The 144,179-nt window shown below is 41.8% G+C and overlaps 1 protein-coding gene across 3 annotated transcripts; it reads right to left on the bottom strand.

The window, feature by feature from the left end:
- Positions 1-73,612: 73,612 nt before the first annotated feature.
- Positions 73,613-125,328, bottom strand: LOC122785654 (E3 ubiquitin-protein ligase Midline-1-like). Of its 3 annotated transcripts, none has more exons than XM_044051561.1 (10): positions 125,223-125,328; positions 91,821-92,614; positions 84,570-84,665; positions 80,949-81,056; positions 79,777-79,925; positions 79,537-79,664; positions 78,188-78,331; positions 76,150-76,311; positions 75,732-75,939; positions 73,613-75,631 (listed from the first exon to the last, which is right to left on the bottom strand). In XM_044051561.1, the coding sequence occupies exons 2-10, from the start codon at positions 92,544-92,546 to the stop codon at positions 75,283-75,285; spliced, it is 2,070 nt and encodes a 689-aa protein (XP_043907496.1). In that variant the 5' UTR covers positions 92,547-92,614; positions 125,223-125,328; the 3' UTR covers positions 73,613-75,282. The 3 variants fall into 3 exon arrangements, with proteins under 3 accessions (XP_043907496.1, XP_043907488.1, XP_043907503.1); XM_044051553.1 differs by lacking the exon at positions 125,223-125,328 and adding an exon at positions 102,929-103,182; XM_044051568.1 differs by lacking the exons at positions 91,821-92,614; positions 125,223-125,328 and adding an exon at positions 84,999-85,239.
- Between the last annotated feature and the right edge of the window lie 18,851 nt (positions 125,329-144,179).

Raw genomic sequence — 144,179 nt, 5'->3', positions numbered from 1 at the left:
AACATACATTCATGTTTTATTTCCTCAAGGGCTGTGTGTTTATTATGGAACGAGGCAAAGGAAATTTAAATTTTGGTTTTAATCCATTTCATTGATTTTGGTTATATAATTGGGGAAGCTGTCACAAAAAGATGGCATAATGAGTTACTGAGGAAAATACCAAGTGATTAATCTCTAGCATGCCCTTGATAAGCAACAAAGGAACGTAATAAGACACATATTTATAAAAGTCCGTCCTGCAGCTCCTATAATCACTGCATATTTTACAGGCTGTGTACAACGTGCAGGCAGACTTTCAAATGAAAAGAGAACAGGTTGCCTGACTCGCGTGTTTTGCAAATGAGCTTCTGCGGTACTGATCTGCCTCGACTTTGGAAGTAGTCCTTACCAAGGAAACATGGCCACAAACACAAACGTCTCCTCTGGGACTCGCAGCAAGCACAACCATTTCAGTGTGTGTGTGTGTGTACAACAGTTTGTTGCAACAGCCATTACACTTTCTAATGGGAACTGCAGATTTTTACTCTCTAACATGCAGATTTCCCCCTGAAACTCCACATTGATCATGGAAATTAAGCCCAAGCATATTATTATCCAGCCAGACTCTACCACTCAAGTCAGCTCAACATTTGTTTTCCTGGTTGTCACCACATCTCCAGGGAATCATGTGCCACCTGTTCTGTTTCCGGGCGGAAAATGATGGCAGGGCAGCAGAACTGGAGGGTCTTTTTTTTTCTTTTTTTTTTTCTTTCTTTCTTTTTTTTTTGCTTCTGGGGTTTTAGTGAGACTTTGGTGACACATTAGCCCGTAGCTTCAACTCTCACTGCACCGTGAACAAGCCAGATACTTTATGATTGATGAGCAGCTCTCAGCAGAAAAAAAAAAAAAGTCAACTTTTCCACGAAATGAGGGAAGCTGGTTCTTGTTCCTTTCTCCCACAGCATTGATAATATTTGATTTATATTCCTTTTCAATGTAAACGTGTGGAGATGAATGGTTTTCATATACTTTATATCTGCCACTGTGGTGTCAGTGATTAACAGTGGTGCTCGTGTGATTCGTGAGATCAGAATCAAATATCGTTGATTTAGGATTTGTGACAGTTATAGTGGCCTTGAAATGAATAATTAGTGATAATGTCAAATGCCCCAGCATTTTATAATAGTTGTAAAATGACTATATACATTTAGGGTGTGGAGGTTTGCATGTTTTTGCAGCTCTGTTCAGAACAAGAAGTTCAGTTTGGTTCCATTGTGATCAACCCAGAGAAATTAGAAATTACATTGCTGTAATTATGTGGATTACAGATTAATGATCTAATGTACGGAAGCACATTGCATTCAGTTTGTTTGTCGGAGTAATTAATATTTGGTCTGTTTTTGTCCGTTCTTGAGTCATTTATTTTTTGGATAGTTTTTCAGAGTAATTTATTAGTTTTCTGTTTTTCAGAGTATGTTTTTTTTCTTCTGAGTTGTACTGCATTTGTACGGAGCCCCTAAAGGGACATCGAAAAAAAAATAAAATAAATAAACATTTCTGGTGCACCAGAAAGTATTGCTATTTTTTTCGATGTCCCTTTAGGGGCTCCGTACATTTGAGAGAATAAACGCATTAATTCTCTGAAAAAATTACTCTGAAAAAAAAGGAAAAAAAAATTAGACTGAAAAACAGAAATAAAACAAATGTCAAAATGATTAAAAAATATAAACAAATTTACTTAACAAATTACTTACGCATTGAAAGTGTTTTGGTTGCTTCTGTACTAATGTACCTAACATCGTGGACAGAAAACATTTGGTTCACATGTTCAGATTTATCTCAGGACTTTCTTGATAATCCAACCCTAAAAACCAGCCTTAGAAATCCAATTATTGATTGTGTAAGTGTTAAGTCAGTCCAATAAATACCTAGGACTACGCTTTTTAAGGGAAAGTAAGGAGAGAGAAAAAAAAGGACACTTACATCTATTGTGAAACTAGATGAAGACACATAGAGATGGTGAAAATAACAGATGCTTGTGGAATCCTGATGTTGTTTACTGGCTGTGTGTCAACCTTTTGGCCTGCATTTACAACCTTTGCAGTACTTTATGACAATTTAAGTGCACCAACGATCCACAGTAAAGATGGGCTCAGTTGTCTTCTGTCCACACATCATCTGTCAAAGCTGAAAATAATGTCTGTATGTCTTGTCAGGTCCCTACTTAGGGCTGAAATCGAAGTGACATTCCAAAACTAATGATTGGACATTATTTTTTTTGTGGACGCTTTGGAAAAGGTCGTACTTGATTGCATTACCTTTAAATAATGAGGTTCCACTTTGAGACTTTCCCACCGCTGCACAAGGCCAGACAGAACTTTCACAACACCCACGGAGGAGCCGATGAGTTAAAGACCCGCTATTCACTGCCAAACATTTGAGTCATTTAGTTTCATCCAAGCAGGGCCAGGTCCAAGGGGTCAGCCTCCATGAACCTGCCGCTGCGTTAACCTTCAAAAGAGCAGAAAGAAAACGAGACATGCGGGGAAAGTCGAGACAAATAAGTAGGAATGGAGAGCACAGAAACTACAGGGAAAGGTGGTGATGAAAAGAGTAAATGACACACAGAGAGAAACTGTTGAAGAAGAGGAGAGGAAAGCGGAGGAAAGAGCATGGCCGTCTGTAATGAGCCCTGCTAAAGAAGCAGCATTTTACCATCTGTTGGGTTTCATTTTGTGTCAACGCTTCTGCGTATTTTTTTTTTTCTGTGCTGTAATCATGTTGTCTTGTCGAACTTCTATAAAAAAAAAAAAAGAAGAGAAAAGTTCTGTCTTCAGCTTGACTCCCGCAGTAGGTGGCTCTTTTTTCACTTCCCATTTCAGACGTTCAGACTTGAAATGTGCACAGTGTTCCAACGCTTCCGTTCACGGACTCGCTCTCTTGTCTCTGCGCGATCAAACACTCCGGAGTCTAAGCAAACTGGAGCGCAGGAGTACACATCCCCGCATTTGCACATCCTTTATCCAGATGCAAATCGCCTCGGTTGAACTGAGAGTTTGGTTTGTTCCTCTTGTCAGCGACGTCTCTGAAGCTTCCCTTCAGGACGACAGGACTGGAGATGATCATTTAAATCATTCAAAGGACGTCCGAGTACCGAGGATCCAATTGGCCATAATCGCACAACTTCGTGCCCAACGGACACTGTCACTATGTTTCCATAAATAGTTATGTGGAGCTACTACATTGCCATTTAATTGGACTATTGCCCTTGTCCCAGAGTAGAACAACTTTAGCTGGTGGCTAGTTGGTTGCATGTGGAGCTCCATGCTGAGCTTTTCTCTCATTGACACAACATATTCAGTCCAAAAATGCACAGGTCTGGATTCCCCATGTGTTTCTCACTGTTGTCGTCTTGTTTTTTTTGCATTTCTATTAGGAATAGTATCAAAATAACCGGCACCAACTGTTGGCAGTACCCTCCCCTTGGGGTACCAGAGTATTGATATGGGTGGAGCTAGACCCATAACAGTCAGCTGACTGGGCGACAGGAACGTGTCACTCCCTTGCGACTGGTGTTTCTTTAATCCATTCCATTCTCAGATAAAGCTTGACATCGTCGTCATGCTACGTAGTAAAGGTACTGTTCCCTCCTCGAGACGCAAGCCTTACCCTAGGGCTTCAAACCGTACCGCCCCTTTTCAGTCCGACTAACACGTTTACATGTGTTTTAAAAGTTTGTTTTAAGTCAGACAAACTTACTACTGAATGGCGTTCAAGACAGTTATGAACCAGAAATGCCCCATTTAAAAAAAAAAAAAAAGGGACTGATGAAGATTGATTTTCTAATTACCTCAAAGCCAGGAGAGCTGTGTGACATTTCAGAGCAACAATAGCTTTATTTATTGATCATAAATATGTGGCACATGCGACACAAGATTTTGCTGCTCTCTGAGATAATTGGTCCCGTTCTGAAAGAGACGCCATCCAGTTTACATTGTCGGTTCACTTCAAGGGTCAAAAGAAAGTTATTTTGATTTGTTTGTGTCTCTCTCGCCTTTTATCGCGGAGTTGTTTGTACTGACACAGACAAAACGGGACTCTCCCTACAGACCAATTATTTTAGCTTTCTCATTGGCAGTGCAGCTTCACTGTGATTGTGGGCTTATGGATACAGCTAAAGCACTATATGATGTCCTCGCTTATGTGTGGGTGCGTATTTGCGTGTGTCTGTTACCAGTGACAGGGCGGAGCGCCATCGTGCCTCTATTATGAGTCTTCTTCAGAGTCCTCACACTGAGCGCGCCGTCTCTGGAGGGAGCCTGTCCAGCTCCATCTGAGAAACCAAATAAATAAAATGGAGCTGAAAGAAAGAGGGGGAAAATAAAAAAAAATAAAAAAAATTGAGAGGAGCTGTCAAAGAAACATGAAGAGAGCACGTCCAGCCCTAATGAAATTGGCAACACAAACACAGAAGGTGTTTCGTGGGGATCACATGCTGGTGTAATGATTGTGCGCCCTGGATAGCACCAATTGCAGCCAATTTCAGACAGGTGTTTACTCCAACTGAGTGGCCAGTGCCTATGGCTGTGGACACAACAACACATTTCATTTAGATTGGTGGGAGCTATCAGAGTGTAGAGGGGAGGGGGAGGGGGAGGGGCGGCACTGGCTGCTGCTGTAGTACATCGAAGTCTGCTTGAAACATTCCATGCACGGCTGCTTCCAGGCAAACTTCACCCAGCGAGCTGGGTTTTCTCTTTTTATTAATTGAAAACACTATGCTACAGCTTCAAAGAGTTCAAGTTTCTCCAAAATTCCTCCATCCATGTATTTGCAGTTGTTGTGGACATTTCATTGCTACTAAAAAAAAAGTGTTGTATTTACCACAATTAGTCAATGCTGACTTAAAGGGGCGGGTTCACCCATTTCTTTTCCCACTTGGTCAAATGAAGAATGAACTTTCTGTATTTTACGGCCTATATAAGAGGAAAAAACATAAGTCGTATTTGTTTTTGTGATGTCAAACGTGAGGGGACATCGTCCATATTAATTATATATCGTCCGGTGACACGCGCTGTGTCGTTGCCTGCTTTTCAGTGAATGCACGGAAACTGTCGACCTCGGCTTGGAAGAAGTCCGATGGCAGTTTCTTACACATCGGGGTCCGTGCTCTGATTGACAGGTGGTCAATCAGAGGTGGTTGAAGCGATAGCACCAAGTATAGGCCTGCCAGCAAAATCATTTATTTTCATCTACTTGGCAACGACATGCGCATGGAGACCCTGACTGCACCGTTGATAAGCCCCTTCCAGCAGCACGCTGTTCAAGAACGCATTTGTGGACTCGTTCCTCCAGCTCTGGCCATCGCGCTTTCAGCCCGCGATTAGCCTTCTTTGATTTTGTCATCAGAATAAGAGTTAGCTCTGCTTTTCGCCAGTCCCTGATGAGTTTTTCACACACTCCAAACTTTCATTCTGCTGCTCGATTACCATTTTTGGCTGCATACTTTATAATTTGCAGTTTAAATTCTGCGTTATCGCTTTTTTCTCTTGGGGGCATTTTATCTGTGTTCTCTCTGTCTTTATGGTGTATGTATCGTATAATTTCTTCGGTGGTGCAGCAGCAGCGCTCTGTTGTCACAAGTGTGGACAGTGCCCTCTTGTGGTCATAGATGACATTGTGTATATTTCTGATACATAAGTCACTTCTAAATATAGTTTGCATGGCCAGCCAAACTAAAAGCGCGACTTATAGTCTGGAAAATACGGTAAAATCATTATTCTGTTTGTTTAATTTACATTCAACTATAGAGTCTAATTAAATGTTTTACTTTTTACTCATAAAACTTGACTGAAACGAAGTAGGTAGGCGTAGAGCAGTGTAGGGCTTTTATTTTCTTGGAAGGAAGTGACTTGAACGTCGTCTTTTTGTCAATTGCAATTTTTTTTTTCAATCCCAATGTCCTCTGTTGTTGTAGAAATGAGAAATGAATCTCAGATCCACTGTCTAATAATCAAAGAAACACATTTAGCTCTGGAAATTAGTAAAAAAACAACTTTTTTGTCTTTTTTTTGACAAATAAAATGATATTACTGTCACATAATTTCGTACTATACTATACTTATTATTACACTATTATCATTGGCATCACCAAGCTGGCAACTGCATCATTAGAAATATAGAGAATTACCATAATATGTATGTATATATACTGTATATATATATATTTTATTTTACCTTTATTTTACCAGTAAGTCAATTGAAAACCAATTATCATTTGCAATGACAGGGCAGACAAACAGCAAAAGAAAAAACCCTGCCATGTAAAGTGTTATTTTTCATGACCTTTAGCTGATCAGAAGGTAATCATCTGGAAATACCCTCACAAGACAGGGTGTTTCATTATGGATCAATTCTGACCTGCTATTAACATCGCTCCTCAGTGATCCAATTGCACACAAATCCCACTCGGTCGAATGGTCAAATCAGTCGGGATCAGCATTTGGGATGATTGTGAACATCCACACCTTCATACGTGTGATCGGACTAATGAGCATGTATGTTACTTACATGATATGAATGATTTGAATTGGATTTTAAGCACAGGAAAAATGTGTGTGACCAAAATAAAACTATGATGGAAAAATTATGACTAAAGTGGAAAAAAACATGACCTGACTGAGAGCTGGTGGGTTAACAGATCACATGAGTATAGCATTTGTCTTCAGTGATCTCATAAAGCATAAAGCAGAAACGCGGACAAAAACAAAACACACATTTGTACACACCTTCCAGAGGCACAGGGGTGAAGTGGACACTTTGTCAAGGCACCCACTCAGAGACAAGGGCCTGATGTAGAGCGCTCTTTATCCCCAACGAGTAATTAAACACTCAAGGAACAGCCTTTTGCTGCCATGGTAACAAATGTCCATATACGTTTCCGCCGATGTGCAGCAGTGAGACAAGACGAGCTGCCAGTGTAGGGGAGAGTAAAAGATATAACCTCAAAATGGAGGTCAATTATATTGGAACTTATCCGTGGCTTAGAGCAGGGACATTGCTGCCGTCACACGAGATAATAGCTATTACTGACAGGTTGGTGAAAGTCATGGAGTACAGTACAGCATGGCCTATAATTCCATGAAAGCTATATATTGGCGGTGTCAGCTTGTGTCTTTCGGGCATTATTTCCTGCAACAAATAAAAAGAGGCACAAGCTTTTCTTTTAGCCCACAGGAAATGTTGATAAATAGTTCCGGAAAGTCCTTTGTGCAGTGTCCTTCTCTCCAATTTGTTTATTTGCACAGGCCTGTTGTGATGCGTTACAGATCCATGCTGTCCCCAGTCCTCTGCAGCACTGGCTTTTGTGAAGACGGATGGAGCAGGAAGCGGGAAAATGTCCGCTTTTTTTTTTTGTTGTGGACAAAGTCCTAAAAGTGTGTTTGTCAACAGGACCATAAACACGTGCGGGGAATCAATCTCAGACTCGCTGTCTTGCTATATAAATAGCGCTGTAAAGTTTACATTCTGCTTCTCGCAGTGTTCGAGTCTGTGTAGCGTGACGAGATCGTAAAATTTACAACGGCAGTCAATCATGAGAGCGGGAAAAATAATCCCGAAACTACAAATAACTTTAACACGGGAACGGGAGAAGTATCTTTTCACTATCTTTATCTCTCTTTGGCTATAGGTTTCATACAGTTCCTCTTTCTTTTTAACAGCCCCGTTTCCTTTTCTGGGGCTTTATTTCTCTGCCTGTTTCCTCACCATCCACCATGTGTGCTCCCTCACTTCTTCTGAAGATAGCCTTCACACAGAGTGAAGGTGGAAACGAGCTCGGCGTGAACCCGAGCGGCGCGGTGTAGTAGTCAAACAAAGAGACGAGCTGCAAACTGACACTTCACACACACGTACAACACGCTCCTATGGCTACACTTAATTGAGGGATGCCCGGCAGGTGAGCTCGGGTTGCACTGTCCGCTGTTGGGAAGTGCTGATGTTTCAAAAATGAACACCGCTGTCATGGATCAGGCACGAGCGCAGCTGTTGTTATAGGCATGGAGCGAAGGCAAAGACAGTGATTGTCGAGAGTTGACTTATGGATAAGGTGCCGCAGCGCATCGTGAGTCTCTCCTGATCCGCTTCATCTGCAGGCATAACTGTGAATTTGCATAAAAGTGCTTTTATTTAAATCAAACGGAGTCTCTTCCACTCAGCATAGTGGAAAATGTGTTTGTTTCATGTTTTCCCAGATTTTATTTTATTTAAATTTCCGGCATTTTTTGGGGGGGCGTGTAAACTGAATAGTCAAGTGAAAACCGGTGAAGGGAAATGCACTTAATGAGAGGATTGTTATTGCTTGTGTCTGTTGAAATTGTAGAGGTTTTTTTCTGCTCTTTGCTGAGTCCAACACTCACAAAAGTTTTCCTTGTCTCCTTTTCTGTGTTAATTATCAACCATTCAAGCAAAGTATTGATACCACAAACGTCAATTGCAGTGAAGGCACCTGCGACCAGGCCGACTCAAAAGTGCAGTGCTTTTTAGTTTTTTGTCAAGATCTAAGAAGAGCTGAAACTGTAGACTTATACATTAATGTTTAAGAAATGATATGTCATAGATAAAGCAATTTTTTCCATAGACATCCATTGAAATGGAGTTATTTATACAACCAGTGGAGTGGCCCCCTGGTGGCTAACTGCTGCCTTCATCCTGTTGCTTTCACCCGCCTTGTGCACATACTGCAGCACGTACACTGAAGACTGTACCCACGGGGCCACTTTGGATCTTGGCGCCAGATTTGTTCAAATGCAGCAAAGACATTCACAACAATGTCTTATTTACAATGGCAGTCTGTTGTGTTAGCCTGTGGATATTTCCACTGCTGCCTGTTGACTTTGGAAGGAGTTGCCGCGGCAGTTCCACAACATTTAGTGTCTGTAAATGGTTTCCTGTAAATACTTCTTTTTTTTAATCATCTACACAACATGTTCGTCATGCTATGTTTGGAGTTTTATTCCCCCGTGAAAACAACGTAGAATCCAAATAGGAATAGCAAAATAGCATCTTGATTTACATCAATATTTCTTGCGCTTTGATACTAGATCTACTGACCATCAGAAGAACTGGAGCCGGTTATATTATATTTTTTATTATTATATTTACGAGACAGGCAAAGTAAATGACCATGAATAAGTGATGGAAGAGGTAACCGGTGGGAGGTGTCGGCTCCCAAGTATGTCACCGTGATTACACAAAGGTATAGTTTTGAACATGTGTTACGTAAGAGTTTTGATGCATAATACAGTAACTTCAAGTGCTTCTGTGACACTAACGAACTGATATAATGATGAAGATTTCAAGGTGATACAGAACTCCTAGCAACTAAGAGTAATTTCCTCTCCAAAGGACCCACAAAGGATGAAGTCAAGAGGGGTTTATAATGCATCTTTTTTTTGTCATTCCTGTAGATATATATCACTTTTAAATATAAAGACGGTGTCGAAAAAACAGAATTATCGCAGCCTCTTGGATAGAGAAGCTGTTCCTAATGAGAGAGACACTGGAGGGATAATTGGTCGGTAAATTCAAATGCAAACCGTAGCAACCGCTGTCCGGTCATGAAGAAAACTTGACAGGCGTTGACGCATTTGAACAAGCAAGGCCTGCAATTTATTACTGATGTGCTTCAATCATACACTTGGCCTCTCTAAATTTAGAATTCTGACTTTGCTGCTTTTCTCCTGGAGCTGTAAGACATTTCTGTAAATCAGACTCTGGGCTCTGTAGCTGTTGATTAGCGAAGTCTCAGTTGGTCAGATGATACTGGGCTGAGTCATCTATGCAGTGGGAGTGCGAATGTGAATAACATTCAACCAGTTTTGACTTTTCAGTGTGTGGTTGGAGTGCTAATCTCCTCACCCCGCCAGATTTCAGATGAGACCCTGTAAACAAGCGGAAATTATATCAAGAATAAAAATCCCCTTTTTCTTCAGATGCTCAGGTTTCACCCAAACATGAAGCTAGAGTTATTATCATCTCATTATGGAGACAAATGGGACCAATTTGCACGGCCAAAACCTCCACAACATCCCCGCTTTCAGCCTCTGGAGAAATGAAGAAGCTTTTCGCAGCAGTCTGCCGTACGGGAGTCATCCAAACACTTGCTGTTGCTGACTCCAAGTTATTTGGATTTAGCTCCAAATCTCAACTGTCACTCTGGAAACATCCATCCATCTCACTTATCCTTTGAGGTTTTTGGGAAGTAGCTGGAGCAAACAATCTAGACACGGCACTAATATGCACCCGGAACATGACAAGGCCAACATACTTTGTTTTTTTCTCATTTTAGAATCATTTCAATCATTATAGAAATTTCGCATTGACATCATATTTCATAGACATGTTTGTGTCGCAAAAGCAGCATGTTTTTTTTTTAAATAAATCGTGTTTAACAAAGCTTTATTTTGAAATGTATTCGGAGGCCCGAGAGCTGACGGCTTCATACCAAAGATTATTGGCAGTTATTTGAGTGCAGAGGAATTTTAAGTAAATCAAAGCACATTTTTAGGATTTTTATCATCATGCACTGCACGCATCCAGTGTGGCTCTTGTCTTACTCCCAAATGATGTTCAAATGATGTTCTTATATACAAAGAGTTCATCAGTAACTCCTTTGTTTGTCTGCGTCTGAAAGAGAACTGCTACCTCCAACAATCATCCACATATATATATATGTGTGTATATATACATATATATATATATATATATATATATGTATATATATTTAATGTCTCAATGCCAGTGTAGGCAAATCCGAATTTTCCTTCAGACGTAGCCTTGCAAGAATGAAACTATGCCTCTGTTTCTCTTATTTATGTTGCTGCTGAGTGTGTCAGATACAAGTGGGTGAGAAAATCATACATATCGCCTGCATTTTGATGAGTTGTTATTGGCCAATTATTTTTCCCCCGGCTGTCGGCAGAAATGAAGCTGTAATTCTGCAAGCATGGCTAACAACCCGTAGGGAGGCCTGTCTGTCCAGTGTGAACTAGTGGTGTGTGTGTGTGTGTGTGTTTAGCGGGAAGGGTTGTGCTACACAAGCCAAACAAATAAACTACCTTCTCACTTTTTTTACCCCCCCCCCTTTTTTTGTTTTACTCTCCCATTCCCCGATTTTCTTTCTCCTGTACTCCTTATTATACTTTCACAGCTGCATGCAGCCTTGTCTCTGTTTTTTTGGTACAGTCTGTTTCCATCCTCCCCCCACCCCACCCCCCCGATTCACAGGCTTTCTCTGTCATCCCCTCATTTACTCCGCTCCTTTCCTGCCACCGCTGTTTTCAAATGCCTCTCGTGCTGGTTTTAAGTTTGTTGTCATGATTCATATTTCTCTCTCTCTCTCTCACTTAGTTTTCTTGTCACTTTCATATGTGTGCGTACACACACACACACACACAAATGAATGCGAAATCCACGCAGGGCATACACAGTTAACACACCCTCCAACGGCAGCATCGCGGTCTCAGACCCGGATGCAGGGGAGCAAAGGCATAACAGGCCAAAAACAATTAAGCACAGAGAAGAGATGGACCTGCGAGTGAGGGACATTTACATCATGAAAAGGACTTTGAGCGAAACAGTGGAAGCTGCATGCCCAGAAAACACAATAAGGCTGCCTGCTTCACTGTTGGACCAAATAATGATCCCTTACTCTGCCTCTGACTCTTTCTCCTCCCCTCAGTCTCTCTTTTCTCTCTTTCTCCCCTCTCCTGTCTGTCACATCGTTCCTCGCTCTGTTTGATGTGCCCCGTGGTCCCATCCAAATCACAATCTAATCTTTACAAATGGCGTACCTTCGGAGCAGCGCAATGTGTCACTATGCATCAGAAACTAGGCCCGAACGCACGAGGAAGTCTACTTGACATGCGCTGCCCTTCCATCATTGCGTCAATTCAAATGTCAACGTGTGCGTGCGTGTGTGTGTGTGTGCCCGTACTTATGTAAGCACACATATGAACATGTGTGTAGGGATGTGTATCTGCGATACAATTGAGGATAGTTGCATTTTTGCTTATTCTTGTTCTGTGCTTGTGCACAATATTGGTGTTTCTCTCAAAGCAGTGGGCCATAGAAACTGCAGTAGTGAATATTTGTTGTGTTTATTCCTCCTGTAGGAGCTACGTATATGTTAGGTGCTTTATGTTTATTGACATTTAGGTGAGGTTTGTTGCCAATAAAGAGGTTGTTTCCATCGTCTTTTGTCTCTAGGTAAACATTTTTATTTATGTATTTATTTATTCATTCATTCACTTAGGCCAGTGTGGTAACATATTGCGCCGCGAATGCAGATTGGAGGAAATTGAGGATTCACTTTTCCCAGGTGTGTCAGGTAACTATGCTGGCCTTCCTGTAACTGTAAAGGATGAAGTTCTTCTCCATTTGCATATTAAGCTGTTTCTTTTTAACCCCCTGGCCACTGTGGAAACATAGTGTTGCCACAATGGTGGCTTCTGTAATGCAAAGCCCGTGCCTAAAGTATACTTATCAGGCTACAAGTGATTATATATTGTACAAACTATAATCACTTGTCACAAACTATAAATCTGGAGTGTCTTTTAATTTCAGAACACGTAAAATACAAATGGCCTTAGGTCGTAAAAATAGTGTTCATACACTGCCGTGTTTACCCTGCATCGCACCTGTTTGGTGCATTGTCAATGCACTTCCTTGCATGTTTTCCCCGTGGGTTTTCTCCTTGTTCTTCCTCCCACAGTCCAAAAACATGCAGATTTAGGGATTAGGCAAATTGGACACTCTGAATTGGCCCTTTTCCACTATGGTTCCGGCCCGTCTCGCCTCGGCATGTTTGGGTTGCATCTCCACTCCAAAAAAAAGTACCTACTCAATGTGGGCAGAGTCATCAATGCACGGCTGCATTACACGCAACACACACACACAAACAAGTGACTAGTGACTTGTAAAGCAGGGCTTGTGATGCCAGTGCTGTCGGGAAATACACCAGACTACTCTGTTAAATATTGAGATTTTAGACATTTCCCCGGTAGTTGGAGATTAACCCACATGTTTAGGATTGTGTGTGAACAGGTCCGTCTGGGATTGAAGAGAAGACGCAGGACTCTTGAAAATGCGTTGCTGCGAAAGCCAGCTCACAGCCAACCTGTCGTCTGTGGGGGGAGAATTCAGAGCGTACAGTTCTGAGCGAGAACTCGTCATCTGAAGCAGCCAGGGGTGCAACAATCACAAACCATTATATAATCTTTAAGAACGCACACACACACACACACACACACACACACACACACTGCTGCGGTTGCGGTGTTAGTAAGAAGGAAAATGATGACAGAATTTCAGCCACAGGTTGGAAAAACAGATCGAAACAGTAACTGTTGTTTATATGTCAACACTGCAGAGGCAATTTATCCCATTTCACAAAGTTAGATTTTTAGCTTTAAAGTACTATTGCGTACAGCGTGTCCCTCCTCCTTGGATGCCTCGGCACCGACCTACTTTCGTTGCTGGGTTCATCGAAGTTTATCATCTAATTCCCGAAAAGTCACTGTAATAACATTTTGCATTATTTATAATGCAAACAACTACACAAGTCATGCCAAAAAAAGGACAAGGTGAGATTCATTCACTTCTTTCCTCGCCTCATGGCAAAGTAAAGCGAGACTTGCCAGGCGCAGGCTAATTTTAGACTCAGGCAGGCGCTGACCTTTCATTGTGATAGTTGCTGTTTTGTTGTCTCCTTGTTTGTGTAAAAGAAAACAATCAGCAGGAGAGTAGCGAGGTGCACCGTTGGCAGTGGTTGCAAGGGCATCTGCGGTGTTGATTGCAGTATCATCCTCAATTTGTACATAAAAAATGTAATCTCAAAAGTACTCATTGTACTTGCTGTACTTGACGTACAAAATGCTGCATTGTTCTGAAGATAGTTTAATAATCTGTGATGGTCTGTAGTTTGTTGTTGTTGTTTTTTATTCCTTTTGTTGTTGAACAATAACCAGTTTACAGCTTAGAAAACCAGAGCTGAAATTACACATATTATTTTAAAGTTAAAGTTATTTTTTATTAATCTTTCCCTTAGGGCAGGGGTGTCAAACATACGGCCCGGGGGCCAGAACCGGCCCGCCAGAGGGTCCAATCCGGCCCACAGGATGAATTTGTTAAAATTTCACACTAATCTAAACGTAATGTCAAATGCTCCAGATACCCGTGACTAAATGTTTGTGCCTTTATAGATCCAGTGTGCTGTGCAAATAGTACATTTAGGCATGATATTGTTGAAATTGCACTTATATTTCTCAAGAAATTTCATGTTTTGTAAAATTATCCTTCATTAAATGTAAAACAAAGGAGAAAAAACAAAGGAGTGCTTGTTGTTCATAGGTTATTATTCTATTATTTTACTATTTTTACTGGTCCGGCCCCCTTGAGATCAACTTGCGGTGTATGTGGCCCCTGAACAAAAATGAGTTTGTCACCCCTGCCTTAGGGAAAGTATTCCTCTGCATTTTGACCCATCCTAGAAAACACTGAGTGGCCGGGGAGCATTTGGGGGTTGGGTACCTTGCTCAGGGGATTTGAACCAGCGACCCTCTGGTTACAAGTCAAGTTCCCTTTCCAAGTTACTTATAGTTTGAGTGATGGTACTTTTCTCACAAATAAAATAAAACCATTGTGCAATTTTTAGCATCATCACCATCCTTAAAAGTCAAAGTTTTCAAAGTAAAATGATGTTGTTGTTTTTTTAAGATATTGAAGGTTTGAGCAAATGCAAATCCGTTTTCAGTATGTATGTTAAATTAAATAATTATATTAAGAAGCACTTAAAAATCATTTAAGTCTCATTTAAGTGACGTACCACAACAAAATCTATGCACTGATGACAAGTTTCTGACAGGGGCAAAAAGAAAACTGGGCAATGTTGCAGAAACTAACAACATGCCAACGTCAGTCAAACGGAAGTGAAGTATTCTTTGTTATCCAAATGTATTTATTGTTTAAAAAAAGGACACTATTATAGTTATAATTGCACATTTCATATTTTGATTTGAAAGACCTTGCTATTGCTGCTGGCATTAACTCACCCTGCATCTTTGCAGCCATTCAGCAGAGCAATAATAAACGTCAGCTGGCTCACTGCACCAGAAATGCCATGGAATGAGTGCTTCAATATTTTTTTTTATTATTCAACAGCTACTAGGTACTTAGCGTTTGGCGTGAGTCTACCTGCTTGTCTGAAGATATATGGAGTATGCAGTATAGATAATTCAGCGGCCAGTCGTGTGCTCCTGAGTTCTTTGGCTGATCTCAGTTTGTTAAGTCACAACAATTGACATGATGTTCCGTCGAGAGACGACGAGCGATTAAGGCAGGTGTTGTAATTCACTGGAGGACTAAGACGCTCATTTTCCCGAGTTGGTTTTGCAACCAGCAGAGATGCCCCCTGGTGGTTAGCTGCTACTTCCAAGGCTTCACTTTTCAAATCGTATAACAGTGTCCATTTTTCTATGGCCAAACTCTACAATCATGTCCAGCGGACGCACAATGCACAACCAACACATTCACGCACACTACTCATTCACATGCTTAGCTGCCTGCCTCCACCAGCGTGTTGTTGCCGGGGAGTGGCTTGCTGAAATATCACCTTGAGTCTTGCCATTTCCCAACCTCATTTACTTTATTACAGCAAGTGTCTGCAATGAGCGGGGCAAATGAGAGAAATACAAAACTGGAGATAGAAACACATGCACACATGCGTACACATGCACAGGCGCACACACCGATTCTGCTGCAGACACACACACACCTCTGTAATCAGTCTTGAGAGGGACTTGATGCTAACGTGGATGGAAGAGAAAAAGAGAGAGAGAGAGAGAGGGAGGGAGGAGATAAATTGAATGAGAAGGGGAGTGTATGTGTGTGTGTTTGTATGAATGAGGGTGGGAGGAGTGTGTGCAGGCTTTTGGACGAGGAGGTGGGGGGTCTTTTAGCACAACTAGCACAAGCCAGAGGGGAATGACATCGTCGGGGTTGCCACGGCAGTGTAAGAGACGCTTTCTCCCCACCCTCAGTCTCTCTCCACCCATCATCCATCACTCCCTTGCTTGTATAATCTTCCATCTATCCTTTTCCCTCCCTCTCATCTCCGTGCGTGTCTTTATCTCCGTGTCCTCTCCCTCCATTGTCGTCCCCGCCGACGTCTGGCAGAGCTCCGTTTAGACATGCTCGGACAGAACTACTACAAACTGTCTTCCCCTGTCTGGTATTTGCATTCTTACTCCGCATTTTGAGAAAAAAGAAAAGAAAAGTGACTGATCGCAGATGCTGTCCTTTGTTTTGTTTTGTTGTTTTTTTTTTTTTTTTATTATTTGGGCTGCTGTTTGGAATTTGAATTGCCTGTAATGTAGGAGACAAGCAGGAGTTTGGAGACACAATGGAGCTGTTTGGATTCGGGGGGGAAGCAGAGGGCCATTCTCCAAAATGCGACACAGTACTGACTCATCGCTTGGCAGCCTGCGTCACGTTGCAAAAAAATCACACACACTCACACACAAACAGGATGTGGCCCACGTAAATTATAGCTTGATGGTGCAAATCAAATGCAAATTGCATACACAAACAGACGGAAAGTGAGTGCATGAACTGTTAATGATACAACAGTCAAATGTGTTTTCAAATGTCTTTTTTGCAAATACCAATTAAAGGGCAAAAGGAGCAACAGTGAGGAGAGCTTGTTTGGTTTAAAAATGTTGCAGACAACATGTTTAATACTCATCGATATCATATAATTTCTATTTTAGTACAGTTCAGTTTGAAATTAGTCACTTCCTGGTATTTCTATACGTCGATCCGCAGGCCTGTGCAAAGCAAGACAATGCTCTGAATCCCAGTGGTGCTCTCCGAGTTGTATTAACTTGATGAGCTTAAAAGAATGAGATTAAAAGCTTAACTTAAAGGTTCCTGCTGCTTTTCGCTTCCGACCAGCTGTCAGGTGTTTATCCTCAACATCACCCAGCTGGCTGTGAGCACACCGTCTGAAAATAAGGTCATGAGATTGGCTTATTTCTTCACATGATGCATTTTTTTTGGTTGTTGTGTTTGAGCCAGTGCTACTTATTGACTACATTTCCCAGTGAACATGACAGTTACTGAATCATTCACATATGTGGTATAATTTCTGCCACGAGGGCCCTCGAAATCAAAATAATAACAAAGGACCTAGTTTGATGATGTTGGATGTTAAAAAGCAACACGGTTTGTTACCTTGAATAGAAATACAGGTTTTTTATGGATTTAGAGTTTTCGAGACATGTTGGTGCACTAATCAACGTCATTTATGACATTAATGTTGTGGTTTTTAGATATTTTAGTGCAGAAATGTTACATATATCGTATATTATTATTATTATTATTATTATTATTATTTTATCATATAAATATTTACCATCGCAGTTGTTTAATGCTGTTGTATGAAGTATGTAGTTTGTGGTTATATAGTTTACAGTGGCGAGTTTCATTAACAATGTCATCATATTTTTGGAAAAAAAAAAGAAGCAGCAGAGGAGGGAGAGCGTCATGAACATTCTCACTCACAGCTTTACAGCTTGAAGCCACGAGGCATTACTGACATTTTGGAGATAAAGGTCTTCATGAAACCTTGCTGTTTCCCACACACACACACTTTCTCTCACACTGGTCCTGTTAACAATGGTAAGAAATGTCTTTGTGACTCAAACGCGGGCATGGAAACATGTGTGTTTGACACTGGGAGAGGGTTGGTCTCGCTGATCAGTAGTTTGCAAATCCTGAACTTTCTCTTTTCCTGGAATGTTCCCTTGCTCTCGGGTAAAGCGAACCATCATTTTCACTCCAAATTACCACAATGTAGTCTTGACTCATCAGGGCCAAGTTGAAGCCTAATAAGCGGGGAGGAATATTGGTGGGACTTGAGAAGAACTGAAACTACATCGCCATATTAGTATTAGTGCCACTTTCACTCACTCAGATAAAGAAACACTGCCTGTGATTACGCTGCTTTTGTGTATGCGCGTGTGTATGTGTGTGTGTGTGTGTGTGTGTGCGTTGGCTCCAAGTGGAGCCTGTAGCAGAGCCTTAAATTATACATATGTTCTCATTCCATTACCAGTGGCACGACTACTAAAGGCTTCCCAGCATTTCCATTACCAAAATGAAGGGATGCGCGCACTCACTTATACACTAACGCTCTCTCCCTCCCTCCCTCTCTCTCTCTCACACACACACACACACACACACTCTTATTGAGGTACATGCATGCATAAACAGAACTTGAGCCTTTTCTCATGCACTTGCACAGATTAATGACAGATATGACTGAAGGTTTGAAAAATATCTTAATATACTCCGGTGTCTTTGCCGGTACAGATCCACAAAATGGCTGGTAAAATCTGGACGGAGAGAATGAATGACAAATGCCTTGTCCTCCCTTAGGATGACATTTAATCATCTACTCCAGTTTGGCCAACGGTGAATCGTTGAAGTCGTATTGGATCAGAAACCAAATATCCGATTTGATCCAAACGGCGCCCGGTAGATCTGCTCTGATGAAGCCACATCGCATGTTGTTGCTTGAGCTCGACATGAATCATTTTACAGAAGCGATTTCATTTTTTTCCCCCAAAGTCACACATGACGCCAACATCCATCTATAATGGGGAACGGGGACGTTTGTAATCAGAGAGGCAGAGCTCATATATTTGCAGCAGCATGCACAAGCTAATGACACCACTTGTCAGCATCATGCATACTGTGCATACCACGAGCTTCGTTGTTGGCCTTGCTGATACAAAATTGTGATTTTCTGTCATGTGCTGAGATCTTTGGCATTTTGAATGGATCGATTGTGGGTGGCAGTTGTCGTATGTGTTAGCAAACTTCAAATGAGTTGAACTCAAACAACAGTAATACTCCAATAGTTGAATAAATGGGCGTAATAGGCCTTTTTCACAGCCACTTAAAAGAGTAGGACAAATGCAAGTGTTGCTGACAACTTTAATTAGGGTTCCACTCCGTTTTGGTTAAAAAGTGTAAGATGGAGGTCCCACTAAATACTTGTACTGTTGACTTACTGATCAAGTCAAGTCAAATCAGATATTTTGTCCCCACAGGGAAATTTGCACTTGGAGAAAGTGTGATAACAGCTGCAGTGCGACACACAGCACAACCGCCTGCACGGAACACATCATTCACACACTATAAATAACACAGAAAATAAATTACAATTACATGAATAACATTTTCACCCGCGCTAACACATACAAAGTTGAAAAAAAGCACAAACTCGCGTTATTTCTGTAAACCATTTATCATTCCGTATCAAAACAACGATCTGTGAAAAATCATTATAAATGTTACTATTTTGAGGTCTTTTTCTCTAAAAGTTGAACTTTTTTTTCACACTTGACCGCTCCCTACTGAAACTCAGTGACGTGGCCCCCAGGTCATTCAAATCTGAGACCACTGAAATATAGACTCTAAAATTCAGTAGCAACAAGGGACTGAAAACCTGTAAACAGCGTGAAATATGGAAGACCAAAGATAGAGTTACTGTTACTTGCCTTTCTATCGAGTTACTGTCATATTAAACCAGTCCATTCCCCTCTTCCCATCTTTGCCATCAGCAAGGCTTTTTGTTTCCAACTGCCACTTCCTGGACAGTTTCTCTTTTTTGGACTATTTTCTGGAAATTCTAAAGATGGTAGCGTACCAGCAACCATTTCCCATTCTGAACTTCAGATGGTCGTTTTATTTACGTCACCCAATTCACAAATCAGTCACAAAGCAGCGTCAGTGAAGCAACGTTCTCCGTCCTCAGACCTCCGCTTAGGGTAAGGAACTACTCCTTATTTTATTTTGTATTTTTTCTACCAATCTTCACTGCTCTTCCCCACTTCAAACCTCGCTTCAGTGCGTCCCACTCCACCCAGCTGGATGCTAGATCCTAAACCATCTCCGGTAAACACTGGTACCGTCACCGTGGCTGCGTCTCATCAGCTTTCAGATCAGATCAGAGTGGTAGACTCTGAGGAGAGGTGTTATCTGACAGCTGAATGGAGAGAGGGCCCGCTCTGCTGCCGCTGCAGTTGTTCAAGCCCGGCTATGAGCTGAGACAACATCAGACAAGGATTAAGTCAACAAACCGGGCTGACCCAGGGTGACCATGCGGGCTACTTACAACTCTGTGGAGAGAGGAGTATTTAACCCATTGGGGAGTAGACATGTGCAAAAGCAGCAATGACTGATATATGTGTGATTCATGCAAGGAATGCTGGATTAAATGCATAGTAGGCAAATGAGTCTATGATACATCTGCTCATCCCTTCATTTGCAATTCCAGGATGTTTCACCTCTGACTGCATCTGTGCTGTTAGGCTCAATCCAATTCAACGAGACATGTACAGGATTCAAATGTGCTTATGAATATACAAATGTACTTTTCAGTCCAACATCTTATAACCCTCTACTGGCGGACACGATTCATTAGCTTACATTGGTGATTAAGTGACCCAGTTATAGGACTGTGTGTGCGTCCCATGCTGTGTCCTCCGTGGTGTCTGATGCCTCATTTTTTTCAGGAGCAGTATAACTCTCTGTTCAGGTCGGCTGCATTAACATGAAGAGTGTCAAGTGAGAAGGAAATGCTCGTAACCTCAGGAGGAAGGTGAATTTCACAGAGTTATGGACCCGGACAGGCTCATCACAGGGCTGGGCTTCAAGCCAACATCGTGTGCTAATATCAGAAAGCAGATAAGAGGGTCGGGACATGTGAACAGATTTCTTTCTTTTTATCATGATATACTAAACGCTTTGAGTCGACAGTTTGGCGTCCATACAAATTTACCTTGATGAGCCGTTTAATGAACTCGCCTTGTCATCTCCGTGCGGCTTTTAGTGTTCATGCAAGAAAGAAACGAGTAACCGATTGCAGCTGGTGTCAAAGTTGATGTCAAAGTGGGACATAAATGGGTCTCTGCTGGTGGACATGTAGCCCCACTTTTCAGTTTTTTCAGCAGTATCCACAACGCATCCCTTCCTGTTAATACACATACAGTATGATGGTAAATAGACATATTTATGACTGAAGAACATTGATAAAACCCAAAATTGAGTAATGTAGGAGATTAAATAAAAAGTTCAGCTCAAGTTTAAAAAATGTCACATTTTTCTCGTCTTTTGAATACAAATATTTGCATATTTGAACATGTGAATGATGATACTGAAATCATGTTATTTGCGCACCTTACCTTGTGTTTGACTCTTGAAGGACACCAAATGCTGACTCAGCATTTCTGTGGAGGCTGAATTCATCACTGGAATTTGCCTTTCTTTTCTCTGGTGTTTTACAGCAGTTGGCATCCATAATGTTGCAAAAATGATTTTACAATGGCATTATCACTGTACTGTTATATTTGCTGGCAAGTCAATCAATAGCATTTACCTTTGCTTAATGGTTAATGCTGATACCTTTTTACATTTTCACATTGAGTGGCTTTAATTGAGTAATTTGAGCATGTTTTCCCGTTACTATGTTGAAACGTACAGTATATACAGAGGCTATAAGAATGTGTAACAATCTGATAAAAAATATGTATATTTTCACCAATTATATAAACAAAGCTGAGCAAAAGCTACTCAAAATGTTTTAAATCGGATTAAATTTGTGACCTATGAACACATCTCCAGGATGTCCATATAAGGAGTTGTGTATTATTCCCATGGCAATTTAGCAACGGTGCGCTTACGGCACAGATCTGTGAGCACTAAGGGTTAAAATGAATAAAATTAAATAAACATAATTATATTTATAATTATAATATATATTATAATATAATCATTTATAATTTTGAAATAAATAAATATATGATATAATATAAATATAAATAAATAATTATAAACAAATACATGAAATATAAATAAATAAAACATATTTATAATATAGTATATATATATACATATATGTATATATATAATAAATATAATATAATTATAGAATAAAACTTAAAAATGTAAATTATCAGATCATGAAAAACATAAAAACATTTTTTAAATGTGCAATAACTATAAAATAACTTTACAACAGGAGCTGAAATTACACCAGTTTTCCTGTTATCTAATTTCCTTGCGAGTACTGCAACCCTAGCAGCAACCCGGATACTTTTCATGTTTTCAGCACAAGTTTTGTGCTGAAATCACTCTAGTTTGACGCCAACTTGAAGTCAAATTTCATTCAAAGCAGAGCAGATAGGAAGTGGTTGGTTTTACATGCATGATTCTCCTGGCCTAATTTATGTGATTCAGAAAAATAAAAATTGGTGAATGTTAAAGTTTATAAACAATCTGATAGTCTTTTTGGCTCTGTAGCAGAGTTAGCGAAACCGAGAGGCTCGAAAGGCATGTGGGCAACTGTCAAGTCACTTAATAGTATCATCTTAAGAATGCAAATCTCAAATATCAGGGGGATAAAAGGTAAACATATTGAGGTATTGATTTTGGCCCAGGTTGTGGTGCTGACATTATCTCTTACATGTTATCTTAATCTGTCACAGACCCTATTCCTCAATTTTAGCTCTCTGGAGAGCAGGAAAAAGAACTCCCCCTGTGCTCCATCTCCTCCACTGGCAAAGCCATCACTCACACGGTCATATTTGAATTAGATGTCTAGACATACAGTTTGCCAAAGGACTACTCTGCTTTGTCGTCAAGGGGTTCTGTGCAGCCCTTATCCTCTATCAAAATGATAGAGTCCCAGAAAAGGATTCTAGGCAAGAAAGAAATGAATGTGGGTGTAAATGGATACTATCTGCAGGGTTTTCCTGGGAGTGGGTGGCTCAAGTCATGTAAAGCCTCTCTCTCTGGGAGTGAAAAGGACATAATCATCCATACAATACCACATAATCAATATGCTGTGGGATGTTATTGTCAGATATGTCCCAGTGGGGGAAAACAATAACGATACTGTACTATAGGGGATAAATTATTGGTCATTCTAGATACAGTAATGCATAGTGTTGCTATTACCTGTTTACATAATGGCTCTAATGCTCTTGGGAGACGTTTAAAATGGGAAACATCCAACATGAGTTCTCCTCATGACTAGAAATGAGTGACGACCTTGAGTATCAAACATAATTAGAATTTCAGTGCTGCAACACTTTAACTTTACATAGCAGCAGGCATGCAAATATGCCTCCTGAGCCTTGATGTGCAGATAATGGTGTCCTTATTGTTAAGAATTTCCATAAAGCCACTTTATTTATTTATTCATGTTTTACATTCCGTATGGCATCTAACGAACAAACAACTACATTTTGGCTGTAAGAACAAATTGCGCAAAAAAGCATTTAGAATAGGTGAGAAAAGAGGCTTGATTAGCAGCTCCAGTAATATTTTAAAGGAACTTCAAGTAGAAAAAGGGGTGAAGCACCAAAAATGCCAAAGGGCAAAAAGTAATGCTCAAAAAAAAAGGTTGTTTAAAATTGGTGGAGCTTGAGGAAGATTTTGTTTGTGCAAGTTTGGCTTTTATTTTTACCTAATTGCAACCTGACTGTCTTTCTGCATCTTCGCGCCAGTGTATCTCTTTACTGTGAAGTAGCCACTCTGTTTGTTTGTGTGCCGTTTATACTAATTCCATCTAAATGATCAGTAAACCAAGTATGTCACTGGCCTTTACGCAGCAACTGATGTTTGCTGGCTTTCGTGCTATATAAAGCCCCCGCCACAAGGGTTGGATCAAACATTGTGTGGGAGGGCTGATTATCATCAAGTTGCCTGATGTGCTCATGAAATGTCAAAAAAAGGAAAAGAAAAAAAAAAAAAAAACAGAGTTAATCCTGGCATCAGTGATCCACCCCAGCACTGATCTCGCACCACCTTACGCTGACAGCTCACCCACTCACATGCATCCGTTTCCTCACATCGCACCCTATAGAGGGCATTGCGCCTCTTAGTAAAGCATCATTTATACACAGATCATCCTCTTGTCTTTTACATTCCTTCTGCCAAGAAATTAGACAACATCAATTATGTCTTTATGAGTTTGAGAAGTTTGTGCGCGGCTTGCATTTGCGTCCAAATGTGTTGGAAGTGCAGCAGTGTGTATGTAACGACAACAAAAAAGCAGCATCAATTAAACAAACACTGTTCTTGGATGAGCTTTCCGGTGTTTCTTGAGCACCTAGCTTGCATTCAGGGAACACTACAGTTCTGTGTGTTCAATTCCCAGCTGTATAACTGGCTCCATCGTACATGCTGGGCACAGAAAGAAGGGGAAAAGAGAGAGCAGGGGAGGGAGGTGAAAAAAAAATGGAGAGAGGGAACTGGAGGGGAAGTTGAAGAGACAACAGAGAGGGAGGAGAGAAAGAGAATGGAGAAAAATCCAGAAAATCCACCACACAACAGTGCCATCTAGTGGATCCCTGTTTCACCCATCTCTTCATCCCTCCTTCCCTTTCTTCCTCTTGATTTCTTTCCTTTCCCTCCTGGTGCATCTCACAATTGCTCTTCCATCCTGTTTGTCTCTTTGAGATACACACATATACATACATTAGACACACATACATGCACCTCTCTGTTTCGCACTGCAGCAGATCAAGACACGCACGCGGACGAAGGAAAGCGAAAGGAAAAGTTGCACGTCTCTGTCCCAATTGTCCTCCTGCCCTTGTTTACGTCCGGCTTTTTGTGTTCCTGCTCACATAGCTTTGTGTGACCTCTCTCCTTTTGTTGCTCACATTCGAGCCACTTCTCCCACCGCCATCGCCCTCATCTCGTTTCTCCGTCTCCTGGGCACCACCAACCAGACTGTAAACAGCAGTGATGGATTACTAATTGTCCTGCGCTGGATGCACTAAGGTGGAGACAGCTGTGGGTGGGTGCATGGGGACGGTGGTAATGCCCTATGTGTGTGTGTGTGAGAGAAAGAGAATGTCAATCACACACATCAGGACATAGCACGTACACACACTGTATAGTGTAATATGGAGCATGCATGCTATGGTCATAGTGGTGATGAGATGCTGCATGGCAGGACATTTGACCTTCACTTTGAGCATATGCCCTTGATTAAGTTTTTTTTTCTTCAGTTTGATACCTTGCCCATTAGATTTGCTTTGATAGCTATAATTAGGCCCTTGGGGGATCTGCTGCAATCTTCAAGCAATAAACCCTGTCCTGTAACATAAAAATCAAACAGAGCTTTACTGCAAAGCTGCTTTTCTTCAAGTGGAGATTTTGCTAAGATATGAATAACACTTTCATAAAAGCTAACACCCACACACACACACACACACATAGATCTGGAGGCCATTTTGTTTGATGGACACTCATGGCAGCATTTAATTCCCACAGTGGCACATTCAGTGTCATGTTCAGGGTTGGTACTCTGGGTGATTGCCATGGTTCATGAAACTAAAAGCATGCAAACAAAAACAGTCTGTATAAAAAAATGGACTAAAATGAATCTGTTTCGCTGCATTTGCTGCACAGCTAGTCTCTTTCTGTCTTACATATGTCTTTATTTCTTTGTCAAATGCCGGCACAGCGCTTGCATTGTGTTTGGAAGAAAGGACCATAGACTGTCTCAGAGCAATTAATTTTCCAACCCACTTCAACAGCAACTGCAATGATGGGGGAAAAAAGGGAAGTAGGTCAAGGTGTGCATGTATACATAAGTATCAGTAATTATTAGGAGTTATAAATGAGTATAAGTTATTTTTCTAAATAGTGATTGAGAAATAATTCTACTGTATTGTCAATATAGCACTGCTTATATATAAGTAGTAACAACTAAGTAACGGCAGTTATAAGTGATATAATTAGTTATAAGTAAGTATATTTTAAGTAGTTGTCAGTAATCAGTAGTTATGCCATATTATACTAGACATTTCAACAACGTAATATTTTTGATGACGACACACTGTGACTTGATTTTTTGAGGAGATAGTACAGTACTTACAGATACTTAGATACAGTTAAGCATCACGCACAAACACACCAACAATATGTTACAATAATGGCTGCATGCTGTCCTAATTGTCCCTCCCTGTAAATGACTGATTTAAACTAAGCTATTTGAGGGGAGCAACCAGTCATGCATAAATAACAAAATCCTACATACACTGCATTTACATGTGCAAGTAAGAATATAATAATAGTCCACAGAAGAGTAAATGAGGCCCTTCCCAGGGAAACATCAAGTCAACAAACAGGAAGTTACAGTATACCACTTTGGGTGATGATACTGTTTGACTCCTAAAAGCAAAACCTGCAGCACTTCCCTTTAGAGGAAGTTATCATAGCCACGCATGAAAACTAATCATGCACAAATTCAAAGCACTTCCTGCATGCTGCAAAATAACAGTTTGTGTGCAATCCACACAACCTTCCTTACTACTACTTACATGAAAATGTTGTTTTATTGACAACATGGCTTGAATAAAACGGTTACACTAATTGTATTAGAACCACACAAAGCTAAACATAGGCTAAATGCCCAAACCCACAATCAAACTTGCAAAATTCATCATCTTGCTATTTTGTACAAGATCAACCATCAAAACTGCAAAACGTTTCTTTTGAGTTCGCATCGCAACATTTCCCATATGCAAAAAAACAACAACACTCTGTCTCCCATTAAATAAGCAACAATCTCCATTCAAAGTTTTTGGCAAGATTTTTTTTTTTGGAGTCTTTATGAGATGAGGCCATAAATAACTTTCTGTCTTTTACAATTCTCAGGGCAACTCACACTTTAATGTGATGCAAGCTGCACAGTCTGTAGTACAGTACCCTTGTAATATCCATAAACAGTAAATTCTTAATGCCACACTAAAACCGAGCTTGAGTCAGCACACATTAACCCACACACATCCCCTTATCTTCATCTCCACCTTGCTGCTTCCTTCCTCTCTCTATCTCAGGGGTCACGTCAACCATCAATTAAAGCAATACCAGGCGATGGAGATGTTATCTGTGTGGCTCTGGCTCGTGGTGGAGGGGAGAATAGGTTGATTGCCCTAATGAATTATATTTGAATTATCAATAAGTTCCCCCGGCTTCTATAAATATACATTTATATAACATGTCACTGTGTCTAATTGTCACCAACTGTCGTCAAAGCTTCTGGCAGCGAGGGTGGTCCAGGAGCGGTGCCAAGTGTGTTTATATGCAGGTTTGCTGCTTAGATTATAGGAAGTGTGCACTGTGTTTACACAAACTTGAATTCACTCTTACACAGAAACAAATACTAGCCTGTTCAGGGGAATTTATACACATGATTGATTGATTGATTGATTGATTTATTTTAACCGCAGCCCATGCCTCCCTTCTGGCACTTAAAGAGCATCCACCACTCGCTGAATGTTATTCATAATGTCCATTTAATCCATTTAATCACATCCAGATCATGCTAGGTTCAGGTCTGAACACTCAGAATCCGTCCTGAATGCGTCCTCCGAGGTGGTTTAAGGACGAAATATCTCATGTGGTCACAGAAGATTCTTTCAGGAGGCTGTGACCTTCCTTAGTGATTTGATCACAAAGGATGGATGTTAATACCACGTCCTTTGGCATCTTCGGAGCTATGTGGACAAATGTCCGTTTTGTTCTAATGTGAGCGGTACCCATCCTCTCATGACCGCCTCTAGCTGCTGCCACATGAGGACTGATTCCCGACCTCTTTCATCAATAGTTTTGCGGCATACAGTCTTATAGACGGCGCACTACAACAAATAATGTGCCAAATGTGGAGACAAAAGAAACTGAAGTCCTCTTCTCGATACAGACTAAAGCAAACAGCACTTTTCTTAAATCAATTAACTTGATTTAAAGCCACTGTGCCTCCGCTCATCCTCCGAGTTCTCACAGAAGGAGAAACAAATGCAGTATAAATACTACAGTAAAACAGAACACACACATCAGTGCAAAATTGTGTATTTTGATGGCTTTTAATGTGTGTATCACTGGCTGTTGGTGCCAATTAGTGTAACCGTCAAACAAGCTGCAGGAGAATGAGATGACAAGGTATGCGACTTCTTTTCCATTTGGACGATAGCCAACCAGGGTAAAATCTCCATTGTTTACTGTTTACCAGCACTCCAAACTAAGACAAAATGATATGTCATCAATAATGTGGTTTTGCGCTCTGATTGGAGCAGCGTGGTGACAAGTCTGTCTCTGGCTCTTGCCGTCAAAAGCAGAGCTCTTCCTTTCAGTCCTCTGATCTTAGTAATCAAGCAAAAAGTAGAATCCATTTGCTGTCAATTGCTGGAGATTTCTCGCCGTGGATCTGACAGACGGCGAAAAGGAGCTCCACATTTAAGTAGTGCAAAAAGTACAGTGGGTCTCATTTGAAGAGGGAGGAGTAGCTGAAATTGTCATGTTTTTCACTCTGAAGGCCCTTTTACTTCCCAGTATAGCCCAAGGAATTTTACTTGACATTTTGAGATGCATCAAGCCTCTTTTTCTCAGTTCCTGGAATCCTTGGTTTCTGTCTGCTACCCTTCCCTTTGTGTCTCTACCCCTAAGTCATAATGTGGCCCTGTTCTCCAAAGAAAAGCACACAATACCCCACACAATTCAGTGGTGCAGTTTTGAAAAAAAAAAGGCAGCCACTATTACGTTTTGAGTTGTGGGCGGCGCTGAGGGAAAGAGGAGATGGGGTGAGGCTATCTGGGACTGATTGGTCATGCCTTACACTCCCAGCTAAATCTCAAAGAGACAGACGGATGAGAGGGACAAGATTGTCCACTTTGTTCCTGGAAAGAGTACATGCCATATCCATGGCTTTGAACCCTGTTACACATTGCAGAAACAGACAAGGACACACACTGTCTCACACATATAACACACATACAGCTTTGCTACTTTGGTCGCAACACCCTGTGGCCAAAATGGTGAGGTTTTTGCAGGGTATTGATGCGCCCTCACTGCATACTGCGTGAGAGCAGCAAAGTGGGTGTGATAGTGACTGAGGGGTAGACTAAAAGGAAGAAAGACCCAGAAAAAAAGGAGCAATTACAATCAAAGGTGCAACTACTGAACCAAAACGACTGTTTCACTGTGAACCCATTGTTCTCAGCCACCATTTATATTCCCCTGTGCATAACAGGAACTCATAAGATGAGATTGCTCGCAGCGTTTATGGTGTAGGGATAATGCTTAGTTGTTCTTGTCTTTACCTTTGGCACAATCTTTTCTTAACCCAGCCATTTAGGGATTCACAGGCTTATATTACTTGTTCGTACTTCTAGAAAGATCAAGGTAAGGGAGCGGGTTGGTGACTGGGAGGGATTTGGAGGTGAAGAATTGTGATGTGGGGATAGAAATGTAGGTAGTAGAAAGAAAAAAATGCACTTCTGTTTTGGAATATTTCTCTTTGACTCTCAATGATCAGTCTAAAGAGTCAGTTTTGCATGTAGTCAGATACATAATATCTGCGCTGTTAATACAGGACTAAAGCCTGTGCACTTAACACTTCAGTACCACCTGATTTCCAACAATGTCTTTTTTAGCAATGTAGCTTTTACTAGTGGTTTTCCTTGTGTTTTATTTTAAAACAGAAGACCTCAATTAGTAGTTGTCACACCATTTGAATGTAACTGCACCAAGCTTAACTGGTGGGGATGAGGTAAAAAGGGACAGCTCAACTATGATAGTGTGAAGTATTGTCAAGTCTGCAGTTATGAGTACAGTCACATTAGGTGGTCCTCATAAGAAAAGCATTATAATGAAGTTGCAATAGATCATCAAATCATTACTGTTTCTTCAGGAATGAGCCACAGGAAATCTGTAAAAACTGGGTTATTTCCTGCACTCCAGTGAGATGTGCATCCAATCTTTATTAACGTTGACCTGTGTTCTTGTGGAGTAGATCGGATGATTCCAACTTTGGGCATCTTACAGAAAAAATGTGGTGTAATATGATCAGGACTTCGGCAACCCAACTGACCCCATTGCTCACTGTGTTTGATTAAAGGCGACATAGAATGCTTGTATCACACATATATGTTAGTTATGGAGGTCTACTTACATATATGAACTTGTTTTCATGATTAAAAACCTCCTAATCGCTGCAAACGAGCTGATCAAAATATCTCCTCACTGACGCTCTCGTCAGCCGCGCTGTTTCAGACCAAAACCACACCCCTAGAATGTGGACTGTGTTGTGATTGGCCAGCCAACGAGAGCTTTCCCACTGTCCTGTGATTGGCCAGGTACCTGGAAGTGACGTAATAGATAGGCCAGCTCTCAGATACACAGCTCCCCCTCTGGCACGGTGGATGCTCTGCATCTCAGCAGCTACAACGAGAGTAGTTCTTCTTCTTCTGCGGTTGAATGTACGCAACTGGATGTGGCCGGACTAGTGCCCGCACCAGGAGGCGCTACGGTGGTGAGAGGAGTGGTGAGGATTTTTGATGACGAAGTACCGATCCGCTTCGCAGAGCCCAGGAAAACAATACAACACTATTTTCTCAGCAGTGGCTGAACTGTTTGTTCTGAAACTTTAGGGTTTCATAAACGAGGTAATGACGCAGATACACACACACAAACGCAGCGTTAATTGGAGCTTCCGGTCTATGTGGGCTTTAATCAAAAATAGCTTTTTCCCCAAGTTGTACAATCTGACAAAACTCTGTCAAGATGCCGTTGCCTCATTCTTGGGCCTTTATATCCTGACATCAGGTCCCTTATGTTCTAAGACATACTCATTTTAAACTGTGTTACTTCAGAAAAGTTGCCCATGCTCACTAGAAATAAGTAAAAGTGCATTAGCTGTGTAAGTGGTTTCTGCCAAGAAGGTCCTCCTTAGCCACTACAGTAATAATGCTAGGGGAACTCCTTGACACACTTAACAACCGATAATGCTCAGAGGTAAGTAGTTCTTTATGTAACATAATATGACTTATTATTGAACATGCATTATGTTAGTCCTTGTCCTCATCATCAGAGGACATGTCCATTTCTATTTAATATGGTTATTAACACAAGCCTTGAAAATCCCTTCTCCAACTTTGACATAGTTCCCACTGAGGGATTAAGTTTGGTTTCCAGTCCTTCACTGTTTACCTGTAAAGTAATGCTGCAGAACATGCTTTGAGGAAGAAGTGGGCGACAGGGATGGTTTTTTTTTTACAAAGCGTTTCAGTCGTCCTTGTGTTTACAATGCAAGGGATCATAATGTGGCGGCTGAGCAGTGCTGCTTCGTCAAGGCAGACCAGAGTCCACGGTGACTGTTAAGGGATAAGATTGCTGTTCAAGTCATTGTGTGGTGCCTCAAAATAGTGTGCAACTTTTGACCATGAACAAATGTCTGTTAGATTCAAACCATATCATTAGTATATCAGCTCCACACGACTCTGTGGTGTTGTGTCGCCTGGCAACATTACCACACAGTTGGCGGTAGTTTGTATTTGTTAGTGAAAAGGGTAAACTGTGAGACTTATTGAATGACGGTGCATATAAACTGCAGCATTTCTTAATCTCGTCACTCATGGCCATGTGTGAGTGTCCAAATGAAATAAGGAAGGTATCGATGTAGGTTTATAAACCTTGTTGGTAGTTTGCTTGCTTGTCATTTACGTATCTCTATTGTCTTTTGATTCACGAGAGCTGTTCAGTGAATCATAGCCACTGGCGGAGCTACTGTTGATGTCGACGACACATCCGTAGGATGTGGGTGAGAGATGGTTAATGACTACCAGTCCATCACAGGGCCGCATACAAACTGGTTAAAACACATTTTTTGAAGAACAGTTTTACTCCTCTGGGTGTTACTTTTTAAACGTCTACTGGTTGTGGAATACGGAGATGTATATGTGGTCTGCTTTTGCATAGGAGACGACTCAATGCAGAATTTTCCTTTTAAAAAAAGGGGGAAATGTTTTTCCACTTCACTGCCTGTGCAGAATGAAACAACTCAAAGAGGGCTGCCTCAAAAGACGTATGGCTTTAGACTGTGTCTACTGTATATCTGCGTCTCCCCAAGATAGGCTGCAGAGTTTTGTGTTAAATCTTGTATTTTTCAAACAGATAATGGGAAACCAAAGCAGTCAGAGTCCCATACAGAGCTTTTCCCATGCAAGGAAAATGAATGCGGAGTTTATCTTCACTCCTTTGCTCCCTCACATTGCTGCAGTTTCATTGGTCCAGGCCATTGCCATTAACACGATGAGCAGCAGTCACTGAAGTGTTTATTCAAGTCCTGATGCAGTCTTAGCGCTTTTTCCAAGTGGCTAAATGTATGAGCATGTATTGAAAGGTGAGTTGCAATTACTCTGCCGACTATTCATTTATGCATTTTATTTATTTATTTTAGCCAGGGTTAGCAAACCACAGTGGCAGCTCTTCTTTACAGAACAAGGGAGAGCATTAATCCTTATGAATTCTCATGAAATAAAAAAAAAAAAATAAATAAAAAATCAACCGAGCTGTGCAATAAAAACAACAGAGACAAGCATAACGAGCACACGGCTTTCACAGCACTATTATCAGCCGGTGAGAAGAGATGAGGACCCTCGCACAATTTCAAGTTCCGCACTTATCTTGTTGAAGCAGATTCTGCAGGGAGGAGAGTGTGTGTGTGTGTGTATGTGTGACATTTGAGGAAATGGCTAGTCCTTTAAGAAAAGAAAGAAGAAAAAGCTTGATAAACTAGCAATTACTAATGCTCCTATATTCTATAGATTTCCACAATCCAGAAACTAAGTAGGACACCGTCACATTTCCCCCATGTCGTACGAGCATGTTATTATCGCAGACTGGCCATGATGTACATCCAGCATTGTTAACCATTTTAAAGCGCTGAAATGCCATGTTACTATGATGGATTGGGTCATATGGCATTTAATATGGCTGCAGCATCTGTGTTGAAGGGTAACTTCATACTGAATCAAGCAGGACAAAAAACGACTGTGGCCTGATTGTGTAATTGTTTGGCATATTGTGTCTGGGGTATGGCATGTACCATAATATACATTTTTACAAACCAATTTCCCCCCACAAAATGCCACTGCTTGTTGAAGCAGTATTGCATGTCTTCTCGAAAAATTAGTCTTCACACAGTGGCCGTTTTCTACAAAGTGAATTTAAAGTGATACATTGGAGACATGGAGTTCTGTCTATTTGAAATGATTAAACAAAATATTAATAAGAGAAACCATGTTTAAAATTCAACTTATCTGCTTGGTTTGTCTTATTAAATGACATTACTGTAATAATTAAAAATATTGTTTTGGTTCCAAAAGGATCTCGGATTATTATTTTAAATCTCTTACACAATGAATATTGTAGTGAACAAATTACATCACAATTCCAATATCTGTCTGAATATCTCAATTTAATGTTTTCCCGAATCTTTCAGGCCTGGTTTAAGGTTCTGGATTTTCAAGCATATTTCCCCTCTGGTCACCTTCCAATCTCTGATTCACTGTGGATTTACTAAAACATTGATTCCAATGTTGCTTTCCAAAACTAATGTACATATGTCATTGGCCATGGTCGACTGTGGGTTTTTTAATTTCAATGACGAACACTTTCAGCCAGAGCGGAGAGATCTCATTATTGGAATCAGCTTTTTATACGCTGTGTTTGGATGAAAAACCTGCACAGCTCGTCCATGGCTTAAGAGCAGTGAGTCATTAAAAAACAATGGCACGGTTTGTTTGTTGGACTTGCCGTGCTGTAATTTAATCTGACACGTCACTGTTCATCACTGGCCTTCACTTATGAGCAGCACATTGGAAATCATTTGTCTCAGGTGTTCTTCAAAAGAACATGACTAAATGATGTTCCAGTTTAGAGGAAAATGGACTATGAAGCATGGCACAGAGTGGACACCATTGTGCTGGTATCGTCCAACAGGAGCCTGGGTGCAGTTGACGTCTGTGGTTTCAAAAACTAGATCAAATCATGACAATGTGAGACTTTCTTTGTGCTCGTAAGATGACGTTCCCTTTTTATTGTCAGTCTATGACTACTAAACTACTATGTAGGACAGTGGCAGGACAGAAACAGTGTTTTAATAGAGCGACTGAGCCCTCCAGCCAACAATTCACCTTTCTGCAGTGACCTCTGATGCTGTGTGATTCATTAATTGACATTCCCCCCCACTCATGTTGATCTTGGCTTCAGGCTCGTGCTTCACCCAGCAGTGTTCACTGTCCAGTTCCTAAAAAGATGTATTTAATCAGAGACACTTTGGCACCCTCTGAAAGACTGTGTCGATCAAACCTTGTCAAATTTGCGAACATAATCCTTTGTTGATATGGCAAGCTCGATATATCTTAGAGATATAGTCATGTTTTTCTTCATGGCATAGTTTTCCCTGCAGCCTTGTCTTTCCTACTGTAACTCAATAAAAAACAAGACTGATGCTAAAGTTTTGCCAAAGAAAAAAACTTTAAAAGTGTAGCTGTTGGCTTTTGAGAGCCTCTTCAATGTAGAGCTCCGTAGCCAATTAATTCGGACGGATGGAAAGATTCTTCTCTGCAGCAACACAATCAAAAGAACCTTTAGATGCTCAGAAGTTCACAAGAACAAATACTGCACACTCATTTACTGATCATCACAAAAAGAACTGTAGGCTGTTGTTGGAGATTACATTATATTGATTCAGGGTTTGTGGTAGCTTTGGTGTTTGTAGCTTTATGCCTTCAAAGTACTGTGTTTCATAACAGATATGATATGGATCACTCTTACAAGAGGAAGACAAGAAATGAATGTTTTTGTTGACAAAATCAGAAAGGAATGGAGCAATGTGTGCTCACTAGGGCATTGCACTGCATGCATGGTAATTCACGTTACGTCCATATCACTCCTTTTTCTTTTAAACATATGGAGTTCAACACTCAGCACAAGGTTAGACCAGGGCCTTAAGGACCAACGTGCATGACGCAATTTGCATCATCAACGTTTGCAAAGTAAATTTCTGAGCATTAAGCCCCGCTCATCGAGCAGGACAAACATTTCGACAACAAAAGAAATAGTCGCCAAGGATAGTCACCCTGACTCCTCTGCCCGACGGACCATTCAGCTGATGAGCCGCTTGAACCAGACGTAGAGGAAGCTGTAGCATTGTTCTCTTCTTCTTTGGTAGGAATGTGTCTCATTCCCTGCGTCCAGACTTGTACTGCCCCCGTATGGTGAAGTCAGATACTACAGGACCCTCAAGTGCAAGTATACCAGGATCCGGGATATGCGACGCACACTTCGGCGCGCTTGGCCTGTGTGTGGAAGTATACCAGGGGCCTTTACTGCATGGAATTTGCAGGTTCTCCCTATGTGTGCAAGGGTTTTCTCCAGGTTCTCTAGTTTCCTCCCACAGTCCAAAAACATGCAATGTGGGGATTTGGTAAATTGGACACTCTAAATTGACCATAGGAGTGAGTTTGAGAGTGAATGGTTGTTTGTCTCTATCTGTGTGTGGCCCTGCGATGGATTGGGGAACTGTCCAGGGTGTACCCCGCCTATCGCCCGATGTAGCTGAGATTGGCACAGCACCCCCCGCGACCCTCTGGTGGAGGATAAAGCGGTAGATGATGACTGACTGACTGACTTTGGCGTGCTTGGCATGTGTGCGGAAGTATACCAGGGGCCTTTACTGCATGGAATTTGCAGGTTCTCCCTATGTGTGCATGGGTTTTCTCCAGGTTCACTAGTTTCCTCCCACAGTCCAAAAACATGCAGATGTGGGGATTAAGCAAATTGGACACTTATAGTGTGAATGGTTGCTTATCTGTTTGATGGACTGGCAACCTGTCCAGGGTGTACCCCCCCCTTTTGCCCTATGTCAGCTGGGAGGGGTGGAGGATACAGCGGTAGGAGATGAGTGAGTGGGCTTCAGCAGCACAGAGCTTTGATAGTGACAAATACACCCAATCAAATGAGTGATGGCTTATCAGTTGAAATGCAGATTGCATCTGAAACTGAACTAAAACACTTGTCTCGACACAGATCGTTTTTATCTGGAAAACACCCTTTTCAAATGTAAACATGGCGGTACGGGTGTAGCCTTGTAACCAGCAAAGAAGAAACATTGCAGGTGACCTAAGATGGAGGCTGATGGTCACCATGAGAAGGCTCAGTGTCAAAGCCATTATACAAGTCTCTGAGACAACATACACACACACACACACACATGAATCAACCTCTGCTAGCATGCCAAGATTCTTGACTCCACTGACTTTCCTTTTCATCAGCTTTTCTCGTCTTAAACTCAACAGATCTGGATTTGATACGCTGTCACTCAACTCTGTCCTGATTCGGATGACAGGCGGGTTTGCGTGAACTGCTGTGCAGTGGATGCAAACCGAGCAAGAAGAAATATTTTTTCAAGGCTTTAGAGGATTCCCTGCTGAGTAGAAAAAAAAAAAGCAATCATTAAGAGTTAGAAAGGGGAGGAGGAAGCAAGGAAATAGTTGAGGGGAAAGGGGAATGTATTTAATGGCCAGTCAATAGGTATTGATTTCTATGTAAATTTTGATGCAGCAGAGGAGTGCCCGTTAGTCATGGGCTATCAGGATTCAAAAGGTTAAAAGAGAAGAAGGGGTATTATCCACTATTCACTCAGTCTACTATTTTTTTTCTCTTCTGCCTCTCTCGGTTCTGATACCTCACCGATCACTGACAGTTCCTCGCTCACCGACTCTCTACCCCTCCCGTTCTCCACCGCCTTTGTATTACTGCCAAGCAGTCAAATGGATGTTGGCATATTTTAGAGCCCTGTTGTCCAACACTCTCTCATGCACAGGCCAAGTCCGTGGCTCAGCAGAGTGCAACTTGGCAGCCAACGAGACAAGCACACTAAAGCAATTAGCGTGGCCACCAACAGTCGATCAGGGAAGTGAGCGTTGGTTCTGTTCACGAGTCGAATGGAAAGTATTATTTATATCCAAAGGTCAACACCCTGTCTGTCAGCGGATGTTAGATCTGCTAATGTGTTGTGCTTACACTGTACACTTACACTATATATATTCATTTATTTATTTATGTATGTATATATACATAGCGTAAGTATGTATGCTCAGCATAAATGAGTATACCCCAACAGATTTTTTCGAAACACTTTTAGAATATATATTTTCTACAAAATACTGCGGGGCCATTGATTGCAAACAAAATGTGTTAATTTGCGCAAACAAAAAAGTATTTTTCCTCACAAATTCATTCAAGACCATGTTGCAAAAACAAATGCACCACAATGGAAGTCTTGGGAGCAAATCTATATAGACTCGAAAATCCTAATTCACGCAAACTCAACCACACGTGAGTCTAATTATTCATTAACCAGATGTCCAGCAGACAGTTGATTATAAAAGCTACCATCACTCCGAGCTCTTGGTCACGCACTTTTCCCACATGACAATGATCCAAAAAACACTAAGGCTGATGTTGCATTTCTGAAGAAGAACAGGGTGAACTTCAGTGGCCAAGTATGAAGAGACAAGTTGAGCATCACTCTCCATCCAGCATCCAGGTTCGGAAAGAGGTCGCCCTTGATGAATGGAAAAAGATAGATGTCCCAATATAGATCACCAACTTGTTCATTCCATGCCTTGAAGACTTGGTGCTGGAGGTCATACAAAATTCTAGACGTAGTAGTTTTTGTTGTGGGGTGTATTCCTTTCTGCATCAACTCATTTGGGTAAAACTGAAGATTTTGTACTCTAAGTTGTAAATATACACCCACACATGTCTAAGGAGGGCAAGGACGGTGCCACCTTCCCCTTACATGTACACAACAGAAACACAGCAGAGGCTAAAATTGGGCAGCAGTTTTAACAACCTCCCTCAACACATCGCATTGGAACTCGCACCTCGACGAAAGATGTTGAAGGCAGCTGAGTATGACAACCTCAGAGGGGCTGACCGCCCTCACTGTCAGGAAAGATGACCTCCCTTCGCACAATCTTTGAGAACAAGACAGGAGGCCATGCTGACAGAAATGACAACGGAGCTCTAAGAATAGTAGTTGGCCTGATTGGACACGTAAAATCTGTGCAAGTCTGCAGTGGATTTGGAGCTTATGAGTGATATTAGGCTTGTGGTCATGGCATCATGCATGTTGTATTAACCTCACAATTTGCAATATGGCTGACCCCATTGACATTGACGCCATTGGCATTATGCAAAAAGAGTTTCGGACGTCACCTGCAATCAGGCTCCTATTGGATGATACCAGCTGTATCCTCTCATGTGCTGGATTTTATTGTCCATTTTCCTCTCAATGGGAACATAATTTACAACATTGACATCGTTTTCTTTTGAATAATACTCTGAATAAGCCATTGAGACCATAAACTCTTCAGGAAAATGTTTACTCTTGTCAGTGGAGTCTCCCCCCAGTGGCTATTCTATACTGTATATTCTTATATTGTGGTTGGCTTCAGGAGGTGCTTTACACACGGCCTGTGGTTGTGTCTCAAGATATGATTGCACAGTGCATTATAAATATCACACTATAACAATACAGACTGTATTTATTATCCACATGCTGTTCAAGAAAACAGGCCTGATTTAGAGAAAAATTACTACATTTTCGTAGTCTTACTGCGAGACTGAGATATCACGCAGGCGTTTTGTTGACTTGTCTAACTGCTGACTGTTATGAATTTCAATGCTACTGCATACGGCAGCAAGAAAGGTGCAATATTCACACTCACACTTTTCTCACTGAGGAAGGCATTAAATGAAATTTGAGATTTTCCATGAAAGCTTCTTTGGAGAAGCCGTCTGTGAGGTTATATGCACTGTAGTTTAAATACAGGCGCTACATTTCTAAGGTTCCAGGTCATTGTAATGCTCATGTTATAAATAAATATAGATTTTACTCTCTTACTCTGTTTCTCAGTCCAGTGCCTGTTGACATTCCAGTGCAGCACAAAGGAATTGGTTCATTGACATTTCATGTCAAGACGGAGAAAGGCAACTGCGGCACACTGAAAACACAAAAGAAGCATCCATAAAAAAAAGTTTCAGAAGTGAATTCCTCTTCTCAAAAACACCCTGTCGTTAAGATGTTTGACAAGATAAATGTTTGTTTTTCCCGCCTACCCCTGCTCTGCAGTTGTGTACACACAGTCCCCAAGTCATGACTGATAGTTTTGCTTGACAGATGAAGGAAACACAGGTTTTACCAGGGTCATGCTATTGTTAAGTGTAAGAGTAGGTCACACAAAATACTTGACAGTTTAACCTGTAGAAGCCGTTTTTTTGGTTTTGAAACGTGTTGAAATTGAGAAATCATGATACTGTATTTATACTGCGCTATAGCGTTGCTAAAACAGCAAATCTAATGGAGCCTAAGACTTTTGCACAGCACTGTAACTCTCAATTAATGGTGACCGGTCTTTTTGCCCGGGGTTGACAACGTCCATCAATACAGATACAAGCACACACACGAACACACACACACACACACACACGTCCCTCCATTGTCAAAGTAAATTGGGTGCATTGTTCACTAAACCCTATTTATGGTTCTCTGTTGTTTTTCTTGATGCAATGTCTGAGACTGGAAAGGCAGAGAGGAGAGAGACGGTGAAATTCATCTGTCTGGATAGAAAATGAAAAGGCTACATATATATATATATATATATATATATATATATATATATATATATATATATATATATATATACATATATATGAAAGAGAGAGAAAAAACGATAGTCGGGCAACAGGACGGAGAAGATGGAAATATTGAAGGAGGCTGGCAGGCATGAGAAAAAGATGGATGGATAGATGGATGAATGATGGATGGAGAGAAAGAAGAGCACATATGTCTCAAACACATAAGACAAGCACATAGACACACATAGGGATAGGTTGCATGTCCTGAACTCAGTTGTCATCCCCACCACCTCCACGCTACCCCGCCCTCCCACCTCAGCTTCCTGTCACTCACCGCTGATGACAGGCCCCATCCTGTCTGTGCCTCCGTCACCTCAATCACACCAGGACCTGATACTGTCATCACGCTCTGAGCGCCGTATCAAACTACTACACTGCTCTGCACGTGTGTGTGTGTGTGTGTTTGTGTGTGTTTGTGTACACCTGATTGGGTGTGTGACCCCTCGCTGTGTGCAAACACCTGATTTTGTGACTGCAATTTGACAAGCGAGCCTATCGTGAAAAAGTCTGTCGGTCTATCTGACGAGCCACCATTCGGAAAAAAGGACGCCGGATTATAGGCCAGCGCTGACAAATAAGCCTGTCATAAATCTCACTTGCTTGCAACAGGACAGCAAATGTGTCAGTCTTTTGGCTGCTGTAAATACCAATCAAAATCTATTAAAAGAACTCTCACACTGATGTAAAATCCAGGACACATGACTGGATGATTGATATTGACCCGTCACCCTTTTTTTTGTTGTTGCAGATATCATGCATAGCTAGAATATTCTCCCACAAACATATCAGAAACTCATAATTCACAAAGTCGTGAATTTACTAGAGCCCCATACAATTGTTTTCAAAATGTCTGACTAGGCCATTTGTGTCTTAAAACTTTAACCAGTACCTTTAGCAAAAAAAAACAAAAACATTGTGCTTGTTGAAGTCCAATTTTAGTCAGACTAAGACAATAATAAGGTTTTGTTAATGTCAGCATGTTGTACTAAAACTGAGCCAGTCGTATTCAGACTAGCATAATGTCTCATGACTAACATAGTCTGATTACACCTGCATACCATTAGTAGTGCTGGAGTCGAACTTGGCGTTCTGCACCAAATGCACCAAAATTTCCTCCCCAGTTGAAGAATGAGTTGACTTTAAGGAACATTTTCCAGAGTAATAAAAAGTCTCGATTACTAGTTTAAGCTCCTCTTCAATTGTAAATTATGTTCCCATTAGATGGTAAAGCAAGACACATATTGGACACTAAAGTGATTGACAGCTGATATTATCCAATAGCTGCCTGATTGCAGGTGAATCTCAAGCATAGAATACCAGACCTCACTCTAAGGCAGGGGTGTCAAACATACGACCTGGGGGCCAGAACCGGCCCACAGGATGAATTTGTTAAAATTTCACACTCATCTAAACGTAATGTCAAATGCTCCAGATACCCATCACTAAGTGTTTGTGCCTTTATAGATCCATTGTGCTGTGTAAATATAAAATTTAGGCATGATATTGTAGAAATTGCACTTATATTTCTCAAGAAATTTCATGTTTTGTAAAATGATCCTTCAGCAAATGTAAAACAAAGGAGAAAAAACAAAGGGGTTCTTGTTGTTCATAGGTTATTATGCTATTATTTTACTATTTTGGTATGGTCCGGCCCCCTTGAGATCAAATTGTGCTGTATGTGGCCCCTGAACAAAAATGAGTTTGACACCCCTGCTCTAAGGCACAAGTCACAAATTGGCAAACCACTGTCTGGATCTGTCTGAAACTACCTTTAAACCATTCATTTCCATGGTCTCAAGAAGCATTTGTGTTTTAACTTGTGCAGCCTTTTAAGCCTTTTCAGCACCAGAGGTTCCGGAAATTCTGAAACAAACACCATGTGACAAGACTGAGCCAATCCCACCATAATGAATTCTGACAAGTCAGAGATGAGTGAAGGTAGAACAGCTAGAAAGTAAGACTCATAACTTCACATGGTGTGATCGGAAAAGAAAAAAATAAATTATATTTTTAATAATAGTTTGATACTGACTCTGAGGTAACAGGAAGAATATCAACCATTTCTTCCTAAAAATGCTTCCAACTTTGTGGCAACAGTTTAGGGGAAGGCCCTTTTCTATTCCAACATTTAAACAGGACTATAGAGAAAGAGTTTGATGAGTTTGGTGTGGAAGAACTTGACTTGGCCACACAGAGTCCTGACCTCAATCCCACCTTTGGGATGAACTGGAACAGAGATTGCCAGCCAGGCCTTCTCGTCCACTGTCCGTGCCTGACCTCATGAATGCTCGACAGAATGAATTGGCCCAAATTCCCATAGAAACACTTCAAAATATTGAGGAAAGTCTTCCAAGAAGTGTGGAAGCCGTGATAGCTGTAAAAGCTGGACCAACTCCATTACAGTCCCTGATGGTGTATTGGTCAGGTGTCCCAATACTATTGTCCATATAGTGTAAATCGCACTGATTCATAATATTGCTTTTTTATTTGATATTCTGGTCTTGTACTGACCTCACTTCTAATGTATAGGTAACACAACTTACAATGTTGTAGTATTAAATCTGACAGATCCCTCGTAAATTAAGCGCAGTGGACTTTCATCTTCTTTCACAGTTTTCCCCACTGTAACGCTCAAAGAGCAGGTCAAGGTTTTGTAAAATACCTGGCGCATATGATCCAGAAAACACGGCTCACACTGATACGGCTTTGCTCAGCATGATTTATAATCTGCGTCCGTGTTTTTCAGTCTTTGGAGGCTCGGTGGGCAAACAGAACCGTGTTTGTTTGTTAAAGGAAAAGGGAAGAAAATCTTTGCCCTCTGAAACACAATTAATCAAACTTACAGGAAACCATTTCCTACAGACACAAAAGTGGTTAGGTGGTTGTTTTTAGTGTTTAGTGTGTTCATCCCCGCTCCTTTCAGCTGTTTTCACTGCCTTCTTCCTTTCCCCCCTTTTTCCCAGAAGCAGCGTCTTTCTCCTTCTTCAAAATCTATGCACATATTCAGAGCGATGTCTTTCCCTGCCGACACTGGGAGTCCCATTTTTTAAAATTTAACTTATGGATTTATTCATTAACTTTCATTATGTCTACTCAGAGGACACCGGAGGAGACGAGGCGGGGTACGTGTGTGTGTGCGTGCGTGTGTGCGCGTATGGACAATGATGTGGAGGATTATGGCTAACCTTTAGTTTTGGCCATTTTAAGATGATTAATTTGCCACTGTGTTTTTAGCTGGAGGGCAGATACAAGCAGAGAAAAACTTATAATTGCCTCAGTACTCCATAACCTTCTCAATGTCAAGCCTATGACAGAGACCCTCCCCGAAGCCCCCACCCCGCTTTTTTTTTTTATTAATACCTTGTTTAGAAGATATTTAATCAGATAAAAGATTAAAAAGATATTTAATATTAATAATTATTATTGTTAATATTGATCGAAGGCTTTCATTTCACCAACATGGCTGGTGAGAAGAGTTAGTAAGAAAGACTTTTCTACTGTTCAAATGATCCACTTCTCACAATAGATTTTGGATTCGATACAAGTTGCGACACAGATAATCTTCCACTTTTGTCGGAGGAACTGAACTTTTAAAGAAAGATTTAGTGACTGGAAAATTATACACTTACATTTCCAAATACTCTATGTCTTGTTGGTGAGTTTCCAAGAAAATGTCATTCTTCAGTGCTTTAAAAGCAACGTTCCAAACTCACTTCTCTTACCGTCTCATGCATTTTGGACACTTACATGTGTATAATAAGGTATTTCTAAGAATATTTGTCTATAATTTAAGTTTTATTTTTTTTCCTCTGGTCAATTATGTCACGTTAGCTCAAGTCTGCATATGCCCTGACATTCAAAGAGAGTGACAAGCTGATAAGAAAACAGATTCACGCCTTCATACATTTGCTTTGACAGAAATACACAGGACTATGTGGTCTTTCATAAAGCTGTAAAGTGCTCAGTACCAGTCCACTGTATATCCCTCTCTTTCTCCTTTGTGTACAACAACCGTGTTAACCGCCAGTGTATGCCTATTATGAAAAATGTATTTTTCAATGCCTGATTTCTAAAGTCCTGTTCAAATAATACATGTTTCGATCTGCTTCAGCTGCTGTGACATCTCCACAACAGCTGCAATTAAAACACAAACAAAAGCCGCCTGTAATACACATTGCAGCCACCCTCACCCCGTGCTATTTCATCCTCGTCTTGTTGCGCGCCTCTTGTGCAATCCTCGTCCTCATTTGCATTTTAATTCTTGTGCTTGTGCGGCTCGGCGTGGCTAATCCCGCGCTAACCTAAATGAGGCCTGTGTTCTCAGCTAAAGAGTGTGTGCTCCTGTCTCGGCCTCCTCGCTGCTTCACTCTGAAAACCCCATTCGTTCCTGTCAGAGATGCACACGTGAATACGCTCGCACACACACACAGGAAGAAAGAGAGGGACTTTTATCTGAAAGGCTGTGAATTTTGTGTTTCTTTTACCAACACTCCCCATATCCCCATCTCTTTTTTGTTTCCCTGAAGCATCATCTTCCTGGAAAAGACACGACAGCCAATTAAATCAATCCTCACACCTTGCTAAGCAAATTCACCTGCAGCTGAGTGAAGGAAATATTTGACAATCTTTCTCTCCCTTTCCTCCACCTACAGTAAAAAGGTGCTCAGATGGAAAGAGGATTACAGCTTTGCTGCCCACCTGAGACGCCTGTTGGGGGCTTTATTGTGTTTGTCTGTGAAAAGCCCCTTCACTAAAGTGCTGACAAGCCATGGCAAAATGCCGAGACACAGTGCGAGAGATGCAAATTGTGCTGTTGGTGAGTGCATCCTGATTGTGTTTAGATAATGCTTAACACAGCAGCTGTTCATTTAGGTGTGTGTGTGCACGTGGGGTAGAGGTAGAGGGTGGCACTGTGTTCATGTGCAGCCACGTTTAAATGAAGTTTCTGTGCGTGCGATGCATTGTCACCGACTTCTCCTCCTTTTAAAAAGCACTTCACTTACATTTTCTATTCCGTCTCAGGGTCCAAGGCTATGCATTTCCAGAATCCACCTTTGATATTTGGTCATCGTTTAAGAAAATCCAACATATTATGACGGATTATGACAGTTCACACTGATTTATAAGGCTTGTATTGAGTCTCCGAAAAGTCCAGTTTGTGTCACTATTAAGGACATCTAATGGTGGGATAATGGGAACTATATGATGGCCTTCGCACACCAGAATGAATGTTCTTTCTTTCAAAATGTGAAACACATGCTACACATGATGTTACAAAAATGTTAGAATAATAAACAAATGTTTACTTTTTAATTTAAAGACATTATTTATCCCACAGTGGAAGCTGGGAGGTCTGGTTTTCAGATGTTGTTTCACACATGAGGCATTTTTCTGAAGAAAATACCACAAAACAAATCTTCGTTCTGGTGCTGTTCATGTCTCTTCCTCAAAGTTTAGCCTGGAAGTCTGTGCTGTTTTCAAGGATCGCCACATAATCCACATTATTTGCACGTCAGGTGTTTCCAACGCTTTCCCTCTTCTCTGTTTGCCGTCCCCTCAAGATTTCCTTCATGTGCCAGCTGCTGCTCCTGATCATTTGCGTCATTTTTTAAGTCTTTTTAAAGTCGCTGGTGTGTGTCTGAGTGAGGGGGAAAAAAAAGATGAGAATGTATTTTTGATAACGTGCATTTGTCCACTGTTTGCCATGGCACCGTGATGCTTTATGGATTCTTTATTTAAAGAAATTCTGATTTTATATATATATATATATTTGTAAGATCCTTTTGTGGTTACTGCATTTGACGTGGTAGTTTTTTGATGTCACGATGTTTTGTATAATGGCCCTGAAAGAAAGAGAAATCTTGAATGGCTGACAGGGCCATAGCATTTGATGATGAAGAACTTTGCCAGGCAGTCAAGATGATATAAACAATTTCCGACGTAGATTACGCGATGGAGGATCGAGGACTTTGAAACTTGATAAACGAGGATAAAGGAGGATTTTCAAACTCTGCCGTCAAAGTTGTCGACATTACAGAAGAAAGGAAGGAATTTGCGTTTCAAATGAGATATTTCTGATGTACGGGTCCAGAGATATTAGGTTTGTGTGACACTTCCAAAGCTACAGTAACTGGGGGAGATTTATCATTTAAGCTATTTTGATGAAGTCCTTTCGTAAGCAGAAATATCAAACATTTGCTTTTTTGATTTTTGGGCACTTTATGGACGGAAACAATTATCAAGAAAAATATCCACTAAATAATGAAATAAATCCTTAGTTAAACTTTATCAGTGCCATTACTGGACAAAACTCCACGATTTAGTTTTATGTGATTGATCAAGTTGTTGTACTTAATCCTGACAAATACATACTGTTCTCCATTGACTTTAAGGCTGCAGATGCAGAACAGATCACAGCACAGATTCGCTGCCTATTCCTAGTCATAAAATGACAGCTTGACTGTGGGCTGACTCGATTTTATGGATAAATATTTGATGTCGGCATCCAGCTGCACGTGAGGATATACAGTAAGAGGGAGGGAGGGAGGGTAAAAACTCATTTCTTTTAACCCTCCCTTACTGTTTCTCTTTTTAGATACAGCACAGTCGGAGTCCTCGCACTCATCTTCATTAACATGGCTCACAGGAGAGGCCAGGGCAATGCCTCATTTCGCAGGCCCTCGTTGTAATCCTTCGTAACTCTCCATTTACTGGCACATATGTAACCTATTTTCACATCCAATATGTTGCTTACACACACACACGCACACACAAACACACCAGGCGTGGACATGGGGTGGTGCATCGAAACAGGAGATACAGTGGCAGTGGCGGCAAGCGTCCGCGACTGTGCAGCGATCCATTTAGCATTCAGCTCAGGACAGTGGGGCTCTGCAGGGACGTCGCACTGTTGGAGGCTTTTAACATTCTATAGATGACTCGAGCACTGACATAAAGAGAGCGAGGGGAAGAAATACGGGGAGTAAAAACTGATGGAGTGGTAAGAGAGGAATTGTGGATGATTATGTGGACAAGGAAAAGTGGAGGAGACGGCAGAGGGATGGCAGACACTTTTTTTTTTTTTGTTTTTGGTAAACACAGCATAGCAATCGGCTGCGTTTCCCTGGACAATTACAGAGAGTAGTCGATTTTTCGAGAGTGGGAAAATTGTGGATGCACGAGTGAACATGAAGAATGAGTTCTCTGTCTCTATCCTGCCTGTGACATGTCTTTGTTTTGAAGCTGGCTTAGTGTCTGAGAGACAAATTGCATTAGGTGAAGATATATGAGACCATATTCAAATGTTAACTCAAATATTCCGTGCACTCGTCACCCATACAGAGGGGGTGGTGGAGCTGCTGCTGAGTGACTTTGGTTGGAAATCTAAACTTTGCCATTTCCCACCATTATTGAGCGCCATCTTATCAATAGCTTTTATTGCAAATAGGCGCAGGGAGGAGAGAGCGGCTGTGTCTCATGGAGGCAGATCAGTCTCACATCTTGATACTGACGACCTACAGAACTGTGCTCTGTCTTCTGCGAGCCTGCGTTTGAAATAACGTAGATGTCACATTTGAGGGGCAGTCATGAAGAAGAAAAAACTGCTATGTCATGCTTTATGAGCCCATCCTGCTATCGTTTTAGAATCCATGAAAGCTGAATATCTATCTTCATCCTGTGAATATACTAAGTTGCGATTTTGATCTTTTTATTGAATTTCCCTTTTTTTTTTTTTCAATCCGTCCTTCACCCTACTTCTTTGCCATTGAGGGACTTGGGGATAGCTGGAGCCAGTATCTTACAATAAACTCTTTATATAGACAGATGAATGAATTACTTCTGTAGGGGACAACATGTCAACGACAGGAAATGCCAAGGTCCTTTCATTCTTATGCCCTTTTCTCTTGTTTAATGCAAAAACAAAATTGGTAGGAAGAAAACCGAGATACTGGATCAGTTGAATTTGTTTTCTGAAATCCTGGCCATTGTTGCAGAATGCTGACACTGCAAAGCATCAATTTGCTGTATGGAAATAAAGAAAAAATCAAACTGCACGGACCTATTCAAACATTAAGCTTCTATTTCCAACTAAAATTCACAATGACCCCATTCAGACATTCATAGCATTTATTGAATAGAATATACTATCTGTTTCATGGCTTTACATTCCCTCCTCATGCATTTGACAGACATCAGCAGTATAGTCACCTTTATGCCTTACCTTGTTATGTTTCTATGAGATCCTGTCCTTGGGGGCAGCAGCAGCGGCAGCCTCATACAGAGCAGTGTATCAGTGTTTTGAATCATATTAAACATCTAAATAAAGTCTTATCTGCAAACAAGAGGCTACAACAGCTCAGACAAAGCTACTGTGAAATCTTCTTCTCTGAGTCCCACTGCTTGACAAGCATTTTACCCAGCCACAGATGCAGAATTTAGTGCCCCACACTAAGAGCTGACTGACATATATGCACCAGGAAAATAAATGTACACATGCTTTTATTACAGGAGCCACTGTGAAAAGGTATGAAATATATAAATGTTAACTTTCTCTGACATCCTGGAAATATAAGAGGCTTTTGCAGCATCTATTCAGGAATCAAATAGCACAAACAGCAACTTTGCCACTCCTCAGAAACGTCATGCGGCACCTCTTCATTTTAAATTGCGCCACACTTGCAGCCAATCATGTAATCAGTACACATCACCAAACGCTAACCTCGGCCGTCTAAAAATACAGTGAACCGCACGTCTGTTTTTCCCGTCATTGAATCATAACATTGAAGAGAAAAAGAAAGCAGAAATGCAGGAACTCGTGCGGAAAAAACGAAATCCCTCTTCGTCCAGGTCCTCAGCCTGTGTCTTTGTCTTCACGCTACACCTGCTTTTACCATGCAGACACACCTTCATGCAGAAATGGGGGAGGGAAAAATAATCACACGTAACTGCATTTACTGTAGGATAAGAAAATATTGTCATTTTATTACGTGCACTGTTTTAACAGCGCGTATACATGGTTAAAGGATAATGAACAATAGCATCCCACACACATATACAGGCTAAGTGCTCCTGCAGCACTTAGCGGTGTGCAGTTTAAAACACGCATGCTCTTTTTTCTAAGTAGGAGAAGGTATAATATAACACAAATAAACAAAAACGAATAACAGTTTTATTGTGTAATAATTGCAAGGTCAGAATGGTCACTTACATCTCGGGAAGCATTTTATGAATGATTTTATTATTTATAATACTCGTGTCTCTGTCCGGTCTCGTTTCCTGTGGCGCCTGCGCGTCTGTTCTCCACCTACAAATGCGGCCTGTCTCTCCTCCATCTTTCATGATGCTCAGCGTTCTCGCTGTGTCACCACTCCTCTCCCTAAACAAAGTCAGCGTGGGTGTGATTGGACCGAAATTTGCATTAACAAATCACAGCTCGGCAGATGATTCAGCTTCTAATGCGCGTGTGTGTGTGTGTGTGAGTGTGTCTCATCTACACTGCTGAGGAGTGTGTGTGTGTGTGTGTGTCGACTCCTCTCTGCGGGCGTCCCACTTCCTAACCACCAGTGAGAGCCACACACGTTTTCCCACATCCCCAAATGTGCTTGACGCATTAGTTCGTTTGGAAATATTAGTAAGTCTGCCAAGGATTACAGCCCCTTCCGAACCTAATGAGAATTCATGTTACATTTGAAACTGCTAAGAAGACGTCGCCTGCCTCACTATCATCCCTTCACTCCTTTCAGTGCCATGTTCCTATTTGACGCCGAGGTTGCCAAATTCCGAATAATTTAAGTGAGAATAAAGTACATTGTAAAATACCTATGAAGCGGGAGAATACACTTAATCCAGCAAATGTATGCACTGTGTTAAGTCTCGCAGTTTAATGGAGTGACTGTATTCTTCAGATAGGCCGGTCTCGGGGGTTTGTACAAATGAGAAAGAGTAAATGAGCATGAAGCTCAGGCGAAGTTGCCTGATGACTTAAAAGTGCATATGGCTTTTTCAAAGGAGATCCAAGCGAGGCTGTTCATGAATAGTAGCGTGGGAGCCGTGCGAGTGTGTATTGTCACCAACAATAAATACTCTTTGAATCCTGGAAGACTATTAATAAGCCAGTGAGACAAGTTTGTGTGTCAACACGGGCTGAGCACCTTGAGGAAACACATGCGGGCAAATCTTCACCATACGCTGTTTGTTTGATTTGCTTTGTTTTGTCTTCTCAGAGAGCGTGGAACAGTTGGCAGGACACTAGTGTGGAATGATAAATAAGAGGAGAGGAAATAAAGCAGAGCTGATGTACAAGGAGGCGTACGGTGACTTCACACTCCTTGTTTTTTTTTCTTTCTGTGTGTGTGTTTTTTTTTTTGTTCATCAAAATTGATGCTGGCAAATGATTTAGCATTTATATTTGTAACACAGACTGGTATTTCTTCACTTCTTTGTCTGTGTGCACTACAACAAGCCTGAAATAACAGCAGCTGTAGTGTTGTGCACTCACTCTTGCTGCTGACAGATTTATTTCCTTGTATTATCACTCAAAGCACTCTCTCTCCTGTGTCATATGTTTTTGTTTTTTTTGTTCTATCTCAGCTCTGTGGCAGCTGTGTAAATGAGATTACTGAAATTTGTGAAACTGCAAAACAAAATTCATTGGAGGATATTTTTCCTCGCGACATCTGAGATACACAATGGGAAATCTCTAGCTTCCCCAGCGGCCTCAGCTGACCCACACACACTTGTAGCACGGTTTCCATGAACATGGATGACACATTTGAACAAAATGATCATTAATCTGATTAAAGAAGATTGAACGATACATTTTATGTGTGTTTGTATCGAGTATTGAGTAAATATTGGTAGATTAGCAAAATATACAGTCTAGGTCACAGAAAATGAAAAAAAGGACAACCCCAATTGATTGAACGCACCGCTAGACTGATGCATACTTGTTTTTGAACACAGCCCGTGTCTACTCTCAGCATGTACTGCAGCCGAAACGAAGCACTGAAACCTTCAAGATAAAAATAATGTCGAGACATCCTTCACCCGGGAGGAGTGTAAAGATTTGCTCAAGCAGTGATCCCAGCACAACAGGCTCCTTGGTGAGAAGGCTGTATGCTGAGAGGCCATGTTTTCAACTTTGGAAGGTGATGAGGAACACAGTAGTAGGAGGTTGCAGAGGGACTTCAAGGAGGGAGATCCTTCACTGTAGGGCTTCTTCAATCAGGACTTAATGTCCATACATCCATTTTCTATACCGCCACATGAGGGCTGCGGGGAGGGGGAGTTGATCCATAGGGCAAAAGGCAAGATACATCCTTGTGATGGAAAGTCCAGCCCTTTGGTTCTTTTGGCTCCCAAACAGCTCTTCACTAGTCTCACTTATGAATTATGAATGGATGAATGAATTAACGAGGCTCTTAGCAGCCCCTTTTAAGCCTCTTGCCCCGCCCATCAGGCTTAAAAATAAATAAAAAACATAATTGTACATCGTTAAAGGCCTCTTACTTGATCACAATACTCAGCTAAAGTCATGTAACGTACATTTCCGAGATGATGTTTATAAAAATATCAAATTTACACTATTTTAGTGCGGAGGTGGAAATGATCCTGTTTGAATGACTGACGGGAGGAGATGGAATGGATTGGTGGTGTGATTTAACAGCGAAAATGTCCGAAATGGTTGGAAGGCTGAGCCTCGAAGTGTGCACCCTTTGATGCCCAAATGCGGAGAGTGGCTTGTGGTACCAGTTAAGCAAGAGAAAAAAGGTGGAAGAGAGAGAGGACATGTGGTGCATTTGTGTATCTGCGCTGCGCAGAGTTAGGCCCCTCAGCGAATTATTTATTTAAAAAAAAAAAATCTGGTCTTTTTGGTGAGATTGGCAGTGACCTCATGCAGATTGGCAGTGAACTCGTGCAAATTTCACAAATTGCATTACATTCAACTCCTAACACCCAAGTTAAATTAAAAGTAGCCTTCAGCAAATAATATTTGGGTGGAATAAAGTCTAAAGTATTGGATTGAAAATGTTGGTAGCATCCTAGAACTGCAGGCCTGAAACTGCTGCCATTGCACCGCCCAGTCGCCAAGTGGCGCTGTCGTGGGAAAAAAAGAGAGGAGGGGCTTAAGTCTGAGGTGGGCGGGCCTAAAACGATGGCCACACCTTCCTACCTGGTCTTCCTGTGAGCTATTCCAAGTGTGACGGGGCTGAGAGAGCGGCTCAGTCACATATGCATTTATTTTAATTACAAAAAAATACTAGGTACTATTTTTTTTTTAGCATTTTATATGGTTTTCGCTAATTTCTTGGATTTTTTTTCCCCACAAGCTTCATTTAAATCTGTACCACCATGCACTGGCTGTCTTTGGAGCGTCTGCCCCCTCCCTTCTTTCGTATAATGGTATGATCCTAGTCTGTCCTTGCATGTCATTGGCCACATGGCGTGTCCATCAAAATGTTTAGACTGTGTGAGGAAGCAGCAGTACCTGGTGAGAACCCACTTATGGTCAAACCTAGAACAGAACCGACGACCTTCTTGCTGTGTGACAGCAATGTTAACCACTGTGCACAGGTGCGTGACCTTGTGTCCATGAGCTACACGTTCACCTGCCGGCGACTTTCATCTTCATCAGCACTCTCCTGGATCCCCAGCTGCAGCTCATCTGCAATCAGGCCCAGCATGAGAGCCACTGCCACACTCTCGCTCTTCATCAGATTGTTCATAACTCTCTTCATCCAAGATTTACAGTACAGTAACAGTGAAAACTGTTGATCAACGGTTCTCCTGATCACTGTTTGCGAGCTCCACTTCATCCAATGTGACCCTTCACAGCTTGGCCACCCACATCGATCTCCACTCAACAGCCAATTATTTTTGGTGACGAACAACAACAAAGACTACAGTAGTGAGTGATGTCATTGTCCCAACAGCTTTCAGGCAACTATAGAAGTCTTTATCCAGTAATGTTCTCTGCATTCATTTGTTCAAACCATTACATTTGATTCCCCATCTGTTTGCAATTTTGCTCTGCTTTTGCGTCCTAATGCACCTGTTTCACTTCCTGGCAAAGTGACACCTTAAACATCGAGCAGAGCCTTTTCAGCACTACACCTATAGAGCGTATGTCAGTAATGGACGTTTTCTGTAGGTCCAGAAAGTAAAGTCGATGTGAAAATGCCTGGAATTTGTATTCTTTGAAATGGAAAACTGTTGTGTTCAAGTCCATTAGGAGCTTCAAACAATAAAACACCCCCAAAAAAGATCAAAGTTTAATTTTTTACCATTACCAATATAATTTGTCTGACCTTGAAATCTGCATCCAGTCATATCCATATGCAACATATTCTAGTTTGGCTCTGGCTCAACTTCCAGCTCAAGTCGAACTTTTCTGTGTAGAAGTAAAGTAATGACACAATCCCAGAAGGAGCTTCCTGGAATAAATTGAGGATGATGGGGGCAGGGGGATAAAAGGCGAGGTTTCCAGCTTCAAAACGCATGCTTTCTGACAGCTATAGATGAGAATAGCCTCTTTTATTCAATCCCCTCATTTGGGCTCTCCTTCCTGTCATCTCTTTTTGTCTTTTAGTGGCGTAAACGACCCTGGAGGACTGACAGACATGTGAGCAGCAGCGAGTCAATCAAGATTTGAGAGGAGAAGGAGACGATCCAAGACGACATGCTGGATTTCAGACCACCTGCAGCTAATGTAAGTGTGACTGCGCGCGCGCGCGCGTGTGTGTGTGTGTGAAGTCCAGCAGGGGGTTGTCAGCACAGGTTGGCCTGACGCAGGAGTCGTTTTCAAAGGTTGCCTGGGAAATGAGGTGGAAACAAATCTGCTAACTCCATTCCTAACAGACAAGGAAAGTGACTTTGGGGAGTTAACGGCCTCTCTGACAAAGGACACACTGCACTTGAATTAAGCAAAAATAAAAAAAAGATATTTATTTTTTTGTTTTTTTTTTGTTCTATGAGACTTGAAATGACCTAGTCTTGGTTAGAGAATCTGTAATCACCTCTAGAGCGTGACGTTTATCTCCTGTCGACACCTTGCCTGTATTACACATCCTGGAGACAAAGCAAATTAAAAATGCATGGTGGTCTAGCCCCTGCCTTTAGTTGAGGACCATGTGTCACAAAGCAGATGGTTGGCAGTAAGTGGGCAGAGGTGCCTGTGGAGGCATCAATGGCTTGGTTTAGGGTTTTTTTTTGTTTTTTTTTTAAAGTTCAGTGTGTAATATTTAGTCGTGTTTATTGGCAGAAATCGAGCGTATTCCCCATGAGCATGTTTGTAAAATTGTATAATCGCTTTAAAATAAAATATATAACCGCAGAATGAACCTTTTAAACGTACTGTACTGTAAGCAGGAGCCTTGCTTTACAGATTCTTCCATCTACACCAGTCCGAACACACAAATAAACCATCGCACACCTTTTGCACTTTAACACACTGGAGATTTTAAATCTTACCATAGGAACGTCATCAGAAATGATTAGCTAATGCCCCTACGCAGAAATCCAGGTGTACCCCACCCAGAAGAGGTTGAAATCTAATATGATTAAAGGTTAATTAAACACACCATTAAATCTGCAATAAATGTGGTTGCCTGTAGTGTGCAATGAGGTTCATGCATCATGACAAGCTCTCCAGCTAAGTGTGCGCTGCTTCATTTGTCACCGCTGTGGCGTCACCATGCATTCACAGACGTCGTTTACCAACGAGACCCACTTTCTGCACAGGGTGCACAACTCTGTGCTCCCCGTCCTGTAGCGTCTCTGCGTGCGCCGTTGTGTTTGCCTGAGGGGCTAGGGTGAGGTTTATTAGCGTAATTGCTCCTTTAATCGTCTCCTTTGAGACAATTGGGACTCGGATCAAACGGGGAAGTTTCACATTCAATACATCTTTCATCAGTATGACGCAAAAAAAAAAAACACATCACTATACATTTTCTACAGGCGGAAGAACCCAGCTGTTTTCAAAGACATACCACATAGAGTGTAACATCAGTATGCTGTAGATCTACGCCGTGCAGGGTATGTAACTATCTCTGTGTAGCATGCTGTCCTTTTAAAACATTTATAAGATGTAGAACATGCACTAGAAAAGACATTTATTTTGATGCCATTATCTGGAAAAGCCATATATGTTTTATATTTAAGACGTCATGGAGCCAAGTAAAACAAAACAGGTATTTAACACTTCGGGCGTGACTCAATTTCAATTTTCTGACTGTCACTATGACTTCATCTTTGATTTAAACTAACTAATCTGTCTCTCAGAATATTTTTCGTGATGTGAATGTTGCTACATTTCTGCATTGTCCTGTGAAATTGTGCTTAAACCTTCGGTTTATACCCACATGTGGTGACCTTGTAGATGCAGTCTTCAGAACAAAAATAAATACATGTTAATGTCTTTTAATGAGGCGTCATTCAAACCCGTTTGGTTGCTCAACTCTGTCGGGACATTTCGGGATCCGACGTGTGTGACAGTCAAACTGTCGGAAAATGTGGGACTTTCTTTTTAATGCTGCCAGACAACTCAGTGAAGTGAAACAGACGAACAAAGCAGCAAAAAGGTAGACAGAGAAATATCTTCTTTTTTTTTTTTTCATCTGCCTTTAAAGATGTGTCCTGCACAGATGAGGAGGGATGCATGAATAAAACTATTCTTCCACTCAAATTCAGTATTCTGATTTGTTCGCCCGCGTTGTGCAGTGTTTGCAAAGTAGTTCCCCTGTTCTCTCAATATACCGTGAGCCTCGTAGAATTTATACATGGTTCAGGCCCTAGAATAAAAGGCCCTGCATTTATGTTTGTGTTTTTTCTTGTAGAATACAATATTGACTTAACAGGAGATTTTCTATTGATTGATTTCACTGTGCTCATTGTCCACTTCATCAAAATTCAGCTTTGTGTACGAGGCACTTGATGGACTGTACCCGCAAAGAAAATGCACTTGGTGCATAAAGCAATGAAGGATTGGACAATTGCAGGATTTAAAAGGCACAGTGTGTAAGCACTGGAGACATCTCGCTGGCCTTTCCCAAGTATATCGGGAAAGTACGGTGGCCTTCACATACCCTAAAATTATTTTAAGGCAATTATACACCCATACCAACAAACTCATTGGTAGTATATTCACTTTCTGTCAATAAATTGTCCTTTAACTCAAATGTTTTACATTCATAGGTTACTATAAAGCGTTACAAATAACAAAACATTCCAATTATGAAGGATTATTATGGATCTCACCAATTTAAAAATGAAGGGCATTAATTGGTTAAATGTAATTAATTCCATCCATAGGGTATTTTATTTGAGTTCTAATCTACAGCTAACCCGAGCTGTTCCGTGCTGACCGTCCACGAATGCGAAATGCACTCTTTGCGTATCAGTCGCTGCCGATCTTGTCTGCGGTGATGGAGCGACACATCTCTTGGGCGCCAAGGGAGATGAGATACAGCTCTATACGCATCTGCCGCTCTGGTTAAGCGCTCCGACATTGTTACCACAGCAACGCCTGGAGATTGTTTCATAAAGTGTGAATCCGACACTTTACTCTTTACTCTATAGATTTCATAGACACTAAAGCACTTATATGTCTAGTATTTGCAGCCACGCTGTAACGATATGCAATTAGAACAATCTCCTCGTGTCGTGCACTCTGTCTTTCTGTGACTCCTTACTTTGTGTGAAACTCATTAGTGAGCTGCAGGAACAATCTTTGCTATCCATGATGTTCTTTGACCAGACCCTGTTTCCTGTCATTTTTGTCTGTGGGGGGGAAAAAAAAAGTTCAATGACATCATAATTTCAAAAGAAAAGCGCCTATAATTATCCCTTGAACTGCTGTTTTTTTTTTGTTTTGCATTTTTGAGGCATCTTTCTTTTTTTTAAAACACCAACTATTCTTTTGTTCTATATTGGAAAAAAATATACATAATGTATAAGGCCAACAAAAGCTAATTAATTGTTATGATGGCCTTTAACAGAATGTATGAATAAAGTCAATAACACTGAAAAAAACGTCATATTACATATTTTTTACTCCTATGCATTATGAATGTTATTAGCTGGTGTTTTTCAGCGCGTGTTTGGCTCCGAGGGATCCTTTAGTTCAGAGCACACTGCTGAATAACAAGGACTCTCTGATTATGTTATAAGGTCCTCTTCTCTGCAGTTTCACTATTTTCAAAGATTATAAAAAGCATACGGAGGCGATGGGGGAAGAGGAGGGGATATTTCAACAAAGAGCTGGTTAGCTCCGCAAACAAATAATGTGAGAGTCAGCAGAGTGCTGGAAACGCTCCCTAAACTTATCGCAGAAGATAATGACCTGGTCACACCACGCTGTCAAGCAAAATTAAAGTACTGCTTCATCAGCCTCTTCTTTTTTTTTTTATTATCCATTTTTGGCATCGAGGCATGTTTACAAGACAGCTCCTTATTGTATTTCCTGATCTTATCCCTTGCCCCCTTTCATTTCCGCCTGGCTCCTTTCATTTAGACGCCACAACGCCACACCTTCATCCGTGCCATATCTTGTCAAAGCCTGGTGCTGAATATGCAGCTGCCTGAAAAGGTGTTTCTTTCCTCCTTGCCGTCCCCATTTCTCTCCATCGCTACCTCTGTCTTTCTCGCTCGCTCGTTTCTCCATATCTTTCCCTTTTCCGTCGCCTTTTCTCTCCAAGCTCAAGAGCAACTGGTGCTCTCGGAGGAAATACAGGCCCAGCCAAAGAATTCATTGAATTTGTCGTGCAATTGATCCCTTGGAGGCGAGTGGGATGAGGGCGATGGAGAGCTGGAGGTACAGACGGGGTCAGGAGAGCAGGGAGGGGTGTTAATGTGAAGAGCTGGCAACTGCGTTAAGGAAGTCTGATTGAAAATAGCAAGGGGAAGTCTCAACTGGAACAGATGCTGTCTAAATTATCTTCCCCACCGTACTCGTCTCCTGCTGCTGTAAAGGAGGCAAAACAGGAGGCTGGAACAACAGAAGCAGCTCATTTAGTTTCCTTTATGGAATTCGCTGGAAACTGAAAATCACAAGACACAACGTAATAAAGAATACGGAGTATGTGGAGTATAGATCAAGTGTGAGGGACAATCTCGGGTCCAGACTCATTTAAATCATATACTTGCAAGTTCTTTATAGTATTTTTTTATTTTTTTTGGTAGTTTGTGATAGTTTTGAATTGAACTAATGGTTTATTTCAGCTTTTACACTTATTGTAATCACTGTGTATCTTTCTGTTGTTGTGCTGTAAATAACAGATGTCGTCTCCGAGTCCAGAAAGTGAAGCCAATGTGGAAGTGCTTAAAACCTGAATTAGGAAACACTTGTTTTATTAAGTCAGTAAACGTTTCCTGAGCTGTTTATCTGTCTTTGGACACTAGTTTCAGTTCTACTTCAGCAGATTAAGAGTTGGACAGATTGTAAAGTAGGGAGTGCTTTCAGGTGCGGCAGTTTTTTTTTTCTTAAAATAGTAAAACCTCTATGTTCTCGCCAAATGAATTTGCTGAATCGTTTTCCCGCCATTTACTCAAACATTGTTGAATAGCGCATGTATGAAATAAGTTGTGATTAGTCATCAAACATATGGTGGCATTAAAAAGTCTACATATCAGTGTAAAATGTGCACTTTTCATTGTATATCGTGAATCGGGTCATTATTTGTCACATTTCAAGTAGTTTACCATGTACAAAGTTTAAGAAAAGGTGTTTTAGACTATGGACTAGGAATCCATTAACGGTTCTATTTGAAGAATTATGGCTACTGTACCATTTTCTTCATCATAAGACTGTAAAAGTGCATCCTGCCCTTAATCCACACACAGAGATTCTACATCATTATAAATCTAACCACAGTAATTGAAATCATTATATTCACATGGCTCTGACAGGATTTTTTGATGGAGTTTCAGTGCAATAGCAGGCTAATGGCTTCTGCATAGATTTGATCATTAGATAGAATCAAAGCTGGCTTTTGTCGGGCATTGGTGATTATCCACCTGCTCCATTCTGAGCTGAGGCAAAATTGGACCTCCAATTCGACTCTGTGTGGCATGTCCTCATTTGAAGGGCCACGGTGGCATCGGAGGGTGTGTAGTGGTGCTTGTTCTCCTGTGATGAGACACAAGACAGTCAATCATATTACCAGTGAATGCATAATGATGTTAGCTGATGAGCTGGTTATACAAACAGGGATTTTCCGAACATCATCCATTTTGTACGTCAGATCTTTCTTTTCTTTTATCCGATTTACATAATGCTGTCACCATATGGAATCATTACGATCAATAGTACATTGTGCAGCCTTTGTGATGGTATTACTCGATGAAAATCTCAAAATAGTGCTGTTTTTCAAGCCTCGAAATGGCCTACTTGTGGAAGTTTTTTTTTTTGTGGGGCTGAAAACTTCAGTTTTAAAGGTAAAAAGACCAAATATATCAGGGGAGATGGAGAGAGCAGGGGATATTATGTCATCGTTATGATCAACATTAGGTTCTGTAGCCTTTTATGAAGGTAGTACAAATGTAAAATGTTGAACCTGTGTCTTTTTTTTAAAGCCTAAAATATTCCTCTTGTGTGCCAAAGCTCTTCTGGGGCAGAATAAACTAATTTTTTGAGGAAAAAAGACAGAAGGGGGGGCCAAATAAATGATGTATCCAGGTAAGAAGTGGATTCCAAAACTCAAAAAGTTCTAAGGCTTCCAATCTTGCGGCACTCTGTGTTTGAGAATATCCATGAGTGGAGGCAAAAGCTGCCTCTCTTCAAAGACATGGATGCAGCAGGGGAGATGGTGAATAAACTGGATCTAAGGCCATGTTGTTGGTCTTTTTTTTTTTCCTCTGCTCTTCATGCTTCATGAGTATTTAACAGGTTGCGTCTGGCACGTTTTACAAGCTGTGAGGAATCACAGAGGAGTCTTTTTTTCTGGCTATGTAGAGTGAATTATAGCAGGAATGCGGCTTTCCTTCCACTGGGCTGATTGGAGTAGAGGATCTGATTTGCCCCCATTCCGCTCTCAGCCTGACTGGTTGGGTTCTCATCCAGAAAACGATCTCCACGCTATCCGAGGAGATGCCAGGGTTGCACAGCTTGGCAGACACGCAGCCTTGCCATATCTTGCCATGCCATTCCTAGTGAACTTTGCACTTCCCTTCGCCTGAATCCTAAATAAACGCCTATGCTCATAACGGCAGGCAGTCATACATAACTGTGCCATATTAACTGTCATTTCATTTGAATTGAAGTCCTAGTTTAGTTTCAGGATATTTAAATGACACATTATATGAACTTATTTCACTAATTGAAGGACGAGTGAAAGAAAGTGCCTGCTCATAAAGCTGTGCCTGAAATTACTTTAAATTAACTCCACTGCTGCCTTTTAGAAAATCCACACTTTTTAACTTCCTGCTGCAATTTAGTCTCCCCCCCCAAGTAATAATATTACCATCATTACACAGATGACAATTCCCTCCACTTCTTAGCCTCAGATGCTCCCAAATCTCTACCTTGAAATGCTCTTCCACAGGGCTGCGAGTCGCACGGCGCGGGCAACAAGCCATCTGGGCGATAATTCCATTATTATATGAAGCAAAGCATGGAAGGGGCATCGCTTCTGCCTCAAAACACTCTGACTCACCAGATTGAAATGTGCCTTCAGTCTGGATTACTTCCACAGCACTCATCTTGTGCTGCAACTCTCCAAGGCTTGGCAGACGAGAGTTTTCAATCTGAAATTCCGCATTTTTAATTCTTCTGGAGTAGAAATAATAAGTGACAAGTGCAACAGGAAACGTCTAAACTTCAGTTGGCACTGATTTCTCGCATTAGTGCGTGTTGGATGTGTGTGGGAAATAGTGCAGTTTACTTCCAGTTTCAGTTCGATTAGACGCAGGTGTACAATTCATCAGATTTGATATCATTTGAAGATAATTGCACATTTAAATACTGTCAACAGACACGCTGCACGAAAACATCAATTTCTGTTTGAGCCACAGGTCTGAACTCAATAAAACATTAATTGATTTAAAAATGACATTGACACTGACCCATTACATTTTCCATTCTTTCATCTATGTAGAAGTAAACAAGGACGTAATTCATTTTAGTTTCAGTAACAAAAGTGTTTGCAGATTCTCTAAAAAAAACAATGAACGTGCCAAACAGAAACCAAAAAAATTAAATTATGCATTGATGTGAAAGTGAAGCAAATCCAGAAGGCATTCAAGTAAATGAGATTGTGTCAGAGTCGGTGTTAAAAGAAGCATAATGAAAAGAGTGTTGTTATAACTGTTAACCATGGCTACTTAAAGATGTTTAAGTGCTGTGTAGGAGTTATTTCTTGAAGGACCGGATTTATGTAAGCGTCCGGAGATTACATTCAGGCGTTATGGCCATATATTAGGCAGCAGCTGTGCCTTAAAGCTGCAGTTGAAACGGTTCTATACACCTGGATATCTTGCCGCTATAGAATAAGCTTCCGCTGTGTCGTAATCGCAGTCATCAGCGATTATTTCGAACGCTCTGTTAAATTGTTTATGTGAAAATGAAGTGGAGGAATTGGACTCGCCTCACTGAAACTCATTTGTTTCCAGCAAAGCTTTAAAGGTCCAGTATGTAAGAATTAGTGAGTGTTGGTGACATCTAATGGTGAGACTGCAGAGTGCAACAGACATCAGACCTCTTTTGTTGGTCTATGTGGGTGAAGTCTTGAATTTAATATATCAAATGAGCTCCCGCTTCAAATTCTAAAACCTACGTTCATTCAGACCGCGCTAGCGATACGTCAGTTTAAGACAGAGGTCCTGGTAAAAACAAACCCTTTAATAAAGGTTTATTGAAAGGCTACAGAAACCAAATTAGTTTAAAGTCATTATACACTAAAAAAAAACAAAAAAAACAAAAAAAACATATAGGTATTCCCCAGCTTAAATTCACACTCAGCCTTTAATCCTGCATGGCAACAACTCAGAAGCGTTTGCTTCCATATAAAAACAAAAAAACACACACAAGCCCACGCATATACACAGACTGCACATACTGAAGACAGGCAGGTATTTATGCTCCTCCTCTGGTGGGCAATTGACCCATAACATTACTAAGCCAAATCGACGTTTGACTCAAACAACACCCCCAAAAAATGTTTCTTCTTTTCTGCAAATTGCTGTCAGCTTCAAATCAACCCGCAGTAATTGCAGAGCTTCCCAAAGACCAATATTTGCTCTCACCCACTCCAGTCCTGCTCCACCATGTCTTCAAGAGTAGAAGATTCTTTTTTTATTATTATTATTATTGGGTGAGCGTTTGGGCGAGTGGGGGGGATCAGTGTAGTTACATATAGCCACACCTGGGGTGACGTCTTATTTCGTAGCTAGAGAGGAGTGAGTGGAGGAGGCAAAAGCCTTACAAGCTGTTTCACACGGGGACAGGGGAGTGATCCCAGGCATCTTGTTTGCATTGTCTCGCGTGGCCATTGTTTGCGAATGTCAGGCAGCAGCTTCCGGCTGTCGATGTGCTGGAGAGAGTTGGAGATTAGTACTCACACAGAGGGTGGAAAAACACACACACTTGTGGTTTCAGCTCTTCTATGATGGTTCCAAGAGGGGAGCTTCCAGCTTCTCCCCAAAGCTGCAGTCTGGGGAAGCTGCATTATAGTGTGTGTATTGCTCTCTGCTGGCCAAGTATATAAACTGCACCCACACGGCTCCATTGACTACCCTATATTGTCTTTTTTTTTTTTTCTTTTTTTTTATCTTTGCCGTTATTGTCAGCTTCTTCTAAGACCTAACACTTTCCCCCACTAGTTTCTTTTGAACAAGGCATTAACCAAGTCATTGCCAGAGACAGGGTTGGGACCTGTGTGGGAGATTCAATTTAATTCATTAATCAGACATGAATCTCTTGGAAATGGCTGGTTTACCTATTTAAAATAATAATGTGTTTTATAAGAATTTTCTTTTTTTGTTTTGATTTACATTGTGAATTGGGTCACAATGGTTTATCATCAAGCACTGGGTCCCCATATGAGAATATGTAAAAAAAACAAGAAAAGCATTGCTTTGTAAACATCGTTACCTGTAAATGTGGCCATACAGTGAAGCAGTGGCTAGCATTGCTGCCTAACAGCAAAAAGATCTGGGTTAGTAACCAGGTTTTAAGTATGGAGTTATGCCCGAATGTGCGTTGATTTTCTCTGGGTTTTCCTTCCACAGTCCAAAAACAGCCATCCATCCATTATCTACCGCTTTATCCTCCACATGAGGGTCACAGGGGGCGCTGTGCCAATCTCAGCTGACATGGGCCGATAGGCGGGGTACACCCTGGACATCGGAATTTCACTTGCTCAGACTCTTTTCCCGTTACCTGGGTATTTGGATGCTGCTTGATCGGCTACTGTTTTGGAGTGACCGCTCAATGGACTGGAAGTAGCCATAAGTGGTTCCTGCAGGTTTTTTCTTAGAGTTGTAAATGTAATAATTAAAAATAATTCTAAGTATCTCACATTTGTCAGACTATCTTCGAGTTCCAAATGGACAGTGACTTCAACCCTGTGTCTACTTCCGGTCCGTTGAACCGTTACTCCAAAACTCATATAAAATATAATTATTTTTAATGATTAAATCAATGTGTTTTTAGTTAGTAGGTAGTTTTTGCCGGTGCTGAGCAATTATTCCATTAAAGGCAAATGAAAGCAGGGTCGCGGTCTCTGTCTTAACTGCCTTGTGATTGTTCGAAGCCTCCTGTGATGGAACAGAATTACCCAAGGCTTTTAACAGAGGCCCGAAGAGATGCATGGATCATTATCTGAACGGTAAATATGGAATTATTGATCAAGAATGCCAAACACTGTAGCCTATAATACCTTCAAGGGTTAATATTGAATGCCAAATGCATGAAGACTACAAAAACAAGGTCAATCAAACAGTTAAAATAAGATATCAGTTGCAAATAAAGTCTTCAGCGATGGCTTTCAATGTATATAACTTCCTAATATGCTCATACAAAGCTGTTAGAGACTGACATAGACCGAAAGCTTATATTTGCAATACAGCTATTTCACCACACAACACAGTGTGAAACATAAGGACTCCTGAGTTTTGAGCTTTTCCCCCATCTTCCTTCATCTACTGCAGCCCCGCCACGGTTCAGCACCTACTGTGTCTAGAGAGGTTTGTAATTGAATGTTACCTGCGGTGTGCACTGTGCAGAGCTTCCTAAAACTCTATCAGATAACTAAACCAGACTCATGAGCTTGAAAGGCATCCAGCACGCGCGTGGAGAACGAGCACTCTGATTTTCTGGTTTTCGGTTTAATCTGCAAGAGGAATAAAAAAAAAAAATAAAAAAAAGAAAGATGTGAGGAGATGAGCTGTAACAGCATGTGTCAGATTGCCTGTCCTGTTGTAACACGAGGTTAATTTCGTTTAATCGCGAGGCTTCTCCATTTTAGGTTTACACAACCTTAATCACTTGACTGCTAACTGGATCACTGACATAAACAAGACTGTCAGGTGTTTTCTTCAGATTATAACGTGAGCAAACTACTGGTGTTTCTGACTGGATTTGTCTAATGATTGAGAACCACTTTCTGTCCTTAAGTTTTTTTGTTTTTTTTGCTTTGGCTTTTATGTGACAATAAGAGTTTTCTGCAAATGTGCCTCCATTTATCGCAGAGTCCTTTCGCCTTTTCTGTGAGATTTGTAATAGTTGCAGTGGGCCTGAAAACCTTGGATTTGTCTTTAAAGCCATTCAAGTAAATGAGGGCTGGCTTTTAATACAAACCTCATTCACTTACGCATCTCACCTTGCAGTTGAGGGGTACTAAAGTCCATTCAATTATCTATATTAAAAAAAAGAGCTCTTCAGGACACATTTCATTATCAATCAATGAAAGTTTGCAATCAGCTTCCGCTTTTTCAATTTCGAAGAGTTGATTTTTTTTCACTTCACTTTGTTATTGTTGTGCTGCATGTTGTGTGAATCAGTAGAATGACCTCTACTGTCCTCTACGCATGGGGATATGGAAATCTCTTACCGAGTAAGTGTTGATTGCAATAAATGTCACTGTGTGAAATCCTAATTTGCCATAAATCAGAAAACAAGCTGAACACAGTGATAAAAAGAAAAAAAACAACTTTTGTTTTTCCCCTCCCATTGACCACAAATATTGGCTGCGATAGCACACAGAAATGGCACAGTTGGATTTGGGGGTCCATGCAGCGATATGCTAATGTTCATACCTTACATGGAATTTTAATTTAATCTTAATGAGACGGCATCATAAAGAATTAATTGTGCGCTTGGAGCTAAAATTAATGGATGGAAGTTAAAAAGGAGCCTGAAGGTGAGAAAGGAGCCTAAAGTTTTGGTTTGGCTTGTTTTCAGAGGCTCTTATTAATTACCCAACGTATTTAAAATTGTCTTCGAGGGTTCCTCGTCAGGCTCTGCCCTCGTGGTTCATAGAAGGGTCACCCTTCTGTTGATGCACCTAATGGGTTAGCTGGTGTCTCGCAGACAGCATGCAGGTCCTTGTTTAGATTTTTGGTTCAACCGCACAACCACAGGCTTCTTCCCGCTGTGCAGAGACATGCAGTGTCATCAGCTTCAAAGTCCAGTGTATGAGAATTGGTGACATCTTATAGTAGGACTGCAGGTTGCAACAAACCAGGGACTCCTCTGTTCCCGCCTCCTTTTCCCTGGCACCTTAAGGAAGAAGGACATTTGTTGTTGTTGTTGTTTTTGTTTGTTTTCATCCTAAGCTTCCACTTCAAATTGGAAAACCCAAACTCTGGCTGGTTTGCCTGTTCTTACTGCTGTAGAAACACGTTGGCACAATGTGGCATCCTCCGTAATGCTCGTCCCTTGCCTACAGGGCCCTCCCATCATCTCAAATGTACCTCAATAAATTACATTAACTATATTATAGCTAAGTTATTTACTCTAAACCAGTGTCACTCTTGTTTTTGTTTTGTTTTTGCATTAGAGGGGAGTAAGATCACATGGCCTAGTTATAATTTGCACTTTCATATTCAAAGTGAAACACTATGTGTGGTGATACTGCACTTTAATTGAAAAAAAAAATACAATTAACACTATTCAGATATATAAATGCATGTGTGTGTGTGTGTGTGTGTGTGTGAGAGATAGCCATGGTATTGCTTATGTGGGAGTCAGTGAGATGAAAGGCACACCCTATCCCCTTGGATCTACAAACACACTAACAGAAGCACACAGGTGCGCACACACACACACATCGTCCAGGGACGCGGTGTACGACGAGACACACACACACATCTGGTGAAGCAAAATCAAACTCTTGCTCAGACTGGATATGAACATGATTCATGGAGTCACTTGGGAGTGTGATCTCTAAGTTTCTCCAGTGGGGCCCCGCCTTAGGTAATCAAAAGGCAATTATTCTGGGGGAGACAACAGACAGGCCTGTCAAATCCGTTTCTCCTCTCTGCAAATGCACTTGCTGCCACGAGCACACACTCGAACCAACTCATGCAAATGTGCATTTTCCTCTCACCTTTCCTCCTTCCTCCTCCTCTTTATTCGCCAATCCCCCCTCCTCACTAGTCAATAACACAGTGTAATCCTGGATTGAAACTGTTTTTTGATCAGTGGGGATGTGTTTAATTAGCCTTCACTCCTGGATGAAATGACTCAGGTTTTTATTGGCTTTGGCTGTGATCAGCTTTAGTGGCAATGCAGGATCCTTCTAATGTCTTCTTTGTCTGCTTCATTTTGCCAGTTAGCCATTTTTAATTTTAGCGAACCCTACTTTTTATAACTTTATTTTTGTAGTGACTTAAGATCATGCACTTGCCATTGAGTGTGATAGAGCAACTGGAGTGTGTGTGTGTGTGTGTGTGTATATGTATATGTATATATATATATATATATATATATATATATATGTATATGTATGTATATGTATATATATGTATATGTATATATATGTATATGTATATATATGTATATGTATATATATATATATATGTATATGTATATATGTATATATGTGTATATATGTACATATATGTATATGTATATATATATGTATATGTGTGTATATATATATATATATATATATATATATATACATATATATATGTATATATATATATATATATATATATATATATATATATATATATATATATATATATATACATATATGTGTATATATATATATATACATATGTGTGTGTATGTATATATATATATATATATATATATATATATACACATATATGTGTGTGTGTGTGTGTGTGTGTAGGATTCATTGGCCCATAATGTGGACTAAAGGTTTACGTACATACCTCCACCTTCATGGAAGTTATCCCGAACCCTTATGCAACCTGTATTGGTACTTCAATGTGCAAATCACAGTAGGTAATTCAGGCTTATCCCAATTCTAAGGAGGCACATAATTTATTTAAATTCATTAAAATGTATTCCATATTGCATAGCATAGGTCACTATAGGTGTGAATTAAAATGTCCCTCCACTGGATCAAAAGATCATTATTTTTAATTATATATTTTATTTGTCAGTCAGTCATCATCTACCGCTTTATCCTCCACCAGAGGGTCGCGGGGGGTGCTGTGCCAATCTCAGCTACATCGGGCGATAGGCGGGGTACACCCTGGACAGTTCGCCAGTCCATCGCAGGGCCACAAACACATCTAGAGACAAACAACCATTCACTCTCACACTCACACTCACTCCTACGGTCAATTTAGAGTGTCCAATTTACCTAATCCCCACATTGCATGTTTTTGGACTGTGGGAGGAAGCCGGAGAACCCGGAGAGAACCCACGCACACACGGGGAGAACATGCAAACTCCATGCAGAAAGGCCTTTGTTCCAACCGGGGCTCGAACCCGGGTCTTCTCGCTGCAAGGCGAGAGTGCTAACCACTACACCACCATGTGGCCCTATTTTATTTGTACTATTTTGAATTCTGATTAAGGAAGAGCTTGTGCTAAAAACTTCAAGTGTATAACTTGAAATGTTGATCTCACACTGAGGATCGGACACAGAATCAACTCGTGTCTCAGAAACCTTGCGACTCTCAGTGTTTTGAGTACAAGGCTACAAGAACACACACACACACACACACAAAGAAGCACAGCTTTGTTTGTTTTGTTCTTCCACCTTCCCAGGTCAAAGATCCTCTGTTGTACTTCTATCACACCAAAAAAAAATAAATATGAAAGACGATGTGATACAATCGGAGCTCTCTCTTGAATTTTAAAAACAGAGATGAAATACACCCCGAGTCCTTAGATGCCCTGGTAAAAATGTCCAATTCTTACTTAGGACTTAGTCAAGGGAGAAATGAGCAGAGGTGGCGCTCACACCCTGCCCGTGTCATCTACCCTTTAATTCTTGCCTTTATCGTTCCTCGTCGCTTGGTCGCCCCGCTCTCTTGTCTCCCTTATATATTTTTTTTCCAATTACTTGAGTGCACAAAAGCCCTCGCCCATTTGGAGTGCAATAAATTATCATCTCTTAATTAGGCAGCGAGGCGGTAAAAGCATGTCTGTCCAAGTTTGTTTCAACCTGACGGAAGATTTTAAGATTGAGAGGTACCAACTAATTGGGTTTTTGACTGGCTGTCGTAATAGAAGTGCTAGACTATCAAAGAGGGATTGAGTGAGTGATAGAGAGGCTGGGGGAAACAATGCAGTGTGTGTCTGTGTGTATGTGTGTGAGTTTTAAGAAGGGACGAGCAGAAACAGTTGGAGGTCAGAGACCAAGCGGTTATCACAAAACAAAGAGGAATGACAAAGAAATGAGAACGAGAAGATAGAGGTGCAGTTTTCAAAATCACGATCACACAGATTGAACTTACTTATTTTAGTGATGAACTTTATTGTTCCATGGCTGGGGAGTTTTTTTTTTTTTTACTTTCAGAAAGTTTCCAAAGCCATATTAACCCTTGTTGGCAAGGCTTTGTAGCTTCCTCTGGTGTTAATTGTGCCATTGTCTTTATTTGATCAATAGACTAAAGTTTATCGTGCCTTTTTCTGGTGCTGGCATACTACACAAGTGATTAAAGCCAACTGCTATAAAGAAAAGATGAGGCGTCCAAGCTCAAATTGGTTTCAAAATAGGTTTTGGCAAACAGGAGAACGTCTGAGCATTTTCCAGAGGGAGCGCAGGGTCACTTGAGTCCTGATAAGATGCTGACTCTCATTAACGACTGTAGATCCGTCCGCTTTCCGTTCGTGAGCCTAGGAATGAGAGCAAAATGCTGCAGTGAGTTGGGTGGGAGACACACACACACGCACACACACACACACACTGTTGCTATTAAGTCTATTCGTTTCACGCTTGGAAGAAGAAAGACAAATGTGTTATTAGACTGGCTTTAATTGGTGACAAGGCCTGGTGGTGCTGAAAGCCAGGATGAACGGGAAACAGTAGAATACCTGCTCCCTCCAAATCCCGCCGGCAGCTGGCCGGCAATTAGTACCGACTGCAGAAAGGCTAATTGCGGGCTAAAGAAGTGGGAGACCCTGTTTAGCTTTTTAACATTAATTAAGCCAGCCAGGCAGCTCTGGGCCTTTTTGAAGGATTTCTTTTTTTTTTTCTGTAGATATATCTGCCCAAACAGCATTTAGTCCTCTGCAGCTCCCTCACCTATACTCACAGGTGAGTCCCTCGACGGAGGCTTTGCAGCATCCTCCCGAACGAACTCACGCCAAGTCAAGAGAGCCGCGAGTAAATGACTGAGTCCTGAAGCGTCAGTGCGGTTGAGCAGGCGTGCGCAGGCATCCGCCGGGCTCTTGCTGGCACCAGATTCTGCCCGGTGTCAAGAAGCTTGACCGGAAGGTTTCAGCAGCTGTCAAATAGTAGACACAAGACAATCTAATTTCCATTCATGGAGACAATTGTATGCCTATTATGGAGATCTTGAAGCTGCTCTTCCCTCTCTCTACTTGGCCTCTAATGATTGGTCAGGCCATGTTTGTTAGAAATAACTGCAATCATAATAATTTTACCTTTAACATTTAATGTTTGATGACATGTTAAGTGGTACGATCCACAGAGCAACATTTTCAGGCGTTGTGGAGTAGGTACGTACGTCGGTCTGTACTTACAATTTGTAGTAGATGCTGTATTCTGTGAAAAAACATCTCTGACTGAGAACAACACGACTCCTTAGCCTGCGTTGTTTCTATGGGAAGCTGTTTTCTGAGTTGAGGCAGGTGTTGTTTACAGCCTTGGTGTCCTTGACCTGTTCGAGGAAACCTGCAGTCATTTAGACTGAATCTGGCAAACAAATCTTCTTAACGCCTCCCAGTGACATGTTCACTTTCTCTATCAGCTCCGGTGCTTCTGATACTTCTGTAATACTCTATATATTTGCCAAAACAATGTTGAGTTCACATCTTGGACACTAACACACAGTCTGGGAGCTTAATCCTCTTTATAAATCCACAAAATGACCGACAAGCTCCTGATTGCATATTGATCTCCTCACATTACGGCTGCGGTTGAGCTTTATGACTTATTCCTGCCCATTTGCTCTGCACCTGCCTTAAATTAGACCAAACTATAGTCGTCTAATAGTGCAGGGACTTGTGAATAACAAAGGACTTAATAGTTTGACTCGGAGAAAAAAAAAAAATTAATGGAGCACTAAAACAAGTTACTGTACAAGAACTACCTGCATTCCATTCATTGATTTTCTCATTTAAATGTAATAAAGTTAAAATAAGATCAGGCATGAGGAGTGATGAATAGACAAAGTTAGACAAGAACAATAAATTACTGTTCATTGTCCAGTGATATTTCCATATGGAGCGTGTTTGCATGATTTTCTTGAATCTTAACAGTGACACCTGCTGGATGTTTGAAGGACTATGTTCCCTTCCAACATTGACAATGTGAAGCTTTTGCATAGCCTTCCACAAATGTGAAGAAGACCAAATTTGGAATTAAAAAATTATATATATAACAATTAAACATCTAGTTCTCCTTATAACCTTATACAGTGGCTTGGGTGTGTTGAATCTCACGTGTTTAAATCTATTTTTTGTATTTATTTTGCTGCTCTGACCAATCCGTTATTTCATATTGTGTGCCATTGTTCACATCTGGTCCCGGGGGAGGTTTCTATTAGGATGTCTCTGCTCATGTCTCCAAGATACTGCCACTGTCTGTTTGCTTGAAATGGACAATGTTCACCAGGACATAGCTACTGACACATACTCAGGCATGGTTAGAGCCTATAAAAATCCACAGCTTCCTCGGGAGAGCTCAGAGGTGTCTTTTGGAGTCTCCTGTGTGTGTGTGTGTGTGTGTGTGCGTGTGTGTGTGTGTTGTGGCTTCCCTGTAAAAAATCCTCTTGAGACTTGCTGAGCCTGAAGATTGCACACGAGTGCAGTTGTTGTGGTAGGGAAAACAAACAGAAACACAGCGACACCAACCCTGGCCTGGTTATCTTTACAAAAGTGAGGCAGGGTTTGCCTAAAGCAGAGCGAAGAGGTAGAAAAACTGACTCTGGATGTTTTTTTTGTTTGTTTTTTTAATTTTCTCTTTTGTGGCAAGTTGTCGGGAAGCTTGATGTCACTTCATTCATGGGGTGGAGTGGCTCAGTGGTTAAGACCGGTACCCTGTGTACGAAAGACATCATGCAAGTTCATCGCAAGTTCGATTCCACCCCTAGCTGATTGTACTCGATTCCATTGTAAGTCGCTTTGGATAAAAGCGTCTGCTAAATGACATGTAATGTAATGTAATTCATAATGAACGAGTACAGTTTCAATTGATGCGTCGACCAATATGGACGACAGTCTCCAGATTTGTGTGTTAGTAGTAGTTTGGATGTAGCCTGAGTGACTTACAGTTTCTGAAAGATAACAAATGTATTCGCGACGGCCTTGACGAGTTCAACTGAGCTGTTCTTTCACGTCCGTCCTCAAGTGTGAATTACAGCTGCATTACGTTTTGAGAAAAACGGCACAATACCTCAGCCACTCCTTCATTTCACAAAGGTTAATAAAATAGTTGCACTTCAACTTTTTTTTTTTTTGCACCGCAATAAAATTCCAGGACACAGTTACGAGTTACAGTATCGATTGTTTGAAATGTCACACGACGTCCTGTATGAGAACACAAGAGGGTCAGTGAGCGCGTTCATCTGCTAAACTTGGCTCAAATGGTATTACATCGGAGGGAAAGGTCAATATTTATGACCAGTAAATTTTATTTTAACAAAAAGAAAATGCAATTTTTATTTTTTTTGGACAATGGCTTCGAAAGCTGTTGCTAGATAGATAGATGGATAGATGGATAGATAGATGGATAGATAGATGGATAGATACTTGTGTGAACAATAACAGGTGAAGGCCTTTTGCGGCAGCTTTTTCCAATGCAACTCCAAACTGAACCGTCCTTCACCAGGCTATCTTTTATTTATGTATTTATTTGAGTTTGTATGAATATATCTTTGCACTGAATTCAGACACGGCAAACACAGACAGAATATGAACATTTCTTATTTAATAAAGCACTGTGTTGCGTGAACTAGCCTGTCTTAATGTGACCAAACTGTCAAACAGACTATTCATTAAAAATATCTTTTCTGGTGACTTCAAAGTGCAATTGTGAGTCCTTTGTTTTGCCTACTGCATCTCGGCGAATGTTATTCATCAAAACAACCATCATCAATTGTTCTTAACCTTTTATTCACTGATTTAGTCCGTACGAACCTGTGGAAAAAGTATAAACATAAACCGGTAATGTGATGTAGAAAGAAGAGATGAATCAAACAAAACAAGATGTGACAGGCGGCATAATTAAACTAAGACAACTTAATAAAATACCAATTAAGTATAGTTTATTTGGGTTTAGTTGAATATCAGTTGGGTAATATTTTAAGTAATACACCAAACTGGATGGCTTATTTGAATTTAAACCTGTTGACATTCGCATTCGGACAAATAAGCACATGCCTCAGATGTTTGCTGTACATCTGACGACCTGTAAATTGTCTCCGTGACCTTTTCTATTCCAAGAACAATTTGCTCCGGGAAAACAAGAAAGAGCCGCTGATGTCCACAGGAAGCTCACCTTATTAACTCAACAACTTCCTCTTCCACGAGGGATTCGCGACCTCAATTCAGCTCTACAAGTTAAGGTCCGAGCATAGTCTGACATTTAACGTTTATCTGCCTGAATGATTTATTATTGGACAGAAAGTTCAGGTGCTGTAGAACGTTTGATGCGATGGTCGTTAAAGCTCCTTATAATGTGTTTTATAAAAATGATAATCACATTTATCAGCTAGCTGAGTCCAACCTTTACATATCCAAGGAAAATATAGTAAAAGTGATTTTGTGACTCTTCAGAACATTCCTCACTAAACATCGTCATCCATTCTTTGCTACTCAAAATAATGCGCTTTTTTTTCCCGTCTGGAAATTATTTATTTTTACTTTCTCTTAATCCTGAAAGCACATTAAAATAAAGCAAGAACTGACCCATGTTTAACATTCACTAATGATCAAATTCACTGTCAGAGCAAAGTCATAATGTCAAGTGTATTATTTCTATTTAGTTTCCGTTTTTGATCATATTGTCTAAGTTCATAAAATAGTGTGATTTGAAGTTCAGAACTTTAAAAAGAAAGGATACTTTGCAATAACACTCTTGGAAAAAGACCTCGGGTTTATGCCCCGGTTGGAACAAGGGCCTTCATGCATGGAGTTTGCATGTTCTGGAACTGGAACTGTATTGATGGTTATTAATGAACTTTACTTAAAATCTGTGATTCTACATCAGCCAGAAAAAAACACAAAAAACGTGAAATGGCTCTTGACATTTCACTGCATCCTACTTTGCAGATCATGACATTTTCAAATTGCTATATAACTTCACTGAAGGGGGGGAATAAACACTACACTTTAAAGTGAAATTAAACTTTTATTTTTTGACCTTCTCGTCCTTATCTAACTCGACAGTGATGCAAGCGCTTCAATCCTGTTTGCCATAAAAATGTCCATCGAGACAAAACATAATACACCGTGGTCATAAAGTTAAAATGGAGACATTAAATTAAGCACTATATATATATATATATTCATACTGGATACAAGTAAACATACAGCTGAGTTTATTGCCAAGGAAATACAGAGTTAATTGGACAGAATGTATCCTCCACATTTGTAAGTGTACTAGGTATTGAAACAATGAAACACTGAGAAATCAGACCAGAGTATTGTATTCACACTGAGAATTAGAGAAAAATCCCTTTGGTAAGTGAAAACAGCAGTGGCTAAATCTCATTTAGGCCTTTTTTTTTTTAAAAAAAAAGATCCTAATAAAACTCGTGGTCACATGAGTGGCTATGGTGTTTGAATACGATGGCAAATAATTTGACTAAACTGAATATTTCCGAGCTGTTTTGCTGCATGTCGATTTGAAACCTCAAATGACACAAAGTTGAATATAAATTGGGAAGTTCTGGTTCTGGAGCATTGGCACACACATATGACCCACTAAACTGGTTGTTAGAGAAATAAAAAAGAAAAACAAACGCACCCAATTGTGCACTTCATCACTTGGCTCCAATAATAACCTGGGGCTCCAACTGTAACACAACTCACAGATTACTTGTAATGTCAGGACTTGTCTGGCTGCCAGAAAAGAAAATGAACACAATATGTCAAATGCAACGCAACACTTTGCCAATATGAATGCATGGTAACTGCACCAAAAATAAATAAAATAAACAAGGCTACAGGACCATGAATTAAAGATGAACAATGTGCTAAAAAAAGAATCTACATTTAAAGGAATGTTTTACTTTCAATATTAGAATAATACTTTTTAATTCTCTGCAACTTTCAAAAATAATTCAGCATTTATTAAGTGTAAAATTTTAAGTAAAGACACCTGAATGGACAACAATGGCTACTTTGGTTCCTTTTTTTTTAATCAACAAGGGGAAGATAAGGGGGACTGTTTGTGAATTTACAAAATATACCTATGTTACAATGCTCCTTCAGCATGATAAGTTAAATGTATGTATTGTTTGCCTTCATGTTTCGTGTATGTGTGTGTGTGTATGTGGTAAGAGATCTTCAAAGTGCTATATCGGATAAAAAAAGGTGTAAAGGAAAAGAAGAAAATTAGAAATTGATTTGTGGCTTTTTTTCCTAGTTGTACCGTGGTACAAATCATAGCCCAAAGTGCCTCAGAGAATGAAAAAGGTCCATTTGTCCTGGTTTCCTCTGTACTGACTCCAGCTTATTGCCATCCATCTCGAACAAGTCTTTTTTGAGTCAATACAACATATGCCAGCATTGTGTTTTGCTTTGACAAAGCCTAAACGAAACAACTGAGATCACATGTCTGAGAGGTTTGATGAAAAACACACCTCACAATTTTGTCTTTGCACTTTAAAGCTGCACTGGGTGACTTTTCACAGATAGGAATGAATTTGATTGCGGAACGTGATGTCAGATTTTCGAAGTGCACGCGAGCGCGATTTCATTTGCTCAACTGATCAGATTATCGAGTCGTTTTACTAGTCATGGACAGCGCAGCTTTAAAGTAACGAGGCCGGTCTCAGCTTCGTTCAGTTGTTCGGTTCCACTACCTCCAGGTGATCAGGGATTGGTAAACCGGTGAGGATCGTCAGACACTTGTTCCACACATTAAACACGGGACACACGGGCTGGACAAAGGACACGTGGAATGTGTGCAAGTGCTGCGAGCCCACGGCGTCGTAGAATGTCAGGTAACCGGCGTCGTAGTCCAGGAGGACGCCAACTCTCCGCAGGTGTGGCGAAGGCTCGATGGCGAGCTCCTTGCTGTTGTGGCGAACAACCCAGGAGTTGTTGCAGCGGCAGAGCACCCAGGAGGCCGAGTTCTTGCCGATCCACTCGTGCTTGGGGGCCGATTTGTAGGCTATACCCACAGCGTACCTGAGGAGGAGTGGGAGATTCTGTTACCCACTAAAAAAATACACATTTTCAACCTCATAACGAACGGTAATATGAGGTCACATCAGGGTCTATGTCTCACCATGTGCTCCCTCCAATCAGAGCCTCCCAGTAGTGACGGCCACTGTCAATGTAGACGTTTCCTACCACGCCGTAGCTGTTCTGGCTTGAGAACCGGTCCTGACTGTGGCCCTTCTTGGATGTGGTTTCATCCCGCTCCACTGTCAAGTTATCGTGAGACACCTTCAGCTTTTTGTGAGCGGATTTGGGGTCCAGCTTGAAAGGCTGGCCTGGGCAAAGAAGAACAAAGACAATTTGAAATATTGGATTTGAGAAGTAGCAGAGCACTGAGATACTGTATTTAACAAGCAATATTCCTTATAGAGCAGTTATGTGCCATTAGATTGGATATTGGACAGAACTGTGAGTGATTGCTCATGTGTTGGCCTGTAAAGGTTGATGCCATGTGGAGTTTTAAGTTTCAGTCGTCAGAGGCTTACTGTTGGTCTTGAGAGTTCCCGGTTCACTGCTCCTGCTTCCTGCTTGGTTAATGGCCTTGACAACAAAGATGTACTTGGTGCCGCTCTGCAGGCCGTGCACCGTGTAGTGGTTCTGCTTGATGTTGGGAACAATCATCCAACTCTCCAGTGAGTTACAGAGACCTGGGAGGAGAGACGAGAAAACGAGAAAGACACATTTACAGTTTAACTTGTTTGTTCATTATTTTTCAGGTTTCCCCGCGCTTTTTAAAAAGTTACATTTTGAGAGCGTTTTTTTTTTTGGGCTTAAATTATCCGCCTTAAAAAGCTAAATATGAACCTGCTATATATTTATTTATTTCCGTCCCATCCAAGCCCAACCATGACCTAATGAGGACATTATTATCTTGAGTGCTGAATGTGAAATGTGATGTTCAAAGTAACTACTGCTACTAACTTGATCAAGCCTCTCATTGTAAGACAGCAAGTTATCATCCTGACATACACTTCCCTCCCGAGGAAATCCATTTGCAAAGGCTAATGCTGTTGTTTTTTTGGCATTGCATTAACGTAAGACTGTGTCCTTCATTCACCTCAAATGGACCTGAGGGCGGGGGGGTTTCTGGCATGTGACTCATTATGCCCACAGCGACACTTCTGACATTATCAAATATGAAAACAGAAAGAGGAAGGGAAAGAAAACGGGGGCAAGTGTCACATTAGTTAATCGCTGTCGGTTGTGAGCAAGCTGTGAACTGCGCTGACACGAGGTCTAACCTTGGGAAGAAAGAGGCAGAATGTGAGGAGGGTTTTTTTTTGATGTGAGGTAGATCTATTTGAATTCACACACACACACACACAAAATGAATGGCAGAATGGATGAAAGACAGAGAAAAGGCAGTTTGATTGAAAGGGAGCATGGGAGCTCATCTTTAGAAGTCCTGACCCCATTTTCCTCCCTGTGGTTGTTGTTCACTCGACTGTGCTCAGGATTTTCTGGGCCTTGTGTGTGTGTGTGTGTGTGTGTGTGTGTGTGTGTGTGTGTGTGTGTGTGTGTGTGTGTGTGTGTGTGTCAGCCTAAACAATAAGTCTGTTGCTGTCCAACAAGACGCTGTGTCACTAAGTGCATGTTTGATTCCGTCTTGGCTTTCATCCCTCGTGTCATTAGAGCCACATCCACCAGAACACCATGCACATATAAACACGACATCGCTGCACATGCACTAAAATCTTATCTTTTTTTTTGCTGAACAATTGTTAAATTCGATCCCGTGTTCATTCTTCACAAGCAACAGTAATCTGATCAAGTTTGAGGCCGTTCGTAGCCCAAAAACTGCAGGGTTCCTCTTCCACTTCACTTCGATTTCAGCCTTTAGATTAGTGCTTGAGCTCTTTCAGCTTGCTTTGGGGTAAACGAGTGGCTGCCCGTGATTGTATAAAGTGGATCTCAGGTCTGTAAATAGTCAGCTGAAGTTACTGGAAGTGGAACAGAGGCGAGGGGCATACAAAGATTTTGTGAATACTCATGGTCCGTATAGTTCTGGAGTGGAATCCCTGTTTAATCAAACGTATTCAAAACACTACGATGTGTTGTAGGAATTTCACATTAGGCACAAATCTGCTTGTCGTAGTTTATATTGTGAAAGGGGTCGCGATGGTTTTTTACATCAGTGACATATTGTAGAGTCATATCTTGTCATATTATAACAGTTTGTCCTGTTTTTAAATGATCGTGCCTTTTTATATTCAACCAGAAATCACTGGTTTCCTTCATTGTAGCAGTGAAGAACAGCTTTTGAGTCGATTTGACCATTTGAATTTTGATTTGAGAAGATTTTCCCATCATCCCGCCCCAGGATATCAGGTCAGCTGAGCCTATGAGGCCTTTTATATTTCATTTCATGTCATTCATTATGTGCAATAATTATTTTACTTGATTAATTCTGCTGATATTCCATGGCTTCTCTGCTTCATCTGTTGCACTTTAGAATACATACTGTATTTTTCAAATATAATTTAAGTGAGTTTATTTTTGACAATGTATTCCAGTTGTACTTACTGGCAATGTTGGACTGTCCGGTGAAGATGGCGTACTGGAGCTCATAGGACACGACTGTGAATTCATCATCAGACGTCCAGTGGACGGTGATGGTGTCATAGGAAGCCGTGCATAGCTCCTCCCTTATGCACGGAGCAGTCGGAGCTGTGTGGATACAAACAAAAATATTCAGTATAATCAAAAAAAAAGAAGATAGCATTCAATGGGGTTTCAGCTGCTGTGACAAACATGTGCCCCACTTAACCTCGTATGTGCACATGTTGGCTGAATTCGCGAGGGTAAAGGTTTCATTACACACTAGACCGAAGATGTTCTTTTCAGCCGAGCGGTCGGTTAAGCATAAGTAAAGCAGGACAGAAATAAAACATTTTGTTCGGATCAAAAACAGCTCACATTATCATCAGGGAAAGAGGGCTTAAATAACTAGAGGTCCTGACTTGGCTATCTTACACTTATTTATCGATAAATGGGCAATTGTGAGGGTATTACAAGCTGTTTTTGCTCTGTTGAAATAGAAAAATAAAAATAAATCCCTTTTTGTATTCCGACTGAGGTCGGGTAACAAAGATACAAAAGCTTCAATTGATTTTAAAGCTACTTCCTCTCCTCTTTGGTGCCATTATCTCCTTCTGCTCAGCCCTCTGTCATGAGTGGATGCACAGAGTGGAGTGATTCTGTCTGATTCACTTCGTGAAAACCGCCTCCAGCAAAGCCCTCGTGCGTCGCAAAATAATAACTAGGAGGCAGGCATTTTCACAGACTTTGAAATCCACTATTTGCCCGATGCCTTGTTTTTGTCCCCCGTATGTCCTGCAGTGGCTTTCTAATAGGTCCTCATCAGTGGGGAAATGGAAATTAAGGTTAAAAATTAATTTTGAAGTTGATAAGCTGGGGCTTTCTCCTTCAAATCAAAGACACCGGAGACTTTAAGTGAATAAAAAAAAAAGTACTTGGAGCTGGAAACAATGTCGGAGTTTTATGGTCAGTGAAGGAGTAAATTAAAGAGTCCACAAAAAAGTGACATTCAGTCCATAATTAAAATGTTAAAGTTTGCAGCCAATGTTCATTTCTATTCACACACACAAAAAAAATATGGTTTGCTGTAACCTAAGCTTTTAAACAATAAAATCTACTTAACTACTCTTCCTGGGCACTTGATTGTGTGAACTCATTTGAACAGGTTGAATGTAACAGACATTTATTTCAATTCTATGCTCTCCAGCTTTAGGAAGCGAAGAAATGTAAGATTGTTGTTCACGTGAAGCAATATGCCGACTAAAATAAGTCCTTTTAGGTTTTAAAACATGAGGCTAAAACAGTTTAGTTCAATTGAACGGGGACACATTCACCTGTGAGGTAATCCAGGTTCTCCAGCAACTTCTTCTCTCTGGTGAAGTCCAGGGCGAAGGTGTCGAACGTGTCCGTCAGGTGGATCTCGGGGATCAGCACTTGGGTTGACGCCGTTGCCATCGAAACCCTAGATGACGACCAGTCAAAGATGAACAGGCTTCAAATCCGAATGAAGTCAACACCTGATTTAAAAGCGCATACGTGGCGTCATGCTGCTGAGCTGAATCATTCCTTCTCACCTCTCGTTGAGGCTCTTTGCGGTCTGCAAGAAGCGAGCGTGGTCGGTTTCCTTTAGCGTCTGGTCGGCCTGCGCGATGAGGACCGACGACCTCTCGATGCACTGTTTGCAGTTCGAGATCTGCTGGGTCAGCTTCCGAAGCCTATGTGCCTGATAGGAAAGCGGAAAATAAGGGAAGTCAGATCAGATCGTCAAAATAAGAGCGTGTAAAATACTCTTCTTCCACGTTAAGGTGTTGCAGTTGCAGTTCACTGGGTATGAGAACATAATCATAGCTGAAATGACCCATATATATGGGCTTTTACATGCAAAGGTCAATTCCAGAGAATTTTTCTGCATGTTCTTTTAATTGGAATGACCAGCAATGAAGGCAAATTGTCTGAATGCATGAACTTGAACACATCCGTCAACCTCAGCTGATGTTAGAATGACTGAGATTCTCCCAGGCACTGCAGTTTTATCTAGTTTTGTTTGTCCTGGTTCTGTCATTTTTTTTAAAAAGCAGAAATTTTGAAAAAAAGACCACATAAAACAGATGATATTAAAATAATTATGTGTATGTAGCCCTGTCCAGGGCGTACCCCGCCTATCGCCCGATGTCAGCTGTGCTCGTGTGGAGGATAAAGTGGTAGAACATGGATGGATGGATGGACGGAAATTTCAGGAGCGATTTTAAGAGACAGATTGAGGCCAGTGGCTGGATTGAGGTCAAGTAAGATTTCATCAGCAGTTTGCCCTCGTAGAGAACCCAAAAGACTTTAATCGCTGCCAAAAAAAAATCCATTGAAACACAAAGTCATCGTTGTGTTAAAGCACACATTAGACGAGGCGGAGAGCTGCAGAAATCCTTTTGATTGCTGTCATTTAAGATCGAGCACTTTATAGAAACAGTTAAAAAACCTGTCCATCTCTGCATTCGTAAAAAAAAACATGTCGTGTTCCAAGTCTCATTAGACACCGTTTAAAACATTTTTTTATGTGGGTTTAGAGAACACCCTGTCCATATGCTGTGGGATCTACAGTTGGCCAGTCTCACTGCTTTCGCCGTCTGTTTGAAATCTGTGAATGTTTTGCATTTGGAGCCGTCTCCAAGTGTGTGCTCTCATTGTGTTTGACTAGTAATAAATAAAGGACAGGAGGAAGTGTGTTTGACTCTTGCATGTCGAACCTCACCTTCCCCTCCTTGATCTTGCTGCCAATAATCTGCCTCCTCTGCTGAATGATGTCAATCAGGACGTCGCACTCCTCCAGGAGCTTGTTCTCCTGACGGGAAGCGTTTACCTGAGAACCAATGCACACACACACACACGGAATGTTAGACTCTATCTTTATTGCTTCCACATGGCGTTGACCGAGGTGCGGGATGTCATTTTCATCCATCAGCCCGCCCTCCTGTCTGAGAGCAGACTCTTGAGGAAGATGAGGCACATTCAGGCATTTTTTTTTTTTTTTCTTGCCTCCTGCTGGCTTAATCGCTGAGTGACAGGCAAAATAAGCAGGAGGCCCCGCACTCGTTAGAAGCAGACACAACACTCGACACACACACACACGCTGTGTGAAATCAGCTCCATGTTACAGCAATGCACTATATTTAAGTCTCTGCATTCGGAGTGTGTCATACATTTGATTTCTGCTGACAATCTCCACTGTTCAGTGACTGTAGTTACAGCGGCAACATGACAGTTTCGCCTTCCGCGCGCGCGACAGCCATTTCTGATTTATAAAGTAATGCTGTCAGACAAAATGAATAAGCGGGACAAAAAAAGTCAAAAGGAGGCAAGAATGCTCGTGTTTTTAACGGAGCATGTTTCGCTGGGGAGGACCACGTCCAGCAGGTGCCATCTGTAATGTCTGCGTTGCTGCTTTCGTCTGGTTTAAATCGTCAATCACGACTTCTCTTTCCTCTCCTTGTCTCTTTGTTTGAGCTTCAGGAAAACACACCATGGAATCACATGTTTGTTTTGTTTATTTTCACTTCCTAGTCTCCACCATATAAGCCATTGAACCAGTTGTGGAGTCCACAGTGTTTGGACAACTTTATTTAAAGATGTTATCTTTCAACAAAGACGTGATTTGAAAGGAAATTATGGGCGCTGGCTTTAAGAGTTAAACTCCGTAAGTGTCACTGTTATGTTCCAGGCTCAAATACAAAAGACAGACATTGACTATATCTAGTTTCTGTGTTCAAAGTTGTTTTTCTTGAAGGTCCCGTGTGCAACGTTTACGTGTAACGCAATATAAGTTGTATAAAGTCATTTGTTGTTGCCTTAGAATAAGCCTTTTATATGCACTATAGTCAAAGGCCTCGGTTTGAAGAGGCAACCGTTTTCTGTTATATCAGCCCGAGCATGCATGCAAACATTGATGAACAACGTCCTTTGTGTTATGTGAAGGCCACTGTATTTCTCTGAGGAGCTTGGAGGAGGGAGGGCTCCATTTCTTACAATCTGCAGATGTCACTAATTCAGTTGGCGAGAGAAACTGCAGTGGAGGCCGTTGATTACACATATGGGTGTTAAGAGGAAAAATGGGCGTCCAGCTCCATGTTCTTTTAATTCAATTTGCACTTGGAACCTTTTCCGTCTCAGCAGGCCCTAAAAGTTGTTCAACTCCAATTACAAGACTGCAGGTCCCAACATAACGTGTAATTTCTCACTGCGGTCATTTCCTAGCGGCACTTTCAGCACCTTATAAAGTGTGTTCTTGCTACGGTGAAGCGATGGCTCGGGGAGCAATGAAAGAGGGGTCTGCTGCGAGTGTTGCCAAGCCAACCAGGATTGCGCAGTTCCTCAGACCCACAGGTGATTTTATTATGACATCATGTAGAGTCGTTTGCCAAATGAGGCTGAAAAGGACTTCCTCACTATCCTCAACGTCCCTGCCCAAACAGCATTTATGTGTCTTCTGGCACCGCGTTGCCAACAAACAGCTTCCCACCTGGAGCACAGCTCGCTGCTTGTGTGAGACATGCTGAGCTGAAAACCTTAGCAGAGCTTTAATGTGCATCTGTCTTTTCAACACTGCTTATTGGTTTCTTCCATGTCACTGTGACACCTCCAATTTTCACTCACTTCTGTGAAAATGTGTTTCCGGTGTGGCTAATCTTCCAAATGTAAGTAAATACACTAATAACATTTTATTAAAATTAATATAATAATAGCTCTGTGTGTGTGTGTGTGTGTGTGTGTGTGTGTGTTATGTAAAGATGTGGAGCATGAGGACGCTGCGGGCAGAATCTAGTGGAGCACATGATAAGCGTGACAGATTGCTCCCCGACTGGGACATCAAGTGATTCACTTAACCTCAAACACACACACACACACACGTACATCAACCAATCTCTGCAGGAGAGGTGATTTAAAACTTTACAGGCCTGATGCATTCACTGACACTCGTACGTTTCATCGATGCCAAAGGCACCAGAGGGATTTCTTCTCCCATTCGATTATATTAGAGATATGACACAATGTAGTGCATAGAAAATAAAAACAGTCTCGCTTGTATGCATCCGTACAGTAGATACAGGTGTATCTGTATGTATAGCATCTAACAAGTCTGGTTCATCTGAACAGCCGTTGCCAGTGTATAGCTCTGAAAGAGTCTAATCCCATGTAAAATATTCAAAAAGCCTAATCCACAGCACGTCAAGCTCTTTTTTTTTCCTGTGTGACCCCCTTTCTCTCACGTTCATCCCTCCGTGAGCGACTGGGTGCATTATTTGTGATCACCACTTGAATATCTGTGCCGTTTGTGCAATGTGGCATTTTCTCACGTCAAGGCAAATATGCCACGACTTTGCACGCCGCTCGCTCCGCGGCGTGCTGCGAAGCTCTAAACGTTTGCGTACATGTGAGCATGATTCACCGAGGAAAAGTAGGTCAAGTTTTTTTTTTTTTGCAGTTGGCAATCCAAAGGATCAAACAGTGATCAAACCAAAAAAAAACACTCTTTAAAAGAAACAGTGTTTCTCTCTTAAAAACCTTTTGATGACTGCGTCGTCAGAATTTGCCCTCCGGCTCAGCTAGCAGAAAAACATCTGTGTGCGTGATGCTGACGACGCAGCATATGCATCAAGCACTTTGGCAATAAATAAGTAAATAAATGAATAAGCGCTCCAAAATGAATCACAATTTTCTTTCCTTTGAGCTTGTGTTGTGACTTAAATAGTGATGTCACTGCGTTTTAACCCTGTGGCTGTTTAATTTAAAGCTTGTTACATATGCACCAGTGTCATAAAGCCGGGCAGGGTGAGCACACACACACGTATACACACTACGGACTTAAGTTAGCAACTTCTGCTAATTCCGTCACATTAACATGAAAGTGGTTTCCTTTCTAAATCAACATTAAAAAAGCAAACTTTTTGTGCACCATAGGTTTTGTCAACTCATGCATTCTGCGCAACCTACAATAAGTCACAAGCACGACATACTTGTCAGAGACCATACATTAAAAGATCAAGAATTAAAGAGTTAAAAAATCACTTAAATAAGTGAACAAGCATCAGGGCAAATCTGATTGAGCAACAAATCCTTTAAAATACAAGCATACACCTTGATTTGTGCTAAATTAAAGGAAGTCGTTTGCGGGGTGAGTAAAATAACGGTTATTTATGAATCACTCCAAAGTTGTTGAAAAGTGAAAGGGGATTTTTACTCCTTTAAGAAATACTGGAAGTACATATGGAAACCTTTTTGTTTTATCTGATTACACGCATCCAAAAACAGATCCAATGTAAACCAGCCGTAGATACTATAGGTGAGTGGTGACCTCAGCAGACCACGGTGGACTCACCTCCACATGTTGACAAGTCTGAATCAGCTTCCCCATGAGTGACTCCAGCTCATTGTTCCTCTTTATCAAATTGCTCAGGTTGGAATCCAGCGCTTGCTGTAGCACAAAGAAAAGAAACAACACACACAGAGAGAGAGAGTGAGACAACAGTAGTAAATGTATGTAAAGCAGGAACATCTATACACACACAAAGACTGGAAAACAAATCAAAGGTGCACAGCTCTTGCCCGTCAGCAGATTTATCTGCCAGAGATAAAACCTTGCTTTACAGAGAGAGAAAAAAAGAAAGAAAAAAAAAGTTGTAAAACAAGTACATCCTCAAGAAGGCAACAAATCAAATGTTTGGTTTCCCTCAGCTCTTCCTCTGCACAAACACCCCTATCATTCTCCTCCCTGTCTGAAGACGGGGTGCGTTCAGTTCCTGTGTACCTCTGAGTGAGGGTGATACCCCGGCTCATCTCTGTACTGCCTCCTCATCCTCGTCCTGTCCGAGCCTGTGACAGAGAAGCCTACACTGGCAAAGGATGTGAGTGGGACAGCCACTCCACTGAGCACCAAGCCATGCGCAAACCCGGCCAAGCGGTAAATTAGGCAGCAAAAGCTTTTCCCTACATGGAGCAGGCAGCAGCAGAGCTTCAGGCTAACGAACCGGTAAACAGGTGACAGCACATCAACGCTGTCCCTTAATGCCCCTCCCCGTTTTTATTTTCTTCCCTCCCACTTTTCCCCCGTTCTTTGGTGCTTTTTTTTCATCCGCTTGGGCGCAAGCTGTCTCCTTTTTTTTCTTCCGAGATCATATTATTGCCAAACGGAGCGTGATTAAGCTGCTCTGAAGGCACCGCTCCACTGTCCTGCTCCAAACCCTTTCCCGGATGAATTTATACACAGTCTTCATGAATGCTGACATTTCAGAAACAGTTGTGAGCGGCGAGGCCGGGGTCAGCGAAATGTCAGAGTTTCGCCTCGACACGGGTATCCGGATACAGCTTTGAATTTAGTTTAAAATCCGTTGGCTTTGGTTTAAAATGCAAATTGCTTAATATTATTATCACCTAACTTGTCTTGACCTGCAACACTGTTTTGCAGCAGTGTAAACAAAGCCAGTGTGCTGTGGATTAAAAAGAGTTACCCCACAGGGAATACTGAATAAGCAACAACAGTAAACACACAGAGAGATGGCAGGATTTGTGTGTGTGTGTGTGTGTTGTGGCACTGCAGGGCTTAATGGATGGCCTTAATACACAGACGACACACAAAAGCAGCATGAAAGTCTGGAATACAACGCTGCCATCGTATTATATTATCATCCACAGAGATAAAAATAGACTAAACCTCTTAAAGGATGATGATGAGCGCAGGAATCACGACTGCTTCACGTGCAGCGAACATTAATGGATGCATACCTAACTGTAACGAGAATAACATCTGTAGTCATGTTTACATAACGTACATCTGTACACAACACAGACTGAACATGCCGTACAGGAAACACACCATGACATGAGAACATCGTAAGGGATTTAAAATATGTTGTCAGTTTCTGTGCCGTGGGTTTGTGTTTGTGTTCGTTCTTATGTAATCTCTTTTGGATCTCTTCTTTTCTGGCATAAACACTGACCTTTTCAGAACCAGTGGTCCTCATAGAGACCAAAACCTAGTCCTAACGACGCAGAACCTCATTTATGAAGGGATTAGATTTGAGTTAGTTGAGTGGTTAGGTAAAGCCCAGAAACAGACAACATTTGAAAAAAAATAAATGAAAGTAAACCGAGACTATGAAAAGATAATCTTTTTTTGCGGTCACACATTAATAGTATAATGTGTGGTAATGTGTATGTATGTATCTATATATATATATATATATATATATATATACATAAATAATATGGGATATTTTCTTGTTCTACAAATGTCATCTCCTGGGCTTCATAAGATTATGTTTACAGTCCATGTACTCACGTGCAGAATATTAACCCTTTAACACCTAAGCCTTATTTTAATCATACAAGCACCAGGAAATGATGTCAGTAAGTGCTTTCTCCAGAATAACTTTCAATATCTGGCAGTTATTTACAAATTACTGCATGTTAAAATAGTGTATTAACTATTTAATACACTAATAAATAGTGTTACCGTTATAACCACTTGTTGACTTTGACTTGCAACTTCTCAGCTTTCAGAAACCGTTGGAATTTTTCCGGTAGCACAAACAGTCACGTAATGACTGTGATGCCCTCGGTGTTAAAGGGTTAAGAAAAAGCACAACACTGAAGGAGAATAGGCAAAGAAAACATCTTAATTGAGAATATAATGACTTTCCAGGAAAAATTTACATTTTAAATGTTTGAAAAATAATAGTTAGTCGTTTAAAGCGTCAATTAAAAGTAAACTATATTCAGAGTTGAGGTTATTGTTTATGTGGGCACTGAATATTGTGCAGGGCCATGCCACTGAGTTAAGCTAAACCAACATCATCATGGAAGAATTGTACAATTCAAATTCAAAGCCAATATTACAGCCTGCATCAAACTAATCATAAACATCAACGATATAACAATAAAATAACCAAAGTGGAACCAGTAAAACATCCATAAAGTAAAGCAATAAGATGTACCGTGAATAAAATAAAGTCTTAAACCTAAACACAGGGAGGGTCGTTACAGGGAGAACAGTTTTAAAAGTGAGTTAAAAGTAATCAATGAACTCCACTGTAGATTAAATGGGGAATTTAGCTGCTCTCAAAATGGACTCGTAAAATCAATTTTCTTGTTTTTTTAGTCAAACATCTGGCAGCTGCTTTTAATAAAAGAGCCCAAAAATGAAATGAAACTGATGTAAACATGAGGCAAAGGTCTCCTCAGGCTCAGACTCAGCTAAGGAGGAACATAAGACCACTAGGAATGTAAATATATTTCTAAATATGGGACTTATTTTCCTGAGTGTGGTCAACTGACAGAATCAGAGCCAGTTTCTTCTTTCTCTTTTTTTTCTTTTTTACAAAGAAAAGATGGCTCCTTCCAAAACATCTGCTCTTAATCACTGCAGCAGACTCGGTTATCCTCCCAGAATCTTCTTAAATCACACAACGAACGTGTTTCTTTGAATTTCCTCATCAAACAGACATAATGCGGCTCCGTATTTGCATATACACCCCTACTGTGTGTGGACTCAATCCTCCCAAAGTAGCGCTGATAAGCTACTAACACGTGCAGACAGGTAAGAATCAGAATTTCCGTGGAGATGTTGTGAAACTTCGCTGAACCGACAGAACATTGCAACTGCAATTATTTCCTTGTTGCTCACATACACACGGGTGTGTGCGTGAGAGAGAAACTTTCGTCGCGCCGATGAAGTCATAAAGTTGAAAGTCGAGGGGGAAAAAAAAAATGAAGGCAGACAAGATTTCTCATTTATTGGTTTGCTGCTGTGTCCACCCGTCGCCTCACACACATCTACACCGCGTTTATGTCTTATTTCGAAGTCATCATCGCACGGGTGTTCTGTATTTGTTGGAGGGCAGCGGCGTCTTTGCTCAGCACACAGTTTTCTCCTCTGTAAATTGGACTGAATTGTTTGTGTGTGTGTGTGTGTGTGTGTGTGTGTGTGTGTGTGTGTGTGTGGGCGCGGACTCCAAAAGCAAAGCACAGCAGAGAGAATCGAGAAAACACAACAGGGAAGGGACATTAAATCTGAGAGGGGGGAGAAGGCCTCGAGCAAAGGGAACATCAGTATAGAATGTAAGAAAGTAAACAGCACATTGCACTTTATACTGACAGATTATGTTATATCGACTTCAAATAAAGAACAAGGGCTTTTTTTTTTTTTTTAAGACGGGCTTCAATATGGTGGTGGTTCTTTAATGTTTTAACTAAAAACCGATGGTGCATTCAGGGAATCCTCATCAGCTTGTAAAGATGGAAACATCCAGATTGTGTAAATAGTGCACCGGGGGGGTAAATTCTTGCAATGTGACTACAATGTGAGTCATGATTATTCTCCACAGTGACGGAGGCTTTTTTTCTATCTTCCCCATTTTCTCCTCTTGCGTCTGTATGTTGTGATGTCGAGCAGGTACATTCATAGTACATTAGGGAAAGAAATGAATGCGTAAATATCAAAAAAATGTAGTGTTGAGCAGCTTTGAGTGGTCATCAAAGACAAGAAAAGCACTATATAAATACAGACCATTTTTTTATATCAACAATGGGTCACGTCGCTTGTATATTATGGGGTTTGTTGTAGCGATAAATCCATGTTGGCCTATACTTTGAGTAATCTTGGTGTTTTCTAGGATTACTAATGACATGGTTCTTGCTAAATTACTATCAGCGCGCTGCGTGTGTGTGTGTGTGAGACAAAATACTTAGATGTCCTCAATAGTGACGTATTACCTCATTACCTTCCTCAAATAATACAATATATACATGAATGCAGGTCATTCATGAAACATTTCACGTACGGAAATGGATTTTTGCAAATAATGACAACCATTTTCCCCTCTCTTCAAAATAAAATGTCCTCATGTCAAAGAGTATGAAAAGGAGATACCCAATTAACAGAATAGAATTTTTAGAGGCCAAAACATTGGTTTCTCTGGATGGCATGGAGTGATGTGATGTCCCGTTGTACTGGTCCATCACTTCCGGGGGTCAGAAATAAACTGTTGCTCGTCATTGATTCACTGTAATTGAAGATTGACCAAGCCAGAGGGATGAAATCTTTAATAACACTGACAACATGAATGGACAAAGCAAGTTAGAGGATAATAAAACAAGGATGAGGCGGCCAGTAGACATTAAGGAAAATATTGATCTTATCTGCGGCTTATATTTCATCATGCACGATGGCAGCTCACAATATGGTGTTTAGACATTAAAGGACGGCTGTTTAAAGCGAATGCATTATACAGGGAGCCTGTGATTTAGAAACTAAAACTCTCTCATACAGCGCAGTCCCCCCATCTTTTACCCTCAAGGTTCTATCTCCTCAGGCCCAGAGTCAAGGACTTTTAAAAGCTATTTCCAGTCTCATTCTCTGTCAATTTCCTGTGACGGGGGTAATTTTATCGCTGAAAAAGGATGGGTGTTCCCACAATAACCTCCACAGCTCTTATCAGACACGGCACCGCTGCAACCCCAAAAAAGAGAAGAAACTATTCCAATCATCTGATATTCCTCGCTGGGGATATCTCAAATTCCAGCCAACCACAGCAAAATGTGATGCCTGAAATGGTCTGTAAAATATGACCGAAAGCATTTTCTACACAGCAGAGTAGAAAAATGAAAGAAAAAGAGACCTCAGTGAGAGAAAAGGAAAAAAAGAGCCGTCTGTCACATCTTAAGTATGAACCGTCGCTTTTCTTGACTATTTCTTGCCTAAGTTCCTCTTAAAGTTTTGCGTCTTCCTCACTTAAAAATCAAATGTGTTGTCGTGTCTGAATAATGCATGAGCCTTGCGTTGTTTCCCGTGATAATTGACTTAGATCGAGACCTCGCTTTACTTCCATGTGTCCCTGTTCCTGTTGCACGTTTACAATCTTTGCCTTTTAAAAGACTCTAACTGTCTCTGTCTAAAGGCGACACAAGGCTGTACATTAATTGTTGACATTGCTTTTTGTTGCATAATCGTAAGTCTTTGTTTGCAGTGTGTGTGTGTGTTCATCGCATGTGTTCGTTCGACGTGTGGCATGAAACGCTGCCACATATGAAGTGTTTAGTGAATGAATGAACTACAGTGAAGTGAACTCTCATGAAAAACAGGGGGTTCAGCCTGAGGCGGAGGACTTTAAAAGCTCTACTGTAAGTTAATGTGCAGCCAAAAAAAAAAGTTCATTTTAATTTGTTAATGTGGTGAGTTTCATCCTCCTCGGCCATTTTGACCCACATGTAATGGATACGTCAGTTACTGATAGAAGTCACACTCAAAGTGCTACTTTTCATATTCTACAAAAAAACTGAAAATCATACAGTTCTTTTTTTTCTTTTTTTTCAAGGAGGAGAACAGTATTCGTGTCTCTGCTGCTTTTGTAGAATCATATGTCTCGTATCAGCCGCACATGACTTTATTTATTTCCAGCGTTAATGTTTGTCATCCATAATTGCTTGTTTGATCAGTCAAGGTTACGTGAACCAAATTGTACTTCAACTATAATCTCTACTAGTGCAAACGTTTGTTTCTTTTTAGACTCGTACAAGTTGTTTGTACGTGGACGGACGCTTCAGGCAGTTCATTTAAATCAAATAGTGGAAAGTGGAAATGACGTTGAGCGTGCACATGTGCCGCACATGCATGAACCCCCCTTGTGACGCTTTTAAGAGTTTCTTCTGCTTCTTAGACACCAAAGGTCACGTTATGAAGCACCTTGGAGGGACATTGTCTTGTGTGAGAACTAGAAACAGTGACAAAGGAGAGAGAAAGTGTGCAAAGACGGTCAGAAACTGTAAATGTGAAGGACATAAAACCATTATCTGAGGCAGAATGACATTAATATTATCCTTTTAGGCGTCTCTAAATGTTAAACAGCCAAAACAGAGTCGTATCCCTGACCTGAACTCTAACCAGAATACAAAGCTCAGCCCTTAACTTAACACTTTCCTCACTTTTGCCTCATTAGGACCATGTTTTAGTCTCCATGGGGACTACTGGTCCTGACAAAGGTCAGTGATCATGCTAGAAAATATCCTAAAAAGTATACACAAATACACATGCTTGGCAATTACGCACATATTGTTATTAGACACACCTACACCCAGCAGGCAATCATCGCTCATTAACCTGCAACCTTACTGATGACGCAATGTTTCGTCACTAATGACACTTACCATATTCATTAGTGTGTGTGTGTGTGTGTGTGTGTGTGTGTGTGTGTGTGTGTGTGTGTATTGTGTGTGTGTGTGTGTGTGTGTGTGTGTGTGTGTGTGTGTGTGTCTCAACACCCTACGGCACACTGACATGCTGTAGTGATTAGGCTAATTGCTTAATTATTCAGGAGAGATAATAAGTCGGCGTGAGGTGATAAAATCTCACTTGATAATTGAGTTAGATACCAGGGTGAGGATAATAGGAAATATCATACAGCAGAACGGAACAGAATTAAAGTTTAAAATTCATTATGGTGGACGTGTTAAAGATAAAGCACGGGCTGACTCATTAACCTTATCTGTCGTTAGAAAGATCCAAACAAGGTTTCATTACCAGCGGCGTTAAAATCAACGCGTGGACGTGTGGACAAAATGCAACACGTGCGCTTACCTTGAGTTTTTCATAGCGGTCACTCAGCGCTGCCACCTGGTGGTCCCTGTGCCGCCCGACCAGCTTGCACAGCGAGCAGATGAGCTGATCGTCGCTGACACAGTACATGTTGACCTTTTCCTCCTCGTGCTCCAGACACTGAAGCCCTCTGAGGTGCGAGTCAGACATGGGCTCGATGAGCCGGTGACCCGTGAACGGCTTCTTGTTGGGGTGAGTCGCCCTCAGGCATTCCTCGCAGTAGGACACCTCGCATGTCACGCACGTCTTGACCGCTTCCTGTGGCGGGTCCTGCTCGCAGAACTGGCACTGGACCGGCTCAGGAGGCGTACTTGGGCTGGACATGGCGGCGCTGACGGGGATCAGTGCCAACCGGTTGCTCCCCTCCTCACTGGGGGAGTTCGGTCCACTGTGGGGTGCAGGCAGCGCAAGTGGTAGAGGGAGCCCGGCTGAAGATGAGGCCCGCTGGACTCTATCAATGATGTTTTGCAAGGTCACGTTTCTCTTAAGCCCTTCTAGTCCGCGCTCAGGACTCAAAGAAATGACATATCTACATGTGGGGCACTGGAAGGCGGCAATGCTTTGAACAGATTCGCTGGTGGTGCAGTGCGAGACGAGGATGCGGTGGGCGCAGCCGAAGCACAGGCTGTGGGCGCAGGGGAGCAGAAGCGGGTCTTCAAAGAGCTCCAGACAGATTGGACAGGTCAGCTCCGACTCCAGAGAGTCCATCCTGTTCAGGGGAGGCCAGGCGGGACCAGACGCAGTGTCAGCGAAATCCAGAAGAGCTGCTCAACTTTCTGCACATCAGACATGGAGAGAGGGAGATGGTGGAAGAGAGGGATTAGTGATGAGATGGTGTGAAACCGCTTACTTTTCACTGCTTTCTTTGGAGGGCTTATATCTTAATGGAGGGGAGAACTGAGTGGACCCACAGAGTGTTTGAGCCGAGGTGTGTAATCTTCATCATTGTCTGTGTTATTATTCTGCCTCTGTTTGGCCTTTGTTAGATGATCTAATGTTAGGTCACAGAAATGATGTGATGATGATTATCCCTACAATATACTGTTTATCTGAAATCAGGCGACACAACTGGATTTGTTGAGCATTAGAATCCATTTCTGAAACTTTTTGTGGACGCGTCTTTGTGTTTTCAGTCGTACGCCGACCTTTTTGATATGTGCAGTGTGGGAATGTTGACGAGTGCGCTGCCATCTGAACACTGCTTTATTAACAAGGCGAGTGTCATGTGGAGCTGATTGACTTAATATGTGAATGTATCGTGATCCTTACAATGTGGGAACATGTTCGTCTGTCCTCATATGTCTGTGGTATGTCAACTGTCTTCAGACAAAGCTGGATATTTTAAAATAAAGGGCAAACCGGAGATAAAAAAAACAAAAAACATTTCCTCTTTGGTCTTGTCAAAATAACACAGCGGACATGAGACCAGGGTGAAGATGCTCATTATTTCTTTTCTAACTGCCGCTGACTCGTGAGTTTCAAACACACTCCTTGCTTACAGCTGTGTGACATTTTGCTTATTATATATTGCGACAAAGAGCTTGTTGTTTTTTGTTTTTTTTTTGTGTGACGATGGCGCAGTAGCGACAGCTGCAGCCACAGCTGCAGTCCCTTTCTTAATGAGTGAACGTGTCCATTAATATCCCCGGAGAGGAGCTGAGTCATGATTTCCACGTGGCTCTGCATTTAGTCTGTGCGTCTCTCACTTAACAGAGAGACTCACCTGTGTGGACACTGGTCTTACATGTTGTTTATCTTAAAAATGTTTTGTTTTTTTTGTTTTAGTAGCAACTGTAGTGTCATGACCGCTGGAATTTCTTTATTCAGTTTGAATGTTGGTCCATGTAGTAGTTGTTTTTACTGAATTAGATTAACACAAGGAAATATATGGGAGGCATTAAGGAGGATGGATTTCAACTTTATTATATGGTAATAATTGATTTTAATTAACAGATATTTCCATGTGAGGTATTAATTCTCATAAATCAGCAATTACTGGAAATGACTAGGTATACCTGTAATATTATCTCCTTATGTTCACACCATTACCAAATAAATCAAACTAGAATTAGCATTATTAATAAAACGGCAATACAAATGTTACTTTGTCCCTGCTTTTTTTAAATTTATTTACTTGTATCTTCCTGTTTTACTTTGTGGTTGTTCCTGTATACCTTGTCAAGTGTTACTTCCTGTCTTTGTCCTGTTTTCCCCTCCATTGTGATTGTCTGCCCCACACCTGTTTCACCTGTGTTCAATTATCCCTCCCCCCCCCTTGTGTATTTTAGTCTGTGCCGTCTGCGTCTGTTCGCTCACCGTTGTGTGCATTTTCCCCCCGTTTCTGCTCCTCATGTTCCTGTTGTTAGCTTTGAATTTTTTATTTTTAGTGACGGATTCTCAGTGTCAACAAACAAACCAAACATCAACCAATTTAGACACACACACACACACATCAGTGCAGTTGAAGGGTGCAAACAACCTGATAAAGTTGATAGATAGGACTTTTTTTAAAAAAAAAACATCACCGTTTCCTCCTTCCTAAAAAATGGAGGGGCATGAGAAATGAAACAAACAAGTTTCAAAATACTGCTCAAAATATAAATATTGAGGTTAAGAGTCATAAACATAAACTTGTGCGTGTCTCCTGCATTTATGATCATAACCAGTGTCCTGTAATAAAACAACCGTTGGTTGCCGTCCGCAAAACAAAAGGAAAATATTCTGACCACAAAAATAAGACGAGGACATATGGAATCTATAAGATGATACAACATAGATTTTTAAATGACGATTTTAGTGTAAATGACAGTTATTTAGTTATTCCTCCCAAAAAGAGTTGCTTTAATCCAACTCTCTTCTTCCCTCTGTGTGTTTTCAGCAGATGTCACTGTTTACTGAGCTGAGGGCTCAGCTGTCTGTGAGTGCAGTCATGCAATCAGAATCTCCCTCCGCCTCGCTCTCTTTATGCATCATTTGCTTTCATCCGGCTGCAGATAAACTCGCCTCACTTTAGCACCGTGATATGTATCGAAGGAAGATAGCGTCGGTTTGATGAACGGTGAAGGTTACAGGAAGATGTAAAGCCATGCGAGTCGACTCTGATCTTTTGTTTTCCAACTGAGAAAAAGGCTGACGCTGAAATGAAATACACAAGGGGCGGGTATTCAAGGACAGGTCCCCCGGAGGGGGCGGAGGTGCGGGGCAGGTGGAGGTGATTCAGCAATCACTCCCTTAAGATGAAATGAAGTGTTTGAAAGACGATTGTAAACGCGGCAGATCCTCGGAGAAGCACAAACACACTCGCACTTCATCGATACAAACGCACACCGACAGACACTAAAGAGCCTCCCTCAGGTCCTTGTATTTCCAGAGATGTGTCGTCTGACGCTTGGAGATGGTGCAGTAAAACTTGCAACAACCCAAAAAAAGTGGACGTCCCGTTACTTTCAGCCTCTGTGTCAATTTACAAACACGGGACATTGTCCTCGTGTCCCCAGGAAGACATTAAATTGAGGGATTAGAGTCTGAGCGGGCGTTTCAATGGTGGCGAGAGACTTTCCAATCATAAAACATCACTGTTGATAATTCTTATTTCACCCACAAACATGTGACAGTACGCACGATAACCTTGAACCAAGTGTTATCCTGGGACTAGCCTGAATTTGAGATAGTGATGATACAGACAAATAAGACCGTGTTCAGATGTGACCTTTGCAAATATTACTTTTTGATGATTTTAATGTATGATGCTTTATAAAGCCTTACTTGTTCAATTACAATATACATATATTAGTTATTTGGTCAATAAACTGAAACCAAAAACCTCAAAATAACATCCCTAAGACATTTTTGGTCTATACTAACTATAAATATTCACATTAGTTATTGATACGCATGATTCTTGATACTAATCATTGTGTGACCCAGTCCTGCAGACACACAGACAAAGTTAGCCACTGTCTGGTTAATGCAGTTTTTTTTAGTTTGTTTGTTTTTTTAAATAAAAACAGAAGCTTCAACATTGTCAGTTTTCAGTTTATTAAGAACTGTATATTTGATAAATAAGATGAATTTAATGTAGCTTGATAGACAGGCAGGTACACACACACACACACACACACACACACACACAGCTGTCAGCTATTTTACAGAAGCAGGGAAAATAAAGTTCCTGACAAAGCTGGGAACGTTGGACACTGATGGAGCTCTGACAGGTTTCTGCCTGACAGGAAGGAAACGTGGAGGCCCAGAAGGATAAAGAGAATAAACACACCACACACTGACAAAGACACACACACACACACACACACACACCCAAACTAAATCTGTGCCTCCGCATGGTCACACTAATCCAGATTAGCAGGTGCGAGACGAGGTGAAATGCCTGTCAGCCTACAATAGGTGACACTGTTGAACCGTGCACAGACGTGACGGAGCACAGAGCAGAAGGAAGCATGACAGAGGGAGGAAAAAGAGTCGAAATAGTGCAGTGAGAAATTAGAGGAGGAGAAAAAAAAAAGGGTGAAAAAGACATGAAAGAGGACCTCTTTCTGTAGTTGTTTACTTTCCTACCATCACTTGTGCATCATGAGTGTCAGAGGCCCCCGTGTGTGAAACACTCATCACCACTGGTGCGTCAGTACCATTACTTTTCAGTGGGGGGCAACACAAAGCTGAATGACTATAGTAGAACAATCCTTCACTGTCTTGCTCCTCATTTTTTCCCCCTGCAGTGTCTCCATGAGAGCAAGGGATTCTTCTTTTTTTTAAAAACAAACGTTAGAAATTGATTTCATGCAATAAGGCTGTGACTGGCATCGTGACAGTTTGGTTGTATTTTGTCTGTTTTCCACTTTCTATCACGGAGTTAGTCATTTTTAGTCCTGACTGCAGCAATAGCCCCTGCTCTCTGCAAGCATTACCACATCATGATTATGATTAAAAAAGGGACACATCAATTTGCATAATCTGGAACGAAAGCACTGCATTTTTTAATATTTTAGTATCTAATATTATTATTATAATCTGTATCTACGACCAAAATAGTAGCACCGCTCTCAAAAATGACTAAACTTTACAAAAGGTTTCTGGTGGCATCTATTTCAGCCCATAGTCATTTGGAAACATAATCTAATGAATATTTCAAAATAAAGCCAAATTTAAGATTTTCTGTCCTCAAGAAGACACTGTGACCTTTCAAACATGAAAATATGACCCGCACTATGATGTTAACACCAATTTAAGACTTCCGTATTGCTGATTTATTGTGATAAAATCAAGACTAAATCATATCTTATGAGGCTACACATCCTGTGAGAATGGAAAACTTTGCGTCGTCGAGATGCAAAAGTCACACAAAAGTTTCAAATCTGTCCGCTGTTTTTGGGAAATGCTTGTGTGTTCTAATATGTCCCTGTTTCTTATTCTTCCACTGACAGTTTGCTATTTCTGTGCCTCCGGCCGTGTAACAAGAGTCGCATTATAATTCTGATAGTTACAAATGTCAGTGCCCTGATGCTCCTCTCAAATGCCTTGTTTTTCCTTTTGTTTTATTATTATTTTGAAAGAAAACTTTCTTCATGGTCTCTGATCCATAAAAGTCCGCGAAATGACCTTTTGCAACCCAAGCTTTAGTGCATTCTGAAGACTGTGCATTGGCACCTTTTGAAAACAAACAAGCGCATCTACCAGAACAACAAATAAACGCTATCATTATATTCCTCCGACTCTTGATCTCTCTTCCTGTTTATATTAGGCCCGACTCTGCGTCTAAATATTTTATTAACATTAGGTCCAAAATGCTTTTTGCTTTTGCCACTAAAATTTTCATAGGGGCTCTTTCTCTCTTATTTTAAAACATATTCACTGAGAGTGAGCGAGTCTTTCTTTTTGGAAATGGGGAAATGTTCTGCTCATGTTGATTGGAAATAGGCGCCGCCCACTCCAGTTTCTTGTCTCTGATAGGAACCTCGTCTTGACTTTGCACTTTCGGCGTGAGCTACACCATCGCTTGACAAATCAATCTGAAGAAGTTCCTTCAGAAAATAATTTGAGCCAACTGAAAAAGTCGATTTAACTCCCGTCGCTTAAAGAAACAACACATTTTGTCGCGTGTGATGTGAGCAGATGTGGCAGTTCGTGGAGTAGAACTGAGAACTAGGTCAGTCCTGCTGACCTGGCTCACATAATCATCATACTTGCCTTGTGTGTGTATGTGTGTGGGTGGGTGTTTTACCTCCTTAGGACCTTTTCTGGCATAAACACTGACCTTGTCATGGCCAGTAGTCCTCATGGAGACCAAAACCTGGTCCTGAAGTTTAGAGCTAAAGATTTGAAATGTGGTTAGGTTAAGGTTGAGGTTAGGCATTACCGGGTTATGGTTAAGGTTAGGTGTAAGGCTCTGTCTGCAGTGTCCTAAGAATAACAGCTGTGCAAACCCGCGTGCGTGCTATTCCAATTCTCTTTTAACTCGCAGGAGAAAGAGAAAAGAGCGAACGCAGTAAAACGTTTTTTTAGAAGTGAGCAATAAACTGAGGCCAAACATGATGTAATCTGTCGTTGGTTTTGAAGTTTTCTGGACAAAAATCTGCACCCAGTGAACATTGTTAGACAAAAACGGAAGAATTAAATATTATCAACAGCCGTGATTTGTTTTAGAGCAACAATGTGACGCTATTGTGCAACTTGCACATGGCACATGCCGCTCACCTACTTTCACAATAGGGACACCTGATTATTCATAATTGCAAATAAACGAAATCAGTTATTGACATTTTTACAAGTTATGAAACACAACGTATTGTTTAACTCCCCTCTCCGTTTTGACACGCAATTTTTAACAAGAATCTAAAGCAGACCTTTTCAAGACCCCTGTGCTACTCATGAGATTTGCCATTCACAAAACCATAATCTGCTTTTACAGCAAGTAGCTCGCAATGACAGATTAACCATCACCCTTGTGCAGCTGGCAAAAACAAGGCGTCTTTTCAGGGTCATGCTCTCTCTTTCAAGGTCAAAACACTATATATACAGTACAGCCGCACTGAGACCACGCTCACATTCTCCCATGCCGTGTCAGCAGAGGCAAATTATTACTCGGCTGCATTTCCTAACAAAATATTAGTCTTGGCCACTGCTTCGCAGGAAGTGTGTGATAAATCTTGCAGCACTTGTGCGAGAGAAATTCATTTCATGCCATCTCCGACTTGCTGGCTCGCAGGTGTGGGAGCAATTAGAGAGGAAAAACTCTCCTTAGGTCACGATGGTGCCCAAAACTGGAGCCCAAACTCCACTTTAACGCTTAAAAAAGATGTCAGATTCAAAGAAGAGTTGGATTTAGAAATCGCTGTCATCCCTTCCCGTCCTCCTCCTCTCCTAATACTTGTCGTTCAGTCTCTGTGAGTTCATTCAAGTTACGAACGCTAAATGCTGACAATCACATCCGCACATATGCCCACACTCACACAATGTCTTTGTCTGATTCCAGACACCCTGCTATGTTGATCCCTAATCCGCTTCCTACCACACTGGCCGTGACCAATCAGGGCCTTTCATGTTCAGAAAGCGGTCAGTCACACGTAACACGATTGGTCGGTTGTAGCCTGAGACGTAGAGGCCATTAGTGATTATGATAAAGGGTGACATTTGTGATTGTAGCACTGTGGTTTTGTGTGTGTGTGTGTGTGTGTGTAGCAGTGTGACCTGGATTATCTGCAGTGAAATTAGATGTGATGTTTAGGAGGCTGGAGTTGAGCCTGGTGTTGTCGAGGGCATATTTCTTCAGGGTGAATGGCCTTTACATCACCATCGTACACACATACAGTGATGAGAATGTCACCCCTCTGGGGTAGAAAGAGGTTTTGAATAGGGCTGAACTCAATGAAATGTAATTAGCAAAGTGCAAAGGCTGCAAATGAACAATTGTTAGGATGTGAACTACTAACTACGATTGAAACGTTTCGATTAATCGCTTCAATTTTCGTCAATTAAATGTGATCAACACACCGTTTACTGCGTTTGCTGAGCAAATGATGAAAAAGATGACTTGCCTTGGTCAGCATTCCAATAAAAACACATTTTAAAGATTGTGTATCTCACTATGAACCACGCAGCCATACCTTCTCAACAGCAGCTGCAAGAGTCAGTATTAAACTGACAGCTAAATATGATTTACGTCAGTTTGGATGATACTTTAAAGACTCTGCATATTTAGTTTAATGTGCGTCTCTCCATAATTACACTTATTCCATAATGCCTTTGTGTTGTCTGAAAATATGTGTTTTAGCGGGAGATGAAAGCGGTTAAATGGGGGGGGGGAGGAGTTTTCTCCAGAGTGCTAAATTATCTTTGCAACTTTGATTAGATAATGAAAAGTTTTCAAACATGAAAAGTGGCCAAAAGGAGTGTTTACATGTGTATGAACGTGCTTTAGGCAGACGTTTTATGACAGAAACCTGCCTCTTTGTACTCCTGTGACCAGAGTTTAACTTAACCAGAGCCATGCTCACCTACATCACAGAGCACATGGTGTGTCATAAGTCCTAACATATGGACAGCTGGGGGACGTTTACAACTCCGTGATTTTTCTTTTTTTTTTTTTTTTGCATATTTGGAGTATGAACGCTGCACATGAGACTCGTGACCTGACATTTAACATGTCATCCTGCAGCAGATGAACCCCAAGAAACTTCTATACATATCAAATATCTGTGACAGAAGAAAAAAAGAAGACAGCTGTGATTGTTGTTTTAATGAGCACTTCACTTTTGCCACTTTATACTTGATTGAGTGTAATTTGTGTTAAACTTCTGGCCACGAGTGTAATGAGATTGCAGGATGACTATGAATAGGAACTGTATTGGACTGGGGTGGTTTATGTTGTATTTTAAACATGTTCCATTATAAGGAAAGTGGCACATGTGAAATAATAAAATATTCCTAGTTTAAAGCGTAACGTTTGATGATCGTATTATGATTATTTGTACGATTCATCCTTCATCTGAGAACAGCCTGATAGCAATACCATCAGACCTGACTCACGAGCAAGAAAAACAAGAAAAACCTGGGGTTTTTCGATCCACAGAATTCACTTCTGTTTGCAGTCGTCTCACTGTACTATTGCAATGTTGCTCTTACCTCCCATTGTTTTGACGTACAGCAAACAACTTCCTGTTCACGTTTAAAAGTTGCCCCCTACACTTTTAAATGGTAAAACCTGAGGTCAGCGCGGCAATTTTTCAAACAGCGACACTTCGGACGACTGAATTTCCCATGGCAGCCCTGCACGTGTCTTTTTTTTCAGTTGATCATTAAAGAATGCAGTGGGGTGAATAAAATGAACTGAACTGGAGTGGAAACAAGGAGGGGGTGTGAGTGTGAGTAAAAAAATAAAAAAATAAATAACAAATCCAGTCTGCCCTTTCAAAGAATGTTTAGACAGCAATTAGTAGTTTGACCCGGGAGCGTCTGAAGTGGGCAATTGCTGATGCTTTGACTATGAAGTCAACGTTGCCTTTTCCTTGTGACGAACAGCATCTTAATAAGATGCAGAGGCACTTGACAAAACTGTCTTTGCTATATTTGTCTACATGGTTCCCACAGTCGATCTTCAGGGGGGGGTTCGATATACTTCTCCCAAGCTGTGGGCTGACAATGCCACTGGAAACAGGAAAAGAGACGGCGACAATACCATTGTTGCTATATTGGTCAGCACGGTGACAACTACAAACAAAACTTCCTAGCATGTCAAAACAACGGTGGGATAATGCAAACTGCAGTCGCGTCTTTGCTATAGTACATTCACCACATCTGACGCGTTTAAAAAGAATATAGGTTTCATATGCGTAGCATGAAGAGATGTTGGCAGAGAAAAGTCCGGCATGCTTTACTTAAATCCAAAGATAAAAAAAACAACTCGTACTACGATGGTTCCCATTGTCCCGCAGCTCGAAACACTGAACCTGGATTTCCTTGATCCCTGTGACCCAAAGCAGGTGAGCGGGATCAGTGGCAGCGCTGAGCCCGTGGCGGCCAGCTGTCACATACAACACACGCCTCAGCACACACACGACACACATGCTCACTTGAACACACATGCATCCATACATGCTTAACATGCCTCAGCACACAGGGGTGGGGGCGGACACTGTATAATAAGTCCGCTTCTGGGAGGCTCTTAAAAACAGGCTATGGCACAGATGTAGACCTCACCGTGGCTAAACATGTGTTACATCTGCACACTCACGATAAGGAAGACATGGAGGAAAAGGTGCCATACAGCCAAATGTGCCCTCTCTGCTCCGGCTGTTTAACTAACACTGTCAAACTTCCTCCCCTCTTAAGTGCAAAACGACCAAACATTCGGGGACCTTCAAAGCCACTCACACTCACTTCCAGCACTCAAGTACGCGCACACATTTTAAGCATCCCTCAGGCACCGTCTACTGCCTTCAGGAATCTTGGGCTTCAAGCAACATCACACACACACACACACACATACACACAGTGGCTTTTTTTAATTTGGGTCACACGAAACACACATTCACACACACACACATTCTCACATGCACATACAACTTAGTTTGTATATTTGTGAGGGTTAATATTCGCGAAAATATTCTAAACATCCAACAAGTGAACTTCACAATTTAGGCGTTGTAAAATATATAAATCATAGGTTATGTGAAGCAGAAGTTGCTCTGGTTATAAATACTGACGCCTTTAAACCAAAGAAGTTATTCACAATCATCCAAACAATATGGTAAAAACAGACTCTTTGGTAAACCTCACTGTTCCTGCAGAAGTTTCTCCACCACTGTGATGCACATGGCTCCACATCCCTCATTGGTTGAATCTCGAAGCCACTGCTCTATCATTATCATTCCTGTAATGCTGGCACTCAATTCTTCCACTCCTAATTTCCACTGAGAATCATTCCTGATCTCATATGGAGGAAGCAAGCAAGCGGGAAACCCCTCGAGACTCTCACAGACTTTAATAAGTAACTAAGACACACTGAGACAGGCCTGTATTATGCAGTACAGTGTACAATAAAACCCAACAAAGCTCCGTTGTCTTCCTCCTCCTCTTACCTTCCACATGATTAAAATCCCATCGTCCACAAACAAAGTAAAAAAAAAAAGAGAGGGGAAGAGAGAGAAGTGGGAGAGAGAGGCTATCTTTGGCTCCCTCTCTTCTCTGTGGGAAACAGCAGCAGAATCAGCGGTGAGCAGCGAAGTTGGGAGTCAGTGAGGATGTGGATACGTCCTCTGTGGCTGTGTTATCACCTCTCATGACATGTTTCCTCCCCCTGCCTGTGGAAGCCTTTCCACCCTGACCCGGCACACACAGAGAGAGAGAGAGAGAGCGAGAGAGGGAGAAAGAGAGCAAACGAGTGCACCGCCCACCTCTTTATCTCCCTGCCCCTCCTTCTCTTCCTCCTCCTCACTGTCCATCCCTCCCCTTCTCCTTCCCTGTATTCAAATCTGCCAGTGGGCTGCCCCCGACTGCACGGGCCAATCACTAAGTGCAATTACATGACGTTCGAAAGAATAGAATGATTGTGTTAGTCTAACCGAAGCTGTGCTTAATTGAATTTTTCGAAAGTTGAGCAAACACAGCCAGAGAATGCAGTCAGGATGCAGCGAGGACAGTAAATGCAAACTTTAAAGTCAACTTTTCTCATTTCTCCTCAGCCACCGTCCACTCCTACAATCACTCCTCCGTCAAACTGAGATGAAACTCAGACGAACAGTAACTCAGGATTCCGGCCAATGGAAGCTGCGTTGCTTCATATTTTTTCATTCACCATAACATCTGATTTGTGTGGTGTAGCGACTGCAATGGCTCGGCATGGTTCATTTAATTGTCATGTACATTCACAAATACTTGCTCAACTCGCCACTATTACTGTTTCCTGAAGTAGCTTTAATAATTCTACCTTATTGTCGTCCGTCCAGTCCCTTTTTTTTTTTTTTTAAGTTTGGCACCAATAGTCTTTGAAGACAGGGAACTATTTTCCCTTTTAGCTGCTGGAAGGCTTTTAATTTGAAACATCTGCACGAAAACATGTTCAGATCACCGACAGTAACTTACCATGTGTTCACGTCATAATCGCCGCTATCGTAATTTCAAATATCTGACTTCCAACTTGGCACTCGGTCGCATGGAACTGCCTGAGAACTAAACAAATATGGCCGCTTCAAAACAACTGAACCCAGTTTTAATTTAAATGCTCTTTTATTGCCAGTAAATGTCTCTTCTTTTTTAACCAATTTTTTTTATCATCTGTCATATATAACAAGAAGCAGACATGAGAATGAATGGAGAAAACAAGCAAATGCAGCTCAGTTGTACTGTTTGAGTTAAAGAAAATATAAGGTATATAACTATAACTCTGAAATAGGGCTTTGTTTGCTTTTTTATTAACTGAAGAGCACTGTATATTTACCTTCGTGGCACACCCTCAGTAGCAACCCCCTCCTCTGTAGTTATGTTTTTATATCTCCCTCGCTCACTTCACCTTCAAACTTCAGCTGTTTTGACCGCTCCACGTTAATAAACCCCCTCTTTTTAATGCAGCCCACAAGGAAAGCAGCTTAAATTAATCTCCGAGACACAAGTCAGTCATTCGCCCTCCCACACGAGGCACGCTGCCCCACCAGAACCGCAATCTTCGATCAACAATGCTGCTGTCTCGAACTAAATCTCCTCTCCAGCATTTCTGATGCACTGTCCACGCTGCTCCAAGTTTTTTAGTCTCGTCTTTGTGAATAACGACAAGCAGAATGGAGCCCAGTACGGAGGAAAACTATGAGCTCAAACTTCCTATTAAATCTTTACGGACCATGTGATGTGAAAGCTTTGGAGCCCAGCTTCTCATTGGCAAATTTATTCCAAATAATCCCCTAACATCTTGCCCTCGAGGAGGGGAGTCGTGTCGTGTAGATTCTTAACTCTGAAGTGTTTGGTTTAATTCTTTACCTTCGTCCATGGACTGCAGTTCCGCAGAGCCAGAGCCTGAATTAAGTTTTATGCATCAATTCAAACAGTTTTTCTTCAGTCAGATGAATTCCAGAAAGTGTCTAAAAAAAACTGAGGGCGCCACTGAAACACCAAGCAATCGGCATAGAGATATAGATTAGATTAGATTACACATAAAATGAGCTCGAATCACAGCTCGAGTGCAAAGAGGTTGTGTCGTGGATTTGGTTAGAAAAAAAATAAAAAATAGTTTCAACCCCAAAACCTTCCCAGAAATTAAACAAATTGTGTGTTTCTAGCGGGATCAGCTGAGGTGAGTGTGGCTGGTAAAGAATGTTCGTCTGGAAAGAGTTTCCGTCTTTCTCGGTAACATCAGGAAAACAAACTCTCCGCAGCGCCAAATGTTACATATGCACATTATTAGTAGCGCGATTTGGAAAAAAAGGGAAAACATAACCGCTATAGTGAGGACAGGGAGAAAGGAATAAGTGGATGGAGCAGTAAAAATCTGGATCTGTGATCCCAAAATCACCGGAGGTCAGTGACTTTTTTTTTTTTCTTTTTTACAAAGTAATCTATTTTGTCAGCTCTTTCACAACCAGCCTCACTTTTAAGGATGACTTTATAAAGTTTTCTTCTCCACTAAACCTCCCGGGACCTGCTGTTGTTGATGGTTATACACCAGTATGCAGCAAGGTGGCCTGATGGTTTTTCACCTTGAACTATTGTGCATGTGTCTGTCTTGCTGCGGGTGGTATTCTGATTGTCCAGTGACATTTGTGCAAATGTGCAAAAGACGGAGGATATTGAGGTCATGATAGTAATTCTCGGCACAATGGGCAATCTGCAGCAGGCAGCGACTCGCATTCAGAGGACAAAGTAAAAGTATATTAGGTTGGGAAGCTATTTTTAAATCTCAATGTTCTCATTACAGTGTGTTCTCATCACTATATGTTATTATTTTTACTAATAGCTTGCTCTCTCCTCTTATTTCAGCCAATTACAACAAGTGTTTGGCTCATTTTTATACTAAGATACTAAGATCACGTCCAGTTCAGTCTCATATAGGTATTGGTTGTCAGCAATTGACTGATTTCCCTTGTTAGGAACAAGATAAAGAGGAAAGTAAAAACATTTGTGGTGAAATGAGAGCGACTGCAAACGTCTGACTGCACTTTTGCCCCTTCAACTCTCCCTACTCTGAATTTAGTAGAGCTGGCCCTGTGCTTTTGAGTTTACAGCGGTCTTATTTTTAACAACCAGGAATGAGTGGAATGCGATGGAGTCTGCCTCTCCTCCTGACGTGAGACCATTACGGGGATAAAGGACGACAGGGTTACGACCAAGACCTTTGCAGAGGGCACCGACTCTGTGGGTCGCCGGAGGTTTTAGTGAAGTTCACGGCGCACATGTGTGCACAAGCATGTGACGACAACGCTTTGATATTTTAGACTTCTCTTAGTGGAACTCCCAGGTAAAATAAACACACTGCGGTATGCGGCAACAACGCAAGTCAACACTGAAGGCACCCGCACGCACATGAAACGACTATACACGCATGAGCTTCATCAGCATATTGTCTTCCAGAGGCATCTTTATGACTGCGATATATCACACCTTAACACCTCCCCCAGTCACTGATCACCGCCTTGGACGGTGCATTAGATATGCGTTCACATCACATGACTCATGGGAAGTTCGGAGGTATACCCTACAGCTGTTCGTATGTTTACTTTCAAGCGTGACCGACCACAAAATTGTGTTTGCGACTCTTTAGATTGACGGAAAAGAGTTGTTTCTGGTTTGGTTTTTTCTCGGAAAATGTGGAACGCGTTTCCCCTGAAACAGACCTCTCACCCTCCGAAGTGACCTCACGTGTGTGTGTGGTAAAGCGCCAGTTACGATCGCAGAGGAGGAGATGTGGAGCTGGTATCGGCCGAGCAGTCCCTCCTAAGTTTTTGGATTAGGAGGGAAGGAGAGAAGGAAAGAAGTGAGCATGTTTAGAGCCTGTTGTGGAGACACTGCTGTGAGTGTCTGTGAGTTATCTGTGTCTGTCAGGTGACCCTGGTGAACAAACGGATCTAATATGTGAAAGTCTAAGGCAAGGCAGAAAAAGGATTTTAAGAGAGGAGAAGAGGGAGTGAGACAGACAGATTAAAAGATGAGGATGGGAGTGGAGGAGATAAAGACTGAGTGATTAAGATTAAAATGGATGATTGTCTGTGCTCAGGTACATATAAGTTCTGCTCTCGCTCCAGTTTTCTTTCCAAATTGAAACTATTGTTTTAAAAATGTACACATGTTTCGGTTTAACTCCTCCTCCTCCGCTGCTTTCCTTTCCTTTCGCTCGGATCCCTGCTCCCGCTCTTAAATGTAGGAAAGTAATAGCGCCATTAAAATGAAATACGACGCACGCTGGTGAGTGATGCACCGAACCCGGTTAAACAGTGCGGCCGTTTAAGGACGCTATATGTTAACGAAAAGCGAACATCTCCTCTCCGATTACAGGATCTGAGAGGAAGGAACTTTGTTCTTGATCCGAGTGTGGAGAAACAGGTGGGAGCAGGATCACAGCGAGGGTTTTGAGGTATCGCACATGCAATATTTGAATTCATTAGAGCTGTAGTAGGCGAGATCACAGATGTCATGAGGCAATCGCTCCAGCTCTGAAATGCTCCTCCGTCGATTTTCAGATTTAAGGGAATAGATCCAGCAATGTTATCAATGCTGGAATAGCAGTTTTTCCACTGACAATACATGTATGTGTGGCTACTTAGTAATACAGCCAGCTCTCTCTGAACTGAACTGAAGAAACAGTCCTGTTATGGGCCAGATTTCCCAAATGCTGTAAATGGAGACCAGCGGAGGTGCAGAAGTCTAGTTCTCTCCCAGATCACTTGATTTACATTAAGGGAAAAGGCTATAATGGAATAATTGATTGATTATGAGAAAATAAATATGTTCCCTTCCCCAACTTGATTAAATTAGGGACACATTATCACCTAAAATCGCTCATTTTCTGCACGAATCATCATGAGTTCAAGTACCGTGCATCTGAGTGCATGCGGCCGTGTCTGTCTGAATGTGAACTGACAAACACACCCTCAGGTGCAGGCCATAAGATTCTTTAAAAAAACAGAATAGGAAACACGGATCACAACGCCGTCAGTCATTGTGAATCAGACAGAGGGCAGCTGATCCACTGAAATGTGTTTGATCCACTGTTGGGATTATTTCGGACGCACGGGACCCAGAGCAAGATACAGTAAGCAGTAGTTGTGGAAATCTTGGCTTATTTCAAGCATAAATCAAAGTGGAAGTGATAGAAATATCAGGTAGGATGTTGTGTTTTCATTTTCTTCGCCAGGTTATATGCTGTTGATTAAGTTGACAGCATCCAATGTCTAAATTATGCATGCACACACACATACTCACTCTCTCACACACAGACACACATCTAGATCCATCGGCAGAATCTGACACATTCACTATAGCAGCAATAGCTCAGGGTTATTCTGTGTAGCGCCAAAGAAAATCTCTGCAAGCATCATCCAGGCTAATGCAAATTTGCCCCATACACAGAGAAGCACACACAACCCCACACACGTCTAAAATAACACACAAATCCTTCAGGATGCACACACCCACACATATTCACATACTGTATGGGTGTCAGACGGCATCATCATTAGCTCTCAGCAAGTCCAGAGTGTCCTCAAACTGTCATGAAGAGACTCGTGTCCCTGCTTCTGGGTCTCAAGCAAAGCCATCGCACTGCAACAATCAAATCATCAATCGGGAGAAACGACAAGTATCGGGAATTCTTAGGACGATTCTCAGGTCTTTAACCGATAACAAAAACGTCACAGATATCAGAAGATGATTAGAAGTTCAAGTCAGTCATACAACGACTGATTATACTCCTTAAAGTAAAGCATCATTAAACAAGTGAGCCAGTTTAGTCATCGAATTAATCTGTGAGTATCATGCACCAATTTGTTCTCCGGTGATTACTGTCACACGGCACACATCTCTGCATTATGTATTAAAAAAAATCTCCCACAGAGCAGAGGACAGTGGACCTTCATTCTCTTTACCCCTCATGTGGAGGATAAAGCGATAGAAAATACATTTTTTAAGTCAGCTTTTCAACTGAAATCATAATTATGTCCAGTGTAACAGCAGGTATATGACATACAATCACTGTTTCCCACAGTGTTGGCTTGCCATTATCCAAATTGTCCTGCTTTAGTTTCATAATGAGCCAAAAGGCAAATTGTCTTATGAATAGCTCTGTGGATCTGTCATTTTGCTGCATAAACACTCACATTATCATCCATAAACATGTCTATAAAAAGTTCACAGGTTCATTTAAAAACTTGCTCCACATAAAAAGTTTTGTGTTACTCTGTGTGTCTCATCAACTGATGGATGGCACACATCATTGACTCGTGAGCAAATGTTCTGCAACTTTAACTGGAATGAAAACCAATCATGTTCGCGGGAAGTCGTTCAAACTTAAATGACTTTGATTGAACTGAAGGTTTCATCACATGTTACACACACACGCATCAGTTATGACCTTTTAGGACGAATCCCTTCAGTGCCAGTGATTCAATCAGCCGTGCCTGAAGCTGCGTTCCACTGTCGACCCGGGAGCGGCACAGCTCCGTGCTGCAGTTTAGATAACGGAGAGACGAAATGGGAAACTCTCCGTGAGTTTGATTGAGGAGCAAGTTGTTATTTTAAAGTCATACGCCGCTGCTTTAGACGAGCCTCCCCACTGTGAAAAGAAACGACTTGTTCCCAGGTGTGCCAAGCGATGGCGTGAAGCATGAATAAGTTATAAGTGAAAGTCAGGCTCTCTCCAATTTCCCTGCTATCATCACCGCAGTGTCCATGCAGTTTGTGTGTGTGTGTGTGTGTGTGTGTGTGTGTGTGGTGGTGGGAAATGTAATCCATTGTTTTTATGTACTGTAGTGCACCTGATGGTAAGAATATTCTGATTTATGGGTCTGCCATCCCCACTGACACACATACACACAAATGTGGGAACATCTCACCTTGTTCACAGTGAATATAAAAGCTTATATGTATCTTCTGTGGCCATAGAAAGAATGAGGGATGCTTACTGCGGATGCAGATGGAGTTCATGTCAGTGAGACCGGGAACATCCATCAAAGCTTATGCATTTTGTATGAAGGTGAGGTGGGTTTTTCGTACACTGTGGTGGCAGTGTGACGACAGTGTGAATTATGAATGGAATAAATGATGGTCTCAGTTGGATCATTAATGCTTTGAATTATTAAACACATGTCTTTTGGGCTCAGGTTTGATTTTCGTAATCAGAAATCTTCGAACATATGTTAATGTTCACAACCTTTACAAATCCAAACCAAATGGTGGAACCTTCCATCATTCAAGTCTTATTTTATTTTACAATTTGTTTTGTTTGTCATGTCGGTAAGATGTGCCAGTGTCTTCAAATCTCTCAAAGGGAACAAATAAAGCGACTTGACGTTGAATGATGTTTGCCAACATAATTCCGTGGAGTTTCTCATACGTTTTGAATGACAGGAGTCGGGCATGGAGCAGTGGCTGCATGTAAGGATGATTGACGAGTGAACACTGCGGCCAAACGGCTCTGCAAAAGTTGTTTATATTGATGTACCTCTGATTTGCTCTTGTCGTGTATGCTTTAATGCTGATGACATTATTTTACCTTTTAATACCTATTATTGTACATTCGACCACAAAGTGTAGAATTTGTAAGTAAGTAGACAACCAAGGTCCTCCAGGTGGTTTGGTTGGGCCCATGACAGTAGACTTTGACAATCACAGGTCAGTACAGAGAGAAAGAGAGCGCCTCCTATTGGCTGTACAACTAAGTAGCTGCACAAACATGTATTAAATACCAACTACAACTAACATACACTGCAAAGCAACAAAAAAAGTTTTCATTCAAATAATACTAAAATTAAAGTAAAAGATAACACCACTTTGGAAGGTTTCAATTATCAATAAACTTCTAAAGTACCTGTTAACAGTTTAGCTGATATGCTAAGAATCGAGGTTTAACTTTTCCTGGGCACTGCAGGGTTCAGGAAGTGAATAATGCAGACTATGGACTGAACCTTGGAGGCAGCAGAGCCAACCCCTGAGCCACACTGGATTCATCTGAATAATAATTCAGTTCGGCTCACAGTCCATGGCAAATCCTTGTACTTGACAGAACTCGGTTGCTCAAAGAGTGGCGAGGGTTCAAGAGGCATAACAAATATCGAAGTCACCCTTAATGAAGTATTTAGACAGGCAGATGGTAGGGCAGACAGACAGACAGGCTGGCACACAGAGGTGCATAACCAGGGGACAAAGCTTCTTGAAGAGAAGGACATTTTGCTTCCAACATGGCTCTTTGGCCTCTCTACGTGTTTTGTTTCTCTATCAAGCTCACGCTACCCCCCCAGGCCAAGCCAGCACCTTGTCTTTGGTCTTCTAACATCGGGAGTGATAAATACTGCCAACCACAGACACGCAGGGTCACTCTCTGACACACACGCCCATATGCTGACCTCGGAGTGCCAATCAATAAACCACCCACAGCACTTTTCCAAAGTGTATAGGGAAGAGACATCGGCCATGCAAACAAACAAGACAATCTATATGACCATTAGTGATATTGCATTAGAATGCATGGCTTTGCATATTTCAGCACGGGCTATATTTGCACTCAGCAATCTCCACGAAACGCCTCGCGTTAAACACACATGAAGCTGCAGGAGCGGCCTGTGAAGGTGCTGACAGTGAACGCGTCAGTCAAACTCAGCACATGGCGGGAGGGGAACACTGTTTGACCCACAGTTCTCCTCAAACCATGCCCACCATCTCCTTGTGATCCTATCGCTGTGACAAAATCTGTTCCGACATATATTAACACAGCAAACTCCAAATGACCTTTCTGTTCGTTTTACATGTCTCGAGGACATTTTGGCTTGATGACAGTGCACACACAAGACGGCAACAGTTCCACTTTCTCAGCTGCTAGAAAAAGGTCATTCCATTCCTCCCTTTTTGCTCTGGCCGTGCGTTTCCCTGCAGCAAAGCAGCCGGAGTTGCAAATCATGCAGAAATATCCCATTTGTGCTGGTCAACAACTCTTATATCAAACGGTTAAGATATTTGTCACATTATGGAAATACAGCCTGAAAATACAAATACAGATGCATCAGTGACTGAGCCTGAGCTCCCCAGACTGATCGGATATTATTAGTATAATTGTGAGTAAAAACAGTTGCATATGAAACCATAACTGTCAATATCACTATCTTTATGATCATAGCATAACACACAGTAGCTTGGACGTCAAAGTAAATTCCTGCATCCTTGGAGGAACATATTGTTCGAGTTTCTGGGCTTAATAAGTAATTTATCCTCTGCGTTATAGAAATGTGCTCTTTGTTTCTCCTGCTTTCGGCGCAGTTTGCCAAGCCGGTGATCAACGACTTTTATGAGCCGCATTCTGTTTGTGGCTTTCCCTAAAGCCAGATGTAAATGTGGCGACACGAGGGTTATTACTATGCTATACACCAAATACCGACAACGCCACCTTGGGTTCTGGCCAAGGACCAGTAGTAAAGGTCGACTAGTACCTTCAGAACAAAAAGACACTCAGGTTCGTTTACTCAGGGAGGGAATGAGACGGAGTTCAATGATCATACTAACGATTTATTATTAAAACAATCATGAGATTGACACTGTAACAAAAAAGAAAAGAGAGCCCAAATAAAAAGGGGATGTAGTCTGAGGCTTACCGGCTGGAGGAGGGGTTTGGTAGGGGAAGTGACATCCAAAAGAAAAAGGAGGACACCCCACACACACACAGCAAAAGGTGACGTGTAAACAAAGAAAATCTTAAAAAGGGATCACACAGCACACAGGACCACCACCACCCAGGAGAACCACCACCACCACCGTCGGCCTTCAGCGCTAAGGGGAGAGGAAAACACAGTTAAACGGGCTCAAATTTAAGGAACCAAATGTAAATGATCAATTGATAAACTGAAAAATGTTAAATTATAGTAATAAATCAACCACACACAAGAAACAAAAGAGTCTCTGGCCAGAGATAAACTCAACAATTAACCAGTTTGACAGTTTTAACTCAAATGAATCATATTAACATAAGTTCAACCATTAAACAAAGAGTAAATAAATAAACAATTTAACCAAACCTTGCCGGATTACACTTAAAACACACACACACACACACACACACAGTTCACAATCTTATAGCGAGTGACTGAGAGTTCGGGCAGACTCGTAGCATCCAGTACGAGTTACAGTCACACATACACGCACACACAATGCAATCACACGTAGCAACGGTAAACAGGTTGACCACAGGCGGCCGACCGGATCGGAACCAGGCCGTCGGAGCAACAGTCACAGAGCAACAGGACAGCGGCAGAACAGCGGCGAAGCAGCGGCGAAACAGCGGCGAAGCAGCGGCCAAATAGCCGTAGTTAATCAGCTGTGTTTACACCTGGCGTTAGCGCTAGCGTTAGCTTTAGCGCTAGCCTTAGCGTTACAGTTACAGTTATAAGTCCGGGTGCATTAGCATCCCGTCCAAAGAGGGAGAGGGGTGAAGAGATCAGTCGTGGCAGGGAAGACAGCCACCATGCAGCACACAACCAGCAGACAGTTAGAGGGAGAGGAGCGGAAGAGGAGCTTAGCCCCTGGCTACAGCAGCAAACAACATAAGCCTGTCATCACTCACCAATGCTCTGGTTGCAGCAATAAACACCGCCCACGAACGATCGGCTCGACCGCGGTGAAGACGCCGGATCTGTGCTCGGATGCTAGCGGCACATACAACGACCCGGGAGCGAGAGATCAGGAGGAGGGACACAGCCTACTTTTCTTCCCTCGGTAAGCGCAGTGATTGGCTAATGAGGCAGAGCGGCCGGAGTGCAGTCAAACCAACTAAATCAGTGGGGCCTCATACCACTACAATCCACCCCCCCCATTTTCATCGTCGACCCGACGATGCACTTAAAGATCTCAACTCTATGACCACGGTCTAAAGAAAGCAGACACAGCACTTGACTGAACGGCTAAAGGCCCCTCCTGAGCAACCTCGTTGGCAGGCCTGGGTAAGTGATGAAGGTTTGAGTGGTGTCCAGCGGTAGATCGAGTGGTCCGTCGCCGGACAACTTCATCATTCCCTGAATGAGGGACGGCCAAGGGAGCGGCGCTTAGGAAAGGGGGCTGTGCCGTCGAGTGGGCAGGAAGTGCTGAGAGTAAGGGTACTGCACGTAGCTCAGCGGTGTCACTGCTCCCAGGAGAGGGAGAGACTGAAGAAGTCAAAAGAACAGGGTGCAACGGGACTGTCGAAGCTACGAGTATTGCTGGTGCCGGTTGGGCTTCTCCAGCAGAGTGTTCGGGTGATGGGGGAAGGGGATCCCTTACCACAGCCATCAAGTCCTCATCGTCAGATGAGCTCTCAGACACTGCCGGACAGCCAAGGGGGATGGGAAGAAGAGCAGGGTTGTCGCCTGAAGCAGCCATCCCAACTATGGCTTTAAGCAGCGTTCGATGTACCCGTTTGATTTTGGCAGGGTCATCCTCTGGTGCAACTGTATACACTGCACCATTGCCAGGGGGAGCTCTAATCACTCGATGCACCACCGGATTCCACCTGTCTTGGATCTTATGACGACCCTTCCAACCAAACTCCTTTAGAATCACTGACTGGCCCACCACCAGTGGTTCTGACCGGACAGATTGGTCATGGTTTTCCTTCCGGCGTTGGGCTGCCTCCCTCAGCCGGTCTCGGACGCCGTCAAAAGCCACGTGTAACCGGGTCTGATGCTCTCGGACCCAGTCATTTACTGTCCCATCAACAGGATCCTGCACTCTTCCCAGCAAAAAGTCAACAGGGAGCCTTGCCTCACGACCAAACATGAGGAAAAACGGAGATTCCCCAGTAGATTGATGCGGTGTGGTGTTATAGGCATACAGTATCTGAGGTAGACAGGAGTGCCAGTCACGCTTTCTAGAGGGAGGCAAAGTACGCAGCAAGTCATGAAGAGTGCGATTAAAACGCTCACACTGACCATTACCTGCCGGATGGTACGGTGTGGTGCGAGATTTTTCGATGTTGTAAAGACCGCACAACTGTCGAATGAGTGCACTTTCGAAATTGCGACCCTGATCGGAATGAATGCGTGCTGGAACACCAAACTTCGAAAACCACTCTGTGACGAGAACTTGTGCCACTGTAGAGGCACGCTGGTCACGAGTGGGAATGGCAAGTGTATATTTGCTGAAAACATCTGTCAGCACAAGGACATTCTCCAGCCCGTTATGGGTTGGTTCAAGCATGGTGAAATCCATTGCCAGGATTTCATTAGGCTCTGAAGCAAGCAGATGTCCCATGAAGCTACGAACAGGTGGCCCAGAGTCCTTAGCCACTTGACACCGCTCGCAGGTTTGACACCAGCGCTTCACATCAGACGACATCCCTGGCCAGTAGCACCGCTGCCTGAGCAATTCCAAAGTCCTGCCCACCCCCTGGTGCCCGTGATTTTGGTGGACCTCCATGAGGACTTTGTCCCTCAGAGCAGCTGGCAAAAGTACCTGGAAAACCAGTTCTCCCCCGTCAGAGGGAGAGACCTGCCGGTACACCAATCCGGCCCGTTCAACCAATCGCTCCCACTGCTTAAGAAGCACCAAGGCTGGTGGAGAGAACTGCTTCCGCTCGTCATAATTCGGGTATCGTTTCTGCCGCCAAAACACAAGAACTTCCTGGGTCACAGGATCAGCTCGCTGAAGTTCTCCAATATCTGCAGGCAGATGCGGAGGCAAGGCCTGAACAGCAGCCTGATAGGCTGTAGGCCCACTGGCCTGGAGAGCCTGTTGCAATGGCTGAGGAAGTGATGTACCAGAGACAAGGGTCTCAAGGTCCGTGGTTCTGGGAGGATGCAAGCGAGACAGAGCATCTGCATTTATGTTACTCTTGCCAGAACGGTAACGGATCTCAAAGTTAAATGACGCGAGTTGGGCTGCCCAACGCTGCTCCAGGGCTCCAAGCTTCGCCGATGATAGATGGCTAAGCGGGTTATTGTCTGTGAAAACAAGACATTTGTGGCCAAGCAAGTATTCACGAAATTTATCAGCCATAGCCCATTTTAGTGCCAGAAACTCCAGCTTCATGGAGCTATAATTGACAGGATTGCGTTCAGTCGGCCTTAAGCTACGACTGGCAAAGGCTATGGGCCGCACTTTTCCTTCTTGCTCTTGGGAAAGCACTGCGCCCAGGCCTCCATGGCTTGCGTCAACCTCCAAGATAAAAGGAAGGGAGAAGTCAGCGTATGCCAGCACAGGTGCGGTGGTGAGCTTAGATTTTAGTGCTTCAAAACTCCGCTGATGTTCTCCTGTCCATTTGTCCACGACTGGTTCAGACCGTCTAGACTTGGACCCCACAAGTTCAGCTACAAGGCGATGGAGAGGGGCAGCCAACTTGGCAAAGCCTTCCACAAAACGACGATAGTAGCTTGCGAACCCGAGAAAGGACCGCAGCGCCAAGATGGTGGTGGGAGGCTGCCAGTTGGCCACCACCTCAAGCTTGCTCGGGTCGGTGGAAACACCTTCGGCCGAAATAATGTGGCCCAAGTAACGCACCTCCTGTTGGAAAAAGGAGCACTTTGACAACTTGGCCTTCAGGCCCTCGTGTTGTAAGCGCTGCAGTACCACTTCCAGTCTCTCAAGATGTTGTCGAAAGGAAGATGAGAAAACAACAATGTCATCCAGGTACAAGAGCAGCGACTGACACTGCTGATCTCCAAAAACACGCTGCATAAGTCGCTGGAAAGTGCTGGGCGCATTACACAACCCAAAGGGCATGCGGTTCCATTCAAAGAGTCCGAAAGGAGTGCAAAACGCTGTCTTGGGTCGGTCAGCCTCTGCCACTGGGACCTGATTGTAGCCACTGGCTAAATCCAGAGTGGAAAACCATTGGGCTCCTGTGAGTGCATCCAACGACTCCTCAATCCGAGGGAGAGGAAATGCATCTTTTCGAGTGCGGTGGTTAAGCTGCCGATAGTCTACGCACAAGCGCAGACTACCATCCTTCTTTTTAACCAGCACAATCGGCGAAGCAAACGGACTACAACTTTCCCTGATAACCTGTGCACCAAGCAACTGATTAATGTGCTCCTTGACCACTTCGTATTCTGATGGCGGAATACGTCGATAGCGTTGACGGATGGGAGTGTCGTCAAGAAGAGGTATTTCATGTGCTATCAGGTTGGTGCACCCCAGGTCTCCATCGTGAGCGGAAAAGACAGAAGCATATTTCCAAAGAAGATGTCTGGCTTCCTTCTGTTCTTCGGCTGGCAAAGCAGATAGATCAACCACATCTATTTGGTCTTGCAGTGTGGGAACCACAGCTTGGGATGCAACGGTGGCCAGATAAGATGGAACCTCCTCAATACCAGAAGGTAAGCTCACCACACAAACTTCACGCAATGCACCAACCTCTGTACGAGGGTAAAGCAGCACATCAGATGTTCCCACATTCACAACAGGTATATACACAGTACCTCCCTCAACTCGAACCAGTGCTGGAGATGCAAGCAGTCCAGCGGGGAGACCCCGATCTAAGGGCTCAAAGAGCACAGTAGTCCCAGAATGCTGTGCAGAACAGGTGGCTGGAACGAGCTGCATGGTGCCACCAAAGATGCGGAAAGCTTTCTTGCCTCGCAGCTTAACCTTGCCAATAGCATCAGAAGAGGAAGTCAGAGAAGCTTGATGGCACCTCTGCAATGCCTGCACCACTGACTTTGGTGCTTCAGTGACGGTGGCTAACTTAAACAGGGCAGAGCCATGTTGCCCAAACAAGGTGCTGTAGCACCTTCGTAAAATGTTCATCCCCAAGACACCCGGGGCAGGAGGAGATGCATCAGCTGGAGGGTCCTTGACCACCAATAACCCACACCCTGGCAAAATCCTACCACAGAGCTCGACTTCGAGTTCCAAGTAACCGAGGTATGGGATGGGCAATCCATTGGCAGCTTGAAGCTGAAGCCAATGGCAAGATTTAAGTTTCTCTTGGTCCCAAGTCTCAAAGTATTGCCGAAAAAAGCTTTCTCTGACCGTGGACACCATGGACCCAGTGTCCACTAAACAAGGAACTGTTACTCCCCCCATAACCACATCCAGGTGTGGACAAGTGCTGATTAGCTTAGCTTCTCTCCGATCCCCCCACAAGACAGGTGAGCCAGTGGCAACTCCCCCCGAACTTTGACTCCGCAGTTCGACGGGCGCTAGTTTCCCGAATGCTGAGCTGGATCCCGCCGAGAGACTGGTCGGCTGGAAGCAGACACTGAAGGTTGAGGAGGGACACGCTCTCCTCTGCACTCCCTGGCAAAGTGGCCAGGCTGTTGACACCGCCGGCAGATAACCGGATCACGGTAAGAATAGTTACGCTGCTGACTGATCTGCAGCTGAGCAAGAGTTTCAGTAAGATGTTTAAGCTGTTCCTGTTGGAGCTTCAACATTTGTTTCACCTCCTGCAGCTCTGAAGCCTGGGGTGGACTAGCCACTAAAGAAGCAGTCTGGACGCCACACTGCAAGCCCGTCAACAAAGGAACTGAGTGGCTCCGGCCACGCACACCCCCTGGTAATCCCTCTCGCTCCCACCTAATTGCCTCCGCCCTAGCATCCAGCAGAGAGACAGTAGGCTGCCTGCGTACTAATTGTTTTAATTCTCGACGAAGGGAACCATCAATGACGTTTTCGATAAACTGATCGCGCAGCAGAACATCTGCATTTAACATCTCGCTTGGAGCACTTTGCTTCACCACAGACATCAAACTCATTAACGCGAGGGAGAACTCTTGTAGAGTCTCCCCATCCTGTTGTCGCCTCGAGAAAAACGCCTCCTGTAAGGCAACGTACGAATCAGTGCAACCATACAGCTCTCGCAATACCACAATAATTTTGGCTGGGTCACTTCTATCAGCAGTCGAGCGATATTTTATTTCTTCACGCGCCTCTCCCTCTAAATGGTCAAAAAGAAAGAATGCCTGATCAAGTGTGGACAGGTGGCGAGCCCTCATGCAAGCCTGAGCTTCCTCAATCCACTCATCTAGCCCTATACCTGATCTACCCCTAAACGCTGGGCACTTTCTATCTCTGGGTACAAGGACCAGTCGCTCGGTTACATGAGCGGTAGAAGTGGATGGTGTGAGGAGAGGTTCAGCAGGAATAGCAGGTGCAGCACTAGGACCAGGCACGGGAACAGCCTGCTCCAGCTGCAATCTGTCATTCTCTGCCCTCAATTGTGCCACCAAATCCCTCAACTCTTGTAGCTCTCCTTCCATTTTGATACAGTTACAACTACAGCTAAATAGAATGCTAGAGCCACTACTTCAAAGAGAAAAACAATACGCTCACCGCTGGTTCGTCAAGCTGCCATCCATACACACACGGCAATCTGAAAATCAAAAGGCAAAAAAAAACATAGAAAACATAGAACACACGTCTCTACCTCCACTGAGTGTATCCTGCCGACAACGCCAGGTTTGTGGCGACACGAGGGTTATTACTATGCTATACACCAAATACCGACAACGCCACCTTGGGTTCTGGCCAAGGACCAGTAGTAAAGGTCGACTAGTACCTTCAGAACAAAAAGACACTCAGGTTCGTTTACTCAGGGAGGGAATGAGACGGAGTTCAATGATCATACTAACGATTTATTATTAAAACAATCATGAGATTGACACTGTAACAAAAAAAGAAAAGAGAGCCCAAATAAAAAGGGGATGTAGTCTGAGGCTTACCGGCTGGAGGAGGGGTTTGGTAGGGGAAGTGACATCCAAAAGAAAAAGGAGGACACCCCACACACACACAGCAAAAGGTGACGTGTAAACAAAGAAAATCTTAAAAAGGGATCACACAGCACACAGGACCACCACCACCCAGGAGAACCACCACCACCACCGTCGGCCTTCAGCGCTAAGGGGAGAGGAAAACACAGTTAAACGGGCTCAAATTTAAGGAACCAAATGTAAATGATCAATTGATAAACTGAAAAATGTTAAATTATAGTAATAAATCAACCACACACAAGAAACAAAAGAGTCTCTGGCCAGAGATAAACTCAACAATTAACCAGTTTGACAGTTTTAACTCAAATGAATCATATTAACATAAGTTCAACCATTAAACAAAAAGTAAATAAATAAACAATTCGACCAAACCTTGCCGGATTACACTTAAAACACACACACACACACACTTCACAATCTTATAGCGAGTGACAGAGTTCGGGCAGACTCGTAGCATCCAGTACGAGTTACAGTCACACATACACACACACACAATGCAATCACACGTAGCAACGGTAAACAGGTTGACCACAGGCGGCCGACCGGATCGGAACCAGGCCGTCGGAGCAACAGTCACAGAGCAACAGGACAGCGGCAGAACAGCGGCGAAGCAGCGGCGAAGCAGCGGCGAAGCAGCGGCCAAATAGCCGTAGTTAATCAGCTGTGTTTACACCTGGCGTTAGCGCTAGCGTTAGCGTTACAGTTACAGTTATAAGTCCGGGTGCATTAGCATCCCGTCCAAAGAGGGAGAGGGGTGAAGAGATCAGTCGTGGCAGGGAAGACAGCCACCATGCAGCACACAACCAGCAGACTGTTAGAGGGAGAGGAGCGGAAGAGGAGCTTAGCCCCTGGCTACAGCAGCAAACAACATAAGCCTGTCATCACTCACCAATGCTCTGGTTGCAGCAATAAACACCGCCCACGAACGATCGGCTCGACCGCGGTGAAGACGCCGGATCTGTGCTCGGATGCTAGCGGCACATACAACGACCCGGGAGCGAGAGATCAGGAGGAGGGACACAGCCTACTTTTCTTCCCTCGGTAAGCGCAGTGATTGGCTAATGAGGCAGAGCGGCCGGAGTGCAGTCAAACCAACTAAATCAGTGGGGCCTCATACCACTACATAAACAAAAAGAGATTCAATTTCAGTAGACGTCGAATAGACAGTTGTGTTTTGTTCAGGCAGAAGCACACAAATCCAGTCATGAAGGTTGAATTGCCTCATGTGTCATTTACTTGCCTCCGCACATGTCCCCCTCGCATCAAGTTGTATTAAAATGCCTCATATTTGCATACACACCAATCACTGAACCAATCAGTGATGGTGAATTGTACTTCTGCATTTAAAATGGAATAGAATACAACTTTATGAACCCATCCTTTAGTAGTAAAAATACAAACATATTTCAGGAACAGTGGGCAGCATGCATCTGCACCAAGGGGGTTGGGTACCAGAATTTCAACCGACAAACCTTCCATTTACAAGCCCAATTTATTCTGTAAGTGGTTTTCTAACAAGTAAGGTAAGAGCTGTCTTGAAGTTGGTCGAATTGACTCAGCATTTGCTCTAACATGTTGGGACAATGAACGAATGAAGAGTGCAGTGCTTCGAGGTTTCACTTTCTAATCACACTCCCTGTAATTAGTTTGCGTCGTTTCCTGGAATAACATGCTGATGTCATAATCATGACAAAGTGATAAAGCAGAACACGACTCCACCAGCTGTGGGACCTGCTCTCCCAGCACTACTTTCCCAGTTTATGAATTCTCCACGAGGGCACAATGATTCGATCCACTTTTCCATGTAGGCCAGACATTGACTCTGTGCTTCAGTTAATCAAAGAGCAAATGTAATGCAGGCGGCAGTGTTCAGGCAGAGCCTCTGCGTTAATCGATTGGATACTAAGCTCTACAAAGACTTTGCACAACAGATGAGACAAACTGTATCAGCTATTGTATTATCCAGAAGGACATTTGTTGATATTTATCAGGTTTGTTCTGTTGTGTCCTGTTTATTGATAGAAACACATCATGCTTTGTTGATTTTGTCTGTCACGGTAACGTGGGGCAGCAGCCAAGAAATTGTAGATTATTTTTTGTAATCTACAATATTTGTCTGTACACTGTAATTTGTAGATTAAGGCACCTAGTTTCCAATATTTCCATATTCATCTTTGTGGCCCTGATATTATTCTGAAACGCCCTTTGACCTGTGTGATACTTTCTGTGTTCCATGTCCGCACCTACATTCTTACTAAAATAAGGGTCAGCATCAGAGCCGCATTTCACATGCATATACTTAAACTCACATTATATAGTTTTATATTACATTCCAGTAATAGGGATCTCTTGCAAGGAGTCCATCCTCATTTGGATGCACTTGTATTCTTTGACTGCTGAGTTGTCTGCACACCAATGGACTTCCTTAGCACAACAGACCATAGCGGACGTCTATGAACACACGGGCATGAAAGGTGTGACTCAGGTCTTAACGTTTCCCCATGCGAGTGGCTCTGGGCCCCAGAGTTGCTTGAAGCACTCCCGTGATCAAGTCGACTGAGATGCGTCAAACAACATTTTGTGCAGCTTTTCCAGTCACAAGTTCATTCCAGGCCACACCGCGTCCACTACCATTGAATATCGGGTGAATGTTGTCACTATCAAATGTGAGTTCTCACACATGCCAGTATGAGGCTCCCAGCCCAGTAGAGACCCCACTATTGTCCCAAAGAGGCTGGCACAAATAGGCAGCATATTGAAAGACATTTGGATCGCCATCACTGGGCTCTGTGTGTGTTCGGCAGAGACTGAACAGAAACAGACCGGGGCACTTGACTAGTTCACAGTCCATCTCATCTCCAAGTGTCTTTGGCTCTGTCTAGTATTGTCATTATGCAGATAAACATTCAAGTGCCATGTTTGGTCACCCATGGAACAAACTGACTCATTCACACAGCCCTATACCCCCAGGGTGGATGAAAGGGGGCCAGTGCAAATAGAAAGCCTCGACTTCCATTTACACCCCGCTTTTTATCGGTTCCTAACTCAGTCCCCCACCCCCCCGTCCTTTATTTCTATTCAAAGTCATTTTCTTGTTCGTCGGTGTAAACAAGGAGGTGGAAAGGAGCAGAGCCAGATTTTGAGGCTGTTGGAGAGCTGAGATTTGAATGCCAAGCTCTCAGAGTTGTCAGCAGAGAGAGGATGGGATTTTATAGAAACTGTGAGGGTGGTTGGGAGGTGTGTGGGGGAAGTTTTGGCAATACATAAAAAAGATTGGACACACTGGAAGCCGGTGATGCCAAAGCTTCCAAGCTTGAGCTATGGCAAAGAGGGTGTTGAGACTGAAAATAATTCAAGTGTATCATGCAAATGGTTCGAACAGCAAAGGAGGTTAGATTTTAATATGCGTTAAAACGCATAAAAGAGGAGTTTGTGCAGAATAAAAACCACACACAGGAGTGTCAGCCTCAAGAATACTGAAACAATATCCCCTTTTAATTACCATTTGCTTTCCCAAACTCCCCATGAACTCACATGTAACTCCACCAAAGTGACATGTCTCTAAATCTTTCTCCACACACTGTTTCACTTTGCTTTAACAGCAGCTCCAGGTGCACAGCTGTCACATCGTGATGCATTCACCAACACCTGCCTCTCCACATGTCAGTACTGATAACGGAGTGGAGTGTGTGGAATCCATAATGGAGAATGAAGAGATGAAGTGATGTTATAAATTGCATGAACGCAGCAGTATAGAGGTAACTTCAAAAGGTTTCCGTTGGCTCGGTTTGAATTGAGCAATGAAACGTTTCAGCCAACTCTAAGAAAAAGGTCAGGATTCCTTAAAACCTCATCCAGGAAAGATGGGCATCATTTAAACATGCCTTGGGCCTTATGAATAAAGTCAACAAATCCCTTAAAAACGTCAGGGCTTCTGTTGCTGCTGCTGTTGTGGGGGAAACATCCTTGATGTGTCAAGTGTAGATGATTCTTTATGAGAGTTATCACATTCAGCACTTAAAAAAAATCAAGATTTTGGGCAAAAGGATGTTTCACAATATGTTTTAGTCAACAGCAAAGACATGTTTAATTTCTTTTGCACTTAAGAATGGCAATCGAGGGACTCTAACCAAGCACATCAGCGGCTAAATGCATTTTAGCATCATAATTCAATAATTACAGAGCTATGCATGTTTGTTATTGGACCATTAACCAAACAGGAGGCAGTATTTTCAGTTAGAAAACATTCAAATGCAAAGTTTGATGTGACATTTCAAGCAGCAAACCACTAATATAACCACCTAGTACAGAGTCACATGTTTGCCATGGATGTGCTTGTTCACCATCTAACTTAGCAAGCTGTTTATAATTGATGACAGTGTATACACTCGCTGTATTATTCATCAGTTTTGTCCATTTCAATTTTCATCAGACACTGCGGTTGCAGTGAAACATGGGAATGTGTTTGATGCTGGAAATTCACAATTGTGTGTCAAACAAAAGAAATTAAAATTAAACTTTAACCGTGATGGGGTTTTTTTTTTGTTTGTTTTTCAGAAAAGAGTGTGCAAAGAGGAAGAGCTGCAACGGAGGCATCTGAGAGCAAACACTAAAGGTAAATAAATCAATCTTCACTCCAGCACGACGTAATGAAAGGCATGACATCACGCTAGCTTGTTGATGTTCTCAGAAATCAGGAAATGGGTTGTGTATTCAAATCATAGCGTGCAATATCACAGCAGCATATTCTCCACAGTGACAAACGATCCAAACAAACGAGGCCTTGTTGCACTGATTAGGAAAAAATTAAGTTGTGTAATATGTTCAGGAGAATGTGAAAACTTCCCTGTGATATGGACACGAGGAAAACAAAGTAAACATAAGTAAACAAAGGTGGCATACCACTAACAAGCTAGCGGTAACATCTGTCATGCAAAAGTACTTTGTCGTCTGTGTTTGGATTCTGATTCATACAGACAAATTCTCCTTGATTCTCCTTCAATTTCAACATTTATCTTTTTTCTACTTCAAATTGTGCTCAATCGGAATGTGTTAACTGTACTAATACAATAAGGCTTCATTTGTTATACCTTATTAACCGCAGTCGTACGCTTTGCGCAGGAAAACAGATGTCGTGTGTTGTGTTTTTGTTTAAACGTATAAATGCATTACGCCACACGGCATCGGGAGTGTCACAAAGTACAAACAAAAGTCACCGAATGACTTGAACCACATGTAGAAAGTCCAGTAGAGAACTACGGCGAACCCCCAGACAATGACAGAAGCAGACACGTGCACTTAGCCCAGCCATGCTTGGACCCATATGGAGCATTCAAGCCCCCAAAAATAGCCCCGCTCCACCCACCCCACACCCACTCCACTCCTCCGATGTATGACAACCCCATTGTGCGTGTGCTATAAGTGGTGAAAAAAAAAAAAAACCTGAACGCATCGCCTTTAAGGGAATGAACTCAATGAAAGTGAATTAACCAACAAAGGGGGCACTTACATTCATGAGCCTCACATGGTCCTCCGCCAGAGGAGGGGAGACGCGTGCGGTGATTCCTCCCTGGTTAAACACAAGTGAGTAACCTTGAAAAGAGGTGAAGAGAGAGACAGTGAGAGAAAGTGAGGGAGAGAGACAGATGGAAAAGGAAAGGTGAGAAAGAGGACGGCGATTCATGCATCTACACACCCAGCGTACAAGCAAATCAAAACACTTAGGTTCTTTTCCTGCATCTCCCCTCCTCCTCCTCCCTCCTCCTTCCTCCTCCTCCTCCTCCTCCTCCCACCATCCAACCACCCCCAACCCTTCGGGTTTTACTTGTCATGTGTTCAGGCTCAGGCGAGCGTGAAGCGATCTGTGGAAGCCAGCACTCACAAGTGCTTTGTCCAGCGGTTGGGAAACTCATGCTTCCATTACTTGGAGCATCAAGCTGCTTGGCCTCTTCTGTGTGGCTGATCCAGAGCAGATGGATGACGAGGCAGCAGGATGATACCCAGCATCTTCACTTATCCGTTGCACCTTCCCTTGGCATTTCATTCTTCTGTGAATGTGTATAAACTCTCGATTAAATGGGCTGCAGCTCCTTATCACAGTTGATTCCTTCAAAATAAGAGTGACGGAACAATTTATCACTCTTGTGCAGACACAAACTGACATTACCTCAACTAAATTAAATGGAAAGCTCTTTCTGTGCAGCCATTTGCTGATTACATGAGTTCTTTTGCTGAATTTTATTTCCTCTCTCGCGCGCTCTATCTCTCCCCCTTTCTCTCTCGCTCACTCAAAGAGCTGATGCAAACTGTCTCAATATTTTTGTAATGTTTGCAATTTTCCCCCTCGTACTTTGAGATGCTTTTAACTTTCACTGGTTGTCCCTCCAAAGGGAAGAGAGCGGAGAGCAGCAGATGTTTTTTTTTGTTTTTTTTTATTTAATTCAAACTCAACAGTTTAACTTTGAACGCTCCCTTCTGAAGCTTTTTAAATAGTGATGGACTAAATATTTGATTTGCAAAAAGCAGGTAGTTAAACTACAGTCTCCTCCCAGGAAATACTGATAGTTAAATTTCTATTTCAACAGTTTTGGTGGAGTATTCTCAGCATGAGGACTATAAGATCAAAGCAGATGAGAGGTAGACAAACGTATTATTTTAGGATGGCAGGAGGAGAACCGATGACTGACGATGCTCCCTATGTCCGTCCATCCACTTCCTACCGCTTTATCCGCCAATCTCAGCTGACACAGGGCGATAGGCGGCGTACACCCTGGACAGTTCCAGCTTCAGTTTCTCACGACTCTTTCTGTATTTCTCAGTGCAGTGGTTTAGATTTGCATGCAGCACACAGGAAATTACTTGTTTTGCATCAAGTGAAGTCAACACAATGCTGTACGAGCATGGTCAGCAGCTAAGGGCGAGTTCCACTGCGCCGTGTGACAGACCAGACATGCCTGATCGTCTGCTTCAGTGCATGAAGAATAAGATTAAAGTGAATATCCAATGTGTCACACATTTGAGTGACTGTAACTCCGTAAAGATTGTAAATCAGATGATGGAGAGCTGCTTTTAACGTCGGTATCTCCTCTCGCTTATACGCATGGACACAAAGAGAGATAATCTTGAGATGCATTGGCTTGTGAAGGAAGCGGTGGAGTAATCTTTCAAACCAGGCCTTTGTTATCCGAATCAGATTCTGCTAGTGCATCCACTTTGGTGTTTTCGCTGAAAAGGTAACTTCCCGGACGGTTCTCTTGCTGCACATTGCTTTGTTAAGGGTTGCTGTTGTTGTGCGCTCGAAACAATTGTGATCACTGGGGGAGGAGGAGGAGGAATACACAGCGAAGCTCCCATGAGAGATTCAAAGACGTTTCAAAGCTGTGGTGATTTGAGTGTTTGTTCAGAGTGCAGCTGTCTCAATATCTTCCCAATGAGCTCGAAGATCAGTCCAAATGTGTTCCACGTCAACCTCTGGCACTTTCTATAAAAATGCTTTCATTGTTTTTCTTTCGCTGCAGTGGAGAATATCACAAACACTGTCATTCCTTGCACAGGGTATTGCATAAATAGTGGGACAATTACCTGGGTAAAAGACAAAGATCGAAGAAATGGTTATCCTGCGTCACATGCTTTAGGTTGAACGTGTGCACAGGATAGATGACCGTCTTTTGTACCAGACGGGGCCTTTTGAATTCAAAGTGGATCATAAAGTGAGCTTTTTTATGGACTGATGCAGTTTCCTGGCAGTTTGGACAGGATTAATGCTGGTGCAAATCATCAAAGAAGCATTCATCTCTTCAAGAGATTTCACAGCTAAAGCAAATAAAACATGTGAAGGTTTAGAAGCATAGAAATGCCTGATTTCTTAGATTAAAAATGAATGACTCTACTCGGAGACAAACTCTCACGTTAACCCCAAGCAGCTACAAATTTGATACTTAAAAGAAAGTGCAGCTATACCACATGATAAGTGGCTATTGAAGTGTTATAGTTTATGACCAAGGTAAAAACCTGCCCTTGTAAAGTCAGAGTTTGGTTTATAACCTCTAAAGAACATCAAAGAGGATAATTAATAGCATCAGTATGCTCCGGACTGAGATGTTTGGTTATTTGCGGCACACTGTTCGTACAAATGCCAGCTGTGTACAGTTTGAAAGTGAAACAAACAGGTCAAGGCTGCATTAAAGCGAGCGTCAGCAGCTTTTCCCTAGGTCAACTCTGCACCGGGAGGGAGCCACTGACACACAATCAACATATGTTGACCCATTTAGCCAATCTGTACACAGCAAAAAGGCATGAACATTACAGGTGTTTGAGGCCATACAGGTCGCCTCATATTCCAACATAACCTCATATTCTAGTTACTATTTCCCAAAAAAGTTTTTTTGTTTTTTTCCACCCATCAGCACACATAACCACTGACTTAATAAACGAGTGTCCTATTTTAGCAAACATTGCAATTAGCCCAGTACTGTTTTAATTGCAGCTGAACTGGAAATATATCATTATGTCATTAAATAAATAGCAAATCATTCCCGTATGAATGCACAAGACAATAGGACGACGCTATTTTCTGTGTCTCTATAAATCAAAGGAAAGCAGGATTCACAGACGAGACGGAGCACAAAAGAGGAAATGTCCTTTGGTGTCATCAGAGACGAGTCCCATTTTTGAGGACGAGGATCCTCTTCTTGCTCCTGATGGTGCAATAATGTAATGTAAACTATGGATTCAGTGACAAAATATTTTGGAAAAAGTGGCAAAACCACATTTTTTGTTATACTAATAACACGTTTGTAAAGATCACATTCGTATGACGGAAAACTCTGCACAAGCATGTTGTGAACCAAAGTTGTCTCAGTATTTCATAACACGGAGTTTCCCCTCCATTCTTCACTTTACCAAATAAAACATTATAGGCATGTTTTTACATCTTGTTATACGCAGTATGATGTTGTTTTCGTGGATGTTTGGGTTAAACCTTGAAATTCAGCTGGACATATTTGGTGTTTTGGGAAACTGGAATTTCCTGTGCAATGGAAGCTTAGTGGATTTAAGCAGCATGAGACAGTAAATAACACCAAGTTAATGCAGTCGAATTGTTGGGGCTTCTGCTTGTGTGCACTGCCCACTCAGACAGACATTGTGTTGTGTTGTGTCCTGACCTCTCAGTGTCTCTTGTCTGCCTGACCGAGTCATTCTCTCCTCATGTTCTACTGGAATTTTCGTCCCTGCCGCTGTAATGCAACACCACAACAGGAACTGGCATTTGCACTCTGCCCAGTGTCTTCTGTGGCTTTTCCACTTGTCATATTACTCATTACTACCATCGGTCAGTGCCTGCGGGCTTTGGGACAAAATGTAGGGGGATGGGCATGCATGTCATGACCACTTCCTCTCCTGCTCACGTCCCCGCGACCCACGAACCGCCCTTTCATCAATCTATATGTGCGGTGGCAACAGTATGCAGGACTCAGCTGTGAGACGCAAGCATGCGAGCTGACCTGGAAAAAAGAATTCCTTTGCTCCTGAGGGCCTGGAGGGTTTGAAGGGCACTCTATAGGAGAGGCTGGCTGGTAATATTGCTCCCATCAGCCTCGGCTGTTGGTTCGCCATGCTGTGCAGGAAAGTGGATGCCAGCCATGCCTTTTTGCCAAAAACTTTGCTTTTCTCTTGACTAAATCCAGATATTATAACACTAAGTGAGGGACTCTGAGGACACTTAAAGACCTTTGAGCATCCCCTTGGCGCTACTTCTCATTAGAGAAGAGAGGATGTTCACGAGGCTCTTTTTTGTACATTCCTGTTTCCTACCGCTTCCTCCATCGTGCGTGCTGGGTAATTTAATTAAGTCCACTGACTTTTCTAAAGGGCAACTCCTAGAACCAACACAATTAATAAAATGGGGGGTCTCTTCTGCTCTCTGTTGCTCTTTGTTCATTTTTTCCCCATCGAAGTGTCTCAGCACAATCTCCCCCACCCCATGGCCCCAAACTTAATTTGCGTTCCTGAAAAGTCAAACCTGGCTTCTCTCCTGTAATTATTCATCAACTTTAAGCTCAAAGTAAATATCACATAAAGAATTCAGCAATTTCAAACTTCATTTTCTTTCGGGGATAAGCAGGGGTAATTTACATATCTTTTTTTTGAAAATACCTTTTCATGTGCCGTTTTCCTCCTGCAATTGCTCAGCACACTATTTTTCCATTTTTGGCAAGCAGCAGGAGCACACACTGGTGTGTGAAATCGTGCCTTCAACTCAGCCACAATCCTCAGGGAGTCTGTCAAATGTCAGCGTTTAAATGACACGGCTTTCGAAATGGATGCAGCTCTCTGGGAGTCTTATTAGCAGGCTGTGGCTCACAGATGGCTCAGGAGTCCCTCAGGACAGTTCAAAGTGTAATGAGGTTAATTAGCAGGAATCACAAACTCCACTTTAGACAAATCCTCATATTATGTGCTGTTGTGGATATTTTTCTTTTAGAATGACTTTAATACTTTAGACCTCAGTCTAACAATATGAATGAAGTGGATTATTCAAGCTTACCATGTGGAATTCTTTACATTGAACCCATTGCAAGCTGTTTGTCAGAGACAAATGTGTTGTTTTGGGTATTCATGCAATAAAGACACACTTAATCTGTATTTTATTCATTATATTAGACATGAATGGGTCAATTTATACTGAAAAATAAGGTCACTTAATGACATTTCAGTCCTACCAACGCTAAACAACTGCCCAACAGAAATTGGATTCTTTTTTGTGCCATATAGAAATGACAGTTTTTTTAAAATCCTGCAGCATAAAAGAAACCTGCATTTTACACTAATTCAGAATAATCCAGCCAGAAATCCCATCACGTACACACACACACACATACTGGCTGAGTCTGCGAGAGTCGTTTGAGGATACATTGGTCATGAAGCCGGGCTGAAGGTCAAAATCTAGAGGACAGTTCCCTCAGGCAGTAAAGAGAAAGGTTTTAAGGTCAGACACAAAACAAGCCCGCGCACACAGAGAAACTAAGTGGTGTGTGTGTGTAGCTGGCTTCCTCATATATGAGTATCAGTTATTGACACAAAAAGATCTCATTTGCAGCTTGGTTAGCTTTTGCACCGCGTGTGTGTGGCGCTGTGGACGCATGTTGTGGGCGATTGCTCCCTCGACCTCACAGTAGATCTCGTTTTCCATTGCGTGTTCTGAATTATGCATCTCCTCACCTGCTTAAAGCACACAGTCGGACACACTGCTTCATCATTGTACAGTTCAAGTGGGATTGTAAAGTACAGCTTTTTGAGTTCCAGCCATCATCAGTCAGCCTCGTAGTTGCAGGTTGATTTTAAGAATAATTGAAAACCCAATATTACACTTTTCACTTTGTTATTCTGTTGCCCTTTATGGAACTGCAGTAGTCTTTGTTTAGTGATATTGAGGCAGATATTGGCTTTATAAATATGGACGATGAACAAAGACTGCGTCGGCTAATTTATGGTTTGTTTGTTTGTTTGTTCTTCGAAGTGAACAAAGCAAGGCAGAACAAGGTCATTAAAGTAAGAAAAAAGAAAACAACCCGGCAGACAAAGGAAAATACTACTTACATTATGATTCTGCTCTGTTTTGGTGCAGTCTTGAATAACTTATGTAACACATTTAACATGAACACACCTTTTTTCTTTTGATAGATTCATTTCAATGTTCTATGTTACTAATATATTACTGGAAGATTGAGATTTAATGTATGTGTTATTTAATCCCACATAGTATTTAAATTTCATTTAATCTAATATTTTGATTGTTGTATATATCTTCTACACCTCCTGGGTTCCGCTGCACGGAATAGTTTGCTATTGTAAAAATAGCATTTCTATATTTGCTTTATCATCCTTGTCTTTATTCCCAATTGAGATCACGTTGAAAGCTTTTCAAATGAATACCACAGCATCCACTTTCCTGCATGTATATTTCATGCTCTCTGATTCTTGTACTGTATTTCTACATTTGTACCAGTCCTTATTTCTCCTTTTTCCTGCGCGACTCCTCTGAACAATGCAGCCTTTGGCTCTTACGAAGCATTAAGGTCTGTCAGACGAATTGGAAAAATCTGGTTTCAAGAGGCTTTCAAAAACCACATGAAATCTTAAACACTATAGTTTCATTTGGCGCCAGGACTGAACATAAAGGTTTCTCAGTGGGGCTTTAACTGGGTTTCTGATCAGTGTGAAATGTTGATGGAGTGGAAACAGAGTTCACAAAGTGAGCGTTTGTCTTTTTCTTGAACGTGAGCGGCGCGTAGTCGCTATTAGAAAGTCTGAAATCGGCGATTGTGCCCGGTTGCGTGAGTAAAGCAGCGATTGTAACATGCTCAGTCACACGGATGCCTTTAAGACATTTTAATTTGAAGTTTCTTATTTCGCCTGAAAATGGCAACGTCACTACATTATCATATTCGGAGTGAAGTGTACTCATGTGCAAACGCTGCACTGGCAGAGATAAAAACAGCTCTTCACATCACTATCATATTATCCGCGGCCCACATTCTCTGCATTGCTTCACTCATGTGGCTGAAAATGTAAATTTGGGTTTGTTAGTGTACGTCCTGCATTATATTGACTCGGGTGAACTTGTGTCACATTTCTGAGGTGGTTCGCAGTTGTAAAGGGTTGTAATTTGTAAAAACAATCAATAGAAAGAGGCTAGTAAGCTGGACAGTAACTGTTTCTTCATAAATGTTCAAATACAGACAAAATCAACACTGACAACGAACAGAATTCTTTGTCTTCTTCCTTGTACATTCTTGTATCTTTAAAACAAAATAGCTTTAAATGCTTTAATCTTTTCTCTACCACCTGGAACATCTTTTTTTTACATCCTTTGTTCACAACTATAATATAAACTGAACATAATGACAGACGCTCAAGCTCAAACTTCCCATCTTACCGTCTAAAATATCTACAAATACCCTAAAATAAACATGCAGGTTGTTCAAAGGGCAGTCTATACAAACCTGTCTTAAAATTAGCTCCACTACAAAGTTTGCAGAAATCCTCTGAGAAGTGTTGATTTAATGAGGTTACGTCTTGTGCCGATGCCCTCGATATGAAACTATCTGGCAGATTGTGTGTGCATCTCGATCATGTTGCATTAACTAACTCCAGGCATGAGCGCGTCGGGTGAAGTGTTTGCACGTGAACATGCCACAGGACAGCGGCGTCCAGATGTGTCCTCTTTTGAATTACAAGCACAACAGGGATGAATGTGGATTTGATTTTCAGATTTGAGGCTAATTATCGTTTTTGTTCCACTGAGCAGAAAAGCATCGTGGTCCTCCTCCACCACACTGAGGATGGAACAGAAACGTGTTTTGCTTTTGTGGAAATCAATACGGGACATGTGATGGAAAAATAAACATAGAACAACCAAAAGGTCATGTCTCCAGTGAAGCCTTTTCTCGGTGCATCTGATTTTTATACTTAATCCTTTTTTGGGAGTGATCCTAATGTGGAATTTATATCTGAAACACAGACTAACACACAAAAACCACCACAGTCACTGTTTCCACTGTATTTCCAGGAGCTATTTGGCTATCTTGAGCAGTTTGTTTGGCAAGTCCAAAACCATACTATCTCCATGTGCTCCAAATTTCCAGTAGTCACCCTCTGTCTGACAAATGACAAATGAAGAAGGGAATATCACAGAATTTCTGGCACCACTCTATTACAGAACCTCCAGAATCTAGATGGAGACATTTCCTGGTACATGGCGGCTTTGAAAGTAATAGTAACGGAGACAGGAATGAAACAGAGTTTGATGTCTGATGTGATAATTCTCACATATTTTGGGGTCACCATTCTCCAAATCCAAATTGATTATCAATTTTTTCCCTTCTATTTTAATGCACATGTTAAGACTTGTCTTGTTTAGTCTTTAGTCTCATTTAATGTTTCTTAATTCCCATTTTGATTGTAATTGAACATAATGTCCATCGTTTGTTTGCAATGTACAACGCTAATGCCTTATTGTCTAATTTGAATACTTGATTAACAATATGAATGTGACAACAACCAGTAAATGTTTAAATCCAGGGTTTTCCACCACTGAATAAGGTCGCATGTGTGATGCTAGCAACACGCCAATAGCGCTAGTTATCGCTTTAGTGCGGGTTGAATTTTGAGGACGTTTTTGAGGTTGTTTTTGTTAGTTACGGCCGCGTCCTTATGATGCATCGCAGCGATGCCCTGTGCTTTGCTGCACACGCATAACATAGCATACACACCGTGGTAAACTCACTGGGAAAGCAATAAAAATATCTCAGTTCGAGTTCGGTCAATGTGTCGCCCAAATTAGCAGTTGCCATGGTTACCGTTAGTTGGACGCAGCTTTGGGTTAGTGGGAGGAAGTAACATGTAGTTGTGCTACAATGGCTACAACCAAGACTGTGGCGACGCTTCGATCAATATCCGATTTACTATCAAGATTGTGACAGCCCTAGTGTTTGTTAGCCATGCCGGTGGCATAACTACAATCAAGGCATCACAGGATGGATAAATGGATGCCACAAAATGCAGCCTCCTCTTTTTCCTTCCAGGGTCACCTCAAATACCCAAAAAGCTAAGCAGTGTTAGCATGAATGGGACCATAAACTCAATCTAGGAAATGTTTTACTGACATATAAATCAAGTGAGAAGTAGATTCATCTTTTTCTGGACTAACATAAAAAAAACAAAAAACAGTCAAGTCGCCACAATGGCTTTCTTGTGTTGTGGTTTGCTCCCTTTTGTAAAGTGGACGGTTGCTTGTGACTTGTCTTTGCTATTTTATGAACATTTAAATAAAGGATAAAAAAAAAACAACTTTATGGACTTTATGCAACTACTTCAATGTTTTATAAACAGTCGTCGGTTGGTTTGCAAATGTTTGCATGGCTGCCGATGTCTCGACTTGTTTCTTTATACTGTATCTGACAAAAAGTTTGTTGCAGTACAAAGTGGCGTTATCAGAGAAAAATATCTTGAGATTTACATCACATTGCTCACTTTGTGGATTCACAAAGACATTCTCAGTGCTTCAACAGAGACAGAATGACACAGCAAAGTGTAGTCTTTGGGTAAAAGCACGTCTGACTCAAATGGATGGCAGATGTGACTTGAATTCAGTAGCTCTGCTCTCCGACAATAATGATCCCTGTAGGGTTTTCCCCATCAGCAATCGACAGAACGAGTGTCATGAAATATTTAAAGCAACGTCATCACATGTGATCGCGGTCATGGTGAAAACAGTGACACCGTCACTCTCCCCGTCAGAGAAATGGAAAGGACTGGACTCTGATGCTGTTATTTCTGGTGAAAGACCACAGACGTGGGCCGACACGCCCTGTTCAAACCGCGTTGCACTGGATATTTCCATTCACTGAGTACATGAAGAATTTGAAATGGACTCCTTTAAGGGCATAAGAGAAAAAGTAGAGGATTCTAACTTTAACTACACACCCACAGAGTATGTATTCAGCAAACGGCTTTGCCTCAGCAGGATTGTTTTCTTGTCGTTTATCATTCACAGATGATGTGTTGTCCTTGAGGATGATTAAACAGTGAGGCAAACACTTTCACTCATCCTCCAGCAGCCTTGAACGCACCTTTTCATGGCTTTTGTGCTGCAAAATTCAACAGTTTACTGTCCAGGTTCATGGGAGTGGGATACATGACAAAACATAATGCACTCTAAACTGCTTTCACACTAGTTTGACTCCACTGCCACACTAGTATTAATGAGGATAACATGAATGGAAGTTTACTGGCTAAAGAAGAAGCTGATACCACATCGCAGTTGAAAGAAGTTGAAATCCTGCTCTTATCAGGAGCAGATTGTTTTTTGAGTTGAATTTCGATGTATCGAGTATTGCATCTGTCGTGCATGGGTTTCGTGCAGTGTGTGTAAGTAATTCATGATGGATCCATTTCTTCTTTCCAAAATATTCAGAGGAATAGTGGTGGTGAAAAAGATGGAGGAAAGATGATGAAAATACAAGAGAACTGGCAACACATAAAGCTCCGCAATGAAACATTAATATGGAGACTGCTCATGGCATCACTGCACCTCTCTGTTAGACTAATTTCCCCTGCTCACACTACACTGTATGTATTACTCATTAAAACACTTGGGTTTTTTTTTGGTTTTTAACTGCATACGTGTACATTTTCATACAATTTCCTCATCGTTCATAAACACAAGGCGGGCTGGCTGTGGGACAATGAAAATGTCTGCAGGTTTCCCCTCCAAAGAAAAGCAAAACCAGACACTTCCCTCCTGGAAACCAGCAGCAAATTCAGCAGGAATGTTAACTGTTTTGTTGGCACACGGATTTGTCTGATATTGGTCACAGACAGTAGGAGGAATTGGCAGAAGTGGATGAGGATGGTACGGAGCAGAAATAGATTAAGCAGCAGCAGCAGCAGCAGCAGCAAACTTGGCTGTGTTATCAGTGTGTCTTTATACTTGAAAAAACAATTATTTCGCAACATGTTTCCGTCTGATAGATGTGAAATATGTTTTGTATCGTTGTAGATGTAACAAAAAAGGGGGAGAAGCAGCGGAGAGGGAATAATATGCAGCTTATTATGTAAAAGCAAGAGGCAGAGTATACTTGAAGTGTAAAGAGGTGAAAAGGAGTAGAGTAGACCCTCAGTAAAGGAGGAGCAGAAGTGACAGCCAGGTTCTTGTGGCCTATAATTATAGCTGCACATTCACCTCTCCTCTCCCCTCTTCACCTCCCGTTCTCTCATTCCTCCTCTTTAAGCCCCTCAACCTTGCTCTTCCTCACAGCAGTCGCCTTCCTCTCCCCTGGCCTCCTCTTTTGCTCTGTCGTCTGTCATTTCCGTACCATTTCTTCCTCTCGCCTCACGCTGCTTCTCTTAAGGATATCTGGGCCACTTGATGTTTGCGCTCATGCATGGGAAAGACTTTGCCTGTTCAGCTCACCCCGCAGGCCCGAGTTCATCCACAGACTGCGAGGGCACCACTGCTTTGTCACACACAACTGCTCAGGCAGGGCAATGCTCATAAAGTTAGTGTGAGAGCGTAGCTTAAGCGCGGTTTGCTTGTGTTGCTGTATTGCAGTCTAGTGTGCTATTACTATTAAAATGCAAGAAGGGCAACACCTTTAAAAATACATATTTTCATATATTTCGAAAACAAGACTAATGGTGCTTTCCAGCACAAATCGGCTTAACTTTTCGTTTTTCCATTAGCGACACCTAGTGAGCTGAGCCGATACTAAAATGAGATTGGCACTGGGTGTCGTCACAGGAAGAATCATTAGTGCGACGTCCAACAAAGGAATCAAACCAAAAGGAACAATGCCGAAACTGTACATCAATTAAAAAGAATTAAACTATCCTAAAAAAAACATGCGTTGATCTCCAACATTTAGCGAGAACATTTCTAAAATCTCAATGTTTATTTGCCGAAAGACGGCGATCATGAGCCGAACCTCGTGCAGAGAGTACTGAACTAATCTTTGTGCACCATGAAGAATTGCTTTGCTCGTCACTACTTTGTGTGTCACGTATAAAACAACGTCGCGGCGGTTTTGTGCAGCTTGTCAAGTTTTATTAACTGAATAATACTGAAAAATACTTTTATTCCTTAAATGATCTAAATATAGTCAAGTACTCGTATGCATAGTACTGCACCAGCCATTTTATTAGGTACACTGAACTTGAACCAAAAAAGGTTTGAGAGCATTATACTCAGTATTGTCCTCTCTTTTCCCACTGACTTGCCTCATATACTTACCCCGTGAAATGTAGAAGTATATTCTTCTTTTCTAATATCCCACTATTCTGCCAAGGTCTGAAAACCAGTCTTGAAACAACAGACCTCCCTGTGACTTGGCTGTTTGTCTCGCATAACATCTAATCTGATGCAGCAGTCTGGGCAAACCTCTGCAGTCCTCAAGAATGTGCAACATGAGACAAAAGGCAAACTGATTAAGCTTGGATAGCGTCACGGAGCGCTGGTGTTGGATACTTAACACTTTATATGTTCAACAGAAAGTGAATACCTTTCATTTTGGTTTCTGTCACATTTCTTTCCTCGCGTCGCTTATCCGTTATTATGAAATCTCTTTGTTACATGATCTTCCCATTTGCTACCCTCGGAGTCGGTGTCCTCAAGTACCATTTTTGTCTCAGTCGGTGTGGTTTAGATCTTGTTTTAAAGACTCGAGTAACCTTTGGTTAAGTGTGGCTAAAAGCAGACTTGCTCAAATAACATGGAGTGATCCTCGGTTGATTCAGTACAGGAAAAATGTACCAACACCAGTCGCATCCTCAAAGTCGGGCCAAATCCAGACAACAACTTTTAGGTGGCAAATCAATATTTCACAAGTCTTCTGAGCTATAGTGGGCCTCCACTAAACAATGGGATCCTGACCTGCATAATTCATCCCTCACTCATTCACTCCTCTCTGACTCAGATGCCTGCAGAACACACAGGGGATTCAACTTTCCCCAACTAAACTTCAGATGAGAAAACCTTTCAAATACATCCACCTCTCCATCCTCAAATCTCTGTGGTATTTGAAGTCCCGGTGTACCATCCCTAATAATCGCAGCTACGCTGAATAATTCATCACTGATTTACATCTCACACAGAGGCCCTTTTACTTTGTCCAAACGTCAGTGACTAAAGCAAACAAAAATTTATGAGGAGTTTTTACAATCCGGATTTTATTTCCAGATGGTGAGAAAGTATCCTCCTCCACACGAGCCTTGGGTGCATCACAATCGTCTAATCGTCCGTGTCCTGAATGTCTGAAAATCATCAGGTCTTTATTTAGAATCACGACTGAATCTGCCTTTGATTACCCAACAAGTGCAGTTATTACAAAAATGATAGTGGCAGGAGATTTTTAATGAACTTGACATTTGATGCTTCATGGATTTTTACCAGGTTCCGCGGTAATGTCTTTTCATAATGTGTAATTAGGCACGGACCTTAGACGTGGGTGTGCAAAGACTCTTAACAAAGGATGATGAGTCTGAGTCAGTGTGTTATCTGTGCACCAGACCGTTTCTGAACCTGGACACTTAATAGTCCCGGAATTAGACGTGGAGCTGATGGCACACTGATTATAAGAGAATGAGGGCAGTGGACATTGATCGCGACATTCACAGTGACTTTACAAAGAGACACACCACGAGTTTGACTGGACGGAAAGTCCGTCACGACATTTAATCTTAAGATCGGACCTTTTTCTGTAGCTTCCCCCATGTTATGGAACAGCTTACCCATTCAAATGAAATGGACGCCGATGGATGAAGTCATAGCCGAGAAGACAGAGTCAACTCGGATTGTACAAGTTATGGATCTAAACAAAATCGGGACCGAAATTTGGCCAATTAACCTCTAGTGTAGGGCAGGCTTTACTAGATTTTTTACCACTTTTAATATTTTCCTATTTTTACTTTTTCTTATGAGTTACTATGTTCTTGTCGTACCATGTTGTTGTACTTTTTTTTTACCCTGTGAAGTGACTTGACTTTCAATGCCGCTTGTAAATGTCGGGCCGAGACAGAACGACAGTTACTCACTTCTTACCGAAGGTCTCGGAATCAAATGGATTCAGTCAGAGATTTAAGTGCAGAAACACAGCTACCTGTTTGAGAGGGTGGAGCTTGGGAAGAGGGTGGAGTGAGGGATGGGTCTCACTTGGAAATAGCTACACCCCGAATCATACCCTGCTTTTTGTAATCAAAATGGAACATAATTTACAAAATGGATGTCATACTGGAGGCTATTGACCTGAAACTAGTGATTCAGACCACAAGCCTATCAGAAAAGCCTTAGCTGACCATATCTGCTCATTTTCGTATAGACTTAAATACAAATTACTGGACTTTCTTGCACCCAGAGACAAGGAAAAACATTTTTATGTGCAGTTTATTATTCAAACACAAACGGGAACAGTTGTCACTTGCAGTTGCATTATTTATGAATTTCCAAATGGCTCTTCCAGTGCCAAACAACCACCGGGATGACCATGTTTGGAGCCAGCAGGTAAAAGTGGCTTTGGACGAGATTTCTCTAATAGTGTCCGACCCAAATGTCAGCTATGATGATGTGCAGGAGACAAAGTACAGATGTGACCTCCTCGCTATCACAGCTCTGCACACACCACGGCACTGAGCAGGATTCTGCAGAAATCACCCATGGCAACTCCATGGCTTATCCCATAAAAGCACCTCAAAGATTTTCAAATACGTCTTTTCGGAGCCCGTGTTCTCAAAAGCCTCACACCTCACAGCATTTATTTAGTCACAGTATAAATAGCATCACTGCAAGGAATGTCAGTTTTGCTAATGTCAACACACGACTGCGTACGTTTGTGTCTCGCCACCTTTGAGGGCTGTGGGAAAACTTGCACGGGCATGAGATGAATCCAAACAAACTGGAGTTCAAGCTTTAATGCCTGAAGCGCGTTAAGTGGAAGTTTGAGCCGCTCCGCGCCGCGAGACGCATGTGCGCAGCTGAACCTTTTTAAAAGTAAACGGCGGCGCTCATAAATTATGACGGTGTTGTTTATTTACACCGAGACCCGGTTCAGTAATGTAACGTCCTCAAAACGGCCCTCTTGCTTTATTTAAGTACATTTGCAAATGAAAGTTTCGAGGTTTATAGTCACCATTTCTGTCTCCCACACAAATACCTACAGTATGACTCACCAGTCGAACATTTTTTACAGGGTACGCAGTGAAAATACAGGACAGCAGAGTCCTTCACATCTGGCTTTACATATTCTCTGCACATATTCTGATGCTCTCTATAGAGGGACTACAGTATCTATCTGTCTATTCTGTTTATGTTTAAGGGCAGGTTAACATTGCACTTTGGGGAACTCAGTTAAGCTGAGATCATTTTGTCAACATTTTACTTGTAAGAGGAAGACAGCATTTTTTTTTTTTTGATCTGCAAATATAGGGTTTCACAGAAACATCAGATATGATTTAGAGAAAAGTTTTTATTTATGCTGTGGGACTGTGACTCACTAGGTATTATTTTAGTGGAAGTGTGAAGGCCTCAATTCAATTTGAAACGTATCTTTTCGATCAAACTATTTTGTATTTAGTTGTTTGTTTTTGTCACCCTTAAACAATTTACCGATAGAATTCATGAAAGTGTTCTTTTTTTCCTATTTAATGATTGGCTCGGTCACACGGTAGGTGTAGTGGTTAGCACCCTTGCCTTTGCAAGAAAACCCTAATGCTCGAGACCCGGTCGGAACAAGGGCCTTCCTTCCTGTTCTCCAGTTTCCTCCCACGGTCTAAAAACATGCAATATGGTTATTAGGGAAATTGGAGACTCAGGGATGTCAAACTCATTTTAGTTCCGGGGGCCACAAACGGCACCATGTGATCGCAAGTGGGCCAGACCAGTAAAATAATAGCATAATAGCCTATAGTCAGATTTTAGAATTAATGAGGTACAAATTAGGAACAAATCTCAAATTTCTTGAGGAAAATAAGTACAATTTCAACAATAATACACCTAAGTTTACTGTTGACCAATCTTAAGTAGCTTAAAAGGATAAGTGAGTAAAAGTATCTTACCAGAAAATGACATTGGTAGAAGTTGAAGTCAGTAAAAGTCTTAAAGTACATGACATTTACTGTACTTGCTGTTCAAAATCAAAAGCTTCTGATGGGAGCTCAGCGGTAGGGCGAGTTGTCTTTCGACTGGAAGGTTTGGGGGGTTCAATTCCTGACTCTGCTAGTCTGTATGTATCACTTATGAGACACTTAACCCCATGTTGCAGCGTGTGAATGGGTGGAAACTGTAGTGTGAAGCAGTTCATCAAGACCAGAAAAGCTCTATATAAATACAGACTATAATACTAACTCTTCTTCTCCTGATTTTATTTGGTAGTAAAGGGTAACAAATATAATTAGAGGAAATGTAGTGGAGTAAAAGTAAAAGTTGCTAGAAATACAAATAACAAAACAGATATATTTATATCTCAAGCTGAAAAATAATTAATTTTATGAAATAATTAAAAAGGAAAATATCCTGCGGGCCGGACTGGACCCTCTGGTGGGCCTCATGTTTTACACCCCTGCTCTAAATTGCACGTAGGTGTGAGTGAATGGTTGCTTGTCTCAATGTGGACTGGCGAACTGTTCAGGGTGTACCCCGCCTATTGCCCTATGTCAGCTGAGACTGGCGTGTGGAGGATAAAGAGGTAGAAAATGGATGGATGGATGATTTCCTCTGCAAGCAGCTTGACAAACAATGTGGTGTGATTTTTGCCAGCGATCCATTTCCATGTAAATAACTAACTGGCTGCAGGGATTTATATCTGTCAGGCGTCTCCTATAGAACTGAGCCACATTGGCCGATGGCCTGCCCCGTTACTCTCTAGGCGTATAAGCTGTGTGTTGATGTGTGCGTGTGTGAACATGTGTCCAGCATGGCTGTGTGTTTCCGCTCCTGAGGGCAGATCAGTATACTATATCACGGTTGGTTGGACACTGCCCTCCAGTCACATCACTGCAGCGTTGCACTGCTGCTGTACTGAATAAAAATGTGTCATCATCCTTACAGTTGCCTCTCTGCAGTAACATCCACCCCAAAGCAAACCATCAAGTCTAGTTTTGTAATAAACATGTTAAGAATTGTGTTGTAAAAGCACAAAATTAAAACAATTAACATCAGAAGTACTTTATTAATACATATGTTCATACAATATTCAAATAAATACAAAAAATATGCACTGGATTCAACCATAAGGTTGTTAAAGATGCCTTGCCATAGACTGAGTGTGTGCATAATAGATGGAAGACAGTGTCTGGATCCATGTCACATCAGGCTTATACCAAAAAGGTCTCAGTACAGAAGAACAGAAGAGTATTCTGTTTTGAATTTCTCATCATTTTCATAAAAATCTGTGGCAATTGTGTAACACGGCCTCGCCGCAGTCGTGTTGCACAGATGTTGTCATCATTAAATCATAGTTGTGCGGCGTCTTCCTCAGCAGCAGCTCTTTCATTCTGACAATGGACATTTTGAGTTTGATCAGGAACATTTCAATTTCAGCGCATTTAGATAGTGAAACTGAAAACGTCATGTGGACACGGTGTGGGTGGGTGGTGGTCATAGTGTAGGCCTGAACACTCATTCATTCCCTCAATGTACTAGGTTTTAATGTCAGGTCTTGCCTATATTTTTAATGCAGGAATAATGTTTTTATCTCAGATTATGTCTATTATGTGACATACAAGACTTTGCCAAGCTGTTTCATTGTTGTCTCTGATCGCTGTCACGCTGTTGTAGCACGAGAATAATCCTCATGTGGAGACAATAATGTTTTATATTATTGATTATTTGATAAAAAAAAATAGCATTGCTTATTTAACTTTAACTTCATTTCACACAAAACCTACAGTAATTGATCATTTGCCATGACAGACTAACATGTTGTCAGATTTGGTCAGTGAATGTTTGTGAACACCGGGATTCTTGTCACTGTCATATTTTAAAATGTTGTTTTCATGAATGAAAAGCGAGCGAGAGAGAGCGCACTGTAGTCGTGGATGTTTTTGCGTTGTTATTTTCTCCGACAGTGATGTGGCTTATTCAACAATGAGTCACAGATGGGATAATTAGACTTTCGCTAACGTTCCTATCTTCTGGCCAGCGTCTGCTATAGCGTATGAGGTAACACATGAGAATAAAGCGCACTGTGGCTGCTAATGAGGACCTTGTGGGTATAGGAATTCCTCTCAGGCTGTGTGTCCGTGTGTTTCTGCATGTGCAATCAAAAGAGAAAGAAGCAAGCATGCGCTGTTTAAGTTGTTGTGCGTAAAGAACATGCACTCCCTCACATGCCTCCACTGAAACGTGATAAAACCAAACTTTTCTTAACTCTCTCCAGGATGGGGAGTGGGGCCCTTGTGTCTCTGTGTGGATGAGTTCATGCTATTTTGTGCCCGTGTACTTTTCTGGCAAATTGTCTTCAAGCTTGGCCAACTGGATAACGTTACTCTGGGCCAAGTCATTAGCCACTGAAATAAAGCAGCTTTGTTTTGTTGTCACGCTCTACAAAATTCTATTTAAAACCAGGCGTGCATCCAGTGCCGGCAAAAAAGACAAAAGAAAAGAGAAGAACCCGGAGTACAGTATCTAACACAAACTACCTCTGCACCTTTATTTATTACACTTGATCGGCAACATGTGACAAATGGAACAAAACAAAAAATGGAAGCTGGAGTGAGGAGATAACTGATCTAAAACAAAAATTGTATTTAAATGAGTTTTTATTGATTGGCATATGTGTATCTGACTGCGAGATGTGAGATTTTAATCTTTTAGAAATGTTATTTCATTGACTTTAAGCAAGAGTTCCAACTGCACCTTGTCACTATTTTGATTATTATCTCATTGCTACGTTGGTCTCTCTCTCTCTCAGAATAA

Source organism: Solea senegalensis, linkage group LG2, assembly GCF_019176455.1.
Source record: "Solea senegalensis isolate Sse05_10M linkage group LG2, IFAPA_SoseM_1, whole genome shotgun sequence".
Classification (NCBI taxonomy): Eukaryota; Metazoa; Chordata; class Actinopteri; order Pleuronectiformes; family Soleidae; genus Solea; species Solea senegalensis.
This window is presented reverse-complemented; position numbering and strand designations above follow the sequence as displayed.

Excerpts from the sequence above, each read along its gene's own strand:
- LOC122785654 (XM_044051561.1), bottom strand. The coding sequence starts at position 92,546 with ATGGACTCTCTGGAGTCGGAGCTGACCTGTCCAATCTGTCTGGAGCTC. Across the intron at positions 76,312-78,187 it reads CGGACAGTCCAACATTGCCA|GTCTCTGTAACTCACTGGAG; the intron begins GTAAGTACAACT and ends CTCTCCTCCCAG. Across the intron at positions 75,940-76,149 it reads GGGAACTCTCAAGACCAACA|GCCAGCCTTTCAAGCTGGAC; the intron begins GTAAGCCTCTGA and ends TTCTTTGCCCAG.